We start from the raw sequence: 113155 nt of genomic DNA on the forward strand, positions 1-113155 counted from the left end.
GACCCCGAAATAGCCGACAAAAAATAGCCCAAAATAAATACCACATAAATTTCTCCGCACACCGCCTGTGCCCCCTTTCATGCCAACACGATAAGGCACAGCACAGTGAAAGTCTCGCGCGCCTTTTCCTCCCACCGCGCGCGGGGCTCCAACTGCGTCGCAAGATAGCTGGGTCTGATGGTGTTTTCTGTATCTATCTCTCTGCTCTTGTCGACCCAGAGAGATTTACATGATTTTCCCGAACCATTACTGCATACAAAATTATTGTGAAAATATTTGAGGTTATGACAAAAGGACGCGCAATGTCCGCCATATTGGAATCCGTTGTTTTTGCTAAGTATCCATGCGTTGGAAATGACTTCATGTTAAATATATGTTTTAAATGGAAAAATTTGCATTAAACTCAGTCATTTGGTCAACATGTCTGAGCTTCTTACACTTCAAAAAAATAAAACTAAATAATATACAACACAGCAATGTTTTGTGATAACATATTTGTTGAGAGATTTTCTCCGCGAGCGTGAAGATTCCTTTTTCTCCATATTAGTTTATTTGAGCTGGAAATAAAGTCACGGCCGTGGTGTCATTCACACTCTGGGGGCGACGCAAAGAAGGCTTTCTTGTTGTTTGTAGTGAAGTAAAAAAAAAACCATCGACCAATGGAGATGCATATGCTTCAAACGGTTAGGAGAAGGAAAATGCGTATAGCGCGAGTGCCTTAACCTCAAGGCAGCAAAACGAGCTAAATGCCATTGGATGTCAATAATCAAGTGTTTTCTCCATTATATTTTACTTTCCTTCGCATGCTTATCACCCTCGATGTTTGCTGCGGCGAAGAATGATAATCTTTTGGTGTTTGCATTATAATGAGTTCTACCGAAGGCACAGAACTGTGTGAAGACACAGCCGCGCGTCAGGGTAGCAGCATCCTTATCCATCGAAAGATGGGGGCGCTGCTGTTTTTTTTCCTCTTCTTATTTACAGGGGATGTGTTGTTTATTCAAACTACGCAGTTACACTTCCACCCAAGGTTGACTGACCTTGATGGAGACATTGCCTTCTAAGCCGCCCCCTCTGGCTACCACCATCATCAACTCAGGAAATGGGTCCTTCTCTCACTCTCCCAAAACATTTTATTTTTTCCTTCTATTCTGCTAAAACCGCGAGAGAGAGAATTTGAATATATATGTACGTGTATATGTTTCATTTTTCCCCACAGCGCGCACAAGAACAAATAGAAGTTCATGGAAATGTGGGGGTTTTTGTACAAAAATAAAACAGCATAGGATAGAACAAATTGCGTGTTCTTGTGATTTTTATTCCAACACTGATCTTTACATTGCAGTGGAGGACAACAGGGATGTTTCACAGAAGCTACCGCTGCAGTGTAAAATGGCGCTGTTGCAGCATAAGACGCTGCGGTCTATAGAGCGACAGTAGCGCCATTTTATTTTTGAACGACCATCTTGAATTTTTTTTCAATATCTCCGCTTCTGTAAGAGCTAGAGAGCTGAAATTTGGATATGTTGCACAGAAAATTATTCTCTTTCGAATACACTCAGATATTGGTTAACGTTGCATGGGATATACTCTTTCCATTCATTATTATTAATGGGTGAGAAGAGTACATCCTACGTGACGTTAACTAATACCTGACTGTAACTACGAATGAAGATCTCTTACTCCCCCAGTTTCGGTTATTTTGCTTATTGACATAGCCAGAGAGCCAAAAATGTGCTTTGTCAGAAAACCAAATTTTTGCAGGATCAAGGAAATCATGCTCATAATTTCCAGAAGAAAATTGGAAAAATTCTTCTCTTCACTATGGTTGGTTCATTCAGGAGTTGCAGCATTTGGATTTTGTTAGGAAAAACGTCGAAGTCTTTCCTCATGATAGAGTATATAATACACGAAATGCTGACCCCAAGATTTGAAGACATTTGCCTTTTTCAATAAATTCCGAGCCTCATCAATGATTTCGGTGCGTCTGGCTGTTTTCTTAAGACTACTTTTCCCCTTTCCTATCACTATCTATCGATCCTGTGCTTTCAAACTTCTTCATGAGTCGAACGATTGTCGAAATTGCCGGCTTTAGGTGGTTCTGGAATTTTGTGGGCCATTTTCTCGCGGTTTCTGAAGGATTTCAGCTTGTCTCGTACCACGCTTGCACCATGAACACTCTTTTTTCACAGAATAACGCCTTGAAGAATTATTGGCTGACATTTTTGCATTTTACTTCAAAACGTTCAAACCATACTCCGTCAGAGCAAAATGTCCCTGATAACATAACCTCAATTTATATGTTGTGCAAAAAAACCGGTTTTTTGCAAATTTTCTGCTGAAAAATCAATAAATTGTATCACGGGGATCCCGTTTGGGGCTTTTCTTGACGAATTTCCCCAAAATTCACACATTTTGAATTGAAATTCAAAAATTTAATTCTGAGAAATGATATGAGATTTTTTTTTATTCTATCTTCGTGAATAAAAAAAATCAAGAGATTTCAAACTGGTGGACCTTAAGTGTAAAGTTGGTTTGAATGAACATTACAAAGTTACATTGTTTAAAATCTTAAAAAGTAATCAAAAATTCTAAAGAGAAGTTAAATAATTTATTTATTTATTACTTTTTAATGTTAAATTACATAGAATTTTAAAAATTCTAACGTTAGTTTTTTTTTTTAATTTCGGGATCCAACTAAAAGATGTTTTCCCTGTAAAATGTTTTATTCTAAACTTTTATCCATTCATTTAGTTTCTTTGAATTTTATTTCGAAAGATTTTCAATTTTCTAGCAGACCTAGCACCTAGCTACTACTAAAAATTTTCTCATTACGATTGTATCTCTTTGTGTGAAATGCACTCAAATCAATATCGATTTATTGCTTTTTTCATTTGCAAAAGTCACTTTCATTTACCCTCTTTCACTGAAATTAATCACGAGCTCCGCCAAAATTCAAAAATTAATCTAACGAGATAAAAATTGAAATGCCATCGCGAGGGGGAGTACATTTTATAAGTTATGAAGAAAAGTCTCGCCCCACCTTATCGTGGTTTGCTTTACTCCGGCGATAATGATGGCCAAGTGCGATTGATACCGTGACGCAGTGGCATAGAGAGATCGTGGGAGCCACTCGTGTGGATCACTTCCCCTTTCTCCCATTCCCAGACTCCATGGCGCTCCGCAGTACAAAGTGAAAGTGTTTCGCTGATCATTTACACTAGCTGTGACTTTCACCCAGCACCACACGAGTTTCCTTCTCTTGCCGTGTGCTGTGTGTTGCTCGAAGGACGCGAGAGACCAAGGGCAAGGACATTGGCGCATGCGCTCCCCGTGCCAGGGGAAGTTTTTCCCTTCGTCATTCTACCGACACTTCCGAGTACATTCCCAGGGATTTCCAAGGACATGGCCAGGGATTTGTCGACGAAGGTCGTCAATCGACCGTGGCTTTATAACGACTTTTCGTTATAAACATAAACAACTTGCTTACAATTTTCTACGATGGATAAAATGTTTTTTTTTCTTCGCCAAATTTTGAATGAATTCTATTTTTGTATAGCTCTTTTGTAGCCTTCGCATTTTTTTGGCAAAACATCATACATTCTTAATTTCTTCCTCTATATGATTTTAGGGGAGACGTGGGTAAAAAAGTCAAACATATTTTTTTAGACATATTTTAGACAAAATAATTTTCTATTTTCTTTAATTTAAGGGAATTTTAGAAGACCAAACTAAATATCATAGTTATCCCTTTCAGGTCTATTGGGTCATACGCTGACCCAAAGGCTCGATTTTGGAAATGTTTCATTTTGTATAGTTATTTTATGAATATTGAGCCCAAATTAGCACAAATATTATTTTTAGTTCAATCAGCTCACTAGATTGATCGCGGACCTGAAAGGGTTAAATTCTAGCAGTTTTATTTCTTAGAATCATACAGTGGAGTATTATTTTATTTAATTTTTAATTGAGGTGAAAAATGAAAGAAATTACAAGAAACTTCCAAATACGAAAGATCGCGCGAGAAAAACGTTTTTTAGGCATAAAATACTTGAGGCAAGACTTGGGGTCTCTATGGGAGAAAAACAAACGATCAATCACCACAAGGCGAATGAACGATCGACTTTCGCGCGCGAAAGCACTTTCATTGGCAAGATCGCGCCCGCGAAATGGGTTAATGCATTTCACCGAATTTCGATCACTGGAACGCGATCGCAAACAATAGAGTAAAAGTCAAATGGGCGAAACAATGCGCCCAAAGAGAAATGTTCGCCTTTTTTCTTCTCTCTCGTTGTTTCTTCTTGCTCTGGAACTGATTTTTAAAACATATATAACATAGAAAGTACATAATATACGAGTATTTTGGTGTGATGCTCATTGGACGCCACAATGGCACACGCGCGTCTTTCTACGAAACAAACGCGATCATGGCGATCATTTAGATAAGTCCACAAAGAGAAGAAGAAAAAAAAACAAATAATTTGCCATTGAGGTGTTTTAGGAGCGAATTTCTTGGAGCGTGTGCGGTGAAAAGTAAAAATTGAAAGGTGATCGCGCATTAGAGCTTCTGTGGTGATGGCGGGTGAATGAAATCGAAAGCGAATTGATCGCGTTCGATCATTGACAGCAAATCGGTCGATATGCAGTGACGAGAAGAGGTCAATTAGAGTTTGGAAAGTGTGTGCATTTTACACATTTTCCGCTTCCAGTTTTAATGCAAAACTCCGCTGCTTTTAGTACTGACTGTGTGAGAGAAAAGTGAAATTTCAGCACGATCAGGAGAAAGATTTTTCTTTTTAGAGCATTAATTTCTGAAGACTTTCCTTGAAGTACAAAATTATCAGTTAGAAGAGTTTTGTGGAGGAAATCTGTAAATTCAACGGTTTTCGGCACGTTGTTAATGATTCAAATTTTAATTTTAATTAATTCAAAAGTTTTTTTTTAATTTTTTTAATATCAGGTTTGGTATAATTTTATTTCTTTCGTTTCGTTTTAAAAGATTATTAAAACGTGATCAATACCATTTAGTAGATGCTTTCAGAAAAGATTTATTTCCTTTATTAACCCTTGCGCGACCGATATTTCTAACCTCAAAGTTGCATAAATATCTTTAAGGGATCAGGAGGAATGAAACCAAATATTTCAAAATCATTATTTTCGCCCAAAAGTACTTTAATTTAACTCAAACGACAAAAACTGATCCCTCAAACGTACTTTTAATTTGTAATTGACTCACCTTGAATCCTTATTGTCCTTAAAGGGTTGAACCTGTTCGCTTGATATAATTTTATGAATACACAATTAGAACTAAGAGTTGCTCGCTCATACTGATTCGTTGCAGTGATTTAACCCATTTAACCATTTCGCATCCATTGGATCAAACATCGACACAAACGTTAAACATTAGATTTTCCTGAATCTAATCTATATATTTGCTTTTCCAAGTTAAAATGCGTTTAATTCAGAAATAAGATACCAAAAACGTTTAGAATCTGAAAAGGAATGAAAAAATATTTTAATGATGTCGCGTTAAAAAAGCTTATGACGTCATTGTGAAACATAGAAACATTGAAACATTCCGTTTTTTTATTATGAAATTTATTTTCTAGATCATTTCAATTTATCAACACAACATGATATTGATATTCATGATATTTATTCAACATAAATATAATGAATAAATGAGCTCATGTTCCAATGCTTCACGTGGACGCGAAAGGGTTAAACCAGCTTATGACCCAATGGTACTCAAAGTGTTAACCCGCTACACTGTCCTCACTCATTATTCAGCGAATGTTAACCTGCTCACACAGTGATACCATAAAATTGACAGTTAGTAAAAAAAACTTCAAATTTTCTTTTATTTTTATAGACCTCTATCCTCCCTACAATTTTATCATAAATCTTTTTTTTTTATTCCATAATTACTTCCCCTACAATTTTCTCCCATCTCCTATATGAATTTCCTCTCCTCTTGCCAACTTTTTCCAAGTTCTTGTGGCTGGGGAAGAAGGACCATATAAATGACTCTCTCCCCTAGCTCATCCGCGTCTTCTGCGGTGAGAGAAAGAAAAGCCCCCCCCCCCCTTTGGATTGAAGAAAAACGGAAAAATCCCCCGGTTGGGTATAGCGCCACACTTACAAAAATAGGGAAGGAAAAACCTTGAAAGAGGTGTCGGAGAGTGAACTTGGCTTGGAAAATTCAACATCGGGTCCCTCCTGGTGGCTCTCTCGGCCTTGCTCCTAAGCACTCCGATAAGTGTTGCGGCAGATTCCAAGTTCAACTCCGGCACCCCTTCATGGGACACCGACCACCCTTCGCGGGTGCTTCGTACGCGATTCGCGGGAACACGCACACACTCGCGCCCAAATTGTGTGTGGTCGCGATCTCAGTTTCACTTTCATCCAGTGAGAGAAAGTCCGGCGCGAGAGGTGGATGTGCCGAGAGACCGTGTTCAGTGTCAGAGAGTTATCGCTCAGCTACAGTCGCTTGTGTGCAATTATTGCTTCACAGAACTTTTCCGCAAGTGAGAGAGGCCGATTTTTAACGGAAAAAAATATTCTTTCAAATCCTCTGTTCTGGAAAAGTCACTTTGATGGGATTTTTCAGTTAGACGGAAAAAAAAACATTTGTGTGTGACGGTTGGAAAAAAAATCTTCCAATATATGCATGAAATTTTATATAGGAAGTGATTTTCCCAACGAAGGTTTCCCCGCAAGATTTTTCCCGACTGTGCACGAAAATAAACCAACTCAAGGACTCTTAAAAGTTCAATTTTTGCTACATATATTCACTTCCCAGTGTATTTAGCCTTGACATTGAGTTTGTAAGTATATGCGCGCGTGTTTTCGTGCGTGAGTGTGTCCCACGTGTCACTGTGCTCACACAATGTGTCCCAAAATTCAAAATTAAAGGTTTCCTTGTGCAAAAGAAGTAGTAAAAGTAACAGGATGATCTACGCGCCAATTACAAGATATTGCAAATTGAATTTGTAGAAAATTGTACAAGTGTTGTAATCAGAATGGAATATGAATAAACAATTAATTTAAAAAAAAAATTAAAAGAAAATATTTTTATCTGTATGTGTTGTGAAGAAGATTTCAGAGACGATTTCTGTGATAATTTCCGCGATCAGCGAACAAAATAAGCGCGACAGAGTTCAAGGTGGGTCATTTTCGGGTGTATATTTTGCGTTGTGGTCGCCTTGAGGCCTCACCATCGCAGTGTGTAAACCTTGAACCCCGCACGGAATGTCCGGCTGAGATACAAGTTTAAATATATTCCGTTTGTCCTCATATCATCAGAAGCTCCTTAACGACTCGTTAACATAACGACTCCTTAAGCCTTTAGGCGTGGAAGAAGGATTCAGTGCAGTGGAATGAAGGATAGTGTGTGGATTACGTTAGAAACCTTCATTATGTGCTTCTTAGTGGATTCAGTGTAGAGCCTTATCACGTTAATGGACAATGCAGAGTGTCCCAAAGGACGATTGTGAGGTTAAGACTGTCCTGTTGACGGGACCACCGGACTCAAAGGTGATCCTATCGCCTCGTGTTGAGTTTCACAGAGTTAAAATGCCCGAACCAACAACATCCACCCCCCAGCTGGTATTGGCACGTAGTCAACCAGTTGTGGTGCGTTCGGAGGCACTACCCCCACCCCCACCCCCGCATCAAGTACGCGTAATCCGGGATGGGCGCCTCTATGAGGAGGCACAGAAAGATCGTCCGTCGGTCTTTCGGACACCCGTTGTTTCAAGTACCAGCCAACCGATGAGACCACCACCCCCGCCACCACCGCTCAAGACCAAGACAGCTCCTGAGGAACCATCGAGCTCCATACCAGATCTAGGTAAGTTCACCCAGACCCATAGAAAATTTTCACACGTCCTTCAATCTCATGCTAATTCCCATGATTTAAACCCATCAACGACTTTTAACGAACAAAACAACAAAACGAAGAAAAGCACCTCCTAATCCAGTCTCTTATGTGATTCTGAGAGGCACCGAGAATTGGGTGAAGTCACATCAAAACAAATAGTCCAGACGATGTGATTCACACATGTGGGGCATTTTTGCAAATCAGCAAAAATGCGGTGTGTGAGAAATTCAAAACCCCGATCATTCCCCTCGCCAGTGTGGCCTATATAAGTTTGACGGAAATGGTGACCACTTCCTCCCGTTGCACGACCATTTTGGGAAGGTCACCACAATTTGTGGGGAAGCCTAGGAAAAGGTGATCCTCACAGCAAGTGCACTGAATTTGATCAAGGCTATACGGAAAAAAGAACAAACTAAAGGGAGAAGAGACGATGAGAATGATGAAGAAATCGTCTGGGGATTTGTGAGACTTCCATTGAGAGTTGTTTTGTTGACAACAGCTCGGGAGTTAAGTTTTTTTTATTAGCTTGATGGGAAGTTATAAGATTCCTAATATAAAATTTGAATGAATACGGTACACAAAATACGTCTTGGAAGAGACTTAATCTGATAAATTTCGTGTTTAACTTGGTTTTCTGATGCATTTTTGATATGTAAATTTGAACGTTAAATTTGAACTTTAATTGTAACGTTTGACGTTTGTTTTCTGCCGTTTGATATTTAATTTTTAAATATTTAGTGGCAGTACTGATTACTTAATGCTTTTTTTTATGTTTATAAGAATTTTTGGGAGGGTTTACATTAGTTTTTGTAAAGTTTAACACTTTTTTCTAACGTTTAACATTTCCTTTCTATCATTTGATTTCAGTTATTCTTATGTTTGACATTTCTTTACTAACGTTTGACGTTAAATGGTTTTCATTTAAGGATAAATCTATATTATTTACCAACTTCAGTAATTTCCAACGTTTGATTATTTTTTTAAATTTTTTAACTTTTCCAATATTTAACTTTCATTTACTGATTTTTGTCATTTCTAACATCAAACCCAATCCCATCCTGGATACGTCACTGGAGTTAACACTAACTTGATTCAAATTGCAATGAGCACCATGAAGTTGACTTTAGAAAGAAAAATTACTATAAAAAAATACAATTAACTCTTTGAGGACCATCATTAGACGCTTAAGGGAATCAAAAGTCTCTTCGAAATGTATTTATTAGCCCCTTGATTTGATACACTGAGCGAAAAGATTACAAAAAAAATTAGGATTTTTCGATTGACCGATGAGCATATTTTGGACTTAAAACCTAAAAATTATCTTTTTTCCTTCATTTGACTTTACTAATTCATCCTAAATCCACACAATTCACGCAAAAAGAAAAATTTAAATCGATATTTAGTTCCAAAAATCCCTAAAATTGCCCAGAATGATGCGAAAAAATTAATTTTATTTGGTAAGGTTAGCTTTAAAACTTTAGAGATACCATATTGGTCGTAACCTTACTTTTCTTTTAGCTTAATTTTTGAAAATTTTATAGTTTTTTTTTTCATTTCTTCATTAAATATTAGCCATCTGCTTCCTAAGAATTTTAGGATAGACTTAATATATTAGGCACTTAAAACGACACTTTTATCATTCCTTTGTAGTTTTAAAACGAATTTTGTGAAAAGATTTGTGCTCAGCAGGCATATAAGTAGTGCTTGAATTATCTCTTTTTAGACACAATTAAAGTTTTTTGTGATAATTTTTGGGGTAAATTTTAGCGTTCTTGGCTAGATTTGATCTCTTTTGGACTCAAAAACTTAACATTCCTTAAAGATAATTTGAAGAATATTTTCTTCTCTCAGTGTACTATGGATTTTAACACTTTGAGGACATTTCTGGCAGTCAGTGCCAATTTATTTTGCTTTTTAAATCATCACAGAAGGTGTAGGAAACTTCAAGTTTAAAGTAAATTTGAAGAAAAACAAACATTTTCTTTTTAAAAGAAATGTAAGATCAAAGTTTAAAGTTAGAATTTTTAGTTCTCCAAATGTTAACCCTTGGAGGATTTCGCTTGCTTTTGTAAAGCATTATCTAGAACGAATCTAGGAATTATCAAACTAGGTAATCCTGAGGGACACAAACCCCTATTACGTCTTTTAGAGTGAATACAGAGTTAATAAAAAATAATAAAACACAAAAACTTTAAAGTAAACAAAACATTTTATTCCAATATGAAAGGTACCTATATAATGCAAATCAATATGGTACCTACATTCCAATATGATTCAAGCTTGTTTACATACAATAAACCTGCCATGTATATGCTTCATGATGGCGTTGCATCAATTTCAAGAGAAGAAAAATAAAGGGAGTGCACTAAAAATCGCATCATAGCTCACCCCTTCCTCATTATCTGCGTCTCTCTTTATACAATTCGCGACTGTGGATAGGGGAGGAGGGGGACGCGCGCGTGAGGTGCACGTCCGAAGTATCGACGTGGAAAGAATGGGGCGCACGCGCAAGGACGAACTGGGTGAGTGTGTTGGTTCTGACAGAAGTGTCTCTGTGTCAACCGTTTTGCCTGCCTTTTGTATATCGTCTGCCTCGAGCCAAGGCCAGGAACTCGGGAGAGCCAACGCTCTCTGGCACACAAGCATATATAGCATAGCAAACATAAAAAAAAACATTTTTTTCCACCATTCTCTCTAATAAACGCAAAGGGGAATTTTCGCAGACATTGTGGATGAAGATGAAAATGATGAAGATTCATAAATGCGTAGGATTATTCTCGTGTAACAAAAGCTCTGAACTCTGACCTACAGATTAGAAGGAATTTTTTTTTGGCAAAATTGAAAAGCCAGGAAATGGGTGAAGAGAGCGAATGATTTTGGAGCATAAGCAGACAAAAGATCAAGGTGAGGGAGCAACTTTTCGCGTCGCAGAATAAAAGTTGTTCACCTAGAAAAAAAGAATGACATTCAACTGCAGTTTGTTGGAAGGCGGAAATTGGTTATTTGAGCTCTCGCGCACCAGACTCCCCCCAAATGAAGAAGAAAAAATAAATAAATAAACAAATTCTCAGTGAATGGGAGGACAAAAGAACGCGCGCGAAGATATTGGTGCGAGATGCATCAATAAATTTAACCCCAGATATGTCGGATATGGAGGCGAAGTGATGGCGTGGAATCAAGTGGGTTTTTCGATTAGCGCTCTTGGCTTATTCTTGCTAAATTAGTCAGAAATGGTCAAGAATAGTCCACCCAGAGAGAATGGAAAGAGTTCATGGTCACATTATGGCGCTATGTCTGTCTCATAAGCCAATCGTCTTTACACGTCAGAATATTATTTGACAAGTTTGATGGGTTTTTGACATATGTCAAATAATGGGGATGATTCTCTTACAAATCTTTTCTTTTCTTCCAGTTTTGAGAGTTGCAAAATTTTTGATTTCCTGCCAAGAAAATTGTAAGATTTTGTCAGTTTGTTTTTTTATAACGTTTTTCTCACAATTCAAAGATATGAATTGTCAAAATCTTCTGATAGTTTTGTGTAAGAAAAGTTTTTTGACAGAATCGACAGTAATGTCATAGTTTAACGTTATAAAGTCAATTTTGTCTCTTTAAATTGATTTTTTAACGTTGAAATATTAGCTGTGTGATTGATTAAAGATTACAAATCTTGACGATAATGTCAAAGAGCCCACTTTCACATTTCGATTAATGTCAGTCTGACAGTTTAAGTTTAAACGTTAGAAAATCATTTTAAAAGAAGACAAAACTATTCTAATCGTCAAATTACGTCAAATTATGACATTATTTAACATATGTCAAACTCTCAATAATTGTCAAAAATCAATACAGACTAATGTCATTCACCTTTCTTAATGGGGAACAGCTCAAACCGATTTATACCCATAGCTAATTAACCCTTATTAAGCAATTGCCCAACATGCATTATATAAATTTTCTTCCTCAAATTTCAACGTATATGTTTACACCAATAAGAATCTTTATTACCGTGAACGCATCAACCTCACTCTCTATCTCTCTCTGACATATCCTGGAGGGGATTCTCAGCTCTCTCGTGTCCTCTCTCCCTTTCACCATGACTCAGACTTCTCTCTCGCAGACGTCGGAAGTACGGGTGGATTCCCAGTCGGGCGCCGGGACGCCCTGCAGTTCAAGTGCACGGCTCTCCGGGAGAATTTTGTGTATGTGATGGTGGAAGCAAAAATCTCTCCGGGAGAGAAGGCAGCCAAGGGCATCCCGGTTGCCGTGACAACGCCCTTCAGTCTGCAAGTGCACCAGAGAGGCACTCGGGAGTCACATTGAAGGCCATTCAACTCCCGCCATCCCGGTCTTCCGCTCTCCAGACAACGTTTTGCGCGACTGTTCAAGTTCTCATGAACAACAAAAAAAATCACGAAGAACTCTGAGATGAAGAAGATGGGACAACGTGGGGAGGATTTATTGTGCAAAACTAGAAGTTTTATTAGTTTTGAAATGGAAAATGGGTTAAGAAGATTATGCTGCGTTATGTATATAACTTTGTTTATTTGATATTTTTTTATGAATTCATTAAAAAGATGTTTTTATTATATAAAATCTTTAGCCAGGAAAGAATATCAAATTATCTCTGTAAGCATTTTGTGCGTTCTGTACCTGAAAAATAAAAAAAAGAATTAATTTTAAAAGAAGTTTATTCATTTTGACGTTCTCAGAAAAACGTTTAGTTTTAAAATTGCCCAAAACATCTGCTAAGAAAAACAAGAAAAATTATTAATTTTCATTAGATTTTGGCTGACAAAACTTCAGAATAACTGCTAGACCACGCCCCTATTGTAACAAAACTACTTAATTTGTCCATGAAGCATATGCTTATTAGCGATTTTATTTCAGAAATTAACCTAATTTGTCGGGTATTTTTTTGTTAAGAATATTCAAAGTTAAAAATAAATGTCAAACTGCTAGGATTAATGTCAAAAGTTACAGTCTTGAAACGTCAAACGTAAAATTAACGTCAAACTAACCGTATGAATTAACGTAAAAATACGTCTTTGAAGAATTAAATAAACAAAAGCAAATATCCTAAAGCAGTAGTTATCAGAAAAAATCAAGGAAAAAATATTAGAAATTCTACTACTGATCGGCCATCTTGATTAACTTTTTGTCAACACTTTAGCCACCCTATTTTAGAAAATTAGTAGAGAACTTTCGTCCTACCTCATAATATCTTCAATACCTTCTCAATGATAAATAAATATGCAAAAAAGAAGCCCCAAATTACATGTGAAAGCAATTTGAATGAAGAAAAAAACAGCAATGTCGCCGGGTGAAATGTCAAAATCCCCCCGTTGCCATTCGATTTATAAAAAGAGAATTTGTAAAATGAGAAAGTGAAATTCTTCGCGACTTTTTGCTTCAAAAGTCACCCAAAATCATCTGAATTTCTAATTACACGCTGTTTATAATTATTTCAGTGAGAAGAGAGAAAGAAGAAAGAAGAAGTGAAAAAGGTTGAATATTTAGGCATTTGAATGGGATTTGTATATGGCGCTTGAGTACATTTCTGCGAAACAATCAGTATGGGTCTGGCGTGGAGTTTCTTTGGAGATGAAATATTATGGTGCTCATATAGTAATTTTCATATTTAACCGTTTGAGAAGAAAAATCAACGATGGAGGAATTAATAAAAATGTATTTTAGTGAAATGGGGAGTCCGTTGAAAGTGAAACGTGACTTTCCACCTGAGATTAATTGAAGCAGTAAATGAGAGAGAAGTATAATCGTCCATTTGAGAAATGTATGTATAGGTACCTCTTTATCGACCTTTCGCTCTGTTTTCATGAGAGTTTTGTGAAGAAATATTAATAAAAATTAGAGGATTAAATTAATGAAATTATAATTTACGAGCTGTCAGAATTTTTTAAATTCAAAATTAACCAATAAAACTGTCATTTGTTTACTAACTGCAAAATGAATAAACTCCTAAAGTGATTAACCCTTTTGTGACTGCTTAAGTATTTTTTCTCTGTGTTGAGCACTATTCTCTGTAGCTAGGGAGGGTATTTAGGTCTCAGAGCACCCCTAAAAAGTTAAACCCTTCAAAGTTTTTCATAAGAACTAAAAAGAAATCATTTCTGGCCAAAAAAATACGTTAAAAAATGAATAGGGGAATTTTCTAACATTTTAAGAAGATGTCAAAATTTAAAATAAACGTTAAACGTTAGAACAAATACATCAAATGCTTAAGATAAGAGTTTTTTTTTGATATTTTGAGACGTCATGAACTACAAGTTTCATGAAACATTAAAAATTAGTTTTTTAAACGTTAGAAAAAAACGTTAAACGTAGAACAAACTAAAAACTCAAAGAAAAAGTTTTAAAAGGAAACTTTTAGGTTAACCTTTGGAATGCGGAGGCCTTGGTAGTTACGTAGAATGCGAAGGTGGGGTCGTTGAACGACCCCAAAAAGAAGGCCAATTTTCTTCCAAACTATACAACCTGGAATTGTCGGGTTAGTGCCTATAGATTCCTTATATAGTCCTCTTGCACCCTGCACCACAAATTCGTCGCTCTAAAATACTTAGAAGGAGATATTAAGGAAAAACATTTTTCAATCATTTTTCACAATTTCTTTTTGAGAAATTTGTCAAGAAAGTTAACCCCAACTGCAATTTTTTTTTCACTCTTCCCCACATTCCCCTAACTTCCCGCAACGTGATAAATGGCAATATTTCTCGAATATTCTTTATTGTTATGCACATTTACATGCTTCTAATCATGTTTTATGTTGTTTATGCTCTAAGAAATTTTCCGCAGAATGACCGTTACACCAATTTTTGAATTCCCTTCTTCTACATTTTTCTTAATAACTTTTCTTGTGGTGGTCGGATTGGGCTGAAATTTTTACACAACCTCCTCAGATAACCAAGGAACTTATTTCCAAAAGATGGGAACGCTATCTTTTATATTTATTAAGTTATAGCACGAAATATAGCGCTGGGGTCGTTCAACGACCCCGCTCCGCATTCCAAGGGTTAAAGAGAAAACGTAACTTTAACAAAAAAAAGAAACATTAATCGTTAAAAAAAAGCATTAAATTAGAAATTTTAAACGAAAAAAAGAAATATAAAAATAAAAATAAATCAAAAATGGTTTTCAAAGGGCAGTAAATAAATGAAAAACTTAATTTTTGCTAGTCAGCGACGTTTCGCTAATATAGTTAAATAACATCTTCAGGCTCTGGAGGGAATATCAATTACACAAAATTTTGCCTGAAGATCCTATTTAAATATAATAGTGAAACGTCGCTGATTAGCAAAAAATATTTTTTTTATTTATTGACTGAGCTCCGATTTAACAATTCCTCACAAAATACATTCTAACGTCAAACGTTAAAAAAGTAAAGTCAAACGTTCGAATTGCATAAGGAAATTATAAAATCTACTAATTTAATCTGAATTAGTATGTAATTTCATTCACCTTCATTCTTAACTTCTTCGTCCTTAGTTCTTGTTTTTAACCCTTTCGCGTTTTTTGGTTCATACGCTGACCCAAACGTGAAACATTTCATTTTTTTCCTATTATTTATAAATTTAATTGTTTTTTCATATAAGAAAAACATCAAATTCACGCAAAAGAGGCCAAAGAAGACGTTCTGATTGAGAAAAGTGCCCTGAGAGCATGTTTCAATGTTTTATGTTTCACGTTGGACGCGAAAGGGTTAATGTGATTTTAAACTTTTTTTTAAATTAAAAATTGACTTAAGAAAAATACTCCTTGAATTGATTTCTGAGTACGCACCTGATTATTTTTTTAATATCTCTTAACGTTAATTTAACGAATTACCACGTTGAAGAAAAAAATAAATTAAAAAAACTAAAAGAGAATATTAAAATTTAAAGAAAATCTTTGTTTTCTTAATTTATTTATTTACAAATTCTTCATTCTTTATAATAATTCATTTGAATCCCCTCTGCTTCCTCGCTCAGCTTCTCTTCCAAAGAAAATATCCATTTTTTCCATTTTCCTAAATTTCAAGCATAAGGCGAATATATAGCAGCTTCCAATGTTCCCATCTTCGTTTCACCCTCCGTTTCGTTGGTTGTTCATCCCGCCACTCCCTGCATCACACTGACAACAACTCACCCTAACAGGTGCTCCTTCTTCCCTTGTTTCCCTCTCTTGCAATACATTCAAAGAGAGGGGCAATAGTAGAGCAAGTGCATTGCACTTTTGCAGAAATACTGCACTCATTGCTCAGGTACATCCACTTCCCGCGAGATGGCACCACGTACACTATGAAAAAATATTATACAAATGGTTGCACTAAATTTCCCAGCATAGCTCGCGTCTTTCCTTCCACATAACACATACACGCATCACCTTTCGTCCGCTTTGACCTCGTTCGAAGGAACCTGGGTAGAAGGGAACGCAGCTGTGGCGCCCTCTCATTCGCACCCGCATTTGAACTAATGTAAGAGGGAAGAAACGACGATATATGTATGAGAAACTCATGGCCTTGACCGGCAGTAACCCCGTATCGATCGCAATGGCGAAGGGGAGGGGAAGGTGGTGGGGAGGGGGGGCAAACGCGTGTGTGGCACATCAACCCCAATTCCAGGGTAAAGAAAAGAAAATGGGTGGGAGGGCACGTTTCTAATTTCGGCCGCATGGGTGCTCTCAAACTCTCTCCCCCTTTAGCATAAATGAAAATATTTCTCTTTTAGCTTTTGTGGGTGGGGTGGGTGGTTGGGTAGTGTGGTAGGTGGGAAGTGTCACAAATGACGCATTTTCTTGGTTTTTGTGCTATTTCCCCAGCAATTTTATTACAACTTGTGGATATTTTTTTGCGAATCTTCTCGAATTCAATATGGTGGAATGAATTGTGTTCTCATTCACTCTTTTAACGTAATTTTGTGAGTTTTTAAGCATTTTTAGACTATTTCTTGTAGTTTTAAACAAATATTTTTAAAATATTGAATAAAATTTAACTCTTTCAGACTTGAAAACTTTCAATTTAATGAAAAAGAAAAAAAGAAAATGGAAGACGACGCCATGAACCCCCTAACCTCCAATCCCAGTGACTTCTTCCACTCGGAAATTTCCGCTTTGCTGTGTATAGTTCAAAAAGAGAAAAAAATAATAAAGAGAGGGAGAAAAAAAAGTCATGAACTTTCTCAAACGAGAAAAGATGATCGGTGGATCGTGGCGAGAGAAACGCGATGAAAGCGAAAGCAATCGAAAAATGAAAGTGACTCCGACCCATAGAAAGTGATCAAAGACGCGCGCGCGATCACTTTTTGGACGTTCGTTTGGAATCGAAAGTTGACGCGCTGTCATTTATCTCATGTTGTCCCCCCACCATTGACCCCATCTCGCTCTGGGGCATGCCGTAGAGTGAGATGGGAATGTGAATGAAATAAAGTCGCTTTTGACTCTCGCTCTCAATGCTGTTTGGCCTATTTCGCATGCGCTGGGTCAGTGACCGCCATCTGGGACTCGAGCGATCGCACGAAGGACTCCGAATGATCATCGTGCGGCCCATGCACTTTCTCATTATGGCGGCAAATTCAAACTTCACACTGTGTGCTCCGCTGGATGTCACGATCGCGTGAAGATCGCTTTTGGAGCTTTTCTTTTTTTGTGAATGTTATGATTTTGAGTAGCATGAATGGAAAACCCCTTCACGCCTCAATTTCAACACAGAAGCATATGCTTTGCGATCGCAATGAGATAATCATGCGAATTTTGAGCGAATTGAAAAAAGCTCCAGCGCGTTTTTTCACCTCCCCGCATAACCTCCAAGTCAATTCAACTAAATTTTCTTTCTCCTAAGATGAGAAAATTCGGCATAGTTTTTTTTATTCTTTTTTCCCATCGATTTCACGATCAATAATAAATTCATCCGCTTTTCACGCGATCGCCCAAAATGTATTTTACTCATCTTTTTTTTTTCTCAATGAACCTGTAATTTTTTTTACAATATACTTGTAAGCTCATTTGCAGGTCATTTTACTAGCATTTCGTGCAATTTGTAATTGATAATTCAATTATGTAAGTAGCAAATTGAGGTTATGTTTTTTTTTACACAAAAGGGTCATAAGTCTAGGCTATTTCCTTGGATAAATCTTCATTGGATTGATGAAAAAAAAAGTCTACATGAGAATTTTTAGCTGTCTGAGAAAATTAAAGCCTACTAACGGTAAAATTTGAGTTTTCTGGCATTAGATTGTTAGAACGGCCATCTTTCTTTTGTAACTTCCTTACTTTTGTATTTTTTTTTCTATTTGTATTTTACAATCTTTAAATGTCAAAAGATGTGATCGTTTTTCCAGTCTTTAATTGGAAATTTTTAAAACAAAATAATTTTTTAATGTTGTTAGAGCATAAAAGTTTAAAAAAAACGCTTAATCTTAAAAATTGATAAACATTAAGAAAAAAACGTTGAATTTGAAAAAAAAACAGACGTAAAAATATAACGTTAAATTAATGTAATAAAAAGGATCACAGATAAAAGAGCGTGAAACGTTAGAAAATAAATGTCAAACGTTAAAAAATAAGTTTAAAACGGTAAAAACGTTAAGCGTTAAAAAAAGAAATTTCAATCGTTGAACGTAAAACATCAAAGGTAAAAAGAATAACGTTAAACGTCAACCGTTAAAAAGGAAATTTCAAAAAATTGCACAAAATATTTTTCGTAAATTACTTCAAGCAAAAATCAATAAAGAAAAAACACTTTTTATTTATATTTATTTATTTATTTATTTTTTGATATTTTGTACTTTAGAAGGAAACTTCTTTTTTTGTGTCCTAGTTTTCCCTCCTTCTTAATTTTATGTACCCAGCCGTGCCCAGCAATGTCAGCACTAGTTTAGAGTTGAATATTAATCTGAGAAGAAAATCAGAAAGGAAGAGAAAAAAAATTATGGCTGTTTCAGAAATCTGATGAAACAAAATTTTAATTTCTAGGTTAGGAAGTAAATTTCATTCATGTTTCCAAGCTTCATGTAAACGTCTTCCATCTCTGCTTACGGATGAAATCTTCTTCTTCAGGCCTCTGAAAGTGTTCAAAAACAAAATTATTTCCTCCACTCAACAATTTTTCTTTTATCTAAAAGGAAGAATAAGTACATAAAAAAGAATTAAAAGATTACAAAAAAAATCTTCAAAAACCAACACAAAAGATGGCCGTTCTAGGCCATTTCTTTCATGATAAAGCGAAAGTTTTTTTTTTGTTAAACGTCATACTCTTCTCGAAGTAAGAAACAAAGGTGATACCTTTCTTTATTTCCCCTCCACTTCAATATAACAATTTGTAATCTATTTTCGTTGCTATCGAATGATTTTTATCGGTTTGGTCATTAACACTGTTGAGAGAGACATTTTCCGCGCGTCATGAAAATCATTTTTCGTGTGGCTATTTCGGTTGGAAAATTAAATATCTCACACTGCGCTAAATGTCGAATAGATATGGTTGAGTGTACTGAAAAGAGATGAAAATTGTGAACACTCAATTGGGGATTGTGGGAAATTTTCATTGAAATTTAACAAGATTGAATTGATGTGACCTAGAAAATGCATGACAAAGAAATTCTCCATTTTGCTTTTGAGTTCAAAAATTTTGCAGATCGTCAATATATAGGTTCATTTTTCGTTGTCTTTAGAGGGGGGAGGGGGAAGTGGTGGGTGGTAGGATAGCAAAATGGTGAAGAGAGTGAGTGAGAGGTGGCGAGGGGGGGATGAGGGAAAATGCGCGCCTTTATCAATGGAAGCACACAAAAAAATAATACCCGTGATCCGACGATAGCGACTACCAGAGCGCTATCGTTCAGTAGATAAAGCTGCTCGCTGGGTTGGCTCTGTTGGAGTTGAATGAACCACCGACGGTCGACCTTCATGATCTAGGCCATCCATCCAGTCACAAGCACACTCATGCGACAACACCCTCTATCCCATTCGCACCCATTGTCAACGCATACGGGTGTCCCATTCACGCATCTCCGCCACTCTTACCTCTCGCTCGCACTACTGCGCACTCTGGGCGGAATTTTTGCGAAACCATACACAATGTCAAACTCATTCCAAACACCACAAGGAGTAGAGATGGCATATGACGCGTGTCAACTAAACCCTCGCGCGTATGCTTCATGTCATCTATACTAACTACATACAAGCCTTAAAAAAAAACAAAATTCACACAAAAAAGCCCCCAAAACAATATGAAAGTGAAAAGTGTGGCAGTAAATTACGGCAATGATGGTTTTGTTTTTTTTTTTTGCTTCAACAGACCACTAAAACTTCACTTTCGCGAGCATTTTCACCAACATCTCGCGAAGAGAGAAAGTGAATTGTTCCCACCTTCAATCTTCGCTCCAAAGAGTCACGATGGCTGTCGCACAGAGTTGCTTTTTGGGCTGTTTCATTTTTTTTTTTTTGAAAGGAGTCACTCGATCATGGATTTTTGGGTGGTTTCACTTGCTAACAGAGCATGGGAAGATTGTTTAAAGGCGTTGGAAGACATTGGTGGTACATGGCTTTGAAAATTTGCAGCATTTGTAAAAGAGAAAGTGAAGAAAAAAAAGTTTTATGTCTCAAAGGTTGTTCAAAAGACGCCATAAAGTTCGTTACAATTTATTTGAATTTGTTTTTTTTTTATTTTCATATTAAATTTTAAATAGATCATTTTGGTGAGTATGATGGTTTGTTGGGCAATTTAAGAAGAAAAATTAAAAGGCTTTTTTTGACGTTTTACATAATTGTAAAAAAATCGGTCCTTGTTAAATCTTCAATGAAAACCTTTTAAACAGTCAAATTGTCATTGAAAAATTTAAAAAATCGATTTTTTTCAATGATTGAGTCAACAAACTTTTCTCATAATGCAGATACAATTAAAATCTTTTCTTTAAACTAAATTTTTTTTGCAAGATTTTGACAGTTTATACTTTTGAATAGTTCTATTGCTGTATTAAAATTAACTTCTTTTTCGTCTTACTGTGAGACATTTTAGAACTAAAAACCGATTTTAAAATTTATTTTGTCTTAAAATTAATACCTACCTTAAAGGCTTTTCCTGCACCATCGATTTTTTTTGAAACATTAGTAAAATCGAGCCGAAAAAATGGCTCAAAGTGAACCCATAAAAACATAATTTTAGTAACTTCTTTTTACAGTTTTTACACAATAAATGGATTGTAGTAAAGGAGTTTATTCATTTTAAATCTTGAAAATATTTGGTCCAATAAATCATTCAAGATAACCCCACAAATATTTTCTTTAATATACTTTGTTCGTTGAATGTTTCAATCTTTAATGTTTCATGCTGACATTTTTGTTTTATTTGTTATATCATTCTTATTCTGTGGATGTTTTCAAAAGGGCATTTCTCGGTCAAAACGTCTTGGCATCTTGAAAGTAAATTTAATGTATTTCTCACTTAGAAAAAGTAATTATACTCATTAATATTCTGGAAATTATGAAGTATTTCACGCTGTCAACGTAATGGACACAAAAGGGTGCTTGAAACATATTTACCAGTGTTTCAATCTTGTTTCACCTACTGTCAATGCAATTATAAAATTCAAAATTAAACTGATAAATTTAAAGGAGTACATGCAGAATGATTCTTATATAAGACTTACAATTTGTCAACTGAAGTATTGTTTTGTAATCAATTCAATATAGACAAACGTTGAGCATTCTAAGCTAACATTACACACACACATTTAATGAAAATTCCCTGAAATGTGAATCACATTTGCAACCTCTCTCCAGTTTCCTTCACTTTACTGCCACTTGCCCCCCTCCGCCGCCCCTCGGCCATATTAGTTTTATCCAACCACATTGGTATTATATGGATTTTTGTCTCTGTGCAGTTGAGCGACCGTCGATGTTGGATTTTGTTGAAAGGCGCCCGAGAGCAAAAATGCGCGCGCGATAGAGTGTCAATGCTTCTGAGAGCGCAGTTCAACGCACGCCATTGGCACAGTTCGCGTGGAAATAAATGATTTGGCCGCGATTGCGTCACCAAAACGGACCAAATTACATGAAGAAAAAAAATTGAGAGTGTTGATAAAATGGGGGAGAAGGAAACCGAAAGAAACAAAAAAAAACGGATCCCACCCCCATCCACCCTAAAATAGCTCTCAAGGGGCGAATGTCCTGTACGGGTGGAATTATATCCTGAAGGTGACACGCATGGCCTTGGGTTTGCTTTCTGTCCCACAAAGAGGACGTTGACCTGAATCGAGGGATGGGGTGGGGGTTGGAAGGATATCACCCAAAATTACCATTTGAGCGGAACAGCGGGGGTACCTAACCAATACAGGCTCCTCCCCTAACCAATATTTACCAAATTAATTTTTCTCACCTCAAAAAAAAATTAAACTCGCGCGCAAATGAGGAAAATTCCGTATTTTTCATCACACAAAAATAACATTCATGACTTTGCCACCGGAATGACCCAATTCCAACATTGCTTGTTGCATAATGTCCAATGCAAAAATCCCTCCTCTCCCCTCTTCCCCCTAAAAAAGGGAAGAAGAAGAAGGTTTCCCGCCAGGAGGGAAATGTCAAAGGAGTCGCACATAAAGTGTGCGCAAGTGTCGTGTGGGGAAATGTATGTCGATGAACTCACCAAGGACAATAGATTGCTCGAAGTGAGCTCCAATGCAAAATGAGAAATACCTACAAAGAGAGAGAAAAAAATACTGAGATGGCCAAGTTTCTTGAAAAATTACAAATTTTCCCTCCAAAAAAAAGAAATATTCACAGTAAATACATCAAAATGACAACGAGAAATTTGGCAATTTGGGGCGAGAAATGGGGATTTTTGGGCTGAAATTCATTCCCAAAAAGCTCCCTTGTTCGCGCGCGCACGTTGTCTCTTTCCAACCATGAAAATGAAGTTTTAGTGTGAAGCACAGTTGCGAAGAGAAAAATTTGAACAGGGGGGAAAATTCATTTTTTAATGACCTGATGAAGAACAGAAAGATTATGAATAGAGTCCAAGAATTTAAATGAGAAAAAGTTTTGTTTAATTAATTTTTGCTTTGTGAAAAATCTCTGGAATTTTGGTTTCAGAATTAGTAGGGATCATGTCAAAAATCGACCGTTAAAGGCCTAACCTGACCAAAACTTTTTGTAAGGAGACGTTTTTCGTTGTTTTTTCTCACTTGCTCCTTCATATTGTGTCGAGCTGTCACTGTCACACAAGAAACACGATTTCTATGTATGCTGGAGAAGTCAAGGAAGATCAATGACCTAAAGATACTAATGGACAAGGAGATGAACGAAGAATTTGAAATTTAGTTTCTCATACTCACTCACACAAGCCTATCTTCGAGACCTTACGTTTGGTATTTATCAATTCAAGCTCGCACGTTCATGTTCATGATAAGAAAGCAAGAGAATTCTCAGAAATAAAGAGCCAGAAATTCTCAGAGTAAGGATACATTCAAGGTTTACGTCAGTAAAAAAGCATAAGCTATGAATCAAGTATAATACAGAGCCAGATTCACAGCGAGAGCCAATAAACTATATTAGCTCAGTCAGTCTATAAACTGAGTTCAGACTCTAAAATTAAGCTGAGTTGGTAAGCGAACGGTTACGAAAAAATTCAAATCTCATGATTAGTGTGAAATTCAAATAGTGTAATTATCCATTTTATAGACTCATGCAGCCGCCCCCTTATTTTAATCTAATCTAATCTAATCCATTTTATAGGACTTTCCTTGAAAATTTAGCATTTTCCTACTCAACTTTCTTTGAACATTTTTCTCTCAAAAGTTTTTTTCAGAGCTTTACTTTTAAAGTTCAAACCGTTCGTCAACGTCAAATACCTTTATTTTGAGACCCTAGAATTCATTTTGAAGGTCTGAATACAGTCAGGTATTGATTAACGTCGCATGGGATATACTCTTTCCACCCATTAATAATAATGAGTGGAAAGAGTATATCCCATGCGACGTTAATCAATACCTGACTGTATTTCCACGAATGACGTTGAATTACTTTTTATACACTGATAGTGTTTCGAATACTGAGATATTCGAAATCTGAAGTGGCCAGTTAGACACCGCAGCGAGGTGCGAGCCTTCTAAACTGGCGCTGAAATGAAAAAGGTTGAAAGACTTTTCTTTACAGTCTAGCTCGCCTGTCTTGGCAGGCACTGTGTTTTATTGTAAAACGTTCTAGATAGTACATGAATCAAAAAGTGAGTTTTTTATTCTACGTGTGCTTCTTATATATTAAATTTTGGGCTTCTTCCTGGAGTGGGAGAGAGGCGCGAGTTCCCCCCACGAGTGCTCGCTCCACACTCCAGGAAGTGGGAAGTGGTGCCACAGCTGACCTGAAATGCAGCTGTGGCACTAATTTTTGATTTATTTATTTATCTTTACAATTTTCCTGTTGTTCTTTTCTCATTATTTTGATTGCGCTTGTTCATTCTGAACAGATAGTTTCAATTTGATCCTAAGGATTTTTTTTCAGACACTGATAATTAGTTGGTATACCACAATCGTGGCATACCAAGTATTGTAATCGTCGGAAAAACCGACCATCTCAGATCGGGCTCAAACTTGGTATGAGCACGTTTTAGACATCCCACATTACGAAAGTGGTGGTGGAAAAATTTTGTTCCGGCCGGCCGGCCTGCCGGCCGGCCGGCCGGCCGGCCTCTGCGCCAAACTTTACCTTATAACTCGAGAACAGTAACAGATAGAGACTTCCGGTTTGAAGTTTTCTATAGAAATGTGGGTGTAAATTTTCATTTTTTCGCATTTTCAAAATCCAAGATGGCCGCCGTCCGCCATTTTGAACTACCGTTTACCACTTCCCTTATAGCTAGAGATCTGAAATTTTAGTATGTTGTAGAGCTCAGTGAGACGTTTTCATCAATAATTCATACTTGAAAATCGGTCAAGCGGTTTAGCAAATATGGCGGCCTAATGCAAAAAGTGTTTTTTCAATATATTTCAAGAACGGCTTGACCGATTTTGACCATCTTGGTATCAAATGAAAGGTATTGAAAAGCCCTACAACTGTTTAGAACATTTCAATTTTCAAAAACATCCGCAAGAGGCGCTAAAATCAAAAACAAAAATTGCCTAACTTTAAGGGGCAATATCTCCGAACATCTGTTATAGATTTCCTTTAAATTTTGATATGTTGTAGCCTGACTCAATATCTTTCATCAGTCCGAAAATGAAGAAATTCTATGTCGCCGTTTAGAAGATATATCCATTTGAAAAATTCTTGAATTTGAAAAGTTCTAAGAGCCATATCTCTTGAACCGCTTGTCCGATTTGACTCAACTTAGTATCAAATTAAAGGTTTTGCAATTATCTACGTCTTTCTAGAACATCAGAAACCTCTAGAACCATTCCTTGAGGACAAAAAGTGCAAAAAACTGTTTTGGTAGAACATAAATCCGCCATTTTGTGTTCTGGAGGTGACCTTGAAATGTATCAAAATATATGTCAGATTATAGCTTATTTCAATACCTTTCCAGAACTAGTCAAGAAATTTCTGTAGGTCTAATAGAACTTAAGATATAAGCATTTTAATCTGTCAAATTGCTAAATTTTACAAAAAATCGACTTTGCCTACTAATATTACTCACAAATTAAATTACAACGCATAGACTGACCCATCCGCGTTGTGGTATACCAACTCTAATAACTGGACGCGTTATGATTGACTTTCATATTGAGACCCTAAAGTCTTTCTTGAAACATTAATTCTCTTAATTCAGACTCAAACATTATTTTCCAACAATGAAATTTCTGATTCAGACCATAAAATCTGCTTCAAAAACTTAAAAAAAATTGAATTGAGACAAGAAAATTTTTTTCAAATTTTGACCATTAAAATTTAAACGTTAAATGATTTTTTTTTTCATTTAAATCCTTTAAATCCCAAATCAAATTGTAAAGCAAATAATTTCTTGGAGCGTTGCTAACATTTTCCCACTGTCTGTAAACAATTTCATTCGCTCTCACTCATGCCTTCGGCAAAATGAGAGCGTCATGGGCCAAGATGGTGGTGAGCCCGAGTTCACATCTCAGTGTCCGCTCGACTGTCGCGCCAAACGAACGTGTGAACAGCAGTCTATCTCGCTCTCACGGTGCCTACACGTGACGGCAGCGCCACCGCAGGAAGTGCATCGGAGACAGGATTCTGTTTGAACGCCAAAAATTTATTGTTGGCTGTTGTAGTTTGTTATTTTTTTTTGTAAATTATTCGGGATCAAAGAAGGAACCCCGTGGGGCGCCATGAGTGTGACAAGATGCAGTGACTGTGGGAATAATGATGAGATGCAAATTTGAATTCTATCGAGACTCATTTAGGACGAATATTGCAAATGGAAACGTGATTTTATGATTAAAGTTGTGATATTAGAATTTTTTCATTTTGGATGTATTAGGACAAAATAAATGACATTGTGCTGTATACCATTTGCCATACATTTATATATATAAAAGAAAATCGTCGTTTAGTGTTTTTTCGTCTTGCAATTTTAAGTATACATCCTAGTCAAACGGAGGCGTATAAAAAAAATAAATAGATCAGTATTTTGAAAGATAAAAAAGTTTGCAAAGATCCTTTTTTGACAACATTTAAAAATGACAGTTGGTGAACGTGAGATCCTCTTTTCGGATGACACGAAGGATACCGATCGACTAATTGGAAGAGTTTTGGCAGGTAAAATGACGTTTATTTGAAAATTTGAATTTTCCCTTTTCGAAACTCCAGAAGATCCTCAGAGGAGGATCGTGTTGATGGGAAGGGGGGGGGGAGGCTCTATACTTTCGCTGTTTTGTGGTGTATGAGAGCGAAATCGCACACTTAACTGGGTTACACAATTGATGTCTCGTTCGGAGCATTGACCGGCAATCCGTGGCCTACTTGGCGCACACTAAATAGTTCTCTCGCGAGAGCAACAGTGTTCCAACACCACAACCGAAATACCATGGAAAATCCATTATGGGTGAATTTCTTTGGGAAAAATTCCAAGAAAGTTGGAAACACTTTCAATTTTTTTACTTGCAAAATTCTTTAAAACTCAAAAAGAAATTTTTAAGGACTCATCTCCTTAATCCTTTAAAAACAATTTTATTTCTTAAACTTGACGTTAAAATACGTTAAAGGTTTTCCCATGAAAGAGAAATTATCATGGAAAATGGGATGAAATCTTTAAAAAAAAAAACGAATTTACATTGTCACGTTATAATTTGCAAAATTTTCTTGCCTTTGCGTAGGATTTTGTGATAGTTGCAAAGGAATATTACATTACTATTTCAAGTGCCGTCACTGTTTAGAGATTTCATCGCTCTTTAAAGCCACTAAACACATTAAATCAGCTCACAAAATGATTGTGAACGAAGAAAGACTCACTACACTGAGAGAAATCGTCCACTGAAAGTGAGAGTTGACTCACATAATTTTTCCTTTTCACTATCTAATGTGATAATTTATAGAATATTCGGTGTATTTTCTATTCAAATTAACTTTGCATTGAAATGTCATGAGGTTGTGACGTAACGGAGATCAATAAAAAAGGTTTATGTCAAAACTTATCATGCAGGGGCGTAGACAAAAAGTCATTTGGAGGATCTAGGTTATGATTATGACAGTTGATGTCAAAACGTTTTATTGTCGTTGACCAAAAAGAAAACAAACAATTAAGGAGCTCTGGAAATGTAATTTTCCTTTAAGAACACAATACAAGAAAGAAAAACCTTTAAACCTTTATAACAGAAGAATTGTAAGAGAGATTTTTTTAATAGAAATAATCCCTAAGATTGCACTCAAATAATCAATTTTTGACCATTCTTGTAATTCTAACATTTGAAGTTTCATTATTGAAGATTCGGTCAATTTTCAATGTTGTGAGAGTCAAACACGGGATCTGACCTCTTCTGAAATTCCTCCTTTATTATTTTTGCTACGTTTCGGAGCTTTATTTCTCTTTCCTCGGGTCTGTAATTACATTATGGACAATATTTTTACATTTACACAGTTTTTTAACACTTTGAAATATTTTCTAAATAATAGTTTGAAGTTTCTTCTGTAACGAAGAATTTTTCAATTGAAATCATAGTGGGTGGGAAAATGATAAAGCTTTTATGATTTCCAGTAATGTTTCGACAATTTCTTTTCTGTTATAATTATTCTTGTTTTTTCACTAAAGATCGATATTCCCAATTTTCAAGTTTTGCATTTATTTTCTAGCGTTTGAGGTTACTTTGAGAGTCTCTGAATATCAATTTCTAACAGCTGACGTTACTTTTACATTCTTTGACGTTTTTTTTCTAATGACTGACATTTACTTTTAACTTCTATCGTTATTTTTTAATGTTTAACGTTCTGTTTTAATATTTAACGTTTGTTTTAACAACATTTCTTTCACAGAGAATGTAATCTTAAAGAAAATATCCGAATATTAGAAATTCACCCACTTCCAGCCACTGAAGAAGGCCCGGATAGGGGTTGAAAGCTTTGGGAAGTACGTCTTTCATTTGGACGAGAATCTCTACCCCTGGCGACGACCGGAAACCCAAAGAAAAAAAAAAATATCCGAATATGTACAGAAAATCAGGAAACTGACCTAGCCAAAAATTAGTTTAAAAAAATATCCATTTTTCTTAACAATTTTACTTTAGAACTTCTTTTAAAAACTTTGTAAATCAATCAACAAATTCAATCTCTTTCCCACCAAAAATACACAACAAGCTTCAACAAAATTTCGCATTCATTTTTCAACCATCCCATTGCCACATACACACTCAATTTGTCTTTTCTGCAAAATTACAAATTTCTTATGCTCAAAAAAAATCCCATATTCATTGCGAAAGTGCGAAAAAATGTTGCGCTTCGATAGTGCTCAAGATCACGTACACTACCGCTGCTACTTTACAGTGTACCCCATACGATTGCTAGCTGTGCACTCGATATTTCCAAGCGCCTTCGCAAGTAGGTCGTGCAGAGGGAGTTCAACGCACTCGGCGAGTTACTGAAAGAGAAACGAAGGCCACTTATGGGTGCGAGTGGGACACCCTGATGGGGGATACACGCGCGTGTGAATGAAATGGCGCGATGTGCCACACATTGACAGCGATGCGAGAGTGAAAATGAGACAAACAACTATTAACATTGAATAACACAATTTTCGTTCGGCCAGAGAGAGAATGTCAAATTAGACGAGGGCCCCCTTTTTTTTCCTCTCCTCACAGACTTGGCGCTGCGAAAATGCTCTGGAGAGGAAAGTTTTTTTTCTAACCCCCCAAAGGCTATTTTGGCGGAAAATAATTAATTTTCCCAAGGAGGTTTGAAGGGTGGGTGAAAAAAAGGAAGTTGTGTCAAAAATTTGACAGAACATTGACATGACATTTTCTTTTTGGGTAATTTAACGAAAATTTTCTGCGTACAAGTGAAAGGGCAAAATGACGCAAAGAGCGAAATGAATTTAATTTCAGGCGCTAAAGATTAAAAAAAGCACTGCGGAGAGGTTTTTTTTTCGGTTGAAAGTTGCGAAAGCGGAGATACAATGAGGGACAGATTTACAGAGACATGTAGGGGTTGATTCTCTTAATAATCTTTCCTTACAATTCGTTAAGTTTTCTGGTATTCTATTAAGAATCTTAAGATTTTGACAGTTTTTGAAAAGAAAAATGGCTTTTCCAAAAGATCTTCCTTGAACAACAAATTCATTGTTTTTCTTCTCTAGAATGACAATAGAACGTTTTTTAAAACATCAACTGTCAAAATCTTTTAATTTGTAAGAAAAAAGATTTTTGCCAGAATTGACCACATAGTTTTCATTTTATGATATTTCTATTGTAATAATTGAACACTAAATGCAAAGAACTTGTTGATTTGTTTATATTCTTTTACTTCTTCTTCATGAATTTGAGGAAACTTGTCCAATTTCTCTTTGATTTAGAGGAATTCATATTGATTGAATCACATTAGAATTTAATTAATCCTAGTTTTTCAGACATATTGACATTGCTGTCAATAAGAAAAACGTCTTTGAAAATTCCTGCCAGGCGATTCTCTTGTTAGACTTGAGGAATGCTGTTGGTTTGACAAATAAATTGTATTGACAGAAGAATTCAAATGAATTTGATGTAACCGTTCTGTTAAATCTTGTTAACCTAAGTTCTGTCAGAGAATACAGGTGATTTGATAAATAAATTTTATTAACAGATCTACTCAAATTTTGACGTATCCTCTTTGAAAAATCCTGTCAATCTAACTTTTGTCAAATTTAAAGAAAACTCTTGATTGGACAATTAAATTAGATTGATAGACGAACTCAAATAAATCTGACGTAACCTCTTCGACAAGTCTTGTTAATCTAACTTCTGTCAAATTTAAAAGCTGTTGATTGGACAATTTATGACATAAGAATTCAAATAAATTTGACGTAACTTGTTTGACAAGTCCTTTCAACCGATCTAACTCATGTCATTTTCTTTACCAAAATTTAAATATTTAACCGCAAAAAGCATAAAATTTGTCTGTGAATTTGTTTTCAGCACTGCCTTCGCAACATTTAATATTATATACATATGTATGTGGTGGGGATGGTGTGAGAGCGAAAGAAACATATCGCGGAGAGTGTGACGTCGATCGTTTTGCGCGTCCTACTTCCACTGACGGGGTGAACGCACGGGATTGTGCACGACCTTCACTGGGCTGGGTTTACATTTGCGCGCTTTGGCGTTGTGCAACGTTTTTCCACTCTCTCGTCACTAATAAATAGCTCAAACATACATTTTTTTCTGCCTCTTGCACGCCACTTTGCACATTTTTGCTCAACTGTCGCCCATTTTTTGGGGTCCCCTCCATATGTTGCTTTTTTTCTTCTTCTTCATCATCTTCTGCCAAAAATTTACGGACATTTTGCAAAATATGTGGAGGTATGAAGAAAAAGAAGATGAAAAAAGGCGCGAGAAATGGCGTAGTGTAGACACAGCACCGTGTAGAGGAGGATGGAGAGAGAGAAAGTTGCATGAGTGTGAAAGTGATGACATTAACCACCCTCACTCGCATCATTTATTATTATGTCTTGCGGAGAAGCTGTCAAAGAAATCTCTTCACCTCCTTTTTTTGAGAGTTGAGAGCCCTTAGTTTGGGTGAATTGGGGAATAGGGGTGTTTGTTGGTTTCTTCTGGGAAGTGTCTGGATGATCTGTATGGAAAATAAAGCATCAGATTTTCACTTCTCATCTTGCAAAAGAGAAATTAAGTAAACGGGAATTGAAGCTTGACGGTTAAGTTCTAATCTGAAGTTCTGAAACTCCTAAAATTTTATTCTGAGCTTCACTCATATCTTTGCATAAAGATCTTTTAGATATAAAACATTATAAAGTCAATTTGTAAAATAAGGAATTTGATTTCTTATTGGTTTCCTATTGACGTTTCAAGTCATTAAAGTATATTCATCAGGTCCTGAAGGATTTTTATTTTATTAGATTCTTATTAAATTACTTTATTAGAGACTAATAATAGATAATTATTATTTGAAAACCATTACGGTCTACAGCTTAATATATTCTTTTATCGAGAATCACTCGACATTTTAACTTCTTTAATCAATTTTTTTTCTTTCCAAAAGCCAAAACTTTTACAAATTCAGAGTTGAAATTTTGAAATTTTAATATTCAGTTTTCAGTTAAAATTCGCTTTAGAATTTGAAATTATGAGTTCTAAGGAGAGTTTATAAAAAAGACTCTGAATTACCTAAATAAAGGTCTGAAAAAAATTTAATCAATTTAATTTTTTTAAACTTCAAGGTTTGAATAGTGTCACTTAAAGAAGATACTAAAACTATTATTCTTTTGAATGATAAAAAAATTATAAAAAATTCTCCTCGGGAAAATACTCTAAAATAAATAAATAATTAAAAGATTTTTCATAAAATTGATTCTTAAAGAAATAAAAGTTTGCCTGGCGTAAGTCGTTTTAAAGATAAAGGCTGACAAAAAATAAATATTTTCTTAATAAAATGTCTGTTGAAAAACTAAAAAAATATTTGAGACAGATTTTTTAAAGAAATAATTTGTTATTTCCTCAATTATTCCTAAAAGCAAGAAGCAAAGTGTTTTTAAGGGATTAGGCCGATTAGGCCTATAGAAAAGAAATATTTCTATCAGGATTTTTGTCTTCGAAAACTATTTCTAAAATAAAAAGCTTTTAAATGAATATATTAGTTTAGAAACTTTTTTTTATTTTCTTCAACTTTATTTTTAATAACTACAAAACTTTCTTTCAGGAATGAATTTATTCCGAAAAAATTCTCTTACATGAATTCATTTGTAATGAAAATTATTTATAAAAAAAATTATTTTTTTTTAGTTTTTAATTCAAAAAATTATTTTCTGAATTTATCTCTTTATTTCATTTATCCAAAATCGTTTTCTCCAATATTAACGAAACGAAACTTTTACCAATCTTTCAGTCACATAGCTAAAAAAAAACTGTCTGTTTTACCAAAACTATCATTGAAAAGAAATATTTCTTAGAATAGATTTTAAAGGATTTACCAAGAGTTTTTTAAGACTTAAGAACTCAGACTTTTAAAGTCTAAAAATTTATAGCAATTTGAAAGAATTTGTATTTCTTTATTATAAAAAGGAATTGAAAAAATTAAATATGTAGTAACGATTTTTTTGAGAATTATTCGACCAAAATAGTTGATTTCTATTTCAGATTCTAACTTTAAACCTCTTTCTTATATTTTATTGAGTCAGACGTAATTCAGCGAGATCTAAAGAATTCATATTTCTTTAACGTTCCTTTTACAACGTTTAGTACGTTTTTAAGGAAGCCACCATATTGGATTCAATCTCTCGCGTCGAACTTTCTAGAATTCCATATAGTGCTGGAAAACATTTTGTACATGAGAAGCACGAGTTTTCCTCTCTGTGAAAATTCCAATCAACATGTCATCTTATTGCATAAAAGTATGTTGTATGTTGTGGATGTTCCACCCCCCCCATTCCACCCTCTAAGCACCGTCACACTGGTGCGAAGTTTTAGTGCGAATTTAGATCGAGGACAGCGCCACTGCAAGTGCATTGACACCGTCATTGGTGCCGTCAACATGGCGTCCTCTTCTAACTTACAATTTTCCCCCATTCGCCCGTCTCTCTCACACTCGATGTGTGGATTTTCGCATTTGAGAGCGCTACACTTCCACAAAAATAAAAGCTCTCATGTATGTATAAAATATTGTACAAAATGGTAAAGTATGTGCGCGCACGGAGCGTTTTTCCACCTTCGAGGTGGAAAAAAGCGTCCGAAATGGTTTGGATTTTAAAATAAAAGTTATATACCCGAGTGGTTCACCTTAGAACCCAAGGCCATTTATGATCGGTCAACGACACATCCATGCGCACTATTATCTGTGTCATGTACACTGTGTCACAATGCTAATGACACAGCGCGACGTTGCCACATTTGCGTGGGGGAATGCTACTCTATAGGCTAATATGGCCGATATGGCCATTTTGTAAATGTTTTTGCACTATTCACTTGATTTTTGTACGCTTCTGTGTAAAAATTTGCATTTTCTCATCATTTTCTTTCATTTTTGTCTCTTTTTAGGTGAGTTTTGCCAAAGGAAAATCGCACAAAAGGACATTTTGTTTCGTACATCCCGCTTTGGGAAAATTCCAAAGCGTCTGTGCACACTAGCGCCTCCGTGTGTTGGTGTATTGGGTAAGTGGGACAACTTTTGCCATCTAGTGACGCCCTTGTGTGTTTCATCCACCGCGGTAGAGATGGCGCCACTGCGTCAACTTGCTGCGATTTTTTCTTCAAAGCGTGAGCAAGTAAAAAAAATCCAAGAATTCCGTTAATTTCTTCAAGAAAGGGACGCTCAATTGTTCTAAGACACCGTTGCAACAATTTTCTTAAGAATTCTTTTTTTCTGAATACGAAATTAAGCACCAACATTCGTATAACTACCCATCTAACTTCCGAATAAACCTAACTACATACATAATTTAAGTGGGAAAACGATGAAGAAGAAGAAAAGAAAAGGTGTTGGTATGGCACATGGGAAGGCGCAGCATAAAAGAGAAAAGCGCACTTCGTCACGTTTCTCTCTCGCTTTTTACATAATCGTGGCAGCAGCGATTAGTTTCATTTACTTTCAACCCAATATTAGTCACACAACTTTCCAAAGTTCATTCACATTTCTCCACAGTGCATCGATCTTTCGCCAAAGCGCGAATGCGGTCGCCATTGGGGTTCATGACCGACCAAAGCCAAAGGAGAAATAATATTTCTCACCAAGAGCCGTTCTTTACGCACCTTCTGTGTCCCCCCCCCCTTCAATCTCACGTGGGTTCCCTTTACATCAGCATGCAATTCCCGAAAGAACTTTATTCCAGATTTTTCTTCGTTTTTTTAGCTTTAGAATTTTAAATTTTTTGATTTATTTTGAGGTTAGAATTGTCGTTTGAAAATGTTGTAATTAAGCAGAAATTGTTTAAATATTAATTATGGCGGCTTTTAGTTGTTACTCTATAAGTAGAAGAATCCAGAAAAGAAAATTTTCTTTATTAAGTTTAAAATAAAAGAAATTTTGAGGTTAGGATTGTCCATTTAATTAAGACATCTAAAAATTAATTCAGACATTTCTTTAATCCGTTTTAGTTTCTTTAATTGGCTAAAACTGTCAATTCAGATTTAAATTTTGAATTTTAACGTGTAATTTTTGAATATTAAGACCTGAATCTGAAATTCCGAGGTCTTAAGAAAATTTTAGGATCTCTGAGTTACCAAAAATAGCGTTAAAGATTCTTCTAGATTTTTTTTTATTTAGAATTTCAGGTTCTTAATAAATATTAGAGGTTCAAAACTTGTAAGTTCTAATTTTTCTAAATTGCTTTTCAGAATTGTAAAAATTTTCTTTACACATAAGAAAATAGCGAAATAAAATTTATTATTATCAATGTCTTTAGAAATCCCATGCCTTTAATATTTAGGAAAGTATAAGATTCTACAAGAGAATTTCAGGAATAGAATTTATTTTAAATTTTTTACTTAAGGAGTCTAAATAGGATGAATTCTGATCAGAATTTTAGCTTAATTCTAACTTTAAAATTCTTTCTCAAATAAAAATATATGTTTATTAAACTCTTAAGCAGTTTTCTAGTCTTAAGAAAAAAAAATCTATTAAAATTTTCAAGTCCTGAATAAGGAGGGTTTGAGCATCTAATTCTAACTTTAATTTTCTTTTTTATAAATAAAAATACTTTTTAGTCTCTTAAGAACTAACGTAGATATTGAGCTTTAGAGAAACCTTCAAAAATACTTTTTGGAATTAAAAGAATAAATAATTTTCAATTCTGAAGAAAATTTAAAGACTTAAAAAATATATTAAATTCTAAACACATACTATGTAAATTCTAACTTTGAAACTGGCCTAAGAACCTAGTTTTTTAGGCACTAACCTCAGGAATTCAGATTTAAAAATTTTTATATGTAGAATTTAATTGGAATTCTTAACGTTAATACTCAAAAAAAAATTAAGAGAATTTAATGGTTTGAAAAATTATTAAAGGTTCTGAATAGTAAATTCTAACGATTCTAACGTTAGAATTTACTGTGATGTATTCTTCAGAGTGTAATTTCTTTATGTAATAAGGTAATGTTCTCTGAATTTTTCAGCTCCCGTAGTTTATAAAGTTCTGTCAAGTTCTAGCCCTGAAATAAAAAAAAAATAAACTAATAAACTCCATTTATTAAAAAAAAAAGAGAAATGAATAATTCAATTCTTTTTTCAACAAATCCATTTCTTTGACATAAATTCCCGTGATTCTTCATTACGTCTCCTTTGAATTTCTTCCTCCGCAGAGAGTTCATTATGGCAATTCATGCGCGCGATCGCTTAATTTTCCCGCGCGCGCAATCTTTGGACTTCTCCGTACGGGCCTTTGAACCCTCTCGGGCCGCGGAACCTTGACTTGATTCTGGGCGGTGAGGGCGCAAGGGGGCGCTCTTCTGCGTGGCGCCAAGGTCAGAGCCCTGGGAGTCATTGATCGCATTTTGTGCTCAACCAACCCATTGAACGTGTTTTCTTGCAATGCCGATGACCCATCAGCAGCGCCATCTTCCCATTTTCGGGGGCAATGCGGTGATCTTTTTTTTCTTTTATTCTTTTCATTTAAAACTTCTTCTTGTTCTCCAACGAAAAAATCGCTGCTCACTTCCGCGAGAGAGTCAAGGTTAAAGTTTGGTAGATGTGACACCTGGCGTGTGGCGTGTTTTTCCTTCTTGGCAACAGCAACAATTGAAAAAAAAAACCAAAATGGCCGCTGGGTAATCAGTCGTTGTTTTTTATTTGGTCAAAAAGTGCAATTTGTTTTGGAAATTAAAGAGTAAAAAAAATAGCACAAATTGGAGAATATGGAGAAAGAAAAAGAAGAATAAAATATGACATTATTGTGGAGAATTTATTGTGCGAGAAGCAAAACAATCTTTCGCGAAAAATGCCCCAATTTTCGCTTCGTTGAAATATGTATGTAATAATTAAAATAGACATGGCGGTGTGACGCTCACCCGAAACAAAAAAAAACAGCTCAGAACGTTCTTCCCCCACCTTGAGGCAAAATGGTGTTAAATAATCAAGCAAAATGAGTTCTTGGTGTGAGTGCGATGGCATGAGGGCAATTAGCACGCAAACATATTGGCGAAACTCTTCGCACGCATACAGAAAATTGGGAAGAAGCGCCCACAAAAAAAGGCACCTTCTGCGAAACGTCAATGCCCGACTAACCTTGAATTGTTTGTGTCAAAGCCGAACACACAAAGGCAGAACCACAGAGAATTTGGATCACATGTGTGTGGGGAAGTCACCGAAAAGCGCCCAATTTCTCGCAAAATACTCTGTGTCAAATTACTCCATTTTTATTTTTTTATTTTGTCACCCTCATGTGGCCCCCGTCCGCGCGTCAAATGACACCACATTCCCACCATATGGCACAATGGTGTGGTTATTGCCCTAAATAATGAAGAAAAAAAGAACGAATCGAGCATTACGAAGAAGGTGCCATCGAAGGCGTTTTTCCGCCATCTTTGGGCGAATGCACTCGATGCACGTGTTTCACGGTGAAATTTTCCGCTGACACTCTTTGAGTTTGAACTCTGGAGAATTTTTCACCAATTCCACGCTACACCACAATTTTGAGCCATTGACCCCCCTCATGTGTGTGTGGAGCTGTTTATTCCAGCAATATGGTGGAGAAGCACAGCGATGAGGGAATGTTTGTCATGGCGGAATGAGCACCGCAAGAGGAGTTCACTCACATGGATAATGCTTGTCTCTCTTTTGCCACAATTCATAAAAAGGTTACCAACCTTTTACTCTATTCTTTACTATCCGGGTTATCCGACCATGAAGATTCTTATTATCCTTTCTTGTTCTTTTTTTGTTATATTTCTTTGAAGATTTTTCATTTTTAGTATTTCTTTTTAATGTTTCTTTTATGTTTCTGTTATGTTTCCAGAGATTTCTGAAGAGAATTGTAGTAATAAAGGGTTTACTAAATATTGGAGGACAAAACTGGCAATCACTGCCAATTTAACTTTCTTAAATCCTTACAGAATAAAGTCTAACTATCTTCTAATTCTACTTCTATCTGTAGGGGACTTCTATTACTTCAGGTTTCTCGTAAAAAAAATTAGAAAAACATTTTCTTTTTGAGAGAAAATTCATTGAAAAGTTTGAGGTTAGAATTATTAGTCCTACAAGTGTTAAAGAAGAAAAACAACTAAAACTCTGACTTGATTAAAGTACTGATGAAGAACAAATGATGGGTAGATTTTTTCACTTTTAACCCTTTAAGGTTTTTTGGGTCATACGCTGACCCACACGTGACACATTTTATTTTTTCAATTATTTATGAATGTAATTGTTTTTCCATGTTACAAATGCATCAAATTCACGCATAAGGGGTCAAAGAAGACGTTCTGAGTGAGAAAAGTTCTCTAAAAAATTTCATAGAATAAAAATCGCGATAAAAGAGTGCATGTTTCAATGTTTTTATGTTTCACGTTGGACGTTAAAGGGTTAAACACCTTTGGTAACCCTTTTGTGTCCACATTGAGTCAGAACGCTAACAAGAACATGAAATATTATTTTTTATCTGGAATTTAAAGTAATTTTTTTATTTTTCTAAATGAAAATGAAAGAAAGAAACAAAGCTAAAAAAGTTTAATTATCGTGTAATAAATTGTTTCAACATTTATCCTTTTCGTGTCCACGTGAAACATTGAAACATGAGTTCTTTTTAAGACGATATTTATTGTCTAAATGCTTTTAGAGGACTTTACTCAGTCAGAACATCATTTTTGGCATATTTTGTGTGAATTTGAAACATTTGGAAAAACAATTAAATTCATAAATAATTGGAAAAATAATGTTTCACGTCTGGGTCAGCGTATGACTAGAAAAACACGAATGGGTTAATAAATAAATTTTATTTTTAAAGATCTTTAAAATCTGATTGTCCATAGGGGCCAGCAAAATCCTCTAAGGGTTAACAATAATAGAAATCCATTATAATTTCAATTTCAAATCCATGAGAATTCCCATACAGTTTTCATACGATTTTCCACGTGAATTCCACGTAATTTATTATCGTGTCCTAGTGAATTTCATACGAACCTCCTCATGCATCCAATGACAAATCCATACGAATTTACGAATTTTCAATCTAAAGTAATTCCAATGAAGAATTAGCAAATAAGATGCTTGCAAAATGTCTTCAAATTGATCAATGATCATGAATATCTCAAATTTAGGATTTGCCTAATTTTTTCATGTGACACCAAACCGTTTTCTTTTTGGCATTATTTGAGATTTAAATCTTGAAATGTTAATTCGCGATATACCAGCAAAACGCTCCTCATGTAATCCTGTGTCCACCTCGTTGCGCATTTTTTTGCTTCTCACACTGCCCCGCGGCATTAAAAGTCCATAAAAGCCAATGAGTGGCATATTCGGAATGGTCCGAATGTAGCAAAAGAGTCCAAGTTGTTAGATGAGAGTGTGGCCAAATAGATTTCCATTTTGGCGTCCTTCGGTGAGTTTCTTGATCGGGTTCAATATTCGCCCGGCCCTGACCTCGCAAATCCGGACGCTCGCACGATCTACTCAACGAAATTCCTTTTTGGCGGGAATTTTATTTTGAATCCAAAAAGGAGTTTTAACGTTTTTTTTTTAGATCTTTTATCTGTGATTCTTTCTCTTTTTCTTCTCCCTTTTTTCACTTTTCCGCAGCCATTTCTCCGCCATTTTTTTCTTCTAAGTATGTACAACATAAATGCGTTTTCTCCATCGTGGCAGAGAGAACGAATATGCGAAGTGATCGCACGGCAGAGCGAACTCTGCTTGACGAGGTAGTTGACCGGAAAAGGTGGCCGACCGACCGAGAAGCGCGAGAGCGAGTCAGGCCAACAGGTAACACAATCCCAAGCGAATTGGCGTGCCAACGAGAAAGCACTCAACTTGCCACTCTTCCACTCAAACTCGCTCAAACGAGGAAATAAATTTCTACCATCCAACTGTGGGGCAAAAAGGGCCAATATTGCACTCAAAAAGACCGAAAAAAAAATAAAATTAGAAGATCCTAGCCCGAATGCTTAGAATTCGTTTTATTTAAAAAAAGAAGATGGCGCCTGGGGGTGTGAAAGTATCACCGGAGAGCGTCATTTGGGTGTGAAATTAAAAATTTCACGCAGTTTTGTGGCAATTCGTGCGGAAAAAAATCATTTTCAACCAACCACTATCGTTTTTTGGCAAATTGATTTGTATTTTGACGGGTTGTCCGGACAATTGAAAGTGTTTTGGGTAAAAGTAAAAGAAAGTTTTAAAATAAAATGTTTGGGAAATGAATCTTATTTATCTCTTTCTTTGTAATAAGTTATCTTTGCATTTTAATGGGAATGCTTTAAACATTCATTTGGTGTGTTTTAGATATTTTAGGTTAGAAAATAATAAAGAAATGCTTCAAAATACAGTGGGACCCCAGTACAACGACCACTCGGATATACTCTTCACACTCATTATTTTCAATGCGCGAGAATAGCTCAACCAAGCCGTCGTTGTACTGGGGTCCCACTGTATTGAGATTTTTACCAAAAAAAAAAAAGATGGCGCAATATTCTAATAGTTTCCGCCAAAGTCAATGAAGGGAATAAGAAAATTTTGCACTTTTTCAGTATTCTTTTCAACCCTTTCAATGAATTTTGTGGGAATTAATTGATCTTAAAAGTAACTTTGATGTTATTTTTTTTAATATATTTATTATTCCAAGAAAATGTCAATGGATATTCCTAAGAAATTCCCATGAATTTCCATGTGAATTTCGTGTGATTTCATAGAGATTTTGTTAATTGTTAATCCGATGTCTCTCTATTTAAATTCACACACAAATGCAACAAATTAAAATAAATAAAAAACTTTTTTAAAATTACACTACTCGCGAAAAGTTTCCAGGGGGCTAAAATGGGATATTAGATTGAATTTTTTTAAAAATTTATTTGACTATGGTTCACTAGAAGGACTGCCACAACCGAACCGCTTGACCGACTTTCAAAAATTTATCAAATTTGGAAAGGGAATTAAATTACTTTTCCAGCGATAATCTATTCATTAAAATCGGTGCACTAGCGGACGAGATTCAAGAGGTCAAAGTAAAAAATTGTAAAATGTTGAAAAGAGTATCTTCTACCTAGGTTTACAAAAATGACTGCCAAAAATTAACGGATTAAGCGATTTTTAAAAATTTACCAGTTTTGGAAAGGTGAGAAATGTACCTTTCCAAAACTAGTAAATTTTTGAAAATCGGTTAACCACAGCCGGAGTATAGCCATTTGAATTTTGCCTTCAAAAATATCCCATTTTAGTCTTGCCCGGAAACTTTTCGGTCTACATTTTCTTTTTCTATTTCTTTCTCTCCATGGAAAATGATGTAAAAAAACTTTTCATGTTTTCTTTCTCTAATCTCTCTATTTAGGGAAATCTTTCTTAAACAAAATCAAGAGAAAACCTTTAGAATAAACAGAATTTTCATTTAGAGAAAAAATTGGAAAAGTGATGTCATTAACAACCCTATAAAAATCTACAAAAATCATAAAGGAAGTAATTTACAAAAAATGACATCATAGGAACTAAGAAAAAACTTTTTAAATGAATTAAATTTAAGCTTCTTTGCACATAAAAAGCATTTTTCATTGTAATTAAGCAATTAATTTCATATTAAGACTCACTGAAAGTGCATTCACCCCATTAAGGAAATATTCTTCACAAGGGGAGACTCCTCTGAAATGTCCTACGGTATCCCCTTTGAGTTTTCCCTATGGCAATTTTCATGGATTCGGGAGATTTTTTTTTTACATTCAAATGAAAAACAAACGAAGGATGGCAGTAAAGTGTGTTGTGGACTAAAAGGGCCGCTCTCTCGCGAAAAGGTAAATGCTCTCGCGATCGTGGCTCGCGAGCTTGAGGCCCGATCGTAGGTGAAAACCCGCAGAGTTCCATCCACCTCACACACACACACGCGCGCGCGCAAACCCGCGGGCAGATGGCGAAAAAGACGAAGCCGTGAACTTCAATTGCGACCGCACACTGACACGATCCCCACCACCGTGACCTTCATGGGTGTGCTTGTGTGGCGGTATTGCGTCTCTTGCTTTCTGTTTTCAGTGCCAACACACAGTACAAATTTTCCTTTCACTGCGCCAGCCACGAAACTCGCGATCGTGCTCACAACCATTCGGTTGGGACTTTTTTGTGTGTTGTGCCCCCACAGTGGCTATTTTTGTGGATTTTTTAGTGAGACTTTTCCTCAAAAAAAAATTTATCTTCTTGAGGAGTGATCGTGATCTCATTTCAACCCCTTTGTCATCGTTAAATCTCTTGTTGTGGTGTGTTTGTTTCAAATGGACCAAAAGTGAGACATCCTCCCCCCATTTGTGAAGGAAGTTCGTTAATTTTGAATTGAAGAGTTATAAAATTGAATTAGAAAAAAAAACTTAAAACAATGCTTATGTCGCCTGATAGTTCACACCAGGCACAGCCATCGTCCATTGCGACGGCTGTTATACGTGTCCCGGTGTGTCAGAGTAAAGTTATAGTGGCACCCCCGAGGCCTGAAACCCCGGAATATACAAGACCCTTTCCGGTCATGGAGCCCACTGTGGCCAGTTCACGTGGAGAACCAGAACTTAACATAGGTAAAAGCCTAAAAAAACGATTTGTAACTGATAGTAAAATACGAATTTCTCACAAAAAAACTGATCAAAATCGATTTGAAATTGTCATAGAAAAAAAACATCGCAAGTTGTTCTTCAAGTTTCCATGAAGATCTTATAAATGGCATAAACTGATTGGATATGGGGTTAAGGGATGATCGCCAATTTTATTTTTTTTAAAGCTAAATCTATTTAAATCGATTTATTTGATAGAAAAAAAACGTAGAATTTTGTCAACTTTTCTTGGGATTCTCTTAGGGGTTTCCTACAAGCACTATAAAACAGTTGAAGATTATAAATAAGGAAAGAAAACAAAAGTATAATGAAACTCAACGTAAAGCTGAGAAATTTATCAAAATCGGTCCATTTGATAGAAAGAAACATAGATTTTTAAAAACTTTTTTTTAAAGATTTCCTTAGAAGTTTCTATCAAGTCCAATATTGTGGCGAAATATTAGAAATAAAAGACAACAGCGTGCAATACTTTATCGCAAAATTGAGTTTATAAAATCAGTTCATTTGATAGGTAGAAACATAGAATATTGCTACCTTTATTTGGGATTTTCTTGAGCATTTCCTGTAAGCACAATAAAATAATTAAAGATTATATAAATTAGAGAAACAGAGATTCTTAAAATCTAACACAAAATTGAGAAATTTACGAAATTCGATGTTTTTTTATTTAGAAAAAACGATTCTAAAAAACATAGAATATTGCATATTAAAACATAATCAAAATCATTGAAATTATCAATCTTACAAAAACTTAAAAATAATCGCGAAGTTTAAAAGAAACTTTAAAAAATGATTTAAAAAAAATAAAATTATTATTAAATAGAAAAAAATTGAAGATCGTTGGCAAAAGATTAATCAAAGAAAAAAATTAAATAAGATCATCGCCTAATCTCAAAAATCAAGAAAAATTCCCTTAATTCTTGATTGGAAAAAAAATATTTAAATCGTTAAAGATCTCTAGATCGCGTTAGAAGTCTTTAAAAGGAAGATCACTCAAAAAGATCATGAAAAAAGTGATAAGATCGCCAAAATTTAGTCATATAGACGCTCATTTGTGATGAGAATGCTAAAAACAAATAAAGAAGCGATTGTTTTCTGCTTTAAATGGAATAGGAAGTTGATCAGCAACAGGTTTTCCGTCTCTCAGAATGATCTTTAGATTTTTCAAAAGTCTCTCTAGAACGTCCGGAGAGATCATTAAAAACAGCCATTTGCATGATTATTGCGCAAAATTTGAATTCTTAAAAAAAAAACTTTTTTGAAAGATCTTAAATAATTTATTTTCTTTATTTTTTATTTAATTGTTTTTTTTTTTGTTCATAATCACTGAGTCGTAATGAGAAAAATAATAATTTACTCTTTTTTTTTAAACTTGCCTTTTCCTCTGAGTGCGGAGAAAGTTAAGTGATCGTGACCGAAAGATCACTCAAAAGTCCATCTGGATCGTTAAATTTTAAAAGAAGAAAAAAAAAAGAAAGAGAGCATATAGACTTTTGATGATCATCAGAGGGGAATGGCCCTGAATTCTTGCAGAAAACCTTCCCAAGAGTGAAAGAAGTTCCCAAAGCGTAGAGAGATTCTTACACCCGAAGAGATCACACGAGAGTTCAATGATCTTTGAGTGTATTTTCTCCGTTGTCTTCGAGCTCTTTCACATACCTCTAACGATCGTGATTTGCTGAGAAATATATACATTTTATATGTTACAATACTGAAGCTTTGAACTCTTGAGAAAATGATCATTTTTTCTACAAAGAAAATTAAAAAAAAAAACATTTCTGATCATTTTGCAAGAAAAAAAGTGATCTAACCTAGAATTTTTCATTTTATTCGCAAAACAACCCACCAAATAACCCTCAATAAATCCATGGAGAAAGTCCCCGAAAAATCTCCCACGACGTCTCTCCGAAAAGTCGCGCGCACTCTCACTTAAAGAACGCCCCTTTCTCCGGTTTTTTCCTTCTCTCTCTCTCTCTCGTGGGGATCGCGCGTGCTCAGCGAGATGAGCAAGATGAGAAATGGAAGAAAGTGGGTTAATTTCTCTTTCGACACATCACCTCAGCAGTATAAAAGAGAGAGAGATGGGGAGCACTTTCTCCACATACATCTCCAGGTGATTGAGCGCGAGAGGGGCGATCGTGTTATGCAACTGAGATGATTTGTAAATGATTTCCTGCATTTTTTTTTCTTGTCCAAAAATCTGCTCCTGTCAAATTTGTGACATTTATTGCCCCTCTGACAGCAACTATTTGACAGCAAATGTCACAAAAATCGCATTTTTCGCCAAAAAAATCCAATTTTCAGCCACTTTTTTACAAGCCCAGACACAAAAAGTAAAAGTTTAGTAGTTTGTAATTTTCTTTTTAAACTCACCATGAGAGACACTTTCAAATTGAACTCACGGGCTTGTTAATGAAAGTTTTTTTTTGGCTGTGCCAAGTCACTTTCGATGCTTTCGATATGCTTAAAAATGTGTATTCGCGAAAGTAAAAGTGCATGTTAAACTATATTTTGACGTGTTTTGCAAGAAAGGTAGATGTATAAATTTTTATAGAGGCTCTGGAGGAGATTTTTTAATGTAAAAGTTCATTGACGGTTGAAAAAGGCGAAGTTTTTAATTAAATTCGAGGGAAAAATTAACTCTGCTAGCTTTGAAGCTTTGAAATTGATTTTTATAGTTTTCTACGTTTTTTGGTTATGTTCTTTCTATGATTTACTATGTTTTTTGTTTAATTTGATGGGGTTCTATGTTTTTCTATTCTTTTTCACGTGGAATTAAACCTGAGAAAATAGATAGAAAGTCATAGAAATGGATATGAATAGAAGTAATGAAAAGAAGATAATTTTTTTCTATGTTTTCTGTCATTTTTCTATGAAATCTAAGCATTGGACGCAACTGAGAACAAAGTAATAATGAATTTTTAAATATTCTTAAAATTCTTTAGAAAGAAGTTCTTTAAAATGAGTCAATTCAAAATAAATAAATGGATCTGTACTAACCTAAAATGCAAATATCCAGAGATAAGTAACCTAAAATGCAAAGATCCAAAGAAAGCTAACCTAAAAGGCAGAGAAAATCAATCTAAAACGCAAAGTTTTATAGAAAATTATGAAGAATATTTAATTTTAATTACAATAGTGGATCTGATATAGCTTTTTTTTTTTTCAAAAGAATGTTCTAATATTAGATTTAATGAAAATGACAAAAAATCGTTACTTCTTAAAACTTTTTTCTTTTTTTTGAGAAATTCTACATTTCCGTCACAAAAACAGTATCAGCAGACGAAAATTCTAACCTAACCTCTTAATTTTTTTTAACTGTATACGGGTTAAATTATGTTTATATTTTGTTTCAACCCTTAGCAGCTGAAACATTTATTTTCTATTATTTTATTTATAACATTTTAATCAAGTATAAATCATTGCAAGTACTTAAAGACGACGCTTTTACAAGGAAAAAATCTTCTGCGATAAGGAATTCAATTTTTTGTTCTACGCAGGAGGCGTAAAGGTTATGATCGCATGAAACATGGGAGTATTTCATGTTTCAATTGCGATATTTATTCTATGAATGCTCCCTGAGGAAGTAACTCTCCCAAAATGTCTTCCTTCCCATTTTCTGCGTAAAGCTCAACGCATTTATCTTAATTTGAAAAACACGATATATCTAATGAAATTCTCATTAATTCATTTGCAGAATTTGACGGAACGACGGTTCTATGTCGAGTTTGTGGTGACAAAGCTTCTGGTTTTCACTATGGCGTCCATTCTTGTGAGGGTTGCAAGGTAAGTTCAAACCCCATTGTGATTCTTATTTAAACCACCAAAAAATTATTGCAAAAACCCAACAAATTTACTATTAGAATTAATTTACTGATGCAAAAATTTCTCCATACTCTGATAAACACCCATCCATCAATTCCCTTTCTGCTTTTGTTTCTCAACAAGTCTTTAAAATATTAATGATATTCGGAGGTCTTCCTCTGGCGAAAATACTCTTTCGTGACGTTTTGAAAAAATGCTTTAAAAAAATAGCGATAAAATGGAAGAAATAGACCATTTTTGAGGTTAATTGAGGGATAAATCATGAATTCAAGTGCGTGGAAGTTTTTTATTTATTCTTTTGTGGACGTTCCTCGTGGAGGAATAAATTCAGAGAATCATGCGCAATTTCTTCGTTTCTGTTTTGCCTGGAAAAAAAAACCAGCAGACAGCGGAGAAAGGTGAAAGATGATCCTACAAACGGGGTGAATGATATGCACCCTTTTTGATGGTTTTACACGTGTTTGAAATTTCCTGTTGAGACCCTCAACAAAAGATAAAGAAGAAAATGTAATTCAAGATCGTGGCCTCTTTTATGTACAAAAGAAGCCTTTTTTCGGTCTTCTTGTTGACACATCTTTACAATTTTCAAAGAAACCTTGAACTCCACTCGAAAGCATTTTTGTTTGGCCAATAGTTTGTGAATCTAGAATCCCATTATGTACATATATAATTTCTTGTGCGCTTATTCTCTCGCCTTCAGAATGTGTAAATATATTCCGAGGTGATTAAGTGTGATCATTTTGATTGCTTTTTTTTCGGGGCCTGCCGGGGGGACCTATATGTGTGTGCGCGATTCTCGGGAGTTCAAGAGCGTTCAAGGACGACTTTGTTTCGCGGAAGAACGTCTAAAACTCTGAACAATTTTTCGAGGGTGGACGCCGCGCAATGATGGCCGAATCACCTTGACAGTTCATTTCCTTTCGCGCGCACACACAAACACCGCCATATTACTACCGGGTTTTGTAATGATGCCGCGGATTTATGAAGTCATTTTTGGCGTGGAACTTTCTGTCACATGCTCTTTCGCATTATGTGCGGTGATCGCGCATCTCTGGTTCAATGTCAATTTCTTGCTTGCAAATTGTTCATCATGGTCGCTTCAATTAGGCATTTGACGGCGAGAGCGTTGGTGGCGCTACGGGCACGGAAGTGACAAAAAAGATGAAACGCAAAGAAGCGGCCATAATGAAATTAACTGCGATCAGAATCCTGGAATAATTTTCTCGTCATGGGGTACGTAGCTGATGAATATTTAAAAAGATCTGAATATTTTCATTCACATAAATATTCCTTGCTAAAATTTGAATAAATAATAATTGAATAATAATAAATACTAAATCGAAACCGAATTAGTACATTTCCAGTTTAAATTTAGTTCTTTTTGGGCTTAAATTAAATATTTTTTAAGCTTATGCTTCTAAATCTCAGCTATTTCAGAATTAAAAGTAAAAACACGCCTTTTGGCTTGAATTTAGTCCTTCTTAGACTTAAATCTACTACTTTTCGGCTAGAATTTACTACTTTTGGGCTTGAATCTAGTCCTTTTAAATAAAGAAAAAATGCTTTAGGCTTGAATTCATCTTTTCAGGCTTAAATCAAGTACTTTTTGGCTGGAATTACCACTATTGGGCTTGAATTTAGTCTGTTTTGCGCTTAAAAAATAAATATTTTTATGCAGATTTTCTGGAATTTTTTTTTTAAATTTAATCGCAATATCTTACTTCAGAATTGTATAGAAAATTCAATTTTTTAATCAATTTTTTCTTGAAATTAAACTCAAGAAATTTTTAAACTCTTCCTTTAATCGAATCCATTCGATTTTATGTAAAAATTAAAACTATTTATGCCATCTTTTTGCACTAAATAAATAAATTGTTAAAATCAAATCATCTGTTAATAAATGAATTAAATGCGACTTAAATCGATTAATCGATTAGTTAGCCAATTTACTAAACCATAGTTAAAGGCTAACAATTAACACTTGACGTTTATCTTCAAACGTTTGACGTTTTCATTCTTAATGTTTTACCACGGTCCTGGACCGTGGTTTTACTTTATATCTTTAGACTTTTGATGTTTCTTTTTTAACGTTTAACAGTGTTTTTCTGGCTTTCCTATAATTAGTACTTATTGGTAGATTTTTGTCTGATTTTCCTCACAAAAATCGATAAGAATTTCATCAGAACTCCTTAATCAAATAATTCTCTGTAATAAAATGAATAAAGAACATGGCGGCCATCTTGAAAAAATCGCAAAAAATGGCTAAAAATGCGATTTGAGATTATATTCTCCAAACAAACAACCACAGAGCGTCTTATTTGTATGAACTTGTCATTCAAAATCACCTCTTCCCACCTTTTTGGCCTCAAACTGTGATTTTGCGCGCAAAATAAATTGTGCCCCAGAGATTCTAGAGGCAACCGCACATGGTTGAAAACACACACATCTCTTGACTTGCCATGAACTTGGGTGTTGAGGGCAAAATAACCATCTATATAAATTTTTGGAGAATCCGATATAAATTCTATGAGATGGGGTATCTTCATTATTTTTGCGTTTTCTCCTTCAATTCAAAATAGAACGATGAAGAAAAAGATGGAAGAGAAAAAAAAGCAAAAAACACATACTCACCAAATGATTAAATAGTCACATATTTTCGTCTTATTTCACGAAACAGAAGAAAAAACCTATTTCGGGTGGATTTTCGGGTGAGAATGAGATGGATGAGTGAGTAAATGGTTTGTGTGCTCTCTGTGTGACTACGCATTGACATTGAATGCGATCGTTCAACTCTCAATGGTGGCACACACTCTATTTTAGAATTTTTTAAACATACAGGGAAGAGGATGGGAAAGACGAAGCAAAAAACAACAAGCGCGAATAGATGAAAAGTAATAGAGATGGTGGAATTTGTAGAGAGAAACTACGTTGAATTTGTAGCAGATTTATTGTACTCTTTAAACTCCCAAATGAGACATTTAAATATTTCCCCACATTTGTGAGGTTATGTTTCAAGGATTCACCATGGCGTCCTTTTTGCAAACTCACCACAGTGTTGAATATTGATCGAAATGTGTGGGGAGGGGAATTTCTCTCAATGTTGACTTTTAAAATTCGCGCGTTTGTGGTTTTGCCTACAGTGTGGCGATTTTGCAAACTCTCCGCTCGCGTGGGAAATACAAAGACCAAACATACAAAAAGTAAAGAAAAACTACCCACTCAACCCCTTTTCTTTGCTTCACTTAACCCCCTCATGAAGGAGGAACAAAAAAAAAGTTGCACCAGACAAATTCCCGTCACTTCCTCTCTCTCTCTGCATAGAGACGCACTGGCAGCCCTTAATCATCTGTCTGGGATTCCACCAAATATATAATGAAAGGGAAAACGAATGGCTCGAAACGCGGTCTTGTTTTTTTTACTCTACGTACCTTTTTTTTTTTCAAAGAATGAGGGAGAAAAAAGACACCAAGAGGCGAGTTTTATGAGAAACCAGACACGCTCGGTTTTTTCTTCATCTTAATCTTTGAAATTCAATATCAAAATGCATCTTCGTTCGAACTTATGATGGGATTTGCAAAAAAAGTGGGTGCTTTGAAGGTTTTTTTTCTTTGCAAAAAAAATCAAATTGAGCAGATTTCAAAGGAAAAGGGGTAGAATTTCTACGAAAAGGTGCATTTTTAAGCATAAAAAAATTATTAAAGAAAACACCTTTGAAAGAAGGTGCAAAAAATAAGATTGGGGGGAGTAACCCTTCTATGACAAAGAGTTTAATGAAGCATTAAACAGCAGATAAAGTTACACAAAAGTATGTTTAATTAATTGATTAATATATTAATTTCAATTTATTTACTTACTTAATTGATTTTTAAAAGTTCTCAAAAGATTTATTTGCGTAAAAAAAATAGGGTTAAGTCGTCTAATTTAGAACAGTGGAGGAGAACAAGTGGGGGAGGGTGTTTGAGTGTTTGGAGTGTTTAAGCAACCTCCCAAAAATTCTTATATTTAAAGTTTTTTTTTAAGTAACAATAAAATATTTCTTGGCTGAAATACGTTAAAAAAATTAAAAAGGTTATGCTCTAAATTGGAAAAACTTTCAAAACGAAACGTCAAATTAACCTCTAGGCCGCCAAGCGGGGTCGTTGAACGACCCCAGCCCTATATTTCGTGCTATAACTTAATAAATATAAAAGATACCATTCCCATCTTTTGGAAATAAGTTCTTTGGTTATCTGAGGAGGTTGTGTAAAAATTTCAGCTCAATCCGTCCACCACAAGAAAAGTTATTAAGGAAAATGTAGAAGAAGGGAATTCAAAAATTGGTGTAACGGCCATGCTGCGGAAAATTTCTTAGAATGAAGTTAGTCACATCATAAATCATATGGTTGAAGGGGGTTGAAGGGTTGTGTTTACTTTCTCACTTTACCATCTCAGTGTCAGAATTATCGCGAATAAGTAACATAAACAACATAAAGCATAATTAGAAGCATATAAATGTGCAAAACAATAAAGAATATTCGAGAAATATTTCCATTTATCACGGTGCGGGAAGTGAGGGGAATGTGGGGAAGTAGTGAAAAAAAATAGCAGTTGCGGTCAACTTCGTGGCAAATTTCTCACGAAGAAAGTGTGAAAAATGAGTGAAAAATGTTTTTCCCTAATATCTTCTTCTGCGTGTTTCCGGGTGGCGAATTTGTGATGCAAGGGGCAAGAGGACTATATAAGGAGTCTAAAAGTAGTGACCCGACAGTTCCCGGTTTTATAGTTTATGAGAAAATCGACTTCCTTCTTGGGGTCGTTCAACGACCCCACCTTGGCGCTCTAAGGAAGCTCCAAGGTCTTGGCGGCCAGCAGGTTAAAATTTAACGTTTAAAATTATTATCGAAATTTTTAACCTTAGAATTTTTAACGTTAGCTTATGTACCTAATTTTAACCTAATTAATTTAGAACTCGACTCCTCAAGTCATTCTTTTAAATTCATTTTTAGAATCTTTTAAATGAAGTTTGAAAAAAAAAATTAAACTCCCTTAAAATATATTTCTAACTATGCACCTGATTTAGAGTAAAGTCTTCTTGTTCTTTAAAATTGTTTTTTTAAGGTCGGACGTTTGCACAGCTTTGCAGATTAGTGTTTAACGTCTTTAGATAAGTAGAGTCTTTCCCAACTAAGAGATGATTCTAATGGTTTTCTGAACCTTCTGAATGATGGTTTGTTCATTACAAACTATTAAAATGTTCTAATTCTAAGGCTTCTAATTCTAATTCTATTCTATGGATCAATGGGAAATTCTTAAAATCTTGGCCTTCAGAGAAAAGTCAGAAAATTCCAAAATATTTTGAATTTCTGGCCAAACTGAGCTCTCTTGAGTCCCTCAAAGTTAAGATCTTCTTTTTTTCTCAAGAAAAATCACAGAAAAGCATCTTTTTTTGCAAGAAAATCTAATTCTTCTTATTTAGATCAATTTATGACGCGACGGAGCCCTAATTGCTTGATTAAAAATACAAAATTAATGAATTCTAAGGAATTCAGCACATTGACTCCACTTTGCCATGGTTCGTTTGTAAATCATGACGATTCTCCAGAATTTTCTTGCCTTCATATACCCAAGCCAATCATTAAATAAAACACTTTTTTTTCTTTTTTTTTCTTTTTAAATCTTTATTCAGTTCATAATACGTACAATATCGCAATAAGAGAAGGAAAAGAGAGAGAAAGAGAAAGAAAAGTGTCACTTACCTGCCCATCTGCAGCTCCCTCAGTTTAAGAGGAAAGCCACGGAATGCCTGACCCTCTTGCGTGTGAGAACTTTTCCTGTGTCGAGTCAATGAAACGAGAAGGTTACTGAGCATACAATGCCCGGTCGATGCACTTTGGCCACTTTGCGAGGTTCTCTTTTGCACACAAATTGCAGGTATGGGTCAGAAAGAAAAGTACAAGAAAAAATTCAAATTCAACGAACCTTTTTGTATCCATCTTGAAGAAATTTTTAAAAAATATTCTTCCCGGGAAAATTTTTGAAGATTTTCCCTCCCTAAGAAATAGTTTTCATGGAAATTATAGGAGAGAGATAGTTAGTGTGCAGATGGCTCTAGTGCAGACATGATTCGTCGACAGGCCATCAACCCGATTCTTCTGCTTTTGCACTGAAAACAGGTCATGCAACCTTGCCTTTATACCAACTAATGCTCAAAACTTACAAAATGCTCCATCTCTTTCTCACATTAATTCTTCATTCGCTTAATGTTTAAGGGGTTGGAGTAAGATAGAATGCTTTTTAGAGTTAATAGTTTATGGGTGGTGGGAGAACGAGTGACGTCATCCATGCGTCAGAGTGCAATGAACGAGTACAATGTCTCTGTATATGTAGTTGAGTGTTAGAACATTACATCAGAACGAGGGGAATCGCGAGGTTCATGCTCTCATCGTGCATTGACCGCAATCGTGGCTCCCTCTGGGACGCCAAGACGTTGACCTCATCGCACACTTTTTCCCACATTCCACCACATTATATAACCCAATCCATTCTCTCTCTTTCGCGCGCGCTCACTCCAAAAAAAGGGACGCCCCGGGGAAATCTGGGAAAAATTCTGGTGCGCGCGGGAAAAATTGGAGCGGAAAATTTTCGGGGAAACGGGGACTTTTCACAAGTGGAATGACAATTGCTAGCTACCTTCTCACCCCCCTGCCAGTCTGTAAATAATTGATTAAGTGAGAAAAGGGAGCTCACATGGAAGCTATATTAAGTCAATTAACTTCCAAAGAGGTTTCTTGAGTAAACAAAACGAACGTTCTAGAAGTCTTATATGGAAGATTTCTTTGAATATTTCTTTTTAAGGAATGAAGTATTTATTAAAGAGTTAGTGCAGAATTTTTTTTGTGATAGAGAAGCAATAATAGAAGGTAATTTAGAACTTTGTTAAACTATTCAGGATTTAGGAGGATGTCCTTAACAGGACTTCAACTGATTGTATTCTGAAACTTATGAGTGAAATTTGCTAATTAGACAGTTTTGAGATACCTTAAGAAAGATTTTTAATATTTTTAATGTTCCTTAAGAAAGATTTTAATATTTCTTAATAAAGATTTTTAATAGGATTTTGAATATTTCTTAAGAAAGATTTTTAATATTTCTTAAGAAAGATTTTTAATATTTCTTAAGAAAGATTTTTAATATTTCTTAAGAAAGATTTTTAATATTTCTTAAGAAAGATTTTTAATATTTCTTAAGAAAGATTTTTAATATTTCTTAAGAAAGATTTTTAATATTTCTTAAGAAAGATTTTTAATATTTCTTAAGAAAGATTTTTAATATTTCTTAAGATTTTTAATATTTCCTAAGAAAGATTTTTTAATATTTCTTAAGAAAATTTTTTAATATTTCTTAAGGAAAACTTCTTGGATTTCTTAAGCCAAAATTAATCATATTTTTCAAAAACTTTAAAAATCCTAAGTCTTATTTAAGATTATTAAGGCTGATTAGGCTGAATAGGGAATTTCACCTTTTGGTAAAGTTTTTTGAAACTTTTTTTTTATAGAATCTTAACTTAATTGTAACGGCTTAGTTTCGTTTAAATATCCTAGATTTGTTACTTTTCCTTGCTTCATAAAAACATCCCAGAGTTGTCTGATTCTTTTTCAGTATTAAATTTTTCTTTATTAAGCTATCCTTCAACTTTTTTTTGATTATTCTAGAACTCTGATTAAAGAACTATTTTATTTTACTTTAAAAATTTTAAGTCAGATTAAAAAAAACTGATTGAAATCCTTAGGACCGACTGAGTAGTGAATTCCGTCCAAAGTCCTTAAAATTCTTCCTAATATTTCTAACAACTTAACTGTAACACCTTAAAATCATCTTTTCAAAAAAGAAAATTCCAACAATTCGGCCAGAGAATTTTCTTGCAATACAGGATATTCCCTCCAAATGATTTCCATTAATTTTCCCGGGGGCTTCCCCACGTGCTCCAGATTCAAACCACGGGGATCAGTGTACTCAAATGGGTTCAATCATTTCCCTTTGCATCTGGTGGAGTGGCCCCCTTCACGCTCAAGTCTGCGCTGTGCACTCATTTGGGTTGATGGCCTAAATAGCAGTGCAACGACCCGAAGTCAAGAAAACAAAAGCTTGAGCTTTTGTGAAGTACCACCAGGCGCGCTCCAAAATCACCAAGCATTGATGCATCATGCGCAAAAATGGAGCACTCCTGGATGGGGCTTTGTATGCCACACTAAAGGGTCAATGTACGCCAGAGATGCACTTTTCCACATAAAAAGGGGGGAGGGGAGGGGAGGAGGAGAACTCTTATGTGCTTCCAGCAAAAATTTTCTGCACACTTACTGATATCTTGATGTATTTATATGTATGTACTGTACACATATGTATGTAATTTGGAGTGGCTTCTCATGGGAGGGAATTGTTGTTGTTAAACTCCTCCATTTATAGAGGAGAATAGGTTTGCGAGAGAATAAATAATGTATTCAACAGGAGTTTAAAATGTTGAACTGTAACGGCAAATAGGGGCTTTTTTTCGGAATTGTTCTCCGGAATATTCTTATCCTCTTCCGGAAGGCTTCTTTGATGCTTCCGGAATGTGTTGTAATTTTCCGGAAAATATCCATTTTTTATTTATTTTCTGTCTGGATTTTCAACCAAACAGAAGACAAGCTAACGTACCAATGGCATGAGTCAGAGATATGTTCTTTCCAATGTTGCTGGCTGTGAGTACATTATGCAAAAGAGCAGTGATTATGCAATGCTAATCCGTCACGTGACTCACACGGATCGTGTCAATGTCCGCGGTATGTTCCGGAATTTTCGAATGTGTGTGGAGGATTAAATCAATGGCGTCCACACTGGCGGCTAGCTATTGATTTTTTTCCTCTTCAAAAAATGTCTTAAGCATACAACATAAGATTTTCGGGCATTTCTCTTTCAATCTCAGACATACGACGAAGAAGAAGAAGAAAATGTAGAGAGAAAAAAAAATGGAAGATACCCACCGCAGTGGCTCCACATTCCGCGGCAATTTGGAAAAGTAACGAAAGTACCGCTGAGTGCAATGACTCCTTAGGAGGCATCGTTACAAAACATAATAGAGTCGCACAAAATGCGGAAGAATCATTTTAAGTCCAACCAACTAATAAAATAACACACAAATACTCCTATTCATCACTTTTACATTATTACTCATTCCTCACCATCATCATTTCTGCCACTTCCACGCCACTTTGCTCACGAACAGTGGGCTTATTTGTTGCGAAAATGTTGTTGTGGTATGGAGAATGTCACGAAAGGAAGATGGATTGGTTGAAAAAAGAAGGATTTTAATCTTTTTTTCCTTCATTTCATCAGTTTTTTTTTTGCGTTGACAGTTGCCCCATTCAAAAAATCAAATTTATGTCACCCCCGAAGCGTCGGAAGTGTTCGGACAAAATCGCTCTTCGGGGGAATTCCGGAAATTCCATCACACCCTCGCACCTGAAGAAAATATAAAAAAGAGCTCTCCCGGAAATCCCCACGGGGGGATTTTTAGTACCAAAAATGGCCACGGTAAACGGTGACGCGACGCGAACGTCACTTTATTTCGAGAAACGGGACATTAAAACAGAACATTCCTCTGTTGAATCAGTTCGTTGCCCTAGTTTGACCTCGCGCGCGCTTTATTATTGCAACTTGGCGAGGCGCACTATCTACCCAAAGCGCTATTTACTATCGCGCTATTCTATGTGGTGGATGAACTCTTGCACTCTCGCAAAAGCCATTCGCCCCACAATCCCCACAATACACCACAAATCACAGTTGGAAACCTTCTTATTATTCAATTTTTCTTTTTTAATATAAAATTATTTATTTTCGCCTCAAAGGGTAATTTCTTCATTCCAATATTTTGAATTTTCTTTTCTATTTCTTTATCTTCTTTTTTTGTAATATTTTTTTTGGAGTAGAATTTTAGAGCAATATTCGGCACAATGCCACTGAAATATTTGCTTATTGAGCTCACAATGAATATGACAAAATTCTATTAGAGTTTTGACACATTTTTCAAACATTTCTAGAGCATTCTCATCTTTACTTTATTATTTGGGGCGATTTTTATTTAAATTTCGCGAACTTTTGGCAGTTAATGATGAGATTGAGGCTTTGAAATATAATTTTTGACATTAAAAAATAATTTTGACAGTTGTATGTTTTTTTTGACAGTTATATGTTTTATTTGAAATCGTTCGTTACTTGTTAAAGCTCTTTGCTGAAAATTCAAAATATTTTCCTGGAAATAATAAGGTCGATTGTGTTAAGAATAATTTTTTTTCTTAAAAATTCGACAGTTAAAAACTTTTTTTTTATTCTAATAAAAGTTTGTAAAAGATTTTGACAGTTTGTTTCTGCCTTTAATTATGTTTTTGAAGAAAAAAAAATACTTTTTCGGAATTCCTTAAAGATCTTTCCGATTTTTTTCTGGAAGAATATCAACTGTCAAATCTCTTTCAATATTTTTTAATTTTTAAGAAAAAAAAAAGGATTTTAGAGAGAATCGAACCCAGTTGGGAATTTATTTAAAGAAAAAAAACGTAATCATATCAAAATAACGTAAAGTTATCACAACTGAATCTCCCATTAAAAAACCTTTTTTTTCTAAACAAACTATAAAGATGAAGATCAATTTCTTGACATTTAAGCTCCATTTTACTCTACTTACGTGAATTTTCTTTTTCCTTCTTACCCATAAATTCTCTAATTTCTTATATCTTGTATCTTATATGTTATTAAGCTTTTTAGTTCTTTTCCAAATAAAAGATGATAAAATTAGATTCTAATAAAAATCTTTTCTTCTCTTTTCTAACAACTTAAAAGTTTGTTGTAAGATTTTGACAAATGGAGTTTTTAAATTGTTCTCTTGTTGTTTTATAAAAGAAAAACAAAGAAGAAGTTGTACCAGAAAAAATTCAGGAAGAACGTTAAAGAGTCATGAAAAAGTAATTTTCTTTAAAAAAAAACTCATTTTAACAAAGAAATAAAATGTCAAAATCCTATAATTTTTTCCCAGAATACCAAAAATCTTATAACTGACGAATTGTAAGGAAAGAAAAGAAAAGATTTGTATCAGAATCTACCCCAATAATTTATTTTTAGGTGTAGTATTTGATTTAATTTATCCGTTTAAAAGTAATAAAGTTAGCGGCCATCTTGAATACATATATCTAAAAGGGATTTTCTGTCCAATTTTTGCTTGTTAATCACACAAAAATCAATAGAAAACAACGAGTCAACAAAAAAACAATGAATCAGATTCTGTAGCTTCCATTTTGAAAAGTTTTTAGTGTCAATTGGTCAAAGTATTGCCAATCGTCCATTAAATCTTCGAAATTGATTTCAAATTATAAAAATTATGAAAAAGAGTTGAAAAAAAGTCATTTCTTCAAACAAATCAATATTTATTTATTTTCGTGGGTTCTATGTCTACAATTTTGGAGTATTTAGGGGGAACAAAGTCTTCAAAAGTATTATGAGGAATCTTGAGGAGAAATTGGCGCACTCTGGCAGAGAACACAGTGGCTCCCCTTGTGCGATGAATGAGCTCGCAAAAATGGCGGGGGTCATCGCCCGGATGTTGGATTGGTATTGTCTCTGTGCTACGAGCATCTCGGGCGAACGTTTCGTCATGCGCAGTTATGATAATTGGCGCGAAAATGTGTGGTTTGGCGCGAAAAGACGCGGAGACGATGTGGTGTCGCTCACGTCGGAGGAGGCGGTGAGTGCAGTGACCCCTTCGCACGGAGCGCCACAAGCGGTAGCCAGGGAGAGCTCACACAAATCCCCGTATATAGGTCACCTCTGTGCAACTGTCAGTTGTGCTGTGTATATGGGGCCCCCTTCCCGAAAAGCCCACCAAACCAATCTCACAGGTCATTGTACCCTTCGCATGGAAATCAATCTTTTGCTCTTTCTCGAAAACCCAGCAGAATAGCCCTGTGCTCTTCTAACTTTCCGTTTTGGAGGTTATAATGCTTTCTCCCTCCAACACAGAGGAGGGTTGACTTCCATCGAAAATTGGGTCGACAGGAGCTACGATGCGGGGGATGCTATGTGTGACAGGTGGCTCCTATTAGGCGTTCATTGACCCCATGAACCGTATGACGTCAGTGCTGGGGTAGAATTTATCCCCGGGAAAGCATTTTCAGCACACACAACTTCATTGCTTTTGTGACCTAAACGATGGACATTTACAATGTTTTTTTCTGCGAAATTCTACCTAGAAGAATATGAAATCACATTGTTGTTTTAGAAGTGATTTAATCGGGAATTCCCGTGAAATGTTTGGACTCAAAATGCCACAAGAAAGTTGATTAGATTCTTGTACTTATGAGTCAAGCGCGAGGTTTTCCATGGAAAAAATTACTCTAACGATTGTTCTTTCTTTGCTGACACAATATCTGACCTCAATTATTTCCCTCAGATATGGATATTTTGATATTAGAACGTACATTTGGAGTTCTTGGAAAAGAAAAACATTTTCTTTTAAGTTTTTAGAAAGTATTTATTTAACACTTAGAGGACACGAATTTCTAACCTCAAACTTTGACCTTAATTTTCAATTGTAAAGAAAACGTTTTTCCAAATTTTCTTTCAACGAATCTGTAGTAATTGAAGTCGCCTACACATAAATGTAGAATTTATCAAGATAAGTTGGATAGACTATAATCTGTGACGGTTTAAAAACGTAAAATTGGCAGTAATTACCAGTTTTGTCCTCCAAGTATTCAACGGATTTTGAACAAAAATTAATTTTCCGCCATTCTTAGAAAAATAAATCCAGGATTCTAACGTAAAAAAGCTATTTTCATAACGTTTGATTTGTGTATTGTTCTATTTCTAATGATTGAAGTTTCTCTTAAAGCTTTTGACTTTTCAATTCCAATTTTTGACCGTTTCTTTTAGGATGTTTGACACATTTAGCGTTCCACAATTTTTTTATTTGACGGTTATTTTTCAAAGTTTTTCATTAAATGTTTGACCTTTATTTTCTATGCTTAAAAATTATTTCTTTTTACAAAACTTCATGCAATTCTAAGCTTGAAAAAAGTTTCTAAGAAGGTCTGACTTTTTAGGGGTGATTAGACACTCAAACACCCCTCTCTTTCTACGTTACTGTCAAACTTCGAGTACATGTAGTATGACATTCAGGATATTCGAATTAATTTCCGTTACCACGCCATGCGTAATCAACAACACGTGTCTCTCTCCCAACATGAAAATCCCGCAAATTCTCATTTTTCTGACAAACAAAAACATCCACTGATCTTTTTTATTTTATTTTATTTAAGTATTTAGCACATTTTTGATTGTTGGCTCGCCCTCTATGCAAAAAAAAAGAACACTCATTCACGTTCACGCGACTTGATCGCGTTTTTTCCGCGTGTTTCTTCCCTTGAGTCACCTTGCTTTTTTTGTGTGTTGTATAGCGCCTCCCGTGGGGTTAATCAACTCTCTCGCGAGTTCCCGTTGACGCTCACTGCGATTATCATCTGTTGTGCCATGTCGTTCACCTCGCGCCATTTTGCTGTATCCCCCATTGGGTGACCCAAACTAAATGATCCTTTTTTGAGATTTGAGCGGAAAACTAACCTAAAAAATTGGCAAAACTGTTAAACCTCCATATTGGAAAAAGGAGCTTTTGAGTACTTTTAGCCCTAAAATTGTTCTTGTTTATCACAAATGTGGAATTTTCGGATAATGTTGAGCATAATGTTTGCCCATAGCGAGCAAAATTCCCGGTCTTGAGAAGAAAAATCACGTAAAATGTTGTGTAAAAGAAAACCACAAGAGATTTCATGGAAAGAAGATTGAGTAATGGCGCGATGTTTGTCGAAAAAACACGCGGAGGAGAGATGGCGGAGAAGAAGGGTGTGAGGAATCTCAGTGTAAAATGCCAACAAAATAGTGAAACATAATAAAAGTAACGGTGTCACGAGTGTCGCTGAATAATCTGTTTCGGAGAATTATATTGAAATAATTTATTTATTACACAGTCACATTGTTGGGAAGTTATATTTACATTTTGTTGTGTAGTGCCAGCACCAAAGAGTACGACACAGAGTGGTTGGTGCGGCCATTGAACCCCTCTTGTGTGCGCAATGAAGTTACATCCAAGAGCGAGCTAATCGATTAATCGAGAACCCTCCATATGTATGTCACATTGGTGTGTCCCACCCCCGCACAATCATCCTTTTTCCCTTTGAGAGGTTTGTGGGTGGAAATTGACGATGATGATGGAGGGAAAAAAAGGACCTGAAAGGTTGATGAACTCCGTAAGGATTTGTTTTGAACGTTCTGCTTGTGTGAGAGAAAATATCGATTTACCCCACTTACACAATTTCCCGCCATGTGGTATCAACGCCTCCTTTTGAAACATCCCAACCCTCCACTAATTGCTGTCAATTAAATGTCATTTTAATTACTTTTTGGGGTGAAAGGGTTTGCTTTTTATTTATAAAAGTCATTAGGTACAATGGAAGAGGGTCCTGAGTGGATGGAGGACGTATTCAGGAGCTCATGTGGAGCAACCTCTGGTTATTAATTATAAAAACGACAGAGGGTAATCAATTAAAAACCCTGAGTCAGGGTCTTTTAACAAGCCCTTACAAAAGGATAATGTCCGTATAACCTCAATTTTTTTCCGGGGAAGGGAAGCAAGCCCACGCAACCCACCTCTTGGCCCTTCAGAAAAAAATCACAAAATTTTGTGGAAGTTTCCAGAATTAGCTCTTCACACAAGGAGCTTTGGAGAGAATGAATATTAATACCACCTCTCGCTCCATGTTGGTAAAATCAGGGGTGGTCCGATGTGTATTGAAGCGTTGAAATGCATCAGGCACGGGGTTGAGGGTACATGAACCCACCCACACCCCTTCCTTTTGGTACGTACACGACGGGGGGAGTTTCACGAGAACAAATTCAGCCCATTGACCCGATTTTGAGCGCGATGACGTCAGTACGATTTCCGGGACGAGGCCGTTGACCGGGTCCGACCTCCCCTTTTACATCCCGGGCGAATTCCCCGCGCGCACATTATATACTTTTGTGGGGTGCGTAAGGGTAAAAGAGAGATGTAGCCATGTAAACCCAATGTGTATGAGCGAGATGTGTTGAGATGATCAAAAAACCCCGAGGTGAACGACCCAAAGTGTTCCATATCCAATTCTCGCACATACAACCAACATAGCACAACAGTGTGGAGCTGCAATGTGGCGCCTGTGTGCATCTCACTGTGTGCTCCCATTTTGCGAGGCGTGCGAGAGAATGAACTATAATTGGCACATCGGCGTGATTGTGCGCCCTCTGGTGACACGTCCCACTCGACGAAAAAAAACCATTTCGCAACGCAACATGGAAATTTTGAAGAGAAATTGAGCGATGTGTTGCACAATGCGCGCGAGTGAAGAAAGATTGGTTGGATGAAGAAAAAGTGCCCCCGCTTTCGTTGGCTTCCGTGTTATGTAAAAAGATTTTCATTTCACCCAGAGAGCGAGAGATACGGTCGATGAACTCACATTATGGTTGTTTAGTTGTGGGACCCCCCTCCCCCGTAGCTTTTAAAGGGTTATACTATATACTTATTAATTTGTTGCGATGCTAACCACGAAGAATTGTGCATATTTTGTAAGGAAGATGGGAAAAAATCATTTGGGTGGATGTATCAAAGTATGGAGATTTAACGGATGTTTTTCGAAATTACTTCTCGGTTAAATTATGCTTCTTACGCAATAAGCTACCTATGTATGTATATAGGGTCAGTGGACGACGGCTAATATGTATAAATCTATGTTAGAGATGATGCATAGAAGATTTTTAATCTCAGTCAACGATTCAATCATTTCTGCTTTGAATTTATTTAAAAATGACAGCATTAAACTTTGACAGAACATACAAACTGTCAAACTAACTATCTTATTATTCTTTAATTGCTTTAGATTTAAAGAAAACTTTACAAAACAATCTTTTTATTCCATAAAAACGTTTTTTAAGGACACAAAATCTTGTTTTTAGTAACTTTTACTAAATACTACAACATAAGATACCATAAGATGCATTATTCCCATGACCAGCATAGGCCAATGACCATATTGGGGAGGTGAATGAGCGGTAGTTCACGATTTTTCTAATCGCTCTAACGGTGCATCGAGACAACTTCTTATATACCTATAGAAATGCATTTAAAGGAGACGAAAGACACAAAAAAAAGCATGGCGCGAATTTCCACTGCTGCATTTCTCTCTCGGCGATTGCACAATCGCTCACACCGATGAAACACGTAAAGTGAGAAGATGGTGAGAAGTACAAAAAAGAGCGCGAAAAGATACAAAATGATGAAGAAAAAAAAACAAAAGAAAGTCCACGTGAGCATGTCCCTGTCGCACTTGATCGCTCCATCTCCATCGTGCACGAGTGGTGGCATTGGGTGTGGAAGGGAGATGGCACGATCGTACCGTCGCATGGCAATTCCTCTCACTTTCCTCACTCTCGTCGAAAAAGGTTGTTGCCCGAAAAGTAGGTCACGAGACACCAATACCGATGCAACTCCGCGAGGGCAACTCTCGGTGCTCCTTTTCAGCGTGCGGTCGTTGAACTGTGGAGTGTTCTCACATACATGTACACTTGTGAGCCACGGGACTGTTCCCCCCCACACACATAGAGCTAGATTCATCGGTGGGTCCGTGAGGGGGGGGGGGCTAGTGTGTGCAGAAAGGGCGCCCTCTCACAAATACTCAGGGACTCGGGTAAAATGGCAAAAATGAATGTGTAGCAATATGCTTGAAAAGATGAGAAATTTTCGTGAAATATTCTAGAAAATTCCATAATCTATGTTTGAGGTAGCTTCGGATCGCAGTCAATAATAATGCAAGCTTATTTTATGCTAAATAGCGACGTTTCGCTAATAGATTTAATTAGCATCATCAGGCTCTGGGAAGGGGGAGAAAAATTACAAAGATTTCTTTAAGAAAAACTTTAACAAAATTTTTAAAAATTTAACGGAAAAAACTAAGTAAAAACTTTTTGGAAGAAAAACGCGTATACAATTCCATAGCGGATGAGCAAAAGCAAAAGAAATTAATAAAGAAACTTACATTAGCAAGGCGTAATTGAAAATTGAGAAAAACTAAACATAATGTTGAAATGAACAAACACTGACGTCAACCATTGGGCACCACCACGTCACGGGAACTCTGCCAGATCACTGGTGAGTAGTACGGCGAAAGGGAGCTGCCTTCCTGTCGATCGTTGACCAAACCAGTCTGCTGGAGCCGAATAAAGAACATCTCCATAACGTTCAAATGGCGGGAAAATCTCATCTCCATAATCTATGTTGAGATTCATGTGAGAATGCATTGAAAGAGAGCATAATGCATCGTAGATGTTTGAAAATGTGCACAAGAAAATGTTGAGGTTATGTTTTTTTGGTGGGAAGTCTTCAAAGAGAAGAGTTCAATATATTTTCAGGCTAGAAGGATCAAATTTTTCTAAACAAACACTTCAATTGAATAAACAATGTTTAGTAAACAATATTGAATAGTTTTTACACTTTGAAGAGGATTTTAAAACGAAGGAATTTTGTTTCTTCGCGTTGAACAAATTCAATGCTTTATGGCAAGGTTGACGTTTCTTCCCTTTAAACAGCAGGAGGGGTTGAGGAAAGGATAATCTGTTCTCATGCGGAATTTCTCCTAGGAGCTTTTCTTAATCTTCTTAATCCTAACTTTTAGTTCTTAAAATCTTGTTCAATTAACTGAAAACTTAACAAATCATATGCAAATGATTTCTTAAATAAAAAATCTCAATGAAATCTTCAGGCATTCCGCACAAATGTGCAAAAGATTTTTTCTTTGAATAAATAAATTCTTCAACTGATTTTCATAAAGCTTCCAAATGGTGTGAACCAATTAACAGATTCCGTATCTTAAATTAAATTCATTACGCGTGCTATTTACCGCGTGCTTATCTTTTTTCTGTATGGTTTCTGTCAACATGTTTACAAGAAATCCCAACCACCTGGCATATTTTGTTCAATTTTATAACCAATTCACCTACAAACCCAAAAATCCTTACACACGCACAATGTTTCTACGAATGAATGTATTCATTGAGTGGGAGAAGATAAAAACTTATAGGTTATGTGTAGTTTAAGGGTGAAATTTCAGGGCGTCCTTTTGTGGGACACATAACCTAACTTTTTGTTAAGAATTTAAATCTTTAAAAGGGTTAAATAAAACCCCTTCAAAGTGGAAATATTCATGAAACTTTCATTATTTTCAATGAACTATATTGCAAGTCTCTCGCTTAGCACAAAGCTCTTGCTTTGTGTGCGTTCCCCAATACATTCATGAAGCTCATTTCGCGCCGAGAGAGCAGCAAGTGGTGTCGCTGTGAGTCGTGTCATTCGCAAGTGAACCGTTGAAGCGCGCACACAAACATTGTTCAAAAAGGCAAAAGTTTTTTTTTGTTAAAGAGAAAAATTCGCGCCAAGTGATTCCCTCGTGTGCAAGCTGCAAAGAAAAAAGTGTGATCCTGAGATGCGAGTCTTGTGATAGATAGCCCCCGTGCAATAGGCGTGTAAGTGCTTGTTTTAAGGGAGGTGTGCGTACCACTCTTAAAATAAAATTTAAAAAAAAAGTGAAGACCCCTTTGGGCGTTGTGATTTGTGAGTTACCAAAATTTGAGGAAGTAAAGAAAAAGGTGCCCCACAAATGGGCTGTGCTGTGCAGGAGATGGCACCCCAGGAGGAAGATCGCAGGGAAGGAAGTCTCAAAGATACCCATAGTGTTCTGGTGCAAATGCTCGAGGCAGCACCACTTGGAGCTCCGGCTCAGGCACCACCGAAGCATCAGCACTACCGAAAACGTCTCAAAGGTGCTGTTCTGGGTACGTCGGAGTGCCCATGGAAGAAGAGTCGTATTGGATGGCGACGGGAGTGTACGGAGGAGGTAGCCATGGAAGAAACGGAGGAGCCACAGCGAAGGGATTCATCTGATAGTAGCGAAGGGCAACCCAGTGATTCGGGATGCGATAGTGATTGCCCTGAAAGTCACAACATCACAGAACTCTGCAAGAAGTTCGATGAGAACCTATCTGAAGATGTAGGTGTTCAAATTTAACTGTTTAATTTAAAAAAAAATGAAAAAGGACTTCAAAATCCTGAAAAAAACAAAGAATTTGCTTTCGTTAAAAAACGGTTTTTATTTGAATTTGAAGATTTTATTTTAAAGAAATTTTTACTATAGGTCGTCAAAAAAACTGATACAGTCCTGACTTCCCTTTTTTGGTCTTTAACTCCTTCTAAAAATCGTTCTAAGTATGAATCTTGATGGATCCTTCTTCCTAACCTCAATCTTTTACACAATTATACTTAAAATAGTCATAAAATATTAACAAAAATAATTACAAAACCTTAAAATCTTAAAAATAAATTTAAAAAATATGAACTTTTTATGTTCTTTGTGTAGAAGTGGTCGCATTTCAAAAGTTCAATCGTCTAAATGTGGAGTTCATTCACTTTTCAAAAGCTTCTACATACTTTATTTCATTCGCATTTTAGCATTGAAAAAACACGAAAGTATGCTCTCACTGCATTCCCAAAGTTTTCTAATGAATTCTATATTTGATGTGTATTATATGTTGTTTTTTTTTTAATTGCAAAATTCAATGCGAATGAACTCGCGCGCTTCGGCAGAATTAATACGCGCACACGCGTTTGTTGAGCGTCTGTGTCTCATTTTTTTTCTAGAATGAAAAGCAAATGAAGCATGTATACGAAAAAAAAATCCACCCATTTTCTCGCCATTATCTCTCGATTGATTTTTCTCAGCTGCAAAACACGATAAAATTGTTTTTCAATGGAGAATTCCGACGTTCTCCTTTTTCTTCTTAATTCTTTTGCGTGCGTCACTATGGCGGTTTAACGAATTTTTGTGATTTTCGAACACCTTCTTTTTGGGGGGAGAAATGGCCGCCCGAAGTTTGCAATTTTTTTTTAAATCACCTCTTCCCCTCCCAAAGTCTGGTCAGTGATCTGACGCAATGATGCAACAAAACTTATATTTGTTTTATTATTCACATGGCGAAAAATGAAAGTTGTCTCTTGGAGCCTTTTCGTGAAAGTATGTCTCTGTTTTTTTTGTTTCCAGGGCTTCTTTCGGCGATCGATTCAGCAGAAGATTCAGTATCGGCCATGCACGAAAAATCAACAGTGCAGCATCCTGAGGATCAATCGCAACAGATGTCAGTATTGTCGCCTCAAGAAATGCATCGCAGTTGGCATGAGTCGAGATGGTAAGTCATCCTTTTTGTCCTTTTCTAGCATTTATCTTTGCAAAGGAGCAGATTGAGGTTACGTTAAAACGATATTCTAAAGAATTTAGCATTATTTGAGGTTATGAGACTGAAAAAACTCAATTTTTTAAGTATTTTTTTTAATGAAATCTTACTGATTGAGGTTATGTGGAAATATCCTTAATTTGGGGTAAAGAAATTGTCAAAAAAGACCTTGTCGGAGATATTTTAACTAAATCGGTTATAGTTAGTACTGTACCTTCTCCTTTTTGCACTTTAGCAAAATAAGGTTAAGTTAATGCGTTATCCTACCAAATCTACCTTAATTTGAGGTTATTAAACTTAAAAATCGTTTTTTAAAGCTTATTTTCTAATTCAATCTGACGCTTTTTTGTATTTGTACTTATTGTCTTCTCCATTATTCATACAAGTAAATTAAGGTTAAGTTAGCGCGTTATCCTACCAAATTTGAGGTTATGACATCAAAAAAATGCATTTTTAGGCCTTTTTAACTGAAATTCATGAAGGAATATCCAAAATATCCTTTCCTAGAGTTTTCTATGTAAAAAAAACACAAAAAGATCAAATAATCATGAAAATTTAACCTAAAAACCCAGAAAATCCATGAAAAATCTTCTAAATTTCAAGCAATTCACAAAAATACGTAGAATTCTGAAGAAAAATTAATGTTTTTGCCCAAGTTTGGGAGAGATTTATCGCAAAATCATCATTATTTTCTCATGTGAATGTACTTCAATAAGCGCCAATTTGGTTTGTGTTCATTGGCTCCAAAAGTGGGTGGGTGGGAGGCTAAAGTGAGATGAAAATTTTGCTCTCAAAGAAACAATAAAATAAGAAAATAAAATGAGATTATTTGAAATTCACTTTCAACCTCAATCAAATTGAATGAGTTAAAAGAAAAAAATGTAATAGCAGCGATTGTGCTATCAGTGCATTCAATATTTGTGGAAAAAATATAATTTTTTATTGGGAATTTTTGCTTTTTTCTACGGTAAAAAATGAGATTTTTCACGTGCAAAGAGGGTGGTTTGATGGGATGGGGTAAAAAATGAGGACTCTCGGAGGATTTGTCCGTATCTTTGTCCATGGATTACTCCGTTTTTCTCCCTCTAACCCAATGCGCGTGAATAAGAAGGCAATACGTAGTGACGCGAAAAGAAGGGAGCTCATGATGTCTCTGTTACACACCTATGGGGGCTATGGGCTTGCTGTCTCACTTGCTCCTCCCACTCCATTGGGGCCTAAAGAAAAAAACCCCAGTAGGAAAGACGTATGCAGTCGGCGAGTGTGCGCAATAGAAAGTGATCGTAAGCCATGCGGAGTTCGTTGACCGGCCAACTGGGTCACAGTGGTTGAACTCTATTTGGGACACCAACCATGGAATATTCGTGCAGTGGGATTCGACGTTGCCTGCCTCCGTTGCCTTTGTCTCCTCTCTTCGCGGTGCCAAATGGAATTTGAGATAATTTCCAACATATACACACTACTACTAGAGCTGTATGTTCGCCCCAAACGCGCTGCTCTTATGCAATTTAATACCCGATGAGTTTTTCGGGCTCGCAAAGCTGCTCTCTCTCGCGAAAAATCCAACATTTTTTGCCTCACTCGCGCGCGCCTTTTTTTTTCAGTTCAATGTCTATCGGAGAGTGGGCACAAAATAGACGCACAAAATCAAAAGTAATATTGCGTAAAGTTATCTTAAGAAACGACACGGTAATTGTTTCAAGGAGAGAAGACACTTTTACAAAAGCCCAATGTGTCTTGCTGATGATTTTTTCGGCGGGGATTTCTGCGATTTATCTCACTTGACGGAGGTTTTTGTTGCAAAATTTTTGCAAAATATTCAACTAAATATTCATTTTTTTACCTTTTTATTCAGTTTTCTTTAAAAAATTATTTTTTTACATTTATTACATTTGGTTATTGGGCTTGGGAGCTATTTCCTACATCATCCCTTTAAACCCTTGAAAATTTTCCTTGGAAAAAGTAGGATAATTCTAACGAAAATTTCCATATTTCTTGAAAAAATACATTTTCTTACACAAAGACATCAGAATGATCAGACTTTGTCGTAGAAACCTCAAAATTCAACATTCTATAGAACAAAGGCCTTTTTTCTCGTTAAAAACTCATTGTGGATTAAATGTAAGAATCTCCTTAGACTCAATATGGACGGAAATAAAGATTAGATTGCGTTATGATTCTTTATACAAAATATGCTTAGTTTTATCTTTTTTCCTTTTGAGATTAGAGCTTCTTTTCTCTGAATTTTCATGGAATATTTATGAGTAATTTCTTTCTTATTTTTGAGGTTTTTTGTTGAAAATGATTCAGAAATTCTTTATTGGGTTTTGGGGGGTTTGGGGGCTTTTGAAATTGTTTTCTGCACAAATTTTGAAGATTTGAAGACAAATCTGCGGATTTTCTTATGTAAAAAAGGATAAGAATGGAAATTCCAAGGAGATATCTTTCGATACTCCGCGGTATTTTACCTAATTTTTCCTCTTAAAAGATTTTTATTAATTTTTAGAGTAGATTAAATAAAATGAATCATTTAGGGCATTCGAAAAGACTTAAAAATACTTATATTTGCCTTTAAATGTACAAATTCCGCTGATTTTATACTGCAAAAAGGATAAAAGATGAAGATTCCGTGCAAAAATCCTTTAGGACTCAACAATAATTAACCCATTTGTTGTCTTTTGTGATTATTTTGTTTAAGTCTTAGGAGAGATCAGGCTTAAAAGGCTTAAAAATTGCTTTTCTAGAACATTTATAAAGGATAATTGTACAAATATTCCCCATTAAAACATTTACCGATTTTCTCCCCGGACTGTCCTATCCATCAGGATACGAAATTATCCTTCATAAATCTTTTTATTGATAGAAAATATATAATAATAGTAGAAAATACAATAGAAATAAATGGTGTGTCCCCAAAAAATGAAGCAGCTCCTCACAGCGCGTATCTCACACGATAGAGTAATTGAATTAATATCACTTAGCAGTTGCTCCGTTTTACTCACAACGCTCTATATTGGACTTTTCGTACAGCTTGTAAAATTGCGTTTGCGTTTCCAAGTCACTGACATGCAATTGGGTCATGCACGGTCGTTCACACTTATTTCCCCATCGCCTCGCCATATATTGCATTGGAGAGGTATATATACTACACATGTGGTGTATGTGAGAGACCAACACACTAGCGCCATTTGACACATTTTCGCTGTCAAGTTAGTAAGACTGAGAGAGAGAGAAAATACTCGCGATGCCTTTTTTTTCTTCTCCTTTTCAGCGTTTAAATAAGCGAGTAAGTGTGCAATTTTTGCACCAAATTGCTGTATCTCTATCGCTTTGGGTGCCCACTGTCTCACTTGCACCCATTTGGTAGGCCCCACGTTTTGAACGCGATTGATGACCAAATTGAGGTTATGTTGCGCAACATGGACCGCGTTTTTTTCTCTCTTCTTCTCACATCGTTCTCTCGCACGGGGTCCAGCAGAGGTACAATTTTTCGGGGTATAGTACCGAGTTGAAAGATGATTTTCTCAGATTTTCTCACTTCAATGATTTCCACGGACTTTCATTGCAAAGATGAAAAAGAAGAGAGTTGAGAGGAAATCCCGCCAGGAATATCTCTCTACATGAATTGCATAGAGAATCTATTTGTACATTACAAAAAAAAAAATTCACAAGTAGGATGGGACAAGTGAAGCATAGAAATGGCGCCATTTCTGCACTACGAATTGAAAAAAATAATTGAGAGCATGGGAGGTTTGAATAGACATGCAATTTATCGTTTGTGATGTTTCGACACAACGCAACAATACGAAATTTCACCCAAATGTGGTTTTCAACAACAACAAAAAAATCACGATGTGAATTAGAAAATGTCTTCCGGAGAAAGTTGACGCGCGATGTGGTGTAATGTTTGTTGTTGTTTTCACTGCGACTGCATTTTGAGAGCTTACGCGATTGCATGATGTTGTATAGAAAGTTTTATCATCTCACTGCAAAAATTTCTCTTTTCCGCATTTCTCTCATTGCTCAGGTCTCTGTAGTTCCCCCCTCATATAAATTTCTTAATTTTTTTAAAGTCTTCTCAAAAAAACGTGACTCCTTAAGTTTTACCTCGGCGCCATTTTGGAGAAAATGTTGAGCAATTTTCTTTAAAAGTTTTTTTTTCGAGCATAAGTCCTCTAATGTACAATGTTGTGAGTCCTTCTCCACTGAAAGAGTCTTGCAAGAAATCAGTGTGTGTGGCGCTTTAATCGGGCGCGAGGTAAGTGAAAGTTGTAAATTGAGCGATAGAAGGCGAGTCACTGACCGATCGAGGTGAGGTTATGTGACGCGATGTGATTGAGGTGTTGCAATGCGCCTCACAAACTCTTGTGTGTCGCTCACATTTTCAAATTCTCTCCACACTTGCTATGTGAGACCCTTTTTGTGGCGCGCACGTTTTTTTTTCTAATGCCATTTAGCTGCTGGCTTAGTTGGAAAAGATGAATTGACAAAGAGTGGGCTTTTTTGCAAACTTACGATGCCACCATGATGGATTTAGAAAGAGTTTCACGAATTGGGGGCTTTTCTTTCGTGCAATTTCACTTACATTTTGTTATTTGAAATTACATTTTCAACAGAAAATTTTGTTATTTGGATGATTTTTTATGTTAAATATCAAGAGACAGGTCGGTACTTTGTATTTATGTTCTTTGACTTGAATCAACTCAGGTTCCTTCTACATTCTGTTTAACCTAGATTTGTCTGTTAAGAAATTTAATTTTGTTGACTAAAAGTCTCAAAATTGAATAAAAAGTTACGATTTTCATAAATTTCCAACTTTGATTCGGTCATAGGAGGAATTTTAGAATCTTTAAGGGGAAATATAAAGAAAATTATTGAAAAAAATACTTTTCCAGTCAATTTCAAAGGTAAACTTTATGAGCAATTCAAACTTTTTCTGCCAAAATCCGGGTTAACTATGTTCTTTTTAAGAAAAAAATCATTCCTTTAAGTTCAATAAGAAAATCTTCTAATAAAGAACCATTTCTCTGTGATAACAATACAATTTAACCTCTAGGCCGCCAAGCGGGGTCGTTGAACGACCCCAGCCCTATATTTCGTGCTATAACTTAATAAATATAAAAGATACCATTCCCATCTTTTGGAAATAAGTTCTTTGGTTATCTGAGGAGGTTGTGTAAAAATTTCAGCTCAATCCGTCCACCACAAGAAAAGTTATTAAGGAAAATGTAGAAGAAGGGAATTCAAAAATTGGTGTAACGGCCATGCTGCGGAAAATTTCTCAGAATGAAGTTAGTCACATCATAAATCATATGGTTGAAAGGGGTTGAAGGGTTGTGTTTACTTTCTCACTTTACCTTCTCAGTGTCAGAATTATCGCGAATAAGTAACATAAACAACATAAAACATAATTAGAAGCATATAAATGTGCAAAACAATAAAGAATATTCGAGAAATATTGCTATTTATCACGGTGCGGGAAGTGAGGGGAATGTGGGGAAGTAGTGAAAAAAATAGCAGTTGCGGTCAACTTCGTGGCAAATTTCTCACGAAGAAAGTGTGAAAAAGGAGTGAAAAATGTTTTTCCCTAATATCTTCTTCTGCGTGTTTCCGGGTGGCGAATTTGTGATGCAAGGGGCAAGAGGACTATATAAGGAGTCTAAAGGTAGTGACCCGACAGTTCCCGGTTTTATAGTTTATGAGAAAATCGACTTCCTTCTTGGGGTCGTTCAACGACCCCACCTTGGCGCTCTAAGGAAACTCCAAGGTCTTGGCGGCCAGCAGGTTAATCTTTATTTTACACAAACTGTATAAAATTCAATTTAAACTCTAACTATCCTAGGAAATTCCACGGAAAAATGCATATAGCATTGAATTAATAAATTTCCCCGCAAAATAGAGAAATTTCAAGGAATATGGAAGGATTTTCCGAGGACATTCCGCAGGGGTAATTCCACTCCGACGGCATTTTTATTGGGATCCATCCCTCAAAAATTGCATCTGCGCCATGATGTCCTTTGCGCCCCACCAACGCAACCCTCTGCGTAAGGGGAAATGTCCCTCAGGGTGTCCTCTCGTGACTCCCAAGGGCAGAAAAACATTCCAAAAGCAGGGTGGGATTGTAAATGCGTGCTTGCGGAGTTGCCTAACCTCTCAGGCGCGTCATTTACGCGCCAAGTTTGAAACTTCTCCCGCTCATTCTCACAAACATTTTGATTTTATTTTACATTCTCTTCCATTTTATAAAAACATTTATTTGCCCATATATCTCGCAAAAATTCTCCTTCTACCACTATCACGTCGCGGCTATTTTTGGCATGAAAAAAAATAATAAGAAAGAGAGACGATAAAAGTGCTTTATGAGACAAAATGCGTGAATTCCAAGGGGGTAATTCAAGGTTATTTGTCAAGGACAATTTTCGGGGGGAGGAACAATATATATTTATATATAAAATATTAATGAAAAAAATAAGAAGATATGCATGAGAGGAACAAAAAATCAAGTCCGGGGGTTCAAGGACTCACGACAATAAGGGGCAAATTTCCCTTTGTGTGCGCATGTCAATCACCCCTGCGAATAGTCGCAGTCGCGAAGTCTCTCCCCCACTCTTGTGTACAGTTAGGCGGCGGGCGGCTGTGTCTGGGGCCGGTAAGACGGTTCAACACACGCTCCCCATACGGCAGTCGTGCTAAAGCAACACGAGAGATCGCATCGAAGGCTCTCACAGTTTGAAAAATTCCATCGCGAAGTGAATTAAGCGTGTAAAACACGGTGATTCGGGAGCGTGGAGTTTTTATTTGTGAATTGAAAAAGAAAAATTTAACGGAAAAAATACAAAAATTAAGAAGTTTTAGTGCTCCTCTGGATTATCCTTCACCACCCACAACAAGGATTACTCGCGATATTTTATCAACAGAGAGTGCAGAAAGTTCCTCAATTCTTTAAAGTGTTTCTTCTGTGCATTTGAAAGGAGATCCAAAAGGATATATACAAAGTTTTTAAATCAAGAAAAAAAAGTGAGGTTAGAAGGGAATTTAAGTGAGAGTCCATATTGTGAATTAAGACGAAGAGTTTATTAAGGATAATTCCCGCCAAATGTGCTCAAATTTGAATCTCAACTGGAAGTTTGTGGTCTCTATACGTGGATTACAGTGTTTGTGTTGAAGCAAACATCCACAAATCAGGATTAAAGTGATTTTTTAACCTCAAAAGAAAAAAAAATTGGATTAACGATGAAAAAAGCAGGGAGAATGAGTGAAGAGTTACCAATACTCAAAGGAATACTAAAAGGCAACGTTTCCTACCACAATGCACGTAGGTGTCAAAATTCTACATATTTTTCAACGATTTTTTTTTTTTTGATATTTTAAAGTCCGGACACTTTGAAATTTTCAACAAAAAATTAAGTTTAAAAAAAAGAAGTCATTCTATTGTTTAACGAAACTCTCACCTTCACTTGAAACCACTTTTGTCGAGAAAGTAACACACTTTTCGTTTCGCGCGCCTTACTTTTACTCAGCGTCGCCGCTACATTTTGCCCATCGCAAACCAAAGAAATTTATATCGTCTTTGCAAAATATCCAATTTTTTGCATTGAAAATTCCTTTTCGCCTAAAAATTTAAAAAAAAAATTACGCTAAAAATGTAAATGTCATTGATTTTGCGTCAAATTAATGACATTTGCATATGTCAAATTGTCCTGCGGAACTTCGCAGGACATGTTCTGTGTCGCAAGCGAAAGTGAGGAGAAAGGCTCGATCCCCCCACCGCTACCCTTTGACAAACTCTTACTATTTGAATACAATGGTGCGTTGGCGTTGCAAGACCATGATCGCGCGTATTGTCATTTTGGGGAGAGAGCTTTCTCTTTTCTCTCTCTCCACCACACAATTATTCATGCCGTCACATTTTTCGCCATAAGCGAAAGTTTTCGTTGCCCCAGAAATTGGGCTAAATGGCGCTGCGATATTTTTTTTTTGTGTGTTCGTTGTTGTCTCACGGAAGAAAGTTTTGAAAATAATATTGTAATACACATGGGAGATCAATAGGACATTTTAGGGGCATGTCTGAAGGCGTGTCCTTTTGCAAATCTCACTGGGTGGTAGAAGGATGTGTCAAAAATTTGACAGAATTTTAGTTTTGATTGAAATAAAATTATTTTTAATGAGTTTCTTTCATAGAAAATAAATAGATTTGATTGTAATTTATTCATTTTAGTCGTCTGAAGATCTTAAGAATACTTCTATTCCAAATGAAATTTGCTTACCTGTGCCAAAAATTTGACAGATGTTTAAAGAATTATGATTTTCAAATATTTTATCTGAGAATTTTACTATTTTCTAATGTTCTAAAAGGTAAAAAAAATGTTTAAAAAAAGCCCATAATAATTTGTTATGAAAAACAAAACACTTCCGTACAGCTTGTTTTTTATTTACACACTATGAATTTTTTTCTTGACTAGCCCAAGAAGTTCTAATTAGTAAGGCAAAGAAAAAACAACGATTATGATCTGTTTTTGCTAAATTCATGCTCTATTGCTGATTTTTCTGCGTAAATCGAGCGTTTTGCGTGTTTTCTCCGCGAAAGAAATTTGTCTAAAACATTTTATCCATTTTTGAATAAATTTTCATAACCTCAAAATTTTGTTTCGGGTTCAATTTCTTTATTTCAACGATTTTACATTTTATTTCTGTAGTTTTTTTGTTTCAAATGAGAAGAGCTTAAAGAAAATTGTCGAAGAAATGATCAAGAGTAGTGAAGGATCATTTCTTTTCGGTATTAGGGAGTCTTTAAAGTAGTTTTATCTTAATTAAAAATGGCGGAAAAACGGAAAAATGCTCATAAGCGATTTCCCTTCGATTTCACCTATTAATGTGGCCCCCGAAGGCCATTGAGAGCGTCTGCCTGGGAGCATATTGTGTGGTTAACCACAGAAAGGCTCTCTTCACGCACAGTGGCCCCGAAATTTGATGAATGAGCCATGTGTTGGGGGTCTCAAAGTGGGCCACGCGCGCGCCCTCCATGCGACACCTCCATCTGCTCCTTTCTTGCACCTGGCGCCCTCAATTGTCGCTCTGTGTGTGCACTCAACCGCAACACCTGATCGCCCTCACTTTACATTATTTTCTTTCTTTTTTCTTTCACCTCTGTGCAGCCGTGAGGTTTGGAAGGGTGCCGAAGCGCGAAAAGGCACGCATCCTTGCGGCCATGCAGCAAAGTACCCAGAATCGGGGGCAGCAGAGGGCCCTTGCAACAGAGTTGGATGATCAACCGAGACTCCTTGCGGCCGTCCTGAGAGCTCACATGGAAACGTGTGAATTCACAAAAGAGAAGGTTGCAACAATGCGTCAGAGGGCCCGGGAGTGTCCATCCTACTCCATGCCCACACTGGTAAGTTGCCATCTTTGCATCTTTCTCTCATTGTTTGCAATTTATAATCAAGAGCTCAAGGGTTTGCCCCCATTTTTTTTCCTAATTGATCTTTATTTTGAATTACTTTTGCGGTTAATTTTGAAGTTTTCTTTCAAAAGGTTCTTAAGAGCTTAAGAAAGCTCCTTAAGATACAAAAAAAGACAGTTTGGTCGTAAAAGGGTTAATCAATAATTAATTTATTTGATAAATTGTGGGCGAATTTCACTAGTAAGTCGTGCTTAAACTTTTAAGTCGGTCTTAAAATTTTAAGTCAGTTTTTTAAGTCATTCTCATGAAAATCTCAAGACAATCTCCTGACATCAAAATTAGTGTATAAGTCCGATTTAAAAAATTGACTTAAAATATTAAGACCGACTTAAATTTTTAAGTTCGACCAAAAAACTGACTTAAAAGTTTAAGACGGATTTAAAAATCGACTGAAATTTTTAAAATTGACTTAAAAATTGACTTAAAAATCGACTTAAATTTCATTTCATTTATTTCACCCACAATCCGCAAATTACATAGATATTTTAACATTTCATCACTTTCCCATGTTACTTTAATTGCAAGATTAAGGGGAATACACAGGACAAGAGAAAAACTCGTTTTGTTCGATTTTTAAGACTGATTTAAAAATCAGCTTAATTTTTAAGGACTGATTAAAAATCAACCTAAATTTTAAAGACAGGCTTTACTTAAAATTTTAAGCTCGACTTACTAGTTAATTTCGCCCTGTACTAAAACACTCCTGGCGTATAAAAATATGTACTAAATGTCAAATTTTACATGTATCTTTGCTAAATAAGCTTCAAATTAATTTTTTTCAACATAACTCAAATATAATTTGAAAAATTAAAGAGTAAAAATAGTTTTTGTGAGAAATAGGGTATTTTGGATCAATTAGAACGTATCAAAGTCTTAAGAAAGCAATTTAAAAATCGGTATAACGGTCGCATTAAGACAAAATGAATGCAAAAGATGAGCTTCGTGGAATTTTTTCTCTCTCAAATTTTCCTCAGTGGAAAAATCGTACAAAATGCATCATAATTAGAAAGGAGACAGCCCCGCTTTATATACCTTCATTGTGTGTATCTTGTCACCATTAAAGAGGCAAAGAAAAAACCTTGAAATATCAATGAATATTTTCCATAAAGAGAGCATAAAAATCCCTCCTACAGCGATATACATACATACATGACAGTTCAAGAAGAATAAGAAAAGAAACAAATTTGATAGGAAATTTCTCAAGGTCCCCTCAGAGAATTTTCTTAATGAATCAGAAGTGTTTGTTTGTTTGTACTTTGCCCTCTAAATAATACCCTTATGTGGTGCTTTTAGAGAGAGAATGCTTCAGCTGTGTGTTGAGCTGCAAATCATGTTTAATATCCACACCACATAATATTTATCAATCAATCGCAAAGAAAACTCCAACTCTGTACGCGATATAAGCAAACACTCTGACATTTTCTCTGTGATCTCAAAATTGCAAATTTAAACTTCCGCAATCACCGACACGAAGGTCAAATGCGCTCAAATGTGTTGTTGTGAATGTTTCTCAACAGAAGTATTTAATCTTCCTTCACACTACAATCTCTCGCAGTGGGAAGATATCTTCAAGAGGGTACCTTGAAGTACCTTCGAGATGTCAAAGTGTTGTCCTAAATGGAGATCCTTTTTGACGAAGCTTTTTGACGGTTAATGGACGCCATATTGAATGAGGAAATCATACGACGATTTGACAAATTTTTTTTCTCTCTTGAGCTCATACCGCACATGTATGTAAGCAAATATCACACGAATCACGCGGTGATGAGGAAAAAAGCCATTCGAATATCGCACACATTGGCAAAAATGTGAGAGAATGAGTAGAAGAAAAAAAACGCCACACAAAAGATCGCGCACTTCTATCAGCCAAGGTTGAAAAATAGCGACAAGGTCGTTTCACATTTAATTGTACGAGAGAAAAAAAACTTCCCCTGTCTGCCAGGGAAGAGGGATGTTTTGATGGTGGATGGTCCATCAAAGAGGTTTTGCAAATGCATCTTGTTAACGAATAAGGAAGGGACGCTCATTTTCAAAAAAAAGCAAAGCCTCCTTTGCGGTTTGACGGTTAAAGGTTTGAGCCAATATGGCGACCTTGATTATAAAAAGCAAATTGCTTCCTCGAGTGACGTCAGCGGGAAAAGGCGCGTGTGGTAGAAGAGGGGGGGGGAGAGAGAGACGCATACAGAGACCACAGCTAAGCTGTGCGGCCGATATGCGAATTTGCCCACGTGGGTGTTTTGTTTCCAAGTCCGGTCGATTTGTTATCGTTCCGTGCTCCACCACTACACACTCACCACCTGTGTGTGAGCTGCGGAATTAATCGAGTGCGACCTTGAATTGTCAAAGTCAACCTCATGACACCACGTTCGTCCGCGCGCGATTGTACATTTTAAGGGGTGGTGGGGAGCACGTTCCCGCGGGAGCTTCGTGAGAGAGAAACCCGCGAAACTTGCAAAAATTCTCTCACAGCAAGCAAGATATAGAGCTCAATATTTATAGCTATATACCTACATAATAATATGTAAAATGTTTTAATTAGAAACAATACAAAGGCAACGAAAAATTGAATGAAAAGTCATACAAAGAAGAATATTTTTTCGCGCGATAATTGAATGTTTATCGCAAAAGAGAAAAAAAAAACTTTGCAAAGTTCATTCTCAAATGAGATAATAGAGTTTGTAAAGAAAAAAAATTGATTGAGAAGAAATAATTTGGAAGAGGTCATCGAAAGAGACCATTTTGAATTCATTGACCGGAGAAACCTTTCAATTTAACGGAGTCAGAGTAGTAGTCAGAGAGGGTGTTTAAACACCCAAAACTTCATGCAGATTTAGATTAAAATTAAATAATTGTAAAAAAAAAAGATTTTTAAAATTTGGAAACAGATAAGATTGAAAAACACGTCAAATTATGCAAAAATTTACGAAAGAAACGTCAAACGTTAGAAAATTAATGAAAAAATTAGACATAAAATGTCCAACAATGATAAAGAATAATCAGACTTTAGAAAAGAAAAATCAAATAGATCAAACACAATAAAAAAAATTAAATGATAGAAAAAACGTCGTGTTTGAATTTTCTTCAATAATTTTTAATATTTCTAACGTTTAACGTTTCTTTACTTACTTTGTGTATCTTACGTTTGACATTGCTCTTATAATTCTTAATATTTTTAATGATTATCGTTTCTTCTCAAATTTTTGATTAGTCCTAACCATTGTCCTTAAAAAAAAAGATTTCACAATACCTTTTTTCGAGAAAGTTTTAGTCAGTAAATATAGTTATTTTGTCAGCTAAAAAAATCTGATTTACCTGTCCTAGGGGGTGTTTAAACACCCAAAACTTTGACTACATTATAACTGATAAAAATGAGAAGATTTTTGTGTTAATAAAAATGTACTTAAGTCAAAAACACTAATGAATTTTAGGGCAATGCTCGCATTGCTTTGCAATAGGTTAACCCTCAAAAAATAACCTCAAAGTCACTTTTGTTGATAAAACAAATATGTACATTGTATTAAATTCTCGAATGCCATTTTCAAAGTTTTCCGGCAACTCCTAACTACGGCGCGGTTTTCGCATAAAGGTTAATGGCGTCAGTTCATGTACCCCATCACACGCAACACCTTCTCTATACGCAATTCACCGTTTTTTTCTTCTTATTTCTCAATGTAAAAAGATTAAAATCTTCAATTTTGTGTCGAATTAAAGTCTCTCTCGACTCATATCTTGTGTACTTTTATGTATATATTGATTAATAACCGTTAGGGTCGCATCTTAACTGTTGATGTCACATTTTGCACATGATGTGGCCATCTTTGAAAAATTCCGCGACGCCTTGGAGTTTCGTGCCTTTTTCGTTGAACTTGGAGCACTAATTAATCTCACGCTGCCCATCATTTCCGTCAACGCGCGTTATCGGTGTAATTTCTGGGGCCAGCCTTGAGTCCGGTCGCTGCGGACAAACCGATGTCTGTGGACGCGTCGGCGGGCCATGAACAACAGGGGATTAGTGGGGGGTGGGGGGGAAGCGTTGTGAGGGGCAAAATATTTGAATTTTGAGAGTGTGGGTGTCGTGTGACACTTCGCAACGCCGATCGATATGACATCGGGGGAACGATGAGTCGTCCATTGAGTTCGCCGAAGCGTCAAGGTCGACGAACTGGGTTCAAGGTTCCCTACCACGCTATCCCCACACCAACACCCTCCTACATCATCCCCCCGAACGCTTGGTGGAGAATATAATGGCGGCGTATTATTTCAAAAGTAGACGCCATTTATACCGACACGGCCACGTGGTTTATTTGCCTTATTTAAAGGTCTCATTGCGTCACAAAGCTTTTCCTCAATAGCTTTTCCGGGGGAGAACTTGAAATATATTTGAGTTTTTTTCTTATTCTTTCCGGGAACTGATTCGCCGAGAGGGAGAGAGAGAGATGAAGAAAAAAGTAAATCTTCGCGAGAATATTGTTTCCAGGAGCAATTTGAGGTCACACCAATGATAGATATTTCGTTTCGTCTTTTATATTTAAATTATTCAGTCTCGACGAATATTTTTAGCCTTCAATTGGAGGTGCGAGAGAGTGCCCAGATGGAATATTTTCGACAGATTTTTTTCTTGAGGAATAAAAATTTGCAAAAAGGAATTTATATTTATTTTTGTTCTTCTTTTTAATGTTTTTCTTTAAGTAGAAATTTAGATTCTAATAGCTATAAAATGCTAAACTTTTGGAATTTCTCATCAGGGGCATTTACGGGAGATGAGGGCGGTATTAGATAATTTTATAGCAAACGGAGGAAGACGTTTAGCTTTTAATTACTTATATAATTATGGCAAGGATCGTATAGGGGTAAAAGTACGTTAAAATACAAAGATTTTAATCTAAAAGAACCTTTCGGAATTCTAGACTTGTATAAAGCAATTGCTTGAAGTTTCTTGAAAGTCCGATACAAAAAGAATTCAAATTTCAACCGCCAGAAAAAGATCTTTATCCAAAAACTTGGATAAGAAGCGCTCAACAACTAAGATAAGCAGGATAAAAGCGTCCTAACCTCAAAATTGAAACAATTTAAAATTCAAAATTAAAGAAAATTAATTAATTCCGGAAAATTCCCATTTATGAATGACGAAACATTCGGAGAATTCAATTGACTCACAGAAAACATCTCAAGATAAGGTTCTTTGGGTAAATATTTGTGCAGCTCATTACCGGGGAAAAAGCACAAAATAACCCATCTCGGGGTATTTGAGTATTTTCACGCGAAAGTGTGCCCCACACACACAAAAAAAAGGTGTCCAGGCGGTTGGAGCAAAAAAAAACCGCTTGACATTGAAAATTTTTTGCGTGTGTCGCGGAATACAAAAGTGACGCAATCATCCAATCGTTGGCTATTTGCACCAATATTGACTCACACGCGATTCACACAATTCCGCTATGATGAACTTGAAAGAATATTGGCGTCGCGAAAGCAAAAAAAGAAAAAAAATGTCGCGCAAAACGGGAAGTTAATCGTGAATGACGGGGAAAAAAACATTTCGCCGACGAATTTTTCCGAAAAGTCGCGTTTTTAGAGATGGCGTCGGTCGCCATTGAGGGTTATCAGTGATGGCGCGTGGTGATTGTAACATATGAAAGTGACAGATAGAAGGAAGTATCAGTTAATGCACCTCAAACGTGTTTCCGCATAATCTGGCTGGTTATGTGTGCCGATGTGTGCGGTTTTCCTTCTGTGGCGCATGAGGTATTTAAGCGTCAATGCCATGCTGTGAGACAATTATTCACAGTTAGAACGTGCGCGCGGGGAGGCGTCATCGCGCAGAAGGTTGACCGTTTAAACGTTGCGCGAATTTCAACAGTCAAAATAAAACCCATGACATTGGGTTAATGCTAAAAAAAATTTTTGGATGGGAAAATAATCATTGTTGGATAAGTTCAACAACAATTTGTTTACTTCAGAACATTCAGAGATTTCAGAAATCTTTCTGAGGTTTTTGAAAATTTTTATTGATCGAAAAGCTTCATTTTTATACCGAATTTCGGAATTATTGCGAGATTTTGAAGGATTTAAAAATTTAGGTTAGTTTTTTTCGGTTTAGTTGTATAGGACTTCTCTAACATGGGAAATTCTAAAAAGAAAAAAAAAAGAAGAATTTCTTTTCGGTCTCATAATTTTTTTTATATTAGTTTTTATTCAGACTTAACTTTTTTAGGTTAGTTCCCTTTTGACTTATCCTTTTTTTTAGGTTAGTTCTCTTCGTACTTATCCCTTTTAGGTTAGTTTCTTTCGGATTTATCCCGTTTAAGTTTAGATTAGTTCTCTTCGGACCTATCAGTTAGATAGATTCTTAGTTAGTTAGTTAGTTCGTTTCTTTCGGACTTATCCTTTTTAGGTTAGTTCCCTTCGATTTTATCCCTTTAAAGTTAATTTCTTTCGGACTTATCTGTTTTTAGGTTAGTTCTCTTCAGACTTATCTGTTTTAGGTTAATTTCTTCTGTTAATTTTGAATAAACTTATTTAAAAATCAATTTTGTTGAAAGGGACAATAAGAATTATGGAGTCATTCGGCCTTTCCCAGACTTACTAACCGCCTTTTTCCCTGTAAATCCCTTGAGCTCTCTGTAAGATTCCTGAAAGGAAGAGCAAAACATTTCATAAATAAGAATTTTATAGAATGAAACATTTCTCTTACAGGCTTGTCCGTTAAATCCAGCCCCAGAACTTCAGTCTGAGCAGGAGTTCAGTCAGCGTTTTGCCCACGTAATTCGTGGTGTAATTGACTTTGCCGGTATGATTCCGGGCTTTCAGTTGCTCACGCAAGATGATAAGTTTACACTGCTCAAGGCAGGCTTATTTGATGCCCTCTTTGTACGGCTGATCTGTATGTTTGACAGCTCGATAAATAGTATAATTTGCCTCAATGGGCAAGTTATGAGGCGCGATGCTATCCAAAATGGCGCCAATGCACGCTTCCTCGTTGATAGTACGTTCAATTTTGCCGAACGTATGAACTCCATGCAGCTGACAGATGCCGAAATTGGGCTTTTCTGTGCAATTGTGCTCATAACACCCGATCGACCGGGGCTGCGGAATGTGGAGTTAATTGAGAAGATGTACTCACGACTCAAGGGCTGCCTGCAGACGGTGATTACGCAGAAGCGACCGGATCAGCCGGATTTTATGGGTGAACTCCTGAAAACCCTTCCGGACTTGAGGACACTAAGTACCCTCCATACGGAGAAATTGGTGGTCTTCAGGACGGAGCATAAGGAGTTGCTGCGACAGCAGATGTGGTCAATGGAGGAGGAGGCAAGTAAGAGCCCTGGATCGAGTTCGTGGGGATGCGATAATAGCGAAGATGTGGCCAAAAGCCCAATGGGTTCGGTGTCGAGTACCGAGTCGGGAGATACAAATTCCGAATATGGACAGAGTTTGTCAACAACGGCACCCCTGTTGGCTGCTACGCTATCTGGTTGCCCGATGCGCTATCGCGCAAATTCGGGTTCGTCCGAGGATGATCTCGTGGGTACGGCCCACCTAACGCAGAATGGCCTCACAATTACCCCAGTTGTCAGGTCGACGGGGCACATTAGGTACAGAAAACTCGACAGCCCAACGGATTCGGGTATTGAGTCCGGCAATGAGAAGGCAGACCATAAAGCAAGCAGTGGATCTAGCTGCTCATCACCCCGTTCATCAGTTGAAGATGCAGCTGACGACAAGAAGTACATGCCAGTGGAAGATATGCCCGTCCTCAAGAGGGTCCTACAGGTAAGGAAGCTCTTCCTTTTTTTTTGTTTTATCTTACTTCCTGTTTTGGTTTTGCTCTGAAGTTGGACTTGGAACTAAGTTTACTGAGCAGGCTTTTGAAGTCCTACTTTAAAGTATTTTAATGTAAAAAAGAGATGGAGTCAACGTGAACGGAGTCTTGACGTCTTCCTTCTTTTTTTTTCGTGTTTTGATCTGAGGTTAGACTCGGAACAAAGTTTACTGATTAACCTGCTTTTTAAGTCCTACTTCGAAGTATCCTTACGTAAAAAAAGATGGAGTCAACGTGAACGGAGTTTTGACGTCTTCCTTCCTTTTCCTTTTTTCTTCGTATTTTGATCTGAGGTTGGACTTCAAACAAAGTTTACTGATTAACCTGCTTTCCAAATCCCACTTTAAAGTTTCTTAACATAAAAAAAACAGGAGTCAACGTGAACGGAGTCTTGACGTCTTCCTTCCTTTTTTCTTCTTGCAGGCTCCACCACTCTATGATACAAACTCCTTAATGGATGAGGCATACAAGCCGCACAAGAAGTTTCGGGCGATGCGCCAGAAGGACGCCGAGGCGTCAGAAGCTGAACCAGTGCAGCAACAATCGCAGCTCCAGATGCATTTAACGCGACCCGCCCACCAGTCTTCCCTCTCGAGTACGCATTCCGTGCTGGCCAAGTCTCTCATGGAGGAACCCCGAATGACGCCGGAGCAAATGAAGCGCACCGACATCATTCACAACTACATTAAGCGCGAATCCGCAGCTGAGGCAGCCTACCGTAGTCCCCATCATCCTGCTGGTGGCTTGCTGGCGTGCAGTCAGGCGTCTGCGGTGTCAACGTGCCCCTTTCCCGCCAGCCGGTGGCCCGTAATTACAACGGCGCGCCAGCAGACACCCTCCCCAAGTGATCCCCATCACTACTTCCAATCTCCCCACTCCACATCCACCTCCCCACCGGGCCCGTCGCCCTCATCGAGCTCCTCATCCGCATCACCGCGTCTCATAGAGCTGCAGGTGGATATTGCGGACCCACAGCAACCGCTCAATCTGTCCAAGAAGTCCCCGACACCACCGCCAGCTGCCATTCAGCGTGCACCCCTCATTGCACAGTCGGTGAGTGCCCCACCCCCACCAGCGCCCCATAAACTCCTCCTTGAGGCTTAAGAAAAGAAAGAAATTTGTTTAATTTATAAAGCAAGCCAGTGCGTGAGAGCACAACAAGATCTCGTCCTCCATCATCGCAGCCATGCTGCATCAGTTCCCTTCGGGCTTTTGCGTCTTTTCGGTGTTTTTTCGAAAATGGGAAATTTCGAAATTGTCCCGCATCTCCCCATTATAAATTTTTCCTTTTGGCAAGGTGCGGGAGGATCATGTGCAATAGTGAAGTGTCGAAATTCTCACGTTTTTGGTGCTTTCTTTGATTCCCATGGAAAAACAAACAAAATGTTTAAAGTTCGAAAAGAAAAGCGATATCGAAAACGAAGGTTAACTGATTGGCTGTCAAAATTTCGAAAATTTTTATGGAATGTTTTGGAAAGAAAAAATCTTGTTTTTGAATTTTTATGTTCGAAATTTTTTTTTGATTCGATGTGTTTTCGAATGAATCTGAGTTCGAAAGTTTACAGAAAGGGACTGTTTGTGTAGAAGGTTTCTATACCAAAAACTCAAGAAATGAGTTTGAAAGAAGAAAGAAAATAAAACAGTTCTGGTGTTTTCGATGTTCGAAAATGTGCCCAAAATGTCTTCGAAAAAATGTTTAAAAGTGTATTCGAATACATTTTTTAATGTTTTCGAGTGCATATTCAAAATTTTGTTCGAAAACACATTTAATAATTTCTTCGAATTATATTCGAAAATTTATTCGAAAATCTGTTCGAAAACTTCCTAAACCACAAAAATATAAAAATTTCGTAAAAAATTCGAAAACAGCTGTCAACCTTCGTATTTCGAACGATTCGCATTCGAACAAATCCACGAAAATTTCGCAAAAGCCCAAAGAAACGTATGTCGTATGGCTTGTACCCTCAGCAAGCCTGAAGGTACAACACACAAACACTGTATAAAACAAACAAACTTGATCACTTTCGAGAGCTTAGAAAAGAAACGTGGAAATGTGTTTTGATTTCTCCCATTTTCCGGGGGATTTACTTCTCTCCCCACCAAATGACATTCTCTCTTAAGGACCCCACGTTCTCTCGAAAAAAAAATTAAATTTTTATTATTAATTAATAAAAACAAACACAAAACACAACAAAATGGTGGAGTATTGAAAACCAAATAATTTATTCGTATTTGTATGATAAGAAAAAAAATGAATTCTTGAGAAGAATATTAAAAAAAAAAGAAAAATAATATAAAAAACCCAAAAAATTGCTAAAAATATTATAAAATAAATGATAAAAAAAATGAAAATTTCCTTCTCAGAAATGCCAGAAATCAATTAAGAAACAGGATTTAGGATGAAAATAAAAATGAAAAACTTTTAGACAGTTTGAGAGAAAAATAAATGAAAATCAGTGTTATTAAGAAAATCAACTTTTTAGTAAAAGAAAAATGTGAAAAAAAAACTTTTAAACATGGGTTACATACAAAACTCTTTTTTTTTTCGTAGATTGACTTGTAGTGTGAAGTTTACAAAGAAGATGAAAAAAACAAGAACAATACAGAAGTAAAAATAATAAAAAATGAAATAGATGGAAAAAACAAAAAAAAAAACAGACATATTTAATGCATAAAAAAATGAATAAAAAATGTGTAAATGTGTTTAGAGTGCATGTTTTCAATTAATATCCCATTTTTAGTGATAAGGAATCAAGTATAAATATTTAGAATTATATTTTAGAGTGGGAAAGTGGAGTGAAAAAAAATTTTGAGGTTATGAGGAACCATTTTTGACGGTTTTAACGGTTAAATGAAGTGAAAAAAAGGCAAAGCCTTCGGTAACGGAGGTGACAGCTGTTGCGGGAGGGGGGTTAAAATGTGAGGTTATAGGATGTTGTTTTTTTGACAGTACAGTGAAAAAAATATCCATATTGCATTACAATTTAATTAAAAAAAAGAGAAGGATGAAAAAAACATAAAATAGTAGTTTATCTTAAATCTATGATATAGCATTAAAGGAAAGAAGAAGAAGAAAAAACCATTTTAAGTATATATTATTGAAAAGGAAAGAAAAAAACAATGAAGTTGCAGCGAGACATTGAGGTTATGTCAAATGAAAATGAGACATTTTTTTGAAACTTGACAGCTCAACTTTTCATTTTCTTTCTTCGGACAAAAAATCACAAAAACCAACGCGATAGAATGTAGAGAGAAAGAGAGAGAAAATGGTGAAGAAAATGTTTGAAAATCAGTCTCACAAACTCAAATGAAAATCTACAAAAAATCCTCCCTTAAAATCCAATAAATAAATTAAGGAAGAAAACAACATTTTTTTTTTTGAGGTTAGAAACAAGCAAACACAGCAAAAATGGCGGAGGAGGAAGAGAAAGATCTCTACAGAGAGAGAATTTGCGATGAAAAAATAACTCGTAGGATTGTTTTTTTTTTATTAGTTTGTTAAACTATGTTTTTTTCTTAATTTTATAATTTAAAAAAAAATTGAGAAATTTTCTTATTAATTATTGTATAATGGACACAAAAAGAACTGATTTTTTTTCTTTTTAGTTTTATGTTTTAATAATGAGTTTTTTTTTTAATGGGGAGGACTTCTACAAATGTTGAGATTTTTTTTTAGGAAAAATGAAAAAAAAAACTACCTATAATTATTTCACATTTTTCTCGATAGCTCATCAAGAAATAAAAGAAAAAACATTTTTTTTTAATTTAGTAGCTCCGCATAGGATTTTTATTTTCTAGAAGAAGACAGAGTTTAAATTCTTTTCATTTTATTTAGTTTTATAAATACATTTTTAATAGAAATATTTACAATGAAATAAAAAGAAAAAAAACACAAAAAAGATCATCAAGAGAAAGTGAAAAAGTTATTTAAGTGAGAGAAAGGATCAGAGTTAGATAAAAAATAAAAAAAAGAGAAAAAAAATTAAATGAGAAAGAAAAAATGAGTAAAGATACAAAAAAAATGTGCGATTTTAATAATTTAATGTGTAATATATATTGAGAGATAAAAACACTATATGTTAATGAGAAAAAAATTTAATTATAGGAAGTATAATTATAAAAGAAAAAACAAATACTATATTAATTATTGATAAAAATAAAAATCAAATAAACAAAATTTTTAGGATCGTTCTTTCTTGTGCGATAGTAGGACCAATAACTAAGGAAAATTTATTTGTCAAACGAGGGAGCATCAAAAAACTTTTTTTTTTCGTTGTAAAACATACTTTAGTGATGATGAAAAATATAATTTAAAAAATAATTTAATTTTCTTTTTTTATTGTTTTTTTTTTTTGGTTGGTTTCTCTTTGGTTGTCTTTTCGTTTATTCGTTGAGTTTTGTTTTCATTTGGATTGATTTTTTCTAGCATTGGATTTTCGTTAAGTTTTCTGACGTTTCCCATCTTATCGACTTTTGGCGCGTTGATTTTATTTTACTTGGACCATCAACATCCATTTGTTTTCTTTTCAGGAGTTCTTTAAATTATTTTTAAATAAATTTTAAAGAATTTAGTAAAAAAAAAATAGGAAAGTGAAGAATTTCATAAAGGTAAGTACTTAATGATTTAGTTAGTTAAAAGAACTCTTTAAAAATATATTAATAATAGTGTTTTTTAGTAAAATATTGTTTAAAACTTTGAGGTTATGAAAAGGAGTAAAAGATATTTTCGTTAAATTTCAAAAGTTCCTTTCGTTAAGTTCGAATTGAAATTTAATCCTCGCAGGTTTTAGTAGGCAAAATCGTTCCTTTTACGTGGAAATCAAACCCAAAGATCCAACAAATGCAAAGTCTGCAGATTGCAAGGGATTGGTGGCTCAGAAAAGATTGAAAAGATTAAATGTTTAGTGCGGACGCGAAAGGATAATTAATTAATTTTCATTGATTTAAAAAAAAAACATTTAGTAAGGTTTCTTGTTTTTTAATTTTCATTTTTGTGCTATTCTCTATACAAAAATTAAAATATTGAAGGAAAAAGTCAAAAATGATTAATAAATTCAATATAATTCATTTCTCTATCATCAAATATCCGCAGATTTTTCTTTTATTATAATTTCTCTCATCATTCGTTAATTTTTCAATGACATTTCGTTCAATTTCTTGTCACATTTAATCGAAATAAATAAATCTCCATAACCTCCCATTTAAGACTCCAGAAATCCTTCGCAAAATTTTTTATGTCATCATAGAGATGCGGAAGAGCACCACGAGAGAAGAAAAAAAGACGGCACGCAGCTGCGAATCAAATATTTGCGCGGATTTTAGTTTCGCGTCTCAACATTTTATTGAACTTGACAATGTAGTAATTTGCGTGGTGCTTTGCGGAAGTTTATCGCGCGCGTTATCACTCGCGCTCTTCGCAATTGATGCTCTGACCTTGGGTGAGCGCCGTTTTTTGTGCGACAATTTTGTGTTTTATTTCGCCCCCGCATACACCACCAAAATGCGACACATATGGTGCAATTGAGGAGGTCAGTAGCCTCTGCTAGAAGAACTCATTTTTCTCTCTCACTCTCTGTTAATTTTGGTTATCCCTGAAAGCTCATTTTGATGGGCAGTTTTTTGTGTAAGGGGAGACAGGGGCAAGAGAAGGCGCAAGTTAATAAACGAGCTTCAAAGTATTGTGGAGATTAATGTGAGATAGAATGATGATGCGCAAATTAAGCCATCATTGACGCAGAAAAGTTGAGCTTATCAGTCAAGGCCACACAGTGAGCCCACCGGGAAATATGGCGATCTAACGGTTGATTCAAAAATTCTGGGATTTTTTACATTTTGATTTTTTTTTAAATGGAAAATAAAGCTGCTTTTCGTAAATTTTTATTCTTAAGAATCGATTTTTTCAATAAACTTTTCTTTTTGTTTAAAAATTATTGAAAGTTTTACATTTATCTCAATGTATATGATGCCTGTAGAAACATCAAGAGATTCAACTTAACATTTGGAGGCTCTGATATTTGTAACCTCAAACTTAGACCCTAATTTGGTCGCAAAGAAAATATTTTTCCAAATTTTCTTTTCACAAAACCTCCCAACACATTAAAATAAACTATTTATCACAAGAAGTTAAATAATTTTAATTTCTCAACGATTAAAAAAATTTATTTGGAAATAATGGCTAGTAAAATCCTAGTTTATTCACTACAGTTTAGGAAAATTTCTCATTCAAGGAAATATCTGAGATTATGGAAGTTGTGTAATTAGATCTGAGAGGAAAAGAGATCAAAAATTCCTGCTTAGAATTCACCATCAAAGCTTTACGCATGTTTCATGTATTAAATGAGTCAAAAATAGAATGATGACGTCATTTTCTGTAGTTTTTAGGCAAATATTCGTTGCTTTTTCTCAAATGATTTCAGAGTGAAAAAAAATGGGAAGTTTCCTTTAACGATTTTTATGCTTATTTTATTTTATTTTTTATACTAGATTATGCTTACCGATCTTTTTCTTCAATGATAAAACTTAAATGATAAATCTTAACCCTTTCATGTCCACGTAAAATTTATTCTATGGATGCTCTCAGAAAACATTTCTCAATCAGAACGTTTTCTTTGGGTTCCTCTGCGTGAAATTAATGCATTTCTAAGTTGGAAAAACAATTAAATTAAGTAAAATTTTGGAAAATAAAATGTTTCAATGGACGCCTTTTAAAAAAATTAATAAGGTCAAAAATACACTTAAATTGAAAATGGGGTCTTCTTGTTCGACTTATTAACAATGTTCATTATCTGATCACAATTCTAGTAAAATAAAATTTTCAAATTGTGGAGAATTTACAAAGTAAAATGCTTCATTGAGGAATTTTCTTATCTTTCGAGTCACTGCGAGAACAAAAGCTCGATCGGAAGTGCTAAATTATCCATGATGTGACTCATTTTACCCCACATACAACAAACGTTAAATTAATATTTTCATTTATTCTAGATCAGCTCAATTTCATTTCACAAATTTATTCCCCCAAATTGGCGACAAAATTCTCCTCAATGTGGACGGAAATTGCGTTCTTATAGGAATGACGAATTTCATTGGAATCATCGCCAAGCTAGAAGTTAATATTTGAAGACGCACACCGAAATAATATGAAACATATTAAGCATTTTGCTTTACTTATTGTGTGAGCCATTCTCCAGCTCTCTCTCTCTCGAGCACAGAAGCAAAGTGCGGCTGTTGAGGGATTTTCGCGTGGAAAGTGTATGTTGCAACCTTGGTGAAAAATCACTCCACGTGCGCTACTTTTCGTGATGCCCCGCGCAAAAAAAAATAAAAACTGCAAAGATAAATAATAAATATAACATGGATGGAACAGTATAAAGCGAAAGAACGGTAAGTAAAACTTACGGGCTGTGATTCTTTCTTTGTCAGTGAAATGTGAAATTGACGGAAAATTGGGGATAGGTAAATTTTGAGGAAGGTTTTCTCGCGCACCGAATCACAGCCAACGCTTAGAAATTTTGTGAAAAGCCTTAATCGTGGGCGTTGGCTGTGATTCGGTACGCGAGAAAACCTTCCTCAAAATTTACCTATCCCCAATTTTCCGTCAATTTCACATTTCACTGACAAAGAAAGAATCACAGCCCGTAAGTTTTACTTACCGTTCTTTCGCTTTATACTGTTCCATCCATGTTATATTTATTATTTATCTTTGCAGTTTTTATATATTTATCTTTGCATTTTTATATGTATATATATAATGTATATATCTATGCATTTATATATATTTTATTTTATTTTATATGTGTATATAAAACGCCCCGCTTCGCGGGGCGTTGGACTTATGCAACTCAAGATATGACATGTAAACTTTAAAACGCGATATCTCCGGAACGGCTACATAGATTTTCTTCATTTTTGGCGTGGGGATAGATATTATAGTCAACTATAACATATCAAAATATGAAGCAATTCTATAAAGCGGTGCTCGAGATATTCATCGAAAACTAATCGAAAATTTTGTTTTTGATTTTTGGCCCCCTAGCGGTCACTTTTGAAACTTCGGATGTTCTAGAGAGTTGTAGGGTTTGTTGAGATCTTTCATTTGACCCCGGGTTGATCAAAATCGGTCAAGCCGTTTTCGAGTTATAGTCGATTTTCGATGAAAAATTGTGACGGCCATATTGGCTAAACGGCTCAGCCGATTTTCGAAAATGAGGTATCGTTGGAAAGCTCTTGATGGCCCCTATAACATATCAAAATTTCAGACCTCTAGCTATAATAGGGGCTGAGATATAAGCAAAACAAAATTTGGGGGTTATTTAAAATGGCGGACGCGGGGGTGGGGGGTTGGATTTGACCTCATTATCGGATGTCTTCCACCTGATATATGAACTTTGCCGTTGACCGCAAGTCTCTATCTATCACCGTTCTCTCGCAATTTAGCGTTATACTCCGGCCGGCCGGCCGGCCGGCCGGACGGACGGCCGGAAAAATTTTTGGCGCCACCATTTTTTGGAATGTAGGGACCCTAATTCGTGCTTATCCCAAGTTTGAGCCCGATCTGACGACTTTGCATTTTTGAGTGTACACAGAAGCTGTGCTTCTTTGAAGAAAGAATCACAGCTAATATAAAACGTTTCCCCCCTGCCCCGAGAGACAACAAAACTATCGCAAGAAAAGCACGTTCATTGCGATCGTGGACTTTTCTTTAGTAGCAGCTGGATGTTTCTTCCTGGAGGATTTTATTAGTCCACCAAGCACGCGTGTAATTTGTGAAAAACTGCGCGTTGAACGTGTCTTACATTCAATTGAGAAGAGGAAAATTAATTTCCCGCTAGATGGCATCATCGTGCTCTCAAGACATCTGGTGGAGAAATTAATATGCAATGAAATTAAAATATTGCAAGACGAGAAAGACTGTGATATTATGCAGAAAATAAGCTGAATTCTAAATTTTCTATTCAGAGAGGAACACCCAACAACCCTTAAAATTCATATTTTACCTTAAAGGTGAAGAACAGGGTCAAAAAAATTATTTCTTGGCTGATTTTATGAAAAAAAAATTGAAAAGAAAATGAAAAGAAAAAATTAAACGTTAGAATAAACACCAAATGTCAGAATAAAAGTAAATCTTTTCTTTAATTTATTTGAACAGGATATTATTCCAACATCCACACAAAGAAAAGAGTTAAGGAAACGTCAAGTGTTGGAAAGAAAATGCCAAACTTACTTATAAAAGAACGTCTGATATTTTTTTTTTAAATGTACCTTAACTGAAGTATTACGTGAAAAGGGTGTTTAATAAACTGTCGAGTATTTCGTTTTTATAATGAATTTTCCGATTATAATGGAATTTTTTTCATTTTTCCCTCAAATTTTGCATTTTTGACCAAAAACAATTTTCTGGCTCTCCTGTTAATTTTAGAGCGAAAACGTATTTTCAGATCACCCTCCTGGGCATTTTTCTTCAGGGGGATGCCCAACCCCGAGAAATCAGTACTTTTCGTGAGGCAGCAGGTTCTTCCGATCAAAAGAAGGGATCAGTTTGCACAATTCCACTTGCAATCGAAAGTACATTTAATTAGCTCTCGGTTGATCCCTTCTCATCATCGAAATAACATTATTAATATAAAAAAAAGTTAAAGTGTTTCTCGGGAATCGGTCGAGATTGAGCGAGATTCGAGAATTCCTCATACATTTTGTTCAACAAAAAGTGACTTTTCTTCACTGAAAATGAGGTTAAACCATCCCCTTGTTTTTCTTAAAGCTATTTTTTCTCAAACTGATTCTCATTAGGATTCAAATCCGAATAACATTTTACGTCTTAAATTTTAAACGTTTGCTGATGAATGATGCTTTTTAGTTTCTTAAAACGTTTAACATTTTTTTTTACAACGTGTACAGTTCATTTCCAAAGTTTTTCATTTTATTTTCTAACGTTTGATGTTCTTTTTCTACCCCAAAAATAAGATTATAATACGTTCGGTTAGGAAAAGGGGTTAAAATGCATTTTGGGCTAGAAGTTTCTTTTATTATTCTTTAAAATTCTATACCTACTGATTTTGACTCTCTTGAGGACTACCTTAAGTTAACCCTTTGAGAACCGACCAAGAAAAAAACTGCCTCAACTTGCTAAACCCCAATCAAAATTAAAATTAATAAAATTCAATTGAAAGACTTAAATCTCTTCTTCCTATTCACGTCATTCGGATCAATTATCAATTTCAATTTCTTAATAAATTCATTAAAAAATAATAAAAGCTTTTTTTTCTCACAAATAGTTATGAAAAAAAACTTCCCGCGCCATTTAAATTAATAGGTTCTACCGCAAAATTGTGATCGCGAAAATTCCGAGAAGTCGATCACGATCAATTGAAATTAAACGAATTAAAAAAACTCGGAAACATTTTCCAGATGCCCACAATTGGAAAAGTTTATCAATCGCCGCGAGTGATCATCCTGGCAAACACAAGAGACGATGATCAAGTTCATTGACAAAGCCTCTAAATTGAAGCAAGATCCCGCGCAGATAGATGGACATGCTGAAGAAGATCGCACTGAATAATCGTGTCTGAGGTGAAATCTTCATGTTGAATGCGGAAAAACAAATTATATTTTTAACACCGCACACGCCCTTGAATGCGGGAAAATTCGTGTGATCGCGCGAAAAATTGACCAATTTGCGATCGAGAAATAAAATTTCCCAGAAGTCAGTTATTTGAGGAGGGAGAAGGGGGGTTGTTTGGGAAAATGAACGTGCGTGACGTTGGCGTGGGGAGCGGATCTTGAAAATAATTGATTTGAAATTTTGCATTATTTTCCCGCCAAAAAAAAATCTCAAATTTCTCCTCCCTTCCATTGTGTGTGGTGCTTAACGCATTGAAAATACGATCGCACGATCACTCCACGTCTCGCCAATTTGTCAGCATTTTTCTTTCATCGCAAAACGTCTCACACGAGATTGGCCAAAGTGAAATTTTTGGTGAATTTTCTAATTTCTGTCTGGCTGATCCGCCGACGTGAGAGACGTTCACTCTTGCTTTTCAAGATCAGCCCCAGAGAGTTTCTCTGGGCACCTCATGGCCCACTTTTCGTTGTCTCTTTGTATAGCTACCTAGTGAGGCCCCCTTATGTGAAGGTCTCACAAAAAAATCCACGCTGGGCCATCCACTTTTGGGTGCTACTTTAACGGCGAAAAGCAGAGAAAGCGAGAGTTTTGAGAAAGTTTTTCACAGCGCGCAACACAACACACGGTGGATGGAAAAAAGGTGATTAACCCTGTTGCGGAGGGACTTTCTTTGTACAATGGGCTCAAGCAGGCTCGCGGTGTGTGACCTCTTTTTTACTCGGGTGTGCCCCCAAGAACTACATTTAGTTCCCCTTTTTATAAAATCTGGGTGATCCCATTTGTATTTTTGCCCCACACAGAGGGATTTCTTTTCTCCATCTTTAAGCCACCACAAAGATCTTTTTTTTAGCTGTTACGATCTTTAATTCTTTTATCATTGCTCTGTGAGGCTGTTTGAGAGAAATTTGGCAGTTTTTTTTGGAATAAAATTTAATTTTAATTACAGTGTAAGACTTTTTTTTAAATAATCCTTTTTACAGTAATTAAATTAGAAAATGTTTTGAGGATCAAATAAAGGAATAAAAATAATTTTTTTTTAACCATTTTTAGCAATTTTCATTGGTATCTCTTTTATTCAGCCTATTTAGCCCCAAAGCGTGGCGAAAGTTATCTCTACTTTAAGAAAATTAAGCAAGAAGTTTCTTTAGATTTTTTTTGCTTTAAAAGAAAATTTTTTTCCAAATTTTTTTTCCGACCATCTTAATGTAATTTTACTTCCTTATAGAGGTTAGAATTTATCACGGAATCCTCAATAGATTTTAGTTCTGAAGCGATTGAAAAAAAGTCGAATGGGCAACGGTGGCCAGCAAAGTCCTCAAAGGGTTAAAATAATGAAAAAAATTCCTAATAATTTTTTTCATATTTATTTTTTTGTATTTATGTATACCTATTATTTAATATTTATTTAATGCCCAAGAGTATAAAAAAAACTATAAGAGGGCTATAAAAAATATACTTTAACTCTTGGAGGATTTGCTGGTCACAGTAGCAAATGTTCGTATATAAATGTCAAATCGTTTTCTTATACATTTTTAACGTTCTAAAAATGAATAAAACAATCTTAAAACACACCTCTTCGAGTAGATTTTTTTTGCTAAAAAAGAAGAAATATCTTCGTTTAATGTTCCTAGAATTATTTAAAAAAAAAGTATTTGTGTGGTTTTTCATGCCTTTAGCTTCAAAAGTAAACTATTGTTCTGTGATTCTCGAACTACGTGCTTTATCTAAGTTCTTTGATTAAATTATTATATCCACAAAGGTTTCGTTACAATGAATTAAAAATTTACAAAATCTTTCCCATCTTTGGCATCCACCAGAAAATTAAAAAATTGAATTGAATATTGGTAGCGATTTCTTGCGAAAGAAAAGGCGGAAAGAAAGAAAAAAGAACACCTAATACCTCCTAAATTCCCACCACCACCGCATTTGTGAACCTTGAAATCATTCTATAAATACCTATACTATTTACTTAAGCATTCTGATTAAATTACCACGAGCGCGATATCGAGACGCTCACAAAAAGCCTGAACTTCTCACTCACTCATCTCTCCCGAAGTGACAAAGTTCAAGGATGGCGTCGGGAATTGCAAAAGGAGGAAAAAAAAGGTTGTGAGGAGAGCCCTCTATGCAGGACAATTGCGCGTCCCCGGTAGCGACGCCAGCGCCACGTGTGCTGGGTGGTGACGCAGGAACGCCGCAATTGTTTAACTTCTCTCTCTCAAAAATTATGTACACACACACTGCTATTTTTATCGGGGCTCTCGGTGATTTCATTCAAGGCCAAGGTTTATTACATTACGTGGAAATGCGATAAATTCTGATTAGATTGATAATATATATTATTTTCTTTTTCTGTCTCACACAGATGTGTCGCGCCATATTGTGGCGGAAGTTATGCTGATTTTTTTGCAAAAGGAAAATGGGCAAAAAAGCTTTTCTCTCACAGAAAATATTAATAAATAATTAAAATTATTTCTTGAATGAAAGATTATTTTATTTCTTTGCAGAAATTGCCAAATTTTCCCTCGAAATACGTCTCTGTTATCGAAGAAATAACTCTCAAAAGACATTTTCTCTGCGCAAAATGCGCACACCCCTCTTGATTTTTCCCTGAACTTGATTCATCCTTGCACTTGTCCCACAGCCACATCTCACCATCAGGCTCATGGTCAAGGATTTTGCCGAGGAAGTTGCGCGAAAATTTGTAGTTTTTTTAACGAACTTTTTTTATATTTTGAAAAGAGAGAGAGACGCGCTGAGAAAGAAGCGGAATTTTGCATGATCTTGAGAGGGAATTGGAATGGTTTTCGGGAGTAGTTCCAGAGAGGTCATCCTCTGTGAGGGTCATCGAGCATGTTGTGAAATCCAGCAAAGCCGGAAGGGAGCGCACATTGGTGTGACCTTTTGCGAAGGGCACCCCAAAAATTCCCCGCAATTGTCCGCTTTATGGACTTTCTCCCGCTCAAATTCCCCACAAACACACACAGAGGCTCTAATCCGGCCTAATTGGGTCACTTTGCAACCCAATGACCTATTTAGTGACCTCCCGAAACGAGCATTTTTAGTCTTTCACCGAATTTGCATTATTGGGGACTAGTTTGAATGGAATTGTCCGAGAAAAAATAACCGAAGAAGAAGACGTTGAATAGGGAAGCAAAGGGCAAGAAGGTGAAGCCAATAATTTTTTTGTTGTAGTTTAAGAATTTTATAAAGAATTTGCAGAATGTAAAGTAATATTCCAGAGCCATTCATTAATATGAATATTTCGTAAATTATACGAATATTTTCCAGATATCAATCAAATAAATTGAGCTAATACATACATTATGACATCCCTTGAAAGAAACTTATGCAGAACTCATAGAAAAACTTCTTCATTCACAAGCCAATTTTAACCCATTTTGTTTCGTAGAGAATAAGAGAAGCTTGAAAAACCACTAAAGAAATTCCCCATTTTTGGGACCACATATGTACAAAATAATCACAAAAAATAGGAAATATTGCGACGCCATTTTACATTTTTGTCGCTTAAAATTGTTTTATATTGTTGCAAGTGTTAACCTGCTCATAGAATGAGTACTCTTAGATTGGCAGTAACTGTAATGGCTGCCCACCCCTTGGCGACGGTCTTTAGCCCCCAGGTTAGAAACCCTCAAATAGGTAAGAGAAGATGAGAATCCACAAGAGAATGTAGGAGAGCACGGAGAGAGGAATTAGACGTTTGACATTCCTTTTTAACGTTTGCAATTTATTTCTCTAACTTGGACGTTTTTTCTGTCATTTTAAAAAGTTTTTAATCCTTTTAACGTTTTTTTGATTTTTTTTTAATTTGACCTTCCTTTTTCGGACTTTGACATTCCTTCTCCATCCATTTGACGTTTTTTTTTTAACGTTTGACGTTTATTTTAAAGTAAACTCCTTTGAAAATACCCGTTTTAAAATTTTAAAACTCATATGACTTTTATATTTCCATTCATTTTCCCACACATTTTCCAAAGGCAAAAGTAACAATGAAAAGGCAAAAATATGACGTCAGAAATTATATTTCCTATTCTTGGTATTTATTAGCATTTCAAATCAATATAAAGTCTATGCAAGAGCGCAAAAAAAGAACTCCCCTCATTCATTCCCAAAATGTCCCACAGAAAACCTTCAGAGGAGAACGCAAATGTCAAGTGGCCGGTAAACGCGCCCCCGGTGGTCCTTGCGTGGTGACTAAAAATACCCCCAAATTGCCTCCCCAATGAGAAGCCGGCCACCCTCTCCCTCTCTCTCTCTGATGTTAGCAATTAGGTGGATATATAGAATAGAGAGAAGTAGGCCTAGAAATAGACATTGAGTGTCTTTGATTTGCCCGCCAAAAAGCTCCCTCGTTGTGGGAAGACCGTGAAAAAAAAACTGCGGAGGAGGTTCTTTTGGAGGGAGGGAGGGATACGGTGATTTTCCAGCATCACTTGGGGTAGGGGTAGGTGGGTGGTTGAATAGCGCGCGGATGGGGCTTTGAACCAAATGGAAAAGACAGCGATGAGGGTTGAAGGACGAATGTGGGTGGGTGACACGAGCAAAAACTCCGAGAGCCTTTTGCTGTGTGATGTGCTTCAGGTATTGAAATTGCAAATGGAAATATAAAGGAAAATTTGGCAATTTTCATTTGTTTCTTTGAAAAATTAGAAAAAACTTTCTTTTGGGTTTTGAGCATATGCTTCATTGATGTACTCATTCAGTGTTCAAATTATGATTTATTTAAATTCAGATAGGTACCAAATTTTTTATTTATAAAGTTTATAAAGAATTCACTAACAAAGCACTGAAGCATATGCTTCATGCACATTATGTACGTACATATTAAATAAATTAAAAGGCTTTCCAAGTTTTTTCAGCTAATTTCTATTAAAATTCAATTTGATTTATCATGAATGTTTCGTTATCTTTCATTTCATTCATCTCATTACAGTGTGCCTAAAAATGAATAAACTCCTTGATGAAAAGCTCTTAAAGAAATTTTTTCCATAAAAATAAAAATTCAATGAAGCAAGGGCGTAGTCAAAAAATTCATAGATTTAAGGATTTTTTTTAATTTAAAAGACGCCAAATATGCAATAATAATGACTTTATGAATCGTAAGATTGCATTCGGTTTGAATTTCTTAAGAATTTGCGTGCTCCTAACGTTTGACGATTCCTTTCTAACGCTTTAACTTTTTTTTACGTTTGTATTGACAGTTGCATTAGCAAGTTTGTCTGTTTCTAATGTTTGACTTTTTTATCCAACATTTTAATTTTTCTTTTCTAATAACTGACGTTGGTATTTTTTTCCAAATGCTTGAGAGCGTTATTTTAAATCGTTTTATATCTTTTTTAACCCTTTCAAGTCCACTTTCCCTTTAAGGTCGCTTGATTGATCGCGGACCTAAAAGGGTTAAAACGTTTAACGCCTTTTTTAATAACAGATTCGTGAGTTTATAACATTATATGCAATTCTAACGTTTGACATTTGTTTTCTATCATTTGAAGATTTTGTTCTGACAACTGAAGTTTCTTTTTTTAGCATTTGTTATTTTTTTCGAACCCATTACGTTCTTTTCTAACGTTTAACATTTTTTAATCGCATTTGAACATCTTTTAATTTAAATTTTAGTCTGGAAATAATTTACTGTGGCCTTTAAAGAACACAAAAATGAACTTACTAGAGCTTTTAGGGTGTTTTTTGATACCTAAACACTCTTCCTGACTACATCCCTGCAAAATAAAAAAAATCATTCTGTATTTTTTATGTCTTAGAAACACCTGGAAGGATTAAAAATAATCCACATAATCATCGGAAAAACAACCTTAATTTAATTTGATTTAACTGGTCAGTTTTCTTAAAGAGATAAAAAAAAGTTATCTGTAAAATAAAAAAATAATTTTCGCGCTAATTTAACTGAATTTAAGTTCAAAAGCAAAGAATATTTGCTAAAATAACTGAAAAGAATTGGAATTTATGCGCAAGAGTTTTTCATCATGGCTGCCGCAATGGCGTCGCCCTTAATTTGGCGCGCAAAATCTCGCGGCATGTAAATTATGTTTCAGTGAAATTTTCATCCCCTTACGTGTGGCGGCAACCCTCGTGCCTTCGTGAGTTCGAGGAGCTTGGAGGTGGATGGATGACCTTGGGGGCGCGTGGGCTGACCTTAGTTTTGCGTCATTGCCACCCGAGTGGGTGGCGTTGGCGCTCCGGGTGGCCTTGAACTTAACGAACGGTCGTGTCGGGGTTGAAGTGCGCAATAGAACCGAGAGCGTCGGTTGGGATGGGGCGTCCTTGTTGGGGGGTGAATGTGAAGCTCATCGTGAACTTGGCCGGGCGTGCGCGCAAATGGGGGGTGAGCGCAACCACCCAAGGTCGCTCTCTGGGGGTAATTTCATCTCTTCAGTGAGAGAGAGTGGGTGGAAGGGGGGTGAATATACACCAAAAATAGCCACCCACCATTTGCCGGGGTAATTTTCCTCTGTGTGAGCACATTCAGCCTCCCTCCTCCGTGCAAACGCGTGCGAGGACTTTTCTTTCTCTCATTTTTCCCTTTCCACTGCACCACGCAATGTGAAAATTTATGATTGGACGCTAAAGTTGCACAAACAAACCGGCAAAAGAGCTTTTGGGTTTTATGTGCAAAACGAGCCATTCTCAAACCAACCCCCTCAATCCTCTTTCTTGTTGAGCGTCCACACAGAGAAGTTATTCGTGCCAATGGCTTCGGTTCTTTTTTTTTTATTCATCTCTCTTACTCCATGCGAGATGCTGCCACACAGAAGGGATACTGTAGTAATTCCCATGCGAGATTAACGAACTTTTATAGCTCTTGGTGATAATTTTCTTCTGAATTTTTACGACGGAAAAACTCATTCGCAAGTAGATTAGTCTTAAAGGGGACGCTATGAAGAATTTTGTGCATAAATCAGTTATTCAAGTAAACTGTAGATATTTGAATTTAAAAAAAAAGCCTGACATTGGAAATTATTCAAAATGGTGGATATAATAGACTTAGACTGATTTTATTTGGTGAGAGACACAAAATGAACTACTTTTCCTATTTAACAAAGAAATTAAATAGACGACATGTCGAGCACTATGCTTGCTTCATCAGACCAACAGAGACGATTTAAAATTAAAGTTAAAAAGAAGTAACGTCAAATTTTAAAAAAGGACACTTCAAAAAATAAAAGAACTGTCAAATGATAGAAATGACAAAAGTTTGAAAAGAAACTGTCAAAATGTAAATGATTGTTTTTTCACTGTCAAACCGTAAAAAAACAATTGTCAAGAAGTACAACTAAAATCCAAACTTCTGAAAAAGAAACGTCAAACGTTAGAAAGAAAGCATCAAATAAAGAAGACAGAGAGAAAATAAATGTTTAACGTAAGGAAAGAAACGTAAAGAAATAGAAAAAAAGCATTAATCTTTATAAAACAAACGGTAAAGCGTTTCAAAATTAATCTGAAACATTAAAAATATTAGAAAAGAAATATCAATCGAATCCTGAAAGATCATTTTTACACCAACCTCCCCTAAGAAAGACCATCAAAAACCATTACATTATTCAAATAATTTTTTCAGAGATCTAATTGCTTAAAAAATTGAATAAAATCATTTTTATCCGAAAAAACCTTTTAAAAAATTTACTTTTTTTTTATTTTAGTATTCCTAATGAACTTTCAGTGTTGTCAATCAAAAGTAAATGTACATGGGAGAAGGTAATGCGGCATGATGTATTTGGCACACCTCCTGCCACCCTGGATTTTCCCGCCAAAGCTCTCTGACCTCCGGGCGACCTCTGGCAGGGTCGGGAGAGGTTCGCGTGGGTGGCAGGTGAGGCCGGGCGTGCGCGTGCCGGTGGAGGTCGTGTCAGGGACGCTATGACGATCGATGGAGCCCAGGCCGGTAGCGGAGAGGGCTACACGTGGTATGATAGAGCAACAATCCCCCGAGTGGGATGCTGCTGCTCTCATGCCGCTGCTGCTGCTACCATCACCACACTGCGGCATTTTATCAATGGGGTTGGAGTTTGTGTCGGCACACGGGGGTGTTTGGAGCTGGGAGGGGGTGGGTTTCTTTTCAGAAAATTGCGTGTGATGCTTCGTAATATTTTCTATTTGTGTGGGATTATTTAATAAAATGGAAATAATGTAGAAATGGATTTTCTCATTGCGTCTTTTCTTCGTATTAATTTACTAATTGTAAGAAAAAATAGAAATGCTGTGAAATTCCAATAAGAAAAAGAAGACTTTAATTCACGATTTATTTTAAAAGAAGAAAAAAAGAAAAAGAGATTTGTTTAATTTAATATTTTGTGAGTCCTCCGTTGGCCAAGAGAACCGCATCCACCCTTCGTAGCATGTTTTCGGTGCATTTTGGACGGCTTCTTGCAACTTTGGGGAATTCTTCCACACATCCCTGATGATTTGCTTCAGTTTTTCGATGGTGGAATTATCCCTTTTATATACCTCCACTTTGGGGACAGTCCAGATATTTTCTATGAAATTGCAATCCGGAGATTTTCCGCCTCATGGCCGAATTTTTATTTTATTTTTTGTGAAAAAACTCGTGGCAACTTTTTGCCTTCCGGTTCGAATGGCGCGAAGTAAATTCGATGACGTTGAGGACAGGTGAATGATTGAAGCACTTGATTATGTGAAAACTTACAATCTAATTGATAAAGATGGAAATTTTGAAGGAAAACTCGTGCACTTTCTTTCTCTCGAGGCATTTATTGTTTTCTGTTTTGACAGATTTTTTTTTGTATAGTTGGCAGCAGTGTTTTTTGGTTGACAAAAAAGGGTTTCTCAACTTTAGAATTTTGAGTCAACAGTTGCCCTATTCACCAACCTCACTTTTTTTCTCGCCAACCGATTTTGACAAATAAAAAAAAATTCTGAAAGCTACACTCTTCCTCTTTCCAAAACATCTGGGGTGATCAAAATTGGTCAAGGTGCTGATTTTTGATAGTCAATTTAGTAGATCCTGGCAGAAAATGCCACTTTTTCTTCAAACGGCTGTTAAAAGTTAACCCCTCATCCGATTTTGTTCATCCAGGCAGATTTGGAAAGGGGATGAATGTAGCTTTCAAACAAAAAAATTGATTGGCCTTTGCATTATTTTTGTCGAAGGAGACTGTATATAACAAGATGCTTAAGTAATGAATTTCGTGGAAATGTATTAAGGAAACCCCCTTTTAGATGAAATTTGTGTAAAATATGGAGACATGGAGGGCTCACGCACGTGGCATTCCGCCCGAGTGTCGGATCGATGGTTCTGATGACGCTGTGTCGCGTGCTTGAGTACGTCTAAAAGCGTTCACGGTCAAGGTCCTCAAAGGTTCGCATGCGACTCATCAAAGTGAGTTATGTGCAAAATGCAGAGCTGCATTCGGGTTGCACTTTTCCTCTTCATTTTCCCAACAACGACAAAAGCAACAGTTTTCCCTGCGCTTTCCCCTTGTGTGTGACTCACTGCTGAAATGATTGAGCACCAGGGGGAAAAGCCCATCGATCAGCTTCAAAAAGAAAGGGGTTGTTGCTGGGGTTATTTTATAATTCTTTCAAACACATTATTACCACCATTTAGGGGTCAAGGATTTGCAATAGGTAGGTACGCGTGGAAGTAATAATTTTAAAATCAATATTTCAGAGTGATTCATAGAACAATAAAAAAATATATTTTTAGTAAAATTTTATTATAGTGCAGTGAGTCAAATATAAATTATATATTTTGTAACGTTTTCACTTTGAATTTGAAGACAATTCTTTGTGCTAAAAAGTGTTGAATGAAGAAGCAATAAAAACGACAAAATTCTACGAATTTTTTTCTCACTGAAAATTACCTGAAAAAACAGAACAAATCCACATTATTGGCAAACAAACACATCCCCCGTGATTTTATTCATGAATCACAAATTTAAAAAGAAATCCTTGAACTTGAGAACTTTCCGCGTGGCAGTTCTCACTTTTTTTCTTCATTCGCCTAAAACTTATTACAGAAAAAAGCCCCCATTAAAATGCCGGCAAAATTAATCTTAATTACATTGCGGAATGGAAGAAAAAGAGAATTTCTTCACACAACAAGTGCCAAACTCCTTTCAATTAAATGAAATGGAGATGATTTAATAAAGTGGAAATTTTTTTGGAGATTTTTCTCGCCTCGGAGACAAATTAATTGAAAGAAAAAAAAGATCTTCGAGGCCAGAGAAGCGATAAAAAAATTTGTTCTTCTGGTCCATTTTCCCGCCAAAAGTCGCAAAGCGCGATATGCAAATTAGGGGCACGCTTCTTGTGACCCTGAGAATCATCCTCTTCCGCCCGAAAACTTGACTCATTTGACCATTTGTCCATCTCGCGCGTCACCCGCGAGAACGCTGTCGCCCACGCCATAGAGGCCACCGAAAGCCCCGCCGCGAAAAAGTACCCAAAAAAAATCAGCAATGATTAACAAGCCTTTTTCTACACAATTTTCGACGCGTATGGATGATTATTTACACCAAAGAGGATTATTTAACTTAATTTTTTGCTTAATTAAGACTTGAGACGTTCAAAAAGATTTTATTTTATTGTTAAAGTGTATAATTTTGGCGATTTTGGAGAGCAATTTTTAAATTAATTGAGGATGACTTAAAAGAAAACAGCAAAGGAGTCTAGTCATTCTTATTCTTGTCATAATACTCTGACAGAAATAAACTTTAAAAGGTGTAAAAAAAAACTAAAACTATTCTAAAAAAATCTAAAATAAAACTATCCATTGATCATTGGGATTAGCTTAAAAAATATTTAGAAAAAATAGCTGAATACTTCAGAAACCACGCCCCTATTTATAGGAGACTCTAATGCGTTTAACTGACAGATCTTCTTTTATCTAAAATCGTAAAACAAATTCCTAGAATATGCCGGTCTGCAATGAGTTAATGCTCTATTCCTTACAATACTGACGTTAATTTAAATGTTTAATTTTTATGTTCTAACGTAGAACGAAATTTTTCTAATATTTGACGATTTTTCAAACGTTTAACTTCTTTCGTTTTTTAACATTTGATGCTTATTTTAACGTTTGTGAAACTTTCTCTCAGATATTCAATATTTTATTCTATCGTTTTGAGAAATTTCGAACGTTAGACTTCTTTTTGACGTTTATTTTCTAAAGCTTGACGATTATTTCAATGCACGAGGTGGTTATTGGACTTTTTTTTAACATTTAATGATTATTCCTTCCTTTACTTACTTACTTACTTAACCGGCACTACAGCTGGTCTCCAGCCTTGGCCTGATCGAGGATCCTCCTCCATCTGTCCCTATCCCGCGCCACTGTCCGCCAGTTCGGCACCCCTATTGACTTGGCGTCCTGGTCCACGCCGTCGATCCATCTGAGGCTGGGCCTTCCTCGTCGCCTCGTGCCATAGACTCTACCCCAGAGGACTTTCCGAGCTGGGTCGTCTTCATCCATACGTGCTAGATGACCAGCCCACCGCAGTCTATTAAGGCGTATTTGCTTGACGACATTTACCTCTCGGTAGCGCTCGTACACCTCGTGGTTGTATAGACTGCGGAATTGTCCTCCCTCACATACTGGGCCAAAAATCCTTCGCAGGATCCTTCTTTCGAATACGGACAGGAGTTCGCATTCACTTTTGCTAAGTGGCCAGGTCTCGGATGAGTATGTGAGTACTGGCAAGATCATGACCTTGTACAGCAGGAGCTTTGTCTTGATGGACAGGTGTTTGGATCTGAAGAGTCTTGATAGACTGAAGTAGGCCTTGTTTGCTTTTAACAGCCGCGCGCGGACTTCGGTGGTGGTGTTGTTGTCGGCTGTTATTGTGGACCCAAGGTAGACGAAGGATTCTACGACCTCAAATCTGTAGTTTCCGACTTCTACTTGACCAATGTTCTCCGTAGATGAAGTTGGAGTCGTAGTTGGCGTTTTTGCTGACGATGCCACCATATATTTTGTTTTGTCCTCGTTGATGTGCAGCCCCAAATCTTGCGCAGAGCGTTCAATCTGGGTGAAGGACTCTTTGACATCACGGGAATTGCGCCCCATGATGTCTATATCGTCAGCATACGCGAGAAGCTGCGTGGACTTATTGAGTATGGTCCCCCTCATGCGCACGCCGGAGTCTCGAATCGCTTTCTCAAGTGCCAGGTTGAAGAGAACGCACGAGAGTCCGTCCCCCTGTCTGAGTCCATTTTTGACGTGGAACTCCCTTGAAAGCGATCCGTCCACCTTTACTCTGCTCCTCACATCGGTCATGGTCATTCTGGTCAGTCTTATCAACTTTTCAGGGATGCCTAATTCCCTCATGGCAACGTAGAGTTTCACCCTGGCTATGCTGTCGTAGGCCGCCTTGAAGTCGATAAAGAGATGGTGGAGAACTTGGTCATACTCTCTCATCTTCTCCATGCATTGCCTCAGGGAAAAGATTTGGTCGGCTGTTGATTTTCCTGGGGTGAAGCCGCACTGATAGTTTCCAATTGCGGCTTGGGCGTATGGGGCTATCCGACCAAGTAGGATAGAGGAGAATATCTTATAGGCGGTACTCAACAGCGTGATACCTCTATATTGGCTGCACTTGGTGATATCTCCTTTCTTGAATATGGGACAGATGACGCCTATTTTCCAATCCGCTGGCATCACCTCCTCGTCCCACACTCTGAGCACCAATTGATGGAGACCTGAGTGCAAACGGTCCCCCCCACATTGGAGCAGCTCTGATGCGATTCCGTCAGGCCCCGGCGCTCTATTGTGCTTGAGCCGCCGAATCGCAGCCATAGTCTCATCCATGCTCGGTGGATCCAGCATGTCATTGTTGGCTTGAAGGTGTGGAATCGTCACCTCGTCCTCGAGCTGCCCATTCAGTAGTTCATCAAAATGCTCAGCCCAACGCTCCAGGATGCCCTCCTGATCGGAGACCAGGTTTCCCTGTTTGTCCCTGCAAGATGAACACTTCGGTGTATACGGTTTCATCCCGCGAACACGCTGGTAAAATCTCCGCGCCTGGTGCGGCTGCTTCCTGTATCCTTCTAGTTCACAGACTAGTTCTTTTTCCCAAGCTTCTTTTTTCCGTCGGTGAACTTTTTTCTCCTTTCTTCTGAGATCCCGATAAGACTCCACGCGTGATCGTGTTCTTGAACTCAGCATAGCTCGGTATGCTGCATTCTTTTGCTCAGTGGCTAGCTTGCATTCATCGTCGAACCAGTCGTTCCGATCTGCTTTCCGACCGAGGCCAAGGGTGGTGGAGGCCTTCCCAATGACGACGCTCTTAACATGCTCCCACATGTCGTTGATGGGCATCCCGTCTCCAGGTCCACTTGCATTATTTGCAAGGGCGGCATCAACTTCCTCTGCATATTTTGCACGAAGCTGCTCATTTTTCAGTGCTTCTATGTTGATCTTCACCGACTTTGTTGCTGCCACCCCTTTGAAGGTGGCCACCCGAGCTCTGAACACAGCCCCAACGAGGAAGTGGTCAGAATCGACGTTTGCTCCACGGAACGTTCTCACGTTCAGTAGGGACGTTTGATGTCGGCGGTCGATCAGCACGTGGTCAATCTGGTTGAAGGTTATTCCATCCGGTGAAGCCCAAGTGGCTTTGTAGATGTTTTTCCGCGCGAACCGGGTACTCCCAACCACCAGGTTGTGTGCAGCGGCGAGATTGATGATGCGTTGTCCATTGTCATTGGAGTTCTCATGCAAGCTATGGTCACCAGTATACCGCCTGTGGACTGGTTCCCTCCCTATCTTTGCATTCATGTCCCCAAGAACGATTTTGACATCATATCTTGGGCAGGCGTTGAGGGCTTGTTCCACCAAATCGTAGAGGTTATCCTTTTCCGACTCGCTGGAATCCTCCGTAGGGGCATGAACATTTATGAGGCTGATGTTCTGGAATTTGCCTCGCACGCGCAGAGTGCACAGCCTCTCACTTATCGGTTTGAAGCCGATTACCGCGGGCTTCACTTTACGGCTGACCAGGAAGCCCACGCCGAGCATATGATGTTTAGGATGGCAACTATAATAGATATTATAGTCACGCTTCTCCAGAACACCTTGTCCTGTCCAGCGCATTTCTTGGATGGCGGTGATGTCAGCCTTATATTGGGACAGGGTATCGGCCAGTTGCGCTGCCGCGCGAGCTCTATACAGGGAGCGCACGTTCCATGAGAAAATGCGTAAATCATTGTCCGGTTTACTAGGCTTTGGTCGTCGTCGGTGTATCAGTCCAGATCCGAGGCTCCTTAATTCATTCTCACCAGGGGTTTTTTTACAAGAAGGGGAAGGTAGCCCCAAGCTAAACCTGCATTATCCGGCGTGGACGGAAATGGACTGGTTCGCGGCATAGGTTTGACCATAGGTTTATCGTGGGCGTGAAGAGCACTTCACCAACACGTACTACTAGCTATACCTAATGCTAACTGCGGACGGTATTAACCCAACGCAGCCGTTCCCCTATCCACCACCCGGGGACGCGCTTGGTAGGTGGCCCAACCCCCAAGATTCCTTCCTTTAAAGTGTTTTAAACGTAAGATTGTATCGTTTGACATTTATTTTCTAACGTTTGACGCAGATAACCAAGGAACGATTTTTCGAACATTTTCAAAAGTTTAACGTTATTCTTTTTATCAAAATTTTTAAAATGTTAGATGCTCCTCAATAACGCGTTGTTTATTCTAATATTTGACATGTTGTTTCTAACGTTTTAAATGTCTTTCATAACGTTCGAAAATCCCTTTTTTTCTCTGTTCATTCTAAACTTTTGGGCTCTTTAGGCTGTCAAATACCCTCATAGGTTAACCAAGAAGTGATAGATTTAAAATTGAGCCTAGAGAGACAGCCATTTTGAATATTTTCTTTTTTTCTTTTTTTCTGATCTTTAAGTTTTTCATCATAAATGCGGTTTTTGTTATTTTTGAAAATTATTATAATAAAAGAACCTTATTACTTTTCTTCTAAGTTTTCCCTAATAAGTGTGCAGCAAAAAACCGATTTAATTCGAAAGATGGTCATTATTGAGGCCTCGGAAAAATAGAAACAAAAATTCAGAGCGATGGGAAAACCGTGAAAATTCGCTTTGAAAATTTTTTTTAAGGGTGTGGAAAATCGCGATTTTTCGTGTTTCAGAAAAGCTTTAGAAGCCAGATTTGGCGCTAAGACTGTCCCTTAGGTCCCCCTCTACCCTATGTATGCGAATGATTTTCCAACTCCAAAGGAAAATGTGGAAAATCTATGTAAATGTAAGATTTTCCAATTTTTTTTATCTTCATTTCGCTATTTTGAATCACCCTCAAAAATGTGCAACCTAAAAATACATCTAATATGTTGCATTTTTAATGCTCTTTCACATGGTACCATGATTTCCCGGAAAATCGCATGGGAAAATGGTGAAAAATCAATAATTCTTCAAAAAAAAATAATCGAATTATTTTGGGAGAAGAAACCTGTCAAATGTTTTTTCATCATTAACATTTAAAACGTTTGACGAAGTTTGTTTACAATATTTTGTTGAGTTTTGTTTACAATTTCTTTTTTTTGATAAATCCGGCGCCGGAGTACCCAATGGTGAAGTCCGGGGTGCCCCATAGTGGTGACCGGGTGCTCCATAAGTTTTAAGAAGTGTGAAAATGTAAAATAGATAAAGTGGCATGTAAGTACATAACAAAAGCTTCCCGGAAGGACTCATTTTGTGTTAGTGCGATTTTCCTTTATTTTAGAAGAAGAATCTGAGGACACAGTCATCCATCACCTGACCACAAACTCTTTTAAGGCATTAGCGGAGTCTTCCGGCAGATTTTCAAGTAGCCATGATTTTATACAGGTAAAAACATTGCTTCAAGTGTTGATGTTTGGTTTATTCATCTTTTCCACAGTCTTCGAACTGAAGTGACTTCCCATGATCTCTACAGAGAAAGACTCATCGCTCATTCACAGAGCTTCTACTTCCGGTGCCCCATCAGGTGACTTCCAGTGAAATCCCCAAATAAAGGTTCATCGCTCTCCTGAAGAAAGGAAGTGGTTTTTGTGCGTGCCCCCGTCAGAAGTATTCTAGTAGGCACTGCTTTTGGCGAGGACTAAGACGGGTAATTGTTGAGTCTCCAGGCACATTTTTACATTCCACAACACGGGGAAAGAGCCACAAGGTCAAGGTCACAGAAAAAGTGTGGATTCAATTGTTCAGTAAGTTTTATTCTTATTATTCACAAAAAATATTTTTTGAAAAATATTTTTTCCTCAATTATTGCCTCATTCATTGTCTTTCTTTTTACACCTGAGAATTTCTTTTTTACTAAAATTCACATGGTCAAGCGCGTAACGCCCACGCAAAGAACCAAACTACCCAAAAAGAATTTTCTTTTACTAAAATTAAAACGGTCAAGCGCGTAGCGCCTACGCAAAGTACCAAACTACGTAAAAAAAGTATTTTTATTTTACTAAAATTAATATGGTCAAGCGCGTAGCGCTCACGTAAAAAACTAAACTACGTAAAAAAGTCTTTTCTTTTACTAAAATTAATATGGTCAAGCGCGTAGCGCCTACGCAAAGTACCAAATAACGCAAAAAAAGAATTTTCTTTTACTAAAATTAATATGGTCAAGCGCGTAGCGCCTACGCAAACTACCAAGCTACGTAAAAAGTCTTTTCTTTTACTAAAATTAAAATGGTCAAGCGCGTAGCGCCAATGTAAAAAAGTAAACAACGTAAAAAAGTATTTTCTTTTATTAAAATTAATATGGTCAAGCGCGTAGCGCCTACGCAAAGTACCACATAACACAAAAAAGTCTTTTCTTTTATTAAAACTATTATACTCAAGCGCGTAGCGCCTACGCAAGTAACAAATAACGCAAAAAAAGAATTTTCTTTTACTAAAATTATTATGGTCAAGCGCGTAGCGCCTGCGCAAAGTACCAAACTACGTAAAAAAGTCTTTTCTTTTACTAAAATTAATATAGTCAAGCGCGTAGCGCTTACGCAAAGTACCAAACTACGTAAAAAAAGTCTTCTTTTACTAAAATTAATATGGTCAAGCGCGTAGCGCCCACGTAAAAAGTTAAACTACGGAAAGAAGTATTTTCTTTTATTAAAATTAAAATGGTCAAGCGCGTAGCGCCTACGCAAAGTACTAAATAACACAAAAAAAGTATTTTCTTTTATTAAAACTATTATTCTCAAGCGCGTAGCGCCTACGCAAGTAACAAATAACGCAAAAAAAGAATTTTCTTTTACTAAAATTAAAACGGTCAAGCGCGTAGCGCCTACGCAAAGTACCAAACTACGTAAAAAAGTCTTCTTTTACTAAAATTAATATAGTCAAGCGCGTAGCGCTTACGCAAAGTACCAAACTACGTAAAAAAGTCTTTTCTTTTACTAAAATTAATATGGTCAAGCGCGTAGCGCCTACGCAAGGTACCAAATAACGCAAAAAAGTATTTTCTTTTACTAAAATTAAAACGGTCAAGCGCGTAGCGCCTACGCAAAGTACCAAACTACGTAAAAAAAGTATTTTTATTTTACTAAAATTAATATGGTCAAGCGCGTAGCGCTCACGTAAAAAACTAAACTACGTAAAAAAGTCTTTTCTTTTACTAAAATTAATATGGTCAAGCGCGTAGCGCCTACGCAAAGTACCAAATAACGCAAAAAAAGAATTTTCTTTTACTAAAATTAATATGGTCAAGCGCGTAGCGCTCACGTAAAAAACTAAACTACGTAAAAAAGTCTTTTCTTTTACTAAAATTAATATGGTCAAGCGCGTAGCGCCTACGCAAAGTACCAAATAACGCAAAAAAAGAATTTTCTTTTACTAAAATTAATATGGTCAAGCGCGTAGCGCCTACGCAAACTACCAAGCTACGTAAAAAGTCTTTTCTTTTACTAAAATTAAAATGGTCAAGCGCGTAGCGCCAATGTAAAAAAGTAAACAACGTAAAAAAGTATTTTCTTTTATTAAAATTAATATGGTCAGCGCGTAGCGCCTACGCAAAGTACCAAATAACGCAAAAAAAGAATTTTCTTTTACTAAAATTAATATGGTCAAGCGCGTAGCGCTCACGTAAAAAACTAAACTACGTAAAAAAGTCTTTTCTTTTACTAAAATTAATATGGTCAAGCGCGTAGCGCTCACGTAAAAAACTAAACTACGTAAAAAAGTCTTTTCTTTTACTAAAATTAATATGGTCAAGCGCGTAGCGCCCACACAAAAAACTAAACTACGTAAAAAATTCTTTTCCTTTAATAAAATTAAAACGGTCAAGCGCGTAGCGCCTACGCAAAGTACTAAATAACACAAAAAAGAATTTTCTTTTACTAAAATTAAAATGGTCAAGCGCGTAGCGCCTACGCAAAGTACCAAACTACGTAAAAAAGTATTTTTATTTTACTAAAATTAATATGGTTAAGCGCGTAGCGCTCACGTAAAAAACTAAATTACGTAAAAAAGTATTTTTATTTTACTAAAATTAATATAGTCAAGCAAAAATATTTGAAAAATATTTTTGGAAAGATTTGTATGTGGGCTTCATAGTTTCTTATCTCATTCACAGAGCTGGTTCTTCCGGTGCTTCCATACATGGAGTGACTTCCCGTGCCTCCATACATGGAGTGACTTCCCGTGATATCCATAAATAAGAACTCATCGCTTTCCAGAAAAGGGAATTAGTTTTGGCAGATGCCCCCGTCAGAAGCATTCTTAAGTCATTTCTTATCATGAGGATAAAGACGGACTAATTCTTGAGTCTCCGGGCATCCTTTCACGTTCCGTAATACAGAGAAAGAGTATTCAGGTCACAGAAAGAAGTGGATTCATTTTCTTCGTAAGTGTTATTCTTATTATTCCAAGGTTGAGGAGCTTTTTTGGAAAAACTTGTACCAAGGCTTCATAGTTTCTATTCT

The 113155-nt window shown here is 36.2% G+C and overlaps 1 protein-coding gene and 2 long non-coding RNA genes across 5 annotated transcripts; 2 read left to right on the forward strand and 1 right to left on the reverse strand.

Annotated features, from left to right (window-relative positions):
• Window positions 1-6407: 6407 nt before the first annotated feature.
• LOC129794800 (ecdysone-induced protein 75B, isoforms C/D) lies at window positions 6408-87959 on the forward strand. 3 transcript variants are annotated; one of them, XM_055835668.1, is made up of 6 exons: window positions 6408-7852; window positions 45860-45948; window positions 66165-66309; window positions 75510-75745; window positions 82508-83584; window positions 84057-87959. In XM_055835668.1, the coding sequence occupies exons 1-6, from the start codon at window positions 7468-7470 to the stop codon at window positions 84735-84737; spliced, it is 2613 nt and encodes an 870-aa protein (XP_055691643.1). In that variant the 5' UTR covers window positions 6408-7467; the 3' UTR covers window positions 84738-87959. The 3 variants fall into 3 exon arrangements, with proteins under 3 accessions (XP_055691643.1, XP_055691645.1, XP_055691644.1); XM_055835670.1 differs by lacking the exon at window positions 6408-7852 and adding an exon at window positions 25932-26575; XM_055835669.1 differs by lacking the exon at window positions 6408-7852 and adding an exon at window positions 41614-42129.
• Window positions 15765-16352, reverse strand: LOC129794801 (uncharacterized). Its single transcript, XR_008751082.1, has 2 exons — window positions 16250-16352; window positions 15765-16171 (listed from the first exon to the last, which is right to left on the reverse strand). It is a non-coding gene; the product is annotated as an uncharacterized LOC129794801 (long non-coding RNA).
• A 21318-nt stretch (window positions 87960-109277) lies between the features above and the next one.
• Window positions 109278-113094, forward strand: LOC129794803 (uncharacterized). The gene is made up of 4 exons (XR_008751083.1): window positions 109278-109913; window positions 109981-110064; window positions 110137-110443; window positions 112807-113094. It is a non-coding gene; the product is annotated as an uncharacterized LOC129794803 (long non-coding RNA).
• Window positions 113095-113155: the final 61 nt, after the last annotated feature.

The sequence above is a fragment of the Lutzomyia longipalpis genome, chromosome 4 (assembly GCF_024334085.1).
Source record: "Lutzomyia longipalpis isolate SR_M1_2022 chromosome 4, ASM2433408v1".
Lineage (NCBI taxonomy): Eukaryota > Metazoa > Arthropoda > Insecta > Diptera > Psychodidae > Lutzomyia > Lutzomyia longipalpis.

Bases quoted from the DNA above. Each gene is read 5' to 3' on its own strand.
- LOC129794800 (XM_055835668.1), top strand. From the start codon at position 7,468: ATGCAGAGTGTCCCAAAGGACGATTGTGAGGTTAAGACTGTCCTGTTG. The intron at 45,949-66,164 runs GTAAGTTCAAAC...TTTTGTTTCCAG, and splicing joins ATTCTTGTGAGGGTTGCAAG to GGCTTCTTTCGGCGATCGAT. The intron at 83,585-84,056 runs GTAAGGAAGCTC...TTCTTCTTGCAG, and splicing joins TCCTCAAGAGGGTCCTACAG to GCTCCACCACTCTATGATAC.